General features: G+C 33.4%; 11 protein-coding genes, 2 long non-coding RNA genes, 1 other non-coding gene and 2 pseudogenes across 21 annotated transcripts; 2 read left to right on the top strand and 14 right to left on the bottom strand.

Annotated features, from left to right (window-relative positions):
- Positions 1-1,285: 1,285 nt before the first annotated feature.
- Positions 1,286-7,837, bottom strand: LOC25491030 (phosphatidate cytidylyltransferase 4, chloroplastic). 2 transcript variants are annotated; one of them, XM_013604945.3, is made up of 8 exons: positions 7,516-7,837; positions 6,270-6,538; positions 4,984-5,174; positions 3,214-3,338; positions 2,915-3,048; positions 2,243-2,358; positions 1,857-1,960; positions 1,286-1,720 (listed from the first exon to the last, which is right to left on the bottom strand). In XM_013604945.3, the coding sequence occupies exons 1-7, from the start codon at positions 7,729-7,731 to the stop codon at positions 1,869-1,871; spliced, it is 1,143 nt and encodes a 380-aa protein (XP_013460399.1). In that variant the 5' UTR covers positions 7,732-7,837; the 3' UTR covers positions 1,286-1,720; positions 1,857-1,868. The 2 variants fall into 2 exon arrangements, with proteins under 2 accessions (XP_013460399.1, XP_013460400.1); XM_013604946.3 differs by having other exon boundaries at positions 6,270-6,600; positions 7,516-7,627.
- Positions 4,467-4,565, bottom strand: LOC112420561 (small nucleolar RNA snoR69Y). The gene has a single exon (XR_003010741.1). It is a non-coding gene; the product is annotated as a small nucleolar RNA snoR69Y (small nucleolar RNA).
- Positions 7,838-16,003: 8,166 nt separating the features above from the next.
- Positions 16,004-16,858, bottom strand: LOC25491027 (F-box protein At3g44326). The gene has a single exon (XM_013604942.3). The coding sequence runs from the start codon at positions 16,856-16,858 to the stop codon at positions 16,004-16,006; it is 855 nt and encodes a 284-aa protein (XP_013460396.1).
- Positions 16,859-20,419: 3,561 nt separating this feature from the next.
- On the bottom strand, positions 20,420-21,148 carry LOC25491025 (F-box protein At3g44326). The gene has a single exon (XM_024778899.1). The coding sequence runs from the start codon at positions 21,146-21,148 to the stop codon at positions 20,420-20,422; it is 729 nt and encodes a 242-aa protein (XP_024634667.1).
- A 23,039-nt stretch (positions 21,149-44,187) lies between these two features.
- Positions 44,188-44,857, bottom strand: LOC25491023 (F-box protein At2g27310). The gene has a single exon (XM_024778898.2). The coding sequence runs from the start codon at positions 44,836-44,838 to the stop codon at positions 44,188-44,190; it is 651 nt and encodes a 216-aa protein (XP_024634666.1). The 5' UTR covers positions 44,839-44,857.
- Positions 44,858-52,324: 7,467 nt separating this feature from the next.
- Positions 52,325-54,136, bottom strand: LOC25491022 (tyrosine--tRNA ligase, chloroplastic/mitochondrial). The gene has a single exon (XM_013604937.3). It carries the CDS (start codon positions 54,057-54,059, stop codon positions 52,557-52,559), a length of 1,503 nt encoding a protein of 500 aa, XP_013460391.3. The 5' UTR covers positions 54,060-54,136; the 3' UTR covers positions 52,325-52,556.
- A 1,866-nt stretch (positions 54,137-56,002) lies between these two features.
- Positions 56,003-57,442, bottom strand: LOC25491021 (GDSL esterase/lipase At5g45910-like; annotated as a pseudogene).
- A 6,313-nt stretch (positions 57,443-63,755) lies between these two features.
- Positions 63,756-69,634, top strand: LOC25491020 (U-box domain-containing protein 4). Of its 4 annotated transcripts, none has more exons than XM_024778493.2 (6): positions 63,759-63,912; positions 64,053-64,115; positions 64,455-64,750; positions 66,879-66,995; positions 67,113-69,179; positions 69,272-69,634. In XM_024778493.2, exons 3-6 carry the CDS (start codon positions 64,484-64,486, stop codon positions 69,329-69,331), a joined length of 2,511 nt encoding a protein of 836 aa, XP_024634261.1. In that variant the 5' UTR covers positions 63,759-63,912; positions 64,053-64,115; positions 64,455-64,483; the 3' UTR covers positions 69,332-69,634. The 4 variants fall into 4 exon arrangements, with proteins under 4 accessions (XP_013460388.1, XP_024634261.1, XP_024634262.1 ...); XM_024778494.2 differs by having other exon boundaries at positions 64,053-64,163; XM_013604934.2 differs by lacking the exon at positions 64,053-64,115 and having other exon boundaries at positions 63,756-63,912.
- A 1,086-nt stretch (positions 69,635-70,720) lies between these two features.
- LOC25491018 (peroxidase 4) lies at positions 70,721-74,984 on the bottom strand. The gene is made up of 4 exons (XM_013604932.3): positions 74,718-74,984; positions 73,359-73,550; positions 72,355-72,523; positions 70,721-71,348 (listed from the first exon to the last, which is right to left on the bottom strand). The coding sequence occupies exons 1-4, from the start codon at positions 74,925-74,927 to the stop codon at positions 70,957-70,959; spliced, it is 963 nt and encodes a 320-aa protein (XP_013460386.1). The 5' UTR covers positions 74,928-74,984; the 3' UTR covers positions 70,721-70,956.
- A 3,521-nt stretch (positions 74,985-78,505) lies between these two features.
- Positions 78,506-81,645, bottom strand: LOC25491017 (GDSL esterase/lipase At5g45910-like; annotated as a pseudogene).
- A 72-nt stretch (positions 81,646-81,717) lies between these two features.
- LOC25491016 (cationic peroxidase 1) lies at positions 81,718-84,357 on the bottom strand. Its single transcript, XM_013604930.3, has 4 exons — positions 84,047-84,357; positions 83,237-83,428; positions 82,650-82,815; positions 81,718-82,350 (listed from the first exon to the last, which is right to left on the bottom strand). Exons 1-4 carry the CDS (start codon positions 84,272-84,274, stop codon positions 81,965-81,967), a joined length of 972 nt encoding a protein of 323 aa, XP_013460384.1. The 5' UTR covers positions 84,275-84,357; the 3' UTR covers positions 81,718-81,964.
- Positions 84,358-89,097: 4,740 nt separating this feature from the next.
- LOC25491015 (protein TIC110, chloroplastic) lies at positions 89,098-95,889 on the bottom strand. Its single transcript, XM_013604929.3, has 15 exons — positions 95,394-95,889; positions 94,779-94,838; positions 94,497-94,620; positions 94,317-94,385; positions 94,114-94,212; positions 93,777-93,843; positions 93,431-93,495; positions 93,193-93,287; positions 92,702-92,829; positions 92,497-92,597; positions 91,813-92,029; positions 91,428-91,582; positions 90,757-90,882; positions 89,701-90,666; positions 89,098-89,601 (listed from the first exon to the last, which is right to left on the bottom strand). The coding sequence occupies exons 1-15, from the start codon at positions 95,831-95,833 to the stop codon at positions 89,359-89,361; spliced, it is 2,955 nt and encodes a 984-aa protein (XP_013460383.1). The 5' UTR covers positions 95,834-95,889; the 3' UTR covers positions 89,098-89,358.
- Positions 95,890-100,546: 4,657 nt separating this feature from the next.
- LOC112420071 (uncharacterized) lies at positions 100,547-102,080 on the bottom strand. 3 transcript variants are annotated; one of them, XR_005645424.1, is made up of 3 exons: positions 101,975-102,062; positions 101,186-101,661; positions 100,547-101,014 (listed from the first exon to the last, which is right to left on the bottom strand). It is a non-coding gene; the product is annotated as an uncharacterized lncRNA (long non-coding RNA). The 3 variants fall into 3 exon arrangements; XR_003010272.2 differs by having other exon boundaries at positions 101,916-102,051; XR_005645423.1 differs by having other exon boundaries at positions 101,186-102,080.
- A 1,888-nt stretch (positions 102,081-103,968) lies between these two features.
- Positions 103,969-105,279, bottom strand: LOC25491014 (uncharacterized). Of its 2 annotated transcripts, none has more exons than XM_013604928.3 (4): positions 105,119-105,279; positions 104,901-105,029; positions 104,574-104,744; positions 103,969-104,351 (listed from the first exon to the last, which is right to left on the bottom strand). In XM_013604928.3, the coding sequence occupies exons 1-4, from the start codon at positions 105,194-105,196 to the stop codon at positions 104,253-104,255; spliced, it is 477 nt and encodes a 158-aa protein (XP_013460382.1). In that variant the 5' UTR covers positions 105,197-105,279; the 3' UTR covers positions 103,969-104,252. The 2 variants fall into 2 exon arrangements, with proteins under 2 accessions (XP_013460382.1, XP_024635956.1); XM_024780188.2 differs by having other exon boundaries at positions 103,969-104,348.
- Positions 105,280-113,487: 8,208 nt separating this feature from the next.
- On the top strand, positions 113,488-114,115 carry LOC25491013 (uncharacterized). Its single transcript, XR_003010681.2, has 2 exons — positions 113,488-113,647; positions 113,746-114,115. It is a non-coding gene; the product is annotated as an uncharacterized lncRNA (long non-coding RNA).
- A 9,036-nt stretch (positions 114,116-123,151) lies between these two features.
- LOC25491012 (protein NUCLEAR FUSION DEFECTIVE 4) lies at positions 123,152-126,239 on the bottom strand. Its single transcript, XM_024777645.2, has 2 exons — positions 124,713-126,239; positions 123,152-123,659 (listed from the first exon to the last, which is right to left on the bottom strand). The coding sequence occupies exons 1-2, from the start codon at positions 125,837-125,839 to the stop codon at positions 123,239-123,241; spliced, it is 1,548 nt and encodes a 515-aa protein (XP_024633413.1). The 5' UTR covers positions 125,840-126,239; the 3' UTR covers positions 123,152-123,238.
- Between the last annotated feature and the right edge of the window lie 2,996 nt (positions 126,240-129,235).

The raw sequence follows: 129,235 nt of genomic DNA, 5'->3' as shown, positions 1-129,235 counted from the left end.
TGACAGTTACACATCTAGGGAAGAGCACGATAGCTGCTACCGTAATTACAGGAAAAAGGGCAGGTACCAAGGTATTCATTCCCAGGATGAATCTTATTTCGAGTGATCCAGGACTACCCTTCAAATTCATGCGTAGATAATTTCCATTGACGCTTTGTTTTGCAATGACAATAAATAAAAGTCAGGGTCAATCTTTATCTTGAGTGGGAGTTTATCTTCCTAAGCCCGTGTTCACGCATGGGCAACTCTATGTCGCTGTCTCTCGAGTTACTTCTAGAAAAGTTTTTTAAAAAGTATGATCATTGGTTATGTTTTAGAATTGTTGTTGCTATAATTTAGAAAACTAAAGTTGCGCATTGATTGAAAGTTATTGTTTTTTTTTTAATTTCTTTGTAAGGCGTACTGGTCATTATAGACATGCAATTTCTATATAAGCAGATCTTTCTGCCATTGACTATTAATTCATGCATTTTTCAGGTTTAACAATCCGCGGAACCTTTTTTTTTACATCGTTGTTACCCCTAAAATACAATATTTACATTAGACCATTTGTTTTGTAAAAATTAAAAACAAATAACAATCGGTGTTTCTGTAGCCCAAACTATATTTATACACACCCGTAAAAATTAAACGTTTGCATTTACCGACTACGTGTATGCATGTGACAATGACTATTATATAAAAAAATACATATTTTTTAGTTTTTATGATTAATAAAATACATTTTGTCAACAAATATTATTACACAGTACGTCGGCGTATTTTTGCAAGAAAATTACATATACTAAGTTTAACAATGAATGTATCTTATACTACAAATAATTAGTACAAGTATAATAATCCAAATATTTTTATCGTTATATGCAATGTTTAGATATTTCAAAATATATATAAAATTAAGATGATATTTTTTTCATATCGAATTTAAAATCTATACATTTGATCAAAAAAGTTTTTTATTTCCCCGTGCTAGCACGGGTCACTATACTAGTTCATAAGAATTACCAATTTTGTAATATTCGAAAGTACACTTTTGTATCATTTATTTATTCTGTTTCAGACATTTTCGTCAAAAAATACTGTTTACAGACACGTGTGCTGTTTTAAAGAAATTGAAGGGATTGAAAAGGTGCCTTTCTTTTGGTTAGTTGGTTGGAATTGGATTATGAATATGAATAATTCATCTCTATACATTGCATCTAAAATGTGACATTTTTATCTCTTAATTTTGAAAAATAATAACAATGATAAATGATCATTTTGCTTAATTGTAAAGAGACCAAGATAGAACTCAAAATGTAATACAATAGTTATAATTATGTGAATGGTAATTTTATCACCAAAAAAATACAACAAGACTATTTGGTATCAATATCAAAACTGCCTAACTCATACATCAAAATAGTTACAGCAACTGCAACCGTTCTATCTCTTTCAAAGCCAATTATGGCTATTTACACGTCACAACACAATAAATGATACCCTTGTTTGGTCCTTATACCCTTGTGTATCATTTATGGGAAACTGACTTGAACAATGGTCCCTTGTCTTGGAATGATGAAGGAAATTCCTGCTGCTCCTTTTCTGATGAAGTGATGATCATCACAAAATTCTATCTGTTCCACTCAACAAGATTTTCCAAATTTTGTGTATGTGATTCTCGTCCTCTGATCCAAGGTAAAATATCCGGGAGTTTCGATATATATTTACACTCAATTTGCTGTCAATAGTAACATATCAACTTTGTCAGTCCATTGAGATACTGCCTAACTGTTACGATATTAATATTTTGCTGATGTTATTAAGTTTGAAACGGTAAATTGATGAAATCTAAACTAAATTGAAGAAACACTGACCACTGTTCAATGTCATACTCCGTAAAGCGGCAGAAAGGTTTTGATAAAGGAGTATGCAAGTGCACCCGTGAAAACATAACTATCTGCTCTGTCTAGTACTCCACCTGCATTAGATGAAATCAATAAAATGTGTTTACCCTTCAAATACTTTCTGATAGTGAACAAAATTAGGTTCAATTTGAACTGCACTGTTTGTTTTAACAACAATATAACATCCTTAAACAAAGGTTTGAACCAAATGACCTGAAATTACTTATCGGCCAAATAACAATTTAGAGATGAACAAATTAGAAGGATCTTTATATATTTATTCTTGTTTACTATCTCGTAAAATTTCTTCTTGCATCAAGAAAAATAAACAATGCATCTCTAACAGAAATATTTACCATGACCAGGTATTAGGGAGCCGGAATCTTTCACCCCAGCATCGCGTTTAATCATTGATTCAGTGAGATCACCAAAAACGGACCCAAAGAAAGTCAGAACGCCAAGAGCTATTGCACTGACAAAACCCATGAAACAAAACCAAAGATTACTACAACTGTTGATAAATGGGCACCGGACAAATAAAGTTAGATGGAAAATGAATGAATATTCATCTTAAACTAGAGTGAAGTCTAATCAATGATTAACATAAGACAAGTAACAAGCCTTGATCAAAAACTATATGCTACTAATGAACAAATCTAGATGCGATGTATAGACCATGTGACCAATTAAGTTCAAGAACTAGATAACTATAGGAAGAAACCTAATTCTCGAGAAAGCAAGGTGCTCAACAATAACAGTAAGATTGAGAATATGTTAATGCCATAAATCTTGGCACTAATACTGAATGCCAGCATGTCAAGAAACTTTAAGGAACTTCGTTTCCTCTAGTTGGAAAAGTTTTTCCCATAAGAAGGCGACCATGCAAATCACCAAAATAACGTAATAAATATTAAATAGAGACTATGCAAATCACTACTGACAATTTATCAAGCAAACATTTACAGAAGGCACTTCATATATCATTATTCATAACACACTGACATTATCTTCAACGAAATGTAGTGTACCTTAATGGTGATACAGGCCAGCTGAAAACTTTTGACAGGACAACAGATGTAGCTATACACCCACAAAATCCTATAATAGTACCCTCCCATGTTTTCTTTGGACTTATACTAGTAAGTGGCGTTCTGCCAAATGCCTGCATGAAGATACAAAAATAAATTTGATAATTAAATGTGAAATCAATGACTTATATGAACCAGTTAACAGTTAACACTGATTTTCGGCCACAACACAGCACAGTACTTTTGTAGAGAAGAAAAAAAATAGAAATAGTTATTTGCAAACTAATTAGCCTGTATACCTTGCCACCAATAAATGCAAATGTATCAGCGGCAATGATGCTACTTATGGAAATCAAAGTTGCCACAAGACCTACTGTCCAATGAGCTTGACCACCAAGAAGAAAAGGCCATGTTGCTCCTATTCCTACAAGATAAGAATTTATTAAGGACATACATTTTGTAATTCAAACCACATAGTAAAATTGGAGTTTGAAAAGATGCTCAATATTAATATACAGAAGTTAGTAAATATCCAGATAAAAAATGCTTCAATTGTTAGACATAGACAAAGTTAGCAAATACAGTAGCATAATATTATTGGTAAAATTTTAATCCTAGTAAAAAAATCCAAAGGGATAAAAATAACAATCAGAATAATATTTGGTAAAAAATTTATTTACAGATAGCATATTGGTTAATAATAATTTTCTGAAGAAAAAAAAATACTGAAGCTTAGGTCAGTATCTGAAATTACTATTACTACAAAGATATACGCTAGCAATGAAATGTAGATAAATACATCTGAACCTCCCAGATTAGATCATATTTGAACCTCCCAGATATAAGCTAGCAATGAAATTACTATTACTGAAGCTTGTTCTCTTTGATCTTGGATTGGTGATGGCTTAGATCATATTTCTATTTCAGTTTTGTTCCAATTATATAGAAAGAATGTGTTTGTCTAGTGGGGTTGTGTTCTCCTTGATTTGTATTTGGGCCTCACCTATTAATTGTTTAATTGTCTGTGGGTAAAATTAGTCCCAAAGTTTCTTATTTTAATTATCAATAAAGAATTTAGTCATTAAACTTTTTTTTTCCTAGACTTCATTAGCCTGTGCTTATCAAAGTATCCATTATTATATCATTTCTATGTGAAAATAGATCTCGCGTAAACCGGTGAAACCCACTGAATTTTACTCAATAGAAGAGTGAATGTGGTAGAGAGATACTAAAAAAAGAGTGTTCCTTGTCCCCCTAAAAAAAAATTGATTTTAAAAAATAAAATAAAATAGATCTTAACTAAACTCATTCTTATCTCTCACGGTTAACTATACATACTCATTCATAATCATAATTTATTTGATAACCCAGATCTGACTAAAAAAGATCTCAATCTCTAACAACAAAATCAGTTTCCTTCAAAATCTAAAATTGGTTCTCTATCTTTTTGTATTAAGAGTTTTATTTTGTCAAAAAAATAAAAAATCCATATGCAACAAGGAAAAAGAACAAGAAAAGGATACAAATCAAAGTTAAAATAAAAGTGTGTGAAGATAAGCTCAGATATATGTGTGGAAAATTTCAATTCCCGGACCTTACAAAAAAGTCTCATAATGAGCTGGGATACACATTTATCATCATAGCTACTGTAAAAATATTATGAACCAGTGAATTTCTTCAACCACGAAAACACAGTCGAGAAGAACAAAGAAGAGACATAGATCTATCTCAAACAAATTCTCTCAACAGTCATCCTCGTGCTTGAAAACATGCAATGGGTTCAAAAGATATCAACAAGGTAAAACAAATAAAAGACAACAATGAAAAGTGAGAGACATGCACACGGTGATAACAATTGTCGGAAGGTATATAAGGTTGTATTATAGAGAGCAGCTAGGGTTACATAGGATATGTAAGGACCACCAAACCCGTTTCTTGTATTCTTTGTATTGGTCACATCAGTATTCATTCATTGTATTGATGATAGATAAATACATCTGAACCTCCCATCTTCACAATGGGCAGAACTAAAATTGAAAGGCTGAGAACTAGAGAAGTAAATTACATACTTGTGTTCAAGGCCGGAGCTGCTAAACCACATCGAAGTTTAACCCAAAAACATGGAAGATATCCACAATAAAATAGCCCAAAGATGGCACTGCTTAGCTGTGCAAAACGGGGACTTCCTCTTTGCACGAGTAATGCCATGGCCAAAACAAAAGCAGCAGAAGCCACAGAAACATCAATATGACCATGATACCTGGCATGAATCAAAAATAGATACTAATAAATCAGCAAGCAACATCCATCAGTCTTACATACCTGATGTTATGTAAGTAAAAATTTGTTTAAGAGGTTCTCTAGTATCTCTATACTAATTTTCTCACGATATAGATAAAAGCAAAAAAAACTTAAAAATAATAGGAAAATACACATTACCCCAGAAAAACAGATTGCCCTAAGGACTAAAGTTAAACCTAAGTAAATGGTTTATGTTACCACCAAATCGGATCATGAAGAAGGACCAAACAATTGAGGATAATTGTGAAAGGGAGATTGAGAAGATGACAAGAATAAATGGTGATGATGCTGATATGCCACCTTCTTCATAGCTAAAGCTATCCAGTTAAGGATATACAATGCCCTGACGATAGAACCCTTAAATTCAAGACAATAGAATAGTATATTATTTAAGAAAAGAGATGACCTCAAGAGCTCTACAATGGTGGAAATGCAAACTGAAATGATAAACCAGATTTCAAGAAGAACTCCTAACCAGAGCAATACGTTCCTTTTCAAGAGAATAATCTCATAACCAAATCAATAACAATATTTCTGAATACGCTTCCCCACTCTCTACTCACATTATATTCTCATCCTCCATCAAACTCTCCTAGAATCTAGCTCCACGTCAGTAACTCATTCTCTCTCACATGGTCTCACTTCCTTCTAGAATATGCCCAGGTGTCCTGACCCCTCCAATTGTAATTTGTAGATTATTCGAAAACTGATGGGGTTTTAGGGTTTAGGGTTCATACATCTCTAACTGATGCTTTAGCACTAAAAAGAAACTGGAAGATCAAGGAAAAGAAGTAATGAAAAGAACTATCTCTAGAATCAAAGAAAGTATATTTATCCTTTCATCTACTATATTTTCGTTTATTTCAATTAATGGTTATCATATACACAAATACCACATAGAGTATATATGATATGCAAAAAATCCAGAAAATAAATTGCATTATTCAACATGCAAAACAAACATTGCAAAATTTCATTGTTAAATGCAACATATGCTAGAGATTGTCAGATGTAAGCACCAATGGAAACATTAAGGTACACTAGCTAATCTTACATGACAAAAAGTGGCATCAAGGCACAAATGACAGAGCAGACTCGTGACACGTATCGCGGAGGAGGTGTCATTCCTTCTGTAATTCCTCGACTCCGAACCAATTCAAAATACTCACGGGCACCAACAAAGACAACTGCAGCCATGGCTGCCGCAAAAACCCATCCTCCGGCCAAAACAATACCGCCAGCAGAAAGCCCAATCCCAAGGCCAAAAACAATTCTGTTCCTAAGCTGACTAACCTGCGGTTGAGATTTCAAGAGCGAATCCTCCTACAAGGGCAAATCACGGCTTCCATTAACTCCTTAGTAGCACCCACTTCAGAGACTATATTCTGTTACACATGTATGCTCAGTAAAAAAAAAAATGCTAGTATATCACCTAACATAATTTTTCATTGGTTCTTTAAACTTTATAGGTAAAAAAAGCTTCCTTAAAATTCGACTAACTTAAAAAAATTCACCATTTCCTTACTAACTAAATTAACCAATTCTACACCATCAAATGAAGAAAACCAAAAGAACACGAGTAATATAACACTAGTCTCACACACAAAAATTGAAACATTAACAAACAAACGTAGTACATTGCCGATGGCATTTTACTTTTTATTTGAATAACTATGTTAAGATACTGTGTTCAGGCTTTTTACACAAATTTCCAGTGTTGTCGATTGCAGATCGCAGATAATAACAGTTTGCTAAAATTACACTACCGTTAAAAGCCGATATTTGACAACACTTTGTACTAAAGAGTGTTTTGCAGAACAATAGACAATTGTTAAAGTTCCTCTATGCTATGGCGCTACTATAGCGACTATTTGATTACACTGCAAATTTCCAAATTTTTATACAGTGGCAACATAGTGAAATACATTGTCATTGTAAACCCTTTATCACAGAAAGTGCATATAGTTAAAACAACTATTTTCTTAATTAAAAGTAAATCAAAGTTACACATAACTAAATTGAGTAAATTGATTTTGATATATTTTGTTCATCTAAATTAGAATTGATTCTAGTAGTATTCTACTTGAAGCTAGAAATTGTAGCTAATGATTCAAGAATTAATTTTTACACTCAAATTTATTGTTCAACTAACTTTTACATGAAAATATCTAAACATAAATCACTTTACCAATAAACTATTAATAAAATCCGGAAATTCAATTCTCAAAACAAAATAATACACACCCAGGTAAAAAAAAAATCAATTTTTATGAATTGAATACCTCCTAAGAAGTAATTACCTTTTGGGCATTGAGTGGAGGAAGACGGTCCGGTTCATAGATTCGGCGAGTGAACCGGAGGAACGGTTTTGGTTTGAATTTGGGTTTAGCGAATGAAGAAGAAGAAGAAGAAGAAGGTATGCAGAGAATTTGAGATTGAGAAGAGAAGGAGCGGTAATTGGGAATGAAATTGTGATGATGAAGAGAGAGCGAGTTGGTGAGTTGTGGGTGAGTCATCACAACGAGTTGATGATACAAACGAGGAAGAAGAAGTTAATCCTTCTAAAATTCTCAGAAGAGGCAATAGTGACGTCAAGAACAAACCAACCAACCTTGTTATGTTTTTAAAGTAAAAAAGAACAAACCATCACAACTCTAATCAACAAAAACAATTTCCTAATCATTTCACACCTCATCATATATTTATTTTTAACAAAAAAAATTATTTAGATAGGAAAGAAAATAAAGTTAAAAGATTGCTGTGATTTTATAAAAAAAAAATAAAAAAAAAACCCTTTTATAAAATAAAAAAAATCAATTTAAAGAGTATTCTATTTGTTTATTATAGTTTTTTTTTAAAACAAGGATCAACAAAAATTTAAAAAACAACTTCAAATAAAAAGATTCTTTTGAAAAAAAAAAAACTTCAGATATTATGGTAGCTTTTAAAAAAATATGGAAGAAACACTTTTTTTTTTTTTTTTTTTTGTTAAAGAAGCAAAACAATGCATTTTATTAGCTAATTGATATCAAATATATGACCGTACATCATCATAAATATTGGGGCTAGGATCATATGGGTTATCTTTGCTAATTCGTGAGCGACCTCATTAGTTTGTCTCTTATTAAACTCAACATGAGAGTTTTGAAACCTATCCTGAAACAACTGTCTACAGACGGTAATAATACAACCAAGCTCATTATCATCATCTACCCCTGCATGAAAGGAATCCACGACCTTTTGTGAATCTAATACAAAGTCTACATTATCAAATTGTAGGTCTGAAACCCATTATAGTGCCGTGTGTAAGCCAACTGCTTCCCCTATTATGACATCACATAGAGGAGAAAACCAATCAGTTCTCGCAATCACAAAGTCACCTAGTTCATCCCGGGTACACATTCCAAGATAGACACGGTTAAGAGAGGAGGAGAAGGAGACATTTATATTACATTTATACCTACCTCTTGCTGGTTTTTCCCATCTGCTTACTTCTGTCGGCTTGGCTGCTGATGAGTTGTGGCTTGAATAGTACCACTGGCATTTCTAATACTTTGAGCTGACTTCCAGTCCTCAAGAAGAGTCGTTTTCCTAGTCCACACTTGAGCGTTGTCTCGGTTTTCTGTGGCCATAACTTTAAGTTCATTCTTTTCCAAATGCTCTACATAATTGTAGCAAAGAAAGCACAATGAGCTGGACTAAGTGTAGATATATAGCATATTAAATATCACCACATCCATATTACATTTTGCCTGAGAGCTCTGTCAATCTTGTCCCGAAGGTTAACCTCTCGCCATATATGCATAGCACTAGGACATTCTGATAAAACATGGATCCCATCTTCATAGTTACTACCGCAAAGCACACAATCAATGGGACAATGTATACCTCTGCTGATTAGGCGGGCTCTGATAGAAAAACAACCCCGACATACACGTCAAACAAGATTCTTAATCTTGGGAGGAACCTTTAACTTCCAAATTAGCTGTCATCGGCCTAGTACATGTAAATGAGAATTATCTGCATATGGAATAAACACTTATGGCCGAAACTTAACATAACACATGACTATTTCTCATTGATACATATTTCTTGCATCTAAATTTATTTAATTATATCTGATTGATATTCGTAAAATAACATAACTTTGAGAAAGTTACAAAATATTTCTCATTTATAAATTATACACGGGATAATATTTATTAGAAGATATACAACTACTTTTAAAAAAATTACATATTTTCAATATTGCTTCTTTAGTAAAAATAATTTGCCTTTATTTTTTTGTTTAACTTAATGTCATATAATAAAATAATTTTTCATTGTTATAGATTAGTAGTTATTATATTCTTTAGAAGTATGACTACCAAAAGCACGGGATAAATGATCAATGAGCCACTAAATAATATAGTTGTACAATTCTTTCACGATACTCATAACGACATCTTTATTATTAATGAGATCTTTATTATTTTTAATATTTTGACATATTTTTAGTCTATAACTTTATGATATTTAATACTCCCTCTGTTACTTTTTAAGTGTCTTTTTAAAAAATTAACACCAAATTAGCGTTGTTTATTTTTGTATATTTTCTTCCTATTATATCCTAATTTTAATCCACCAATAAATTCCTATTTATTTGCACACACTATATCTTTCCAATAAATCTAATGTTTTCTTTCTATCGTAACAAATAATTGTCAATCTTGTTATCCAACAAATTCCTAAATTTAGATAAACTTTGTTTAGTAAAATAACAAACTTTGTTTTTCCAAAAAGATAGCATTAATTAATTTTATTGAAAAAGATAAGAGTAATTGACAAATGGTATAATTGACAAATCATATCCTTAAGATACAAAAAGACAGTTAAATATAAACGAAAATTCATCCTAAAAATACACTAAAAAAGGAACGGAGGGAGTAACAATTATTTCACCTTTAAAAAAACAACTATTTCAATTATTTTATCATGGACAAACAAATTACACTAAGCTCTCTTATAGTCTTCTTAAATAACATAAACACCCACTCTATTTTTTTTAGTAAACATTAATCTCCTTTATTTCATTATCAAATTGTTAAACACCGCTTTTATAATAATATAACACCTATACTAATATTTAAACACCAGGAGGGGCAAAATCCATTTAAGATTCACTTTTTGCTTCCCCCGAAATAGGAGTTTTTCGGAGAAGAGGGAAGATGATCTCTTTAAAATTTTATTTCATTGTCAAAATTATTCTTAGATGAATTTAAAATCTCAATATTATCCTTATAACAACTTTTATTATTAGGTTATTTTATCCTTATAACAACTTTTTTTGAAAGATTGTAACAACTTTTATTATTATTAGGTTATATTATCCTTGTAACAATTTTTATTATTATGTTATCTGTGACTCCTATTTATTACCTGTAAAAATCACTCTTCCTACTCTACTGCTACTTTGTTGCTGTCAACCGTTGCTTCAGATCTCCTCCAACATAAATTGTGAGTCGACCTATCGTCAGTCTATGAAATTGAAAAAAACAAGCATTTTTCGTATATTTAAGTAAGTTTAAGGGTAAGATAGTAAATTAATTTTAAAATCCCTCCCTTCCCCTTGTGAACCCAAAATATTTTTAATTAAAATCCATCCTCTCCCCTCTTTTGAACCAAACATGTATTTAATTAAAATATCTTCCATCCCTTTCCTTTCCCTCCCCTCCATTAAAATCCCTCTCCTCCCCTCACATCCGTTGAACCAAACGGGCCCTAAAGGTCGTACTAATGCCTAGAAATTAAATCTATGATAGGGCTACATTTCATATCTTCAAAGCATAAAAATATGATCCATTGATAAAAAACATCATTTTGATTAAAGTGAAGTTGGAATATTTTTTTTAGAGGGTCAAAATGGTAACATTGAAAAAGGTGAAAAAGATAAGGGATCAAAAGTACATGTAAGCCCAAAAGAAAAATGTGTACCCCATTTAGACTCTTAATTGCAATATGCTAATTCAAAACAAATTATTTTGTCATTAGAATCAACATTGACACAATAAATCGCCTTTTTTGGACAAGAAATCATGATTTTTGAAGAAAAAAGAGTTGGATCAAAATTGCAATATATTGAAAAGTGAGGATAAAATAGTTCGATTTTAAAATAAGAGGACCGTTTTCGTGACTTATATAAAATAAGGGATCAAAATTGCAAAATTGATTTTGAAAAAAATACAGTCGTAGAAAGTAAAAACTTGTAATGTTTGTTTGATTCTAATATAATGTAAGAGAATGTATAATGCTAAAAAATAAATGAAAATTTTACCATTTCAATCTACTATACAGCAAGAGTTATGTAGCAAAATGTACAAAAGTTTTGACATCCTTCGCAATGAAAATTCAACTGCAATTCATAATTCAGAATATGTAGCAAAATTGCCTAGATGTTGTGCATACCACCCAATATATTTAGAATGCATGGTCTTCGTGGTTGGGAGTGGTGATTTCGCGGTGGATCTGGTGGTGGCTCGTGGTTGTAGTTTTTAGATTCGGATTTGGATCTAGATCTAGATCCCTTTTGTGATGGTTGCTGAGAAAGATAGGTGGTGTGGTTGTTGGTGGTGAATATGTGTTTTTGTGTGGTGGTGACATTTTGGTGATGATGATGAGCATGGGGCAGTTTTCGTTTTTGTAGAAGGAGGGTTATTGGTTAGTGATGTTGGAGAGGGAGGGTTTTTATGGGTAGATTCTTTAGTTTTTCAGCTGCTGTTTGGATTTTCTTTCAACAGTTTCGTGGTTCACAATATTGTTTTCTTGTGCTCCACGGTCCATTTTTGGTGACCTCATATGCTGTTTTGGTGGATCGGTGGTGAGAAGAACCGGGTTTCGGGTTGTATGTGTGGTGAAGGTTTTGTGGTGTGTGGCAAGGTTTTACAACTCGAGAGTTTACCTCAACTCGTTTTAGCTATGTAAACTTGAATCGTAAACTCGACTCAGTAAACTCGTACGAGTTTACCTAAAATTAAATTATATAAAATTTATGATATATATAACATATGTAAGCTAATATTTAAACAAAACATAACCAATTAACCACATTTAAATAATAATCTCTAACAATAAAAAACAAAATTTATCAATACATTTAAACTCTGTTTCATCTTCAATTGTTCAATTTTCTCATTTAAATACTTGAACAAGTAATATATTTGAATGATTTCAAATCAATCAATAATAACAAGATTCTAAATGCATTCCCTAAAATTCAATGTATGTCATTGTCACGCATTGTCGTAGCTTCTGTACATAACAAGCATGAAAAAAACGAGTTATGTTAACCGTAAAGGCAACATTTCAGCACTTTGGGATTGAAAAAAGAATTGGATTTTGAAAGAAAACGAGACAAAAAAAAAACCAAAAAAAAGATAAAAAAATTCAAAGGTAAACTCGGACGAGTTTACTCCGAGTTTAACACGTGTTAACTCAGTCAAATTCGTCAAACTTTCCGATTTCACCAAAAATCGAGTTTACACGTTTTTGCCACTTAAAAACAAACTCGGGCAAGTTTACGAGTTAACACTCGATTTGTGGAACAGTGGTGTGTGGTGGCGGTGATGTAGTAGGCAGACGGAGCATCATAAGTTTTTTACGGTTGTTTTTGGTGATGTCTAAATGGTAGCAAAATGGATGGTGGTCAACGGGAGGGTTAGCGAGGTTATTGGTGTTTGCGTGGTGTGATGGAAATAGTTGCTTGCGTGATGGTTGGGGTTTTTTGGAGGTGTGGTTTTTGCGTGGTGTTTTGGATGGGGTAGGCTTGGATTTTGTTTATGTTGTTGTGCGGAGGGTTGTCTTCGATTTAGGTGTTCCTTTCACTGCTTTCAAAGATAGTCCTTTGTTAATGTTTCTTGCGGGGTTTTTCAATTTTTGTCACGGGGTTTACAATTGGGTGCTCCCCATCTTTCATTTGTATATTGCTATTTTACGACCCCTGTCCTAGCAACTCTTATGCTGGTCAGGACTCATTGTGATTTTAATAAATTCCATTTTAACTTCTTCAATTTTTTTTTTTAATAGTGAGACCTACTAAAATTATAAAAAAGAAAAATGAATATTTTTTGAGTCTAAGATTTGAACCTATTCATCAAAGAGGATATGAGGTCTTCATTCTGACTAATTGAGCTATAAAATCTATGACTAGTTTATCATATTATATATGCTTATAACTATATTAAAATATTTAAGGTCTTTTTATTACCCAATTTTTAAATCTTAAAACTCTAACTTGTACTGCTTAACCTTTGGAACGGTCATGATGTTACTACAAATTAGCCAAATCAAATGTCACATACCAAAAGTAAAATATATTTTTTTGGTTACTCCAAAAGTAAAATATTGGATATATAATACAATTCTAGATGATTAATCATTATACACTAATCCAAGTAAAAAAATAAACTTCACCATGCTAGTAGCAAATCATTTATCTTTCTACCTACTCTACTTCTTCCACTAGTTTGTGACAAAAATATACAGAACCACATTTCAAGTATTTAATCCCCCACTCACCTCTCTCTCTCTCTCACACACACCTTATAATTAACATCTTAAGGGCTTTGAAGTTTTAAGTTTCTCAATCTTCTTGACCATGCATTCTACATTTCCTAATTAAATGGCTAAGTCTGTTTTGTTGGCATCATTTGTCTCCAAGCCATAAATGGAACAAAAAACCTTCTTTCCATTTCTCAAGTGCATTTCAATAACCATCCTTTTACATCTGATGCCGGAAAACTTTTTCGCCGGTTTTCTGGCCTTGCTGCAATATTTTTACTACCTCTTCCTTTCACTTGTCCTTACTGTTAGTCCGACTCTCAGGCTAATAGGAAACGGAATTCAATATCTCTTCATTGCGAACAAAATTTCTTCAGCAATAAATTTATTACAAAAGAGATTTTGTTTGCAATAACGAGATATTTGATTCCATATTGTATTAGTAGAGTCGCCAGATGGGAGTTAAATAGCAGCAAAGCCAAACATAAACCAAAATCGGACAAGAAAACATTGAGACCAAGTTATAGTGTAATAAGAAAATGTAACATTTGAACTAATAGTATTAGATTTCTTCATTTCAGGTTGTATTTAGATCGATATGCAATATGCATGATGGAATTTTTCTCTATTAATTAGTCATACAGTGTAATAGCTCAATGATATTGCATGCAAGAGATACAATGTTTAAAGCAAAAACAGGAAGAATCGAATCGGTTTCCAGTTGCAACAACATAATTGTTTATTATGATCCAATGCCTAAGGTACATTTTATACATGAACCTGAAGAATAATCAATCAACCGGTATTATGCTTTGGATTGGGCAATTTACAATTCCACATTGACCACATAACACTACAACATAATTGAGATTTAGTAACAATTGAAAACTATTACTAAATCAAGCAAAATGTTACTAATTAAATTTAGTAACATTTGAACAATTTCCCTTTGTTACTAAAGAGCTTTAGTTACATTTTAGAGTATTATCTGTAACATTCAAAAAGTGTCGTAAAATGTTACATTATTGTAACACTTTTTGTATCACCTGTAAAAATAAAAAAATGTAATTGATGTGTTTGTTAATATTGATTGTTGACCACAAGAAGAGGGCTTTGTAACTAAGGTGTTTTTTTTTTTTTTGAAGAAGCAAAACTAACCCCCTCAAATTGACATCAGAGAGAATCAAACCTGAAACCTCGAGGAGGAGCACACTCCCAGGTCCCAAGCCAATAGCTAAGGTGGTTAGTAAAAGGAGTTGCTTGCTACTTGCTAGCTAGAGATTGTTGGTGTTCATATTGGAAGCCTTTGAATAGCTTGGTCTTGAAGTGCTCCAAGCTAGGATTTCTTGTGTTGATTAAGCTGCTGAGAACAAAGTAAGTGCTAATAATGTAATGCAACAGTGTAACACAAACACTCAGATAATTATCATTTGTGGTTTAAAATTTGGTTTGCAATTTCGTTGTGAACTTCAAAAACTGCAAAAAAAAAAAATACAAGCAAATGCAGCCCATACTGTCGACTGTAATTGTAGTTATAACATATTAACATCGTTGCGAAGACCTCTAAAACCTTTTATACTGCATCTGCAATTACAGTAGCGTCACAATTTAAAATTTATGTTATGTTCTATTTCATGAAATCGTTTAGATCTTTGATGTTAACTTAGTACATATATATAGTAGCTTATTCCCCTTCTTTATTACTATTAAACAAACTGAATATTATTGTAAAGCTGATAAAAACACAAGTGAAGGTTGTCGTAGCATTCAAATGTTCCGGACAAGGTTGATACAAATCAAATGTAAAATAGTGGAAGTAATACGACTTTGATAATTAATGGTCACTACCTTGCCTTCCATATCAGGGTTATACCACCAGAATCTATTTCTGTATCAAGCAAACTCATTCATTGTCATGCAAGGAAAGTACCTTGAAATAAATCTTAATTTAGAGGACAAGCAAGCGATTCTTTTTTAATAGACAAATGTTACTGGTTAATTTGTTAGGGAGAGGGGGAATTTGTTAGCATCAGGGATTAATGCACTCAACATGTAAATAAGATATTTTAATAGTTTTTGGATAAACTTCTTAAAGAAGTTATTATGCAAAATGAAATATCAAAAGAATTTTTCAAAAAGCGATGGAAGGAATGTATGAATATAATCAATCGAATGAAGTTCACAGATGTCTGATGAAGTAAACAACAGGAAAAAATATATATAGTATAAAGAAACAAAAAGAACAAAAAAATGTCAATCTATCATATCAAAGTATGATGTTTCAAATTTCTTCCTTTCTCCGTAATGAATTGCATTAAGGAGAATGGTTACGCCTTGCTCCACTCCGACAAGACATCCGTCCACATCCTCCATTCTAGATAGCACTCTTCTCAGGTGCAACTCATCTTCATTAAAGAAACAAAAAACCCTCACCACACAGTTGATCATCTTCGTCCTTACTTGGCTCTCCCCCGCCATCACCATGGCATAAACCACCTCATAGTGATTCAACCATGGTATAACAGAGAGAGGTTCGACACTAGAACAAAACAACTTTGCTGCACGCTTTCGAGTTGGATCGATAACAACCCAACTCAACCTCAAATTTTCTTGCAAATATTCATTGTACTCCTCGTTTACCAGAAAATGAATGTGATCCAAATTTGAATAATCAAACTTCACATCAAATATATTCCGGGAAAAATAAGGAAAGTTGTTTGTGTTTAAGTGTTCAACTAGAACTCTTGAAAACAAAGGCTTTCCATGTACGAACACATCAACGACATGGATTAATTCTGTTGTAGGAGGATAGAAACGGTAAGAATTATTATTTTTATGGTTGTGAAGGGAAGGGAAGGCGTCCGAGAAGAAGGAACGGTAACCTCCAGGGAAAGTAGAGATAACGTTGTGAACGATAGGATCCAACAGCAAAGAAGGCCACGTTGAGGTGCATATGTTCCGCCATAGATCTTCGTTGCTGTGGCAAATCATGTGACGAAGTTCTGAACACACAGAGGATAAGACGGTTAAGGTTGTGCCGTCGAGACGGGGAAGGATGTGGGTATGAATGATGTCTGTATCTAACCTACTGAAGATATTCATTCTCATGGTGATTGATTGGGTGAATAATTGTTTTGAGAAGGCTAGGGTTTTATTTTATGAACGAGCTAGGGCTTTATGTTTGTACAGCGGTGGAAACTCATGTTTTGGTTTAGGGTTAATGAAGGATTAGGGGTATTGGTATTTATAGTTGTGGATCGGGTTTGAAAAGAAAATTCATTTGAGCCAAAGAAACAATTACACATGATCAGTAGGTTTAGATGACTAATTTTAAAAATATTTGATCCAAATAATTTTTTTGGTACAAGATCTCAAAATTAATACACAAGATAAACTTCTTTTTCTATTTGTATTTTTTTTCAGTCTAGAGACAATAATACACAAGATAAACTTCTCTTTCTATTTTGGATAAACTTCTCAAAGAAGTTATTATGCAAAATGAAATATCAAAAGAATCTTTCAAAAAGTGAAGGAAGGAATGTATGAATATAATCAATCGAATGAACATCTTCCTCGGAATGCAGCTTGAAAATGCGTGCTCTTGCCACATGTCTCTGCTGTTGCATGGTGAGGAAAGAGTTCCTCGGATTTTCATCGGAAATTGACATAAAAAATTGTGCCTACACAGATATTTTGACACAGGTATAACAAGGAAAATGGTCCTCCGAAAAACATATTTTTAACGAGGAACAAATTCTTCCCTAGGAAAGTCTCGTTGGAATTCCATGGATTTGTAACAAACGAACCCTATGAGATCATTTTTTATAACTTTTTATAAGAAACAAAATCACTTATTTTTACATAAAATCAATTTAAAGAGTCATGTATCTGTTCGTTATAGTTTTCCTAAAAAAACAGAATCTACAAGTAATATAAAACAACTTCAAATGAAAAGTTGTTAAGTAACTTTTCAAAAATAATTTTTTTAGAGCAGAGAAAATAAGCATAAAAAGATGAAGATGATTTTGCTACGAAAATCACTTTTAAAGAGTTGTATCCAAACAAACTAAATTATTTTTTTAACTTGTGGTTTTTAATACGATAAACAAACACCAAATTGAATATTCTTCTTTTTTTATTAGAAATATCAAAATAATCTTCAAAATAATTGAATGTCAAAATAATTTTTTTCAATCAGTAACAAACTAGCCCTATATTAATTTACATTTACTTAAAATAAGTTATATAATATATGTGTTTTTTTTTATCTCATCTGCAGTAGAATTATCCTCATATGAGTTTTTCTTTTTAGGTAATGCAATGAAAAATGAAAATTGTTTTAATATTTAGTATAAAAAAAATTAGAGTAAATTACACTCCCCTCCCCTCAAAGATGCTTGAATTACACTCCCCTCCCCTCTTATATTAAAATATACACTTCCCTCCCCTATTATTCAAAACATATTAGAAAATATTTCACTCCCCTCCCTTGAGAGAAGCTTGAATTACATTCCCCTCCTTTTTTATGTTAAAATCTACGCTTTACTCCCTCAATAATTTTTTTATTTTTTTTTATAATAATCTAGCAAAAAAATGGTCTAACATATGCACTTTGAAGAAAAATAGTATTACATGTTCATTTTAATAAAATCAAAATTTGAATACATATTTTTTTTTTCTTTCTATTTTTTATTCACATTTTCATTAATATGTAAATTTAAACCCTATTATAACATATGAAACAACCCAAAATAAAATTAAAATATATGAAAAATAACTAAAGTCAATTAAGTAATGCTTATTTAAATGTGAATTTTATACTCCAAATTATAAAATTAATAACAAAATATTTAATCTTGATTATAACTGACATTTAAATTATAAAAAAAATGAATTTTTGTTTCTTAAATTGTGATTCAAAATTAGTATATATTATAAAAATATTTAATTATGTTAAAATAGATTGAAGTGTAGTGTATATTTAATTATTAAGGGAGGGGGTTGAAATTCAAGCTTCTCATAAGGGAGGGGAGTATTCAACTTTACTTTTCAAGGGAGATGAGTGTATATTTTAACATAAGAGGGGAGGAGAGTGTAATTCAAGCATCTTTGAAGGGAGGGGAGTGTAATTTACTCAAAAAATTATTAATAAAAAAATCTAATTAATAAATACATTTCATATGAGTTTGTCAATCTTTTTTGGGATCCAATCAGATTATAGGTTTTTTTATTGGTGGGATTTTGTTGGTGTGGAGGTTTGGGTCACAAGAAGTTTTGAACATGTTTTGATCATTCAAGGGTGGTTCTTGAAAAGTGGGACTGTGTTTTCTATTGCAAATGTGTATACTTCTTGTGATAGCGAAAGGAAGCAAGAGTTGTGGTCTAGATTGTGTGGATGGAGATTTCAATGCAAGTCAGCATGAGGATTATTCATGCTTTAATTATTTTATTGATGATAATATTCTTTTTGATCTCCCTTTGTGTGGGGGAAGTTTTACCTGGTAATGTGGTGATGGTTCAAAAATGAGTCGGTTGGATCGTTAACTGCAAATCATTGTCCAGTTTTGTTGATTATTGACGAAGAGAATTTACATCAATTGGTCAAGGAAAAATGGAAATCTTTTTGGAAGAGATGCTAATTCTATCATTACGGAATATTAATGGCTTTTAGGAGGAGTGCTAATTCTATCATTAATATTAAAGTAAATTAGTGTGAGGTTGAAGGAGTGGAGAATATTAGAGGAGCTGTTTTTAAACATTTTAAGAATCATTTTCAGTGATATTAATATATGCGGAAAAATACGATAAAATGTAGCCAATGGAATCCACGTAATCGTGGTTATAATGCCGTTGTGGAGACCTCTAAAACCTTTACATTCAATTCACAATTACATTTGCGTCACAATTTAGAATTTAAGTTTAAAATTTACAGTTACGCATTTTTTTTTTTCATTCATGAAATCATTTAGATCTTTGATGTAAACTTCGTATGTATAGTTGGTTAATGTACTTTTTTTATCGCAATTAAACAAACTTAATATTATTGTAAATTGATAAGAACACAAATGAAACTTGTCATAACAGGTCAAATGTTCCAGATCAGGTGATACAAATCAAATCTATGATCGATATAGTTGATGAAATCACTACAATTATATGTTGATATAATTGATGAAACCTGTTCTTATAGTTTTCCTTCATATTCTTCTCGTCTTTTTCATCTTCATATCATCTTCATCAATCTTCAACAATAAGAATCCCAGAAAAATTCCAGAAGAAAATGAAGAAAACCTAACATTTTTGAATTAAAACTAACGGAAATAATCAAAATGTGTAACGGAGAGAAGTTAAGGAACCAAAATAAATCAAATTTTAATTAAGGGACCAAAGCGATACTGCCTAAATAGTTAATAGTTAAGGACCAAAAATGCAATTTAATATAAAGAAACAGAAGGAAAAAATAAATGTCAATGAATGAAGTGAAAAGAAAAGTCACTTGTTAGATCATGCCTTTCTTCTTCCTTCATATAAGCTAACAAATTTGACATCAAAATGAGTAGAAAGTCCATAAAACATGATTTATTCAACCAACCTTCAACATATCTAGGGAAGAATATTAGCAAAACATCAATCAACCACTCAATTTTTTTTTTAACATGCAACTGGATATCATGCATTACGATTTACCATCACTACTCTCCTCAAATGCAATTGCAACCAATCTCCATCGACGTCGTTACAACCCTTACAGTCAAACGTGAGCTCCAATTTACAAATATCCATCTTCGGCCATAGTTGGCCTTTCCTTGTCATTCCAATCCCAAACTGTATCATATTTCTACCCCCGCTAGATCCTGTAAACCACAAAGGGTTGCGATAAGAATGAAACAAGTCCACTGCACACTTACGAGTTGGATCGATAACTATCCAACTCAACGTCAAATTCTTTGTCAAATAATCAAACCACCCCTCCTTTAACGGAATGTGAATTGTTGGGCCCAATGTGGAGTCATAAATAAGAGTAGTATTCTCTGTAGTTAGGCAGCCAACTAAAACTCTTGAAAGCAAAGGTTCTCCATGTAAGTAGATATCAATGGTGTGGATTAATTCTGCAAAAAGATACCAAGAGTAAGAATTATTATTGTGATGGTTGAAGGAGAAGAAGGAACGGTAACCACCGGGAAAAGTGGAGATGACGTTGTTAGCTATGGGATCCAATAGCAAAGAAGGCCATGTTGAAGTGCATATGTTCCGCCATAGATCTTCGTTGTTGCAGATCATGTGGCGGAGTTCTGAAGATACACAGGATAATATGGTTAAGGTTGTGCCATCGAGGCGGGGCAGGATGTGGGCACGAATAATATCTGGATCCAACGAACAGAAGATACCCATGCTCATGGTGGGTGGGTGGGTGGGTGAACGATGAAATTGTTTTGAGGAAGCTAAGGGTTTTAAGTTATTTGTTGCGGTGGAAACGCATGTTTTGTTTTAAACTTAGGTTTAAGAAGGGAATACAACTAGGTTTATTGGTATTTTTTTAATTAAAGGCTACTAGTAAATTATATTATTAATGTGATTCTAAAAAAGATTGGTAGAAAACAAACTTATCCAAAAGTTCCTTCAAAAACCAAACTTACCTCAAAAGTCTTCTCGGTGAATTCTTTCTATGTTGCTTTGAAGCATGCCAACAAAACCCATGTATGAGGGTACCGCCCGAACTAAATCTAATTTGACGGGTTTTATCGGATTTGATTGGGTTTGGGTATGAGTTTGAGTTTTCTCCAATTTCAAACATGGGTACGGGACGGATAACAGTGATATAGGTACCCATTGAACCCATACCCAAACTCACCCTGAATGTAGAATTTCAATTTATTACCCATTTTATATAAATAGAAACCAAAATCATAAATCATTTCACTCACACAGTTAGAGTATCAGTCTTTCAGATGACACTCACTTATCTTAGTTCTCTCTTTCTCCTTCCATATCTCACACTCTCGGCCTCTCTCTTCTCAATCACCATAACCATCAATCGCATCATCTCTTTGTTAGATAATGCATTATAACATTGTGCTCGGGGATGAAAATACTTTTATTTTTATAACAAATAAATTATCCACTGCGAGGATAGAGATAGGGCAGGGATACCCGTACCCGTCGAGAATGGGTATCGATTTCTCATCCCCGTTGGGTATGGGTAGGGTAACAAATAAGTATATGAGAATAAGGTATGGGGATGGGGAATGAAAAACATGTCCCCTCGCCTCATTGTCATGCGTAGTTGCTTTGATTGTCAAGCTTCTTTCTCGTACGGTTTTGAGTGTGGCTACCCGTAGGGGCCTAAGGGTATTTGGAAGCCTAAGAGTGTGTTTGGATGGGGGGATGTTTTGAGGGAATGTAATGTTTTGAGGGAATTCAACTACTTTGAGGTGAATTCAAACAATAGAATTCAACTTAAAGTAGTTGAATTCCCTTAAAACATTCCCCCATCCAAACACATTCTAAGGGTAGTTGGAATATATAGTTTGGCGTCTCAAAAATTCAAATCTTCTATTGACAATTAATTTTTGGAAGACTTTCTACCCAATTGAAGAGGACCATTGTTGGATGAGGTTAGTTTATATTGTGTGTGGTGTCCAAGAAAACTAGAGGTGGAAGATCATCTATTTTTTAGATGTTGTTTTATCGGTAAGGTTTGGTATTCAATTTTTAATTGGATTGAAACATGGATGATTCTCCCTGGAAATGTTATCTTTCCTATACCATTTTACGTCTTCTTCAAACAAAAACACCGAAAAGGCCTAATGTTTATTTGACATGCAACAACTTAAAATCCGAGAATCTCGGAATGTGGCTATTTTTTTCTTCTAAATGCATGGAGGTGGAAAAGATTGTTGAAGCTATCAAAGTGATATTGAGGGGATTCCAACGGAGAATAATCAGCTTCATCGTGAAGTGGTGCTTCTAGGCTCGAATCTATGCTTCGGAGGATGCAACAAGGCGGAAACAATTAATCATTTGTTTCTAATTAGGTGATAATTTTTTGGCAGTATTTGGCATCTTATCCATAGATGGTGAGGAATTTCAACGGAAAACCCAGCTGATGTTGGAAAGCATGCTCTCAAATTTGACGGTCCTCAAGCTTTTCGGAAGGATGTCAACTTTTCTCTTCAAGTTGTCTTCCGGTATGTCTGGTTGACCTCACTCTTGCAGAAGAATCTTGATAGGGACTTGTTGTTGCTCTAGGTAGTCACATTTTTCTTCCATAAATTATAGTTACAAATTATGGATGCAAACACATTCGTTGTCATGCGAGGAAACTGATGGTGAAAAATAGCAGCTATGAAGTCGCTATAGTGAAGTGGAATTTGAATAAATTGCTCTTTTTCCGCAATAGGTATTGATTGCTAAATAGCGGTTATAGTGGCGTTGTAGCAATGTCGCACAACATACTTTGGTCAAAGCGCTATTTTCCTTGATGTGATTCCTTGATCAATGATTGAAAACAATAAAGGAAACTATCTTTAAAGAAACCAAAATCCAGAAGACACTCAACTTTTTTTTTCTTCTATTTCTGATAGGCAAATGTTGATGTTCATATGTTTATATAGTGTTTTTAAGTGCAGAATGTGACATTGTGAAGAAGCTTGAGAAACTAAAAGTAAAAGAACTTAATAGAGATTATATGGTCTTGCGTGTGAGGGATTAAAAATACCGAGAAGGAAAAGGAAGCTTGAGTAAAAAAGTCCAGAAATAATGTTGAATATGAAGATAACCAGAATCAATTAATCAGATGATGAGCAGAGGGGTCGTAAATAGCATCAAGGCCATAAAGAAACCAAAATTGGACGAGAAAAGTAACGATTGAGTTTTATGTTTAGTGCAAATTGAGTGAAAGGAATTGCCATAGTCTCAAACACAGCTCACAGATACACAATCACTTACATAGTTATCATCTGTGGTTTGAAACGGTCATTGCAATTATGCATCAAACCGTAGAAAAAATGAAGAAAAACAAGAGCAAATGCAGCCGATGCAGTCGACCGTAATTGTTGTTATAATTCCGTTGTGGAGACGTCTAATACCTTTATATAGCGTCTACAATTACAATTGCATCACAATTTAGAATTTATGTTATGCTCTATCTCATGAAATCATTTAGATCTTTGAGGTTAACTTGGTATATATAGTAGTAGATTAATCCAATTCTCTATTACTATTTAAAAAACTAAGTATTATTATAAACTAGTAACAACACAAATTAAATTTGGGGTAGCAGTTCAAATGTTTTAGATCAGGATGATACAAATCAAACATATGATTGTTGATGTATTACCAAAGAATCCAAATGTCAAAAGCATTAGACTCCAATTTTATTCTCATAATATCAAGATTAGTTTAAAGCTAATTGATTCTTGTAAACACAACAACAATACTTGTAAGCAGAAGACCAATTTAATTTTACAGCTTTGTTACATGAAATAAACTCACCTGTGAAGTTGTTTTATGCTTAGAAGTATCTAATTGACCTAATGATGAACTGAGTGATTTTGAATGAGGTGATGATAGTATTGTCTTGGCATTAGCTGATGTGGTTCCTTCTTCAATAGTGGTGAAAGGTGAGGATAGACTTCAATGAGTGCATTTGAAACATGTAACTAAAATATTTTGGTAGCTTTTGGATAGATTTCTCAATGAAGTTCTTTTGCAAAAAGAACTATCAAACGAATCGTGCAAAAACTTATTTTAAAACAACATCTTCTCGTATAAATTGAAATTAGCTTCTCATACTCATTTCAATCGATCAGGAACTTTTTCATTTAACTTCTCCATAAACATCCAAAAGCTTATATTGAGTTAAACACTTTTCTTATAAGCTAGAAGCTAATCCAAACTAGACCAACGTAGAGGTATATCTAGAGAGAACAAAGAAAAGTGAAGGAATGGATGTATGATCACTAGTATACAGTACATGTTTCCTTTTATAGGATAGAGTAAAATAATAGGAAAAAAGAATAGTATAAAGAAACAGAAAATCCACTTGACACGAAATTCTACCCATTGTTCTTGCACTATATAAAGAATATTAGCAAAACCTTCAACTATAAGAATAGTAACTCGAATCAAATATGGTTAGCAACTTAACTATTTATTGGTATTTGCTTTGCCATTTCTATTTGTCATATATGAGTTATGATGTTTTTTTTTTCTTTGAATATCTCCAATCTGGCATTTGACAAACTCTTCTTGGGTTAATCGAATTTCTTCCTCTCGCCATTTTGAATTGCATTAAGAAGAATGGTGACACATTGAGTCCGTCCAACTATATTTCTGCGGATCATATCCTTCATTCCTACTGCCACATTCTTCAAGTACAACCCATCAGCATTAGAGAAGCAAGTGACCCTCACCTGACACTTCATCGGTACTTGGTACTCCCCGGCCATTGCCTTCTCGCACAGCATCTCATATTCACATCGATCATACCTATACACGCATCGGGCAACCATATAAGGTTTGCGACTGAAAGGAATCAAGTTCGCTGCACGCTTACGAGTTGGATCTATAACAATCCAACTCAACCTTAGATCCTTCTCTTCCAAATATTCCTACCACGTCTCGTTATGAATGCGACCCATATACAAATCATCGAACGTCAGATGAAATAAATCCGAAGAAGAAAGAGTCCAGTTTGTGATTAAGCTTTGAACTCGAACTCTTGAAATAAAAGGTTCTCTATGAATATAGATATCAACGGCATGTATTAAATCTATCCTAGGAGGATAGGAACAATGAGAATTATTAAGATGGTGCAGTGAAGGGAATGCGGATTATTCCTGCTTTAATTATTTTATTGATGATAATATTATTTTTGAACTCCCTTTGTGTATGATAAGTTTTACCTGGTGTCGTGTTGATGGTTCAACGATGAGTCGGTTGGACCATTTTCCTTTATCTGAAGAATGGAATACTATCTGGCCTCATTCTATACAAACGGCGTTACCTAGAAGAGTTTCAAATCATTGTCCAGTTTTGTTGATTATTGACGAAGAGATATTGGGTCCATGTTTGCAACGGTTGTTGAAATGCTGGGTAGATTTACCAGGTTATCAACAATTTGTCAAGGAAAAATGGCAATCTTTTTAGGTGGAGGGGTGGGGAGCATATGTGTTACAAAGGAAAAATTAAAGATGATTAAGGCAAGCTTAAAAGAGTGGCATCAAAATCACAATTAGAAACTGGCAGGAAGAATCCAAGAGGTAAAAGATAAAATTTCGTCTCTTGATGTCAAAGGGGAGAAACATGATTAAATGGAGGAAGAGTTGGAAGAGATGCATTAATTCTTTACCATCTATAATCTCCTTTCTCTTCATCGCTTAAACTCAAGTATCCAATGACAGCAATCTCGATTACATTGGTTGAGAGAGGCGGATGCTAATTCCAAGTTTTTTCATGGAATTATATCGTTAAGATCAAGGTAAATGGGTGTGAGGTGGAAGAAGTGGAGAATATTAGAGGAACTGTTTTCAAACATTTTAAGAATCATTTTCAGTGATAATATATATATTATTCAACTTGAAGTTTATATTTATATATATACATTACGTTTCTGTGTTAATTAAGGCAGCACAGTAAAATCTCAGTGATATTAATTGGATGCAACAAAATATATACAAGATTTATAAGAAAAAACTGGAAGAACCGAACCGGTTATGAGTAACCTGTTAAACAGCACAAAAAAAAATGTTCACTATGATCAACTGCCTAAGGTGTGTGTCCCAACCAATTGAGATCTGATGCATTGGATTGGACTATCCACATGTATTACTTAAATAATTTGCGTTTGTTATCATTGATTTTTCAGCTTAAAGGTGAGGCACAAGAAAAGGGTTTTGTGATCAAGATGCTAAGTACAAGGAGTTGCCACAGATTGCTTATGTTTATATTGGAAGTCTTTCAAGCTGAGTCTTGAAGTTCTTCGCGTTGTGATTTCTTGTGTTGATAACTTCTGTTTTGAAGTTGTTGGGAGCGAAATGATTGCTAGTAATGTAGCAATGTAACAAAAACACACACATACATGTGGTTTGAAATTGTCATTGGGGTTATAACAAGAGAAAAAATACGAGCAAATGTTGCCGATGGAGTCCACTGTAATCGTGTTTTATAATGCCGTTCCAGATCAGGTGATACAAATCAAATCTATGATATAGTTGATAAAGGATGTATGACCGATCTAATCAAATTCACTAGTAAGAGTATACAATCACTACAATTATAATGTTTCCACTCAATAGGATAAAGTATAAAGAAACAGAAAGAAAAAATAAATGTCAATGAAGTGAAAAGAAAATCCACTTGTTAGATCATGCCTTTCTTCCTTCATAGGAAAGAATATTAGTAAAACATCAATCAACCACTCAATTTAATTGGATAATAATAATAATAACTTTTTTAACACCTTACTTTCCGGAATCTCATGGAATGCAATTTACTTACAATCAGTGCTCTCAAATGCAACTGCAACGGATCTCCACCCATACAGTCGAACTTGAGCTCCATCCTCGGCCATAGTCCCGCCTTCCCCTCCATTCCGATCTCAAACTGTTTCATATTTTCACCCCTGCTATATCCTCCTAAAAAATTAGATTTGCAACAAGAAGGAAACAAGTCCACTGCACACTTACGAGTTGGATCGATAAGGATCCAACTAAACGTCAAATTCTTTGACAAATATTCAAACCACCCCTCCTTTGACGGAATGTGAATCCTTGGGCCCAATGTGGAGTCATAAACAATAGTCAGATTCTCTGCAGTTAGGCAGCCAACTAAAACTCTTGAAAGAAAAGGTTCTCCATGTAAGTAGATATCAATGGCGTAGATTAATTCTGCTGAAGGACACCAACTGTAATAATTATTATTACGATGGTAGAAGGAGAAGAAGGAATGGTAACCACCAGGGAAAGTGGAGATGACGTTGTTAGCTATGGGATCCAATAGCAAAGAAGGCCATGTTGAGGTGCATATGTTCCGCCATAAATCTTTGTCGTTGCAGATCATGTGGCGGAGTTCTGAAGATACGGAGGAGAAGGCGGTTAAGGTTGTTCCATCGAGGCGGGGCAGGATGTGGGCACCGATAATATCTGGATCCAACGTACTGAAGATATTCATGCTCATGGTGATTGGTGGTGGATGAACGATGAAAATGTTTTGAGGAGGCTAAGGTTTTGTGTTTGTTCGGCCTTGGAAACTCATGTTTTGGTTTAGGGCTACTTAAGGGATTTAGGGTTTGATGAGAACAAAATAGGATCTGGGGTAATAGTTGGTATTTTTTTTTTTTTTGAGAGAAGGTAATAGTTGGTATGGTTTTTTTTTTTTTGACAAACGGGCAGTAGTTTGTTTGGATACAATTATGGGTTTGTTTGCTACGAATCAAAATAAAATTGATTTTAATATGAAATAATTTAGAGATTTTATGAAAAATCAAAATCTATTTTGTGTTTGTTTACCGTATTAAAAATATTTTTTTAAACAAATAATCACTTTTTAAAAATAAAAATTCAATCCTTTGACCCTTATTTTCCCTCTTCTTTAAAAAAAATCAATTTTTTGATAAGCTACTCATAACAACTTTTCAAGTTCTTTTTAGATTTTATTTTTTAGATTTAGATTATTTTAAAAGTTGTAACATACGGAGACAATACTCTTAAATTTGATTATATTTGCCATTTTATGATGTAACCAAAAAAAAAATATTTGATTATATTTTTAAAAAAAATAATTTTTTTTTAAAAAACTTTAACAAACAGATTTTGAATGTCAAAATCACCTTTATTTTAATCTGTAACATACGGGTCCTATGACACCATTTGTTGTAATTTTTTAAGAAAAAAACTCTTTGTTTTTACAACAAAAGAAAAAACCACTTTAAAGAGTATCGTATCGGTTCATTATAGTTTTTTTAGCAACAAAAAAAAGAATGAACAGAAAATTATAAAAAAAGCTATTAAAAGTAGCTTTTCAAATGATACTTTATTTATAGGGGTGAAAAAATATGCATAAAAAAATTGAGGTGTTTTTCAACAAAAACTCTCTTTTATAGTTGTATCCAAACTAACTAACTTTTGTTTGTGAAGTCATTTTTATTATGATAAACAAAGACAAAATTGATTTTGCTTTTTTTATAAAATATGTAAGATATAATCTCAAAAATATTGAATGTCAAAATCAAATTTGAAGGTTATAAAAACACAAGAAGGGGGGGTTGAATTGTGTTTTCTTTTTCTGTCTAAAAATTCTTCTTCTGATAAAACTTCAGAAGCAGTTTGATTGCTCCTGATGAAGTGATCAGAGTCAGATTGCAGCGGAAAAGAACAGAGCAGAGAAAAGAAAGACAAAGACACAAGCAGTTATCCTGGTTCCTTCCACAACACGGAAGTAGTCCAGTCCCCCTTGCACTTCCAAGGAGATTTCACTATAATCACAAGATTACAACTGCTCAATACTTTCAAAGTATGAGACTTCACAAAACAATGCTCAAGCACACACGCAAGAGTCTTCCAATGCTCAAGCACTAAGCAAGAGACTTCTAATGCTCAAGCACGCAGGCAAGAGACTTCTAATCAAACAAAAATACAGAGAATTGAGTTTGAATTGAACACTTGATATACAATCAGTGGTGTTCACAATACAATACAGAAAAGACTCTAGACTTTGAATTTCTAAGATGTATCAAATCAGTGCAGAAATTCAGTGTGCTTTGTAGAATCAAATTGACAGAGTTTTGGCGCTTTTGAACTTATGTAAATCTCTATTTTATCTTCAAGTCTTCACTCTTTTATATAGAGGCGTGAAAGAGACGTTGAGATAATCAGCACGTCTAAAGAGTCGTTTGAAATCCTTTGATTATCCACCAGTGATCTTTTGCCTGATTTGGGTGTAGTCCTTTGAAGGATAAACTTCAAATTCATTCCCATCTTGAGTTGTACAAATTCTGCAGGCATGGCTGTTGTTTTGTCTTGTAGCGTAGACAGAAAACAGAGTAGTGGAGGTAGTGGTTGTACACTTGTACTTTGTCAACTCTATTAAAGAGAGACAAGTGCTCAGTGCTTTCCATATATCCGTTGATACCTCCCTTTCAGTTCTTCGTTCTTCTTTGATAAGACTGAATTGAGAATCAGCAACTTTGAATCTTCAGTTTGATTAAAGGATCAAATGTAGCTTCTGGTGAAAATATTGCTTCTGATGAAAACTTTTGCTTCTGATGACTTTCTGCTTCTGATGACGTCATCTCTTCAGGAGCAGTTTAGCTTCAGGAGCAGTTTAGCTTCAGGAGCAGTTTTCTTCAGATGCTCAGAATTTCTTTTTCTTTCCATTGTTCTTCCAAGACCTATTGAAATAACTTGAGTAGCCTTTGGTCCTGTACACTTGAACAATTATTAGTAATAACCAATTGACAATTTTTAATACCTTGTTATCATCAAAACTTAATAAGGTTCTTTGTGAAACACATTTTGTTCCAACAATCTCCCCCTTTTTGATGATGACAAACAATAGTATTTAAAATGTTCAATTGTTGTTGATCTAATTAATAAGTTGACTACTGGGACAGAGGTTTGTAAGCTCCCCCTGAGTCTAATAGATCTTTAAGGTGAGGTTTGTAAGCTCCCCCTAAGTTCTATTCTTATTAATTAAATTTCAATAAAATACTCATAAAAAAAATCAAATTCAGAGGTATTTAAAAGAAATGTAGAAGTTGTTATAGTAGGGCTCAGTGCCTTAAAAATACTATACATTTACTCCCCCTTTTGTCATCAACAAAAAGAATAGAAACAAAAGAAAGAGTATCAGAGCAAAACAAAATAAAAACATAATAAGTATCAGAGCAAGAAGTATCAGAGCATATGACATTAAAATCAATAAATATCATTAGAGTTAAAAAATAGAACATAATATTTACAAATGAAGGTTAAGGTACAAAGATAAGACTACACAGAACAAAAGTAAAAACAAGCTAGAGTTGGGTGTGCAACTAAGGTTGGGCTTGCTTATACAGCTGTTCTAAGAGATACTTGATCTGTTCATCTTTCTTCTTAAGTAGCTCATCCTTTTCCCTCATTCTTCTTACATGCCCAGCATGAATTCTTGCAGCTCTTGTGATATACTCTTCTTCAGGATAGAAAGGAGTGATGTCCAGAAGAGGTACATAATTCAGCTCTTTGTCCTTAGCTGCTTCATGCATATCATCCAAAAGCTTCTTCAGCATTGCAGAGTGAGATGACACACATTTGGTTCTGAGTTGATCCAGCAACTCATCAAAGCTCTTCTGAAGATCCATCCACTGATCATAATAGTGAATAGGAGGTGCAGGAACTGTTCTGCGAAGAATCAGTGCCTGAATCTCATCACTAAGTCTGATCAGCTGTTCCTCTATATACTCAGACTCTAGGATATGGTCAGGGATGGGTGAAGGTTCAGTTTGAGTTGTATTTGATGTGGTTGGTTGGTCAGAGGTTAAGTCTATTATTGTGGGTGAGTTTGGTTGTTGTTGGTCTGTTGTTTGATGGTCAGAGGGTATTGTTTGATGGTCAGGAGCTGTTTGGTCAGAAGCAACTTGTTCAGAGGCAGTTTGCTCCTGAACAGTTTGCTCAGGGATGGTTTGGGTTTCTGTTTGGGTTTCCAAAACAGTCTTTTCAGGAACTGTCTTAGAGGCCTTAGTGGGTGTTGGTTGCATTTCACCACCTAGATGTTTCTCTAAGTTGTGAAGGGTTGAGGATTCTTGGTGTTGGGGGGTTTCTGAAGTAGTTGCATCTGAAGCTACTTCAGAGGCTTTTTGTGTGGTTGAGTTATGTGGTGAGTTTGTTGTAGGTTCTGGGTTTGGTTGAGGTTGTTGTACACTAACAGGTTCAGGATTATCTGGAAAGAGTGGATGAGTAGGAGGCAAATTGAATTTCTCACAAAGTTTAATTCTATTCTTAGAAAATTCTATTTGAGTTTGCTCCCAGTCAAGTGTTCCTAAATCTGTTAGTTTGGTAGGTTTGGTTTTTAGAAGCTTGTCTATGTGTTGGCTAAGGGGTTTGTCATCTGATTCTGTTGATGATGAAGAGGGTGAAGAGGGTAGAGATGGAATCTGAGTATTAGTTGGAGCATTAGATGGATTACCTGAAGACTGAGCTTCTGGATGAACTGCTTCTGGAGCTTCTGAAGTTGGTTCTGATGAAGTTGCTCCTGAAGCTTGCTTATTCTTCAAGGCTTGAGAAAGCAGAGTTGCTCCATACTTAACAGTTTCTAACTCTGATGATAAAGCAGCAATGTCAGGAGTAGGCACATACCCTGCAGCCTTGAGACGTTCATCCCTTTCTTTCTCAAACAACATCTTCATCCTTTTCTTCTCGGCTATCTTGGATGCAGCAATCTCCCTAGTATACTGCTTCATTTCTTCAGTCATTTCGAAGCTGGGCATGACTATGGGCTCAGAAGTTGCAGTCCTTTTTGCTTTCTTAGGGCTTGAGTCTTCATCCCAGTTCTCTTCCAGTTCTTCCATCATTTGTTCCCTTCTTCCTTCAGCTGTCTTCAGATTTCTTGTTAAATTAGACCTCTTCCTTTTGATGGTCTGAAGAGCAGCTTCTCTTTTCCTTTTGGGACTTGGAGGCTTTTCAGAAGCAGCTTGTTCAGAAGCAGGCTGTTCTGCTGTTTCTTGAGTGCTCCTTGTCCTTTTCTTGATAAGAGGGACATCATCCAAATCCTCCACTTCTTCCTGAATGGTGGACATAGCAGTTTTTTCTTTCATAGCTTTCTGATGCTTCTGAGCACCCTTCTCAGTAGCATCATCAGCTAGATACTCTTCCTTGGTGATCTGCTTCTTCTTGGACTTTCTGCTTTTGGCCACAGGCAGAGCACCACCATACATTTCATCAGGGACATCCTTTAAGCTGATTTTCTTGTTGTAGGTTGTGTAGAAGTCCAAAATGTATGCCCTTTGAACATCCAGAGGATCCTTCTTGCATATGTGTATCTCATTAGAGACTAGATCAGATATGACATCAGATTCATGCATATCTGAATCTAGTTTCTGGCAAGTTGAGACCAGCTTCATTTTGACCAAGGTTGCCCCATTTATTATCTTTCCTGTGACTGCTCCCAGCTTCTGATTGTCATAAATGCCCACATCCTTTAGGACACTTAAGATTCCTCCTTCCTGGAAAATTATGGAGAGCAGCCTTCCATAAGGAACGAACTTTCTGTTCTCCATCTGGCTCTTCTTGAGTTCCTTGATCATGTACTTAAACATGTACTTGGGAACATTCATTGTTGTTTCTTGAGTGATGGTGTGATGCAGAAAGACCTTATGACCAAGAGAGGGTTGATCATTTCCTCCACCTTTGGGAAAAATGTTTTCATTCTGGATCTTCAGCAGCATTTTCTTTTCCATGCTTAAGGTGCTGTAAGACTTAGCATCCTTTGATCCGTAAATGGTGTTGTTAACAATTTCTTTCCAGGGGCTTGTTCTTGGATTTGGAATTTCTTCTCCATCATACGTTCCAGAAGCATCCCTTCTCATGGCTTGAGCAATCACGTGCTCATTGATGGTGACTGGAATGCCCATGACAGATGATCTAATCTCAGTCCCTGTGAAGGGAAGTAGACCCATCTCTTCTCTGGTCTTTCCCTCCATGGTAGGATTAACCAGGATCATCTGAGCTTCTTCCTGTTTTGCAGCAACTTTGTCATACACTGAAGCTCTAACCCAGAATTGTCTTACCAGCACTTCATAAATGGGACCATTGAGAAGACTGAAATAACCCATCAATTTTTGCTTCTTGTAAAATTTTACCAAGTCGCATCCATGGTGAGTTAGAGAAGCGAAATCCACTGGATTTTCCGCTTGAATAATTAATTCCCATTCTTCGATTGACATGGTTCTTCCCTTTATCTCATATGCAGGAGCTTCTCCTTGTTGTTTGTTTGATGATGAACCAGTTGCAGAACTTGAAGAAGCCATTGATATGAAGTGGTTTTAGGGTTCTAAAGAGTTTTTGAGAGGATGAGAGAATGCGCTTACGTTCGCAGAGGGTTGAGAAGAAAAATAGAAAGTGTTTGTTGTGAAGTGAGAAGTGTGTGAAATGACTTAGTGTTTTTATTAAAACGTTTGTAATTCAGAGGGGACAAACAAACACAGCATTAATGACAAATTGGGGGCGCGTGTAAGTACGTCAAAAAGCGAATAAAAACATCATTGCCCTTTTTGTTATACTCCAATACAAATAAACCACGTCAGAGACTCTTCAGAAAACTACCTTTTGGGTAATGAGACAGCTGTTACATAAAGTAACTTCCACCGTTCCCACTAACCAAGCTATTCAGAAGCAAAGAATAACACTTCTGAAGTTTTAGTGCTGACGTCATCTTCAGAAGCACATTTTCCTCAGAACCTCAGTTAAGAGCTTCTGATGCACCAAAATGCTCCTGAATAAACTTCAGAACCAAACTTCTTATTCAGAGGCAAGCAATTTTTCAATCAGACACAAAATGAATGTTCAAATTTTTCTTAATAAAATCAAATCTTTCAACAGACAAAGGTTTTGTAAATATATCAGCCCATTGATGTTCAGTATCAATGAATTGTATATCTAAAATTCCTTTTTGAACATAGTCTCTGATAAAATGGTGTTTGATTTCAATATGCTTGGCTCTTGAATGTAGAATTGGATTCTTTGACAAACAAATAGCAGCAGTATTATCACAATAAATGGGAATACTGTTAGCATTGATCTGATAGTCTTCCAACTGATGTTTCATCCAAAGCAGTTGTGTGCAACAACTTGCAGCTGAAATGTACTCTGCTTCTGCTGTAGACATAGCAATAGTTGCTTGTCTTTTGCTTGCCCAGGATATCAGATTCTCTCCCAGGAATTGGCAATTTCCACTGGTTGATTTTCTTTCAATCCTATCACCAGCATAATCAGCATCACAGAATCCAATCAACTTATAATCTAGGGATTTCCTATAAAGGAGTCCAAGATTAGTTGTTCCTTTCAGATACCTGAAGATTCTCTTAACTGCAGTTAAATGAGATTCTCTAGGATCTGATTGAAATCTTGCACACAAGCATACACTGAATAAAATATCAGGTCTAGATGCAGTGAGGTATAACAGAGAACCAATCATACCTCTGTATAGCTTCTGGTCTACTACTGTTCCAGTATCTTCTTTGCTTAAGGTGCAGGTTGGATGCATTGGAGTGTTCATCACTTTACAATCTTCTAGCTTGAACTTCTTCAGAAGCTCCTTTGTATATTTTGTTTGATGAACATATACTCCTTCTTTACTTTGGTTGATTTGAATTCCCAGAAAGAATTTCAATTCTCCCATCATACTCATTTCAAATTCATCCTGCATTAACTTAGAAAATTCTTTGCAAAGAGATGCATTAGTAGAACCAAATATTATATCATCAACATATATTTGCACAATCAAAATATCTTTCTTAAGAGTCTTTCTGAAGAGTGTTGTGTCAACTTGCCCTCTTTCAAAATCATTTTTAATTAAGAAATTACTTAGTCTATCATACCAAGCTCTGGGAGCTTGTTTCAAGCCATATAGTGATTTCTTAAGTTTATAAACATGGTCAGGATGCTTAAGATCCTCAAACCCAGGAGGTTGTTTAACATACACTTCTTCTTCAATGACTCCATTAAGAAAGGCACTTTTGACATCCATTTGATATAATATTATGCCATGATTAATTGCGTAGGATAGAAGTAACCTGATTGCTTCCAATCTTGCAACTGGAGCAAATGTTTCAGTGTAATCAATGCCTTCTTGTTGACTGTAGCCTTGAGCAACAAGTCTGGCTTTGTTTCTGGTTACTTCTCCTTGTTCATTCAGCTTGTTTCTGAATACCCATTTTGTTCCAATAATGTTCTTCTGAGAAGGTTTGGGTACCAGATCCCACACATCATTCCTTTGGAATTGATTTAGCTCTTCTTGCATAGCTAATATCCATCCATCATCTGAGAGAGCTTCTTCAACGGTTTTAGGCTCAATTATTGAAAGCAGTCCTATTAAAGACTCTTCTTGTCTAAAATGTGATCTTGTTCTTCTAGGACTATCTTTGCTTCCAATGATTAACTCCTCAGGATGTGAAGATTTGTGCTTGAATTTAGGTTGAATAACCTGCTGAGTGTTATCTTGAAAGTCCTCAGAAGCAATTTCATTCTGTGCTATTGGGCTAGGTTCTGCTTCTGAATTAGACTCAGCTTCTGGAGTGATTTCAGCTTCTGGACTAGATTCAACTTCTGTATACTTTTCAGAATCAGAAGGTTGATCAGATTCTGATGCATCTTCAGAATCAGTTGTACCTGCATTACTTTCACTTTGCTCTGAAGTTTTACTTCCAGGCTCTCTATCATCAAATTTTACATGCATAGATTCTTCAACACATTGTGTTTCTGAATTATACACTCTGTATGCCTTTGACCTTTCAGAGTAACCTAAAAAGATTCCTCTTTGAGCCTTGGCATCAAATTTCTTCAGATAGTCTTTAGTGTTTAAGATGTAACAAGTACATCCAAACTGATGAAAGTAAGAGATATTGGGTCTTCTTCCTTTAAAGAGTTCATATGCTGTTTTCTCCAACATAGGTCTGATATAGATCCTATTTTGAATATAACATGAAGTATTGACTGCTTCTGCCCAAAAATGTTTAGCTAAATTGTTTTCATGGATCATGGTTCTGGCCATTTCTTGTAAGGTTCTGTTCTTTCTTTCTACAACCCCATTTTGTTGTGGAGTTCTAGGAGAAGAAAACTCATGGAGAATCCCATGTTTTTCACAAAAAAGTTCAAATGGCTCATTTTCAAATTCTCCACCATGATCACTTCTGACTTTCAAAATTTTCAATTCTTTTTCAGATTGTATTTGAGTGCAGAAGCTGCTAAACACTTCACATGCATAGTCTTTACTTTTAATGAATTTTACCCAAGTCCATCTGCTGTAATCATCAACAATGACTAATCCGTATTTACTTCCATATAAAGATGCAGTGTTAACTGGACCAAAAAGATCAATATGGAGTAATTCTAAGGGTCTGGAGGTTGATATAATGTCCTTAGATTTGAAAGAACTTTTCACAATTTTCCCTTTCTGACATGCACCACAAAGTGCATCTGAATGATAATCAATGTTAGGCAATCCTTTGACCAGTTGTAACTTGCTAATTTTAGAAATTAATCTCCAATTAGCATGTCCCAACCTTTTATGCCATACCCATTTTTTATCATTCATTGACAGAAGGCAAACTACCTTCTGATCAGCCAGATCAGAGAAATTTATTTTATAGACATTCTCAACTCTCTTTCCCTTGAATGTAATGGATTTGTCATCCTTGTTGACTAGTGTGCAGTTGGTCTTACTGAACGTTACATCATACCCATTGTCACAAAATTGACTAATGCTCAATAGGTTATGCTTCAGACCATCTACTAGCCACACATTATTAATTGAGATGGAGGAATTACCAATAGTACCTGTACCAATGATCTTTCCAGTTTGGTTGCCACCAAACTTCACTTCTCCTCCATCTTTCATTGTAAGGGTAAGGAACAAAGCTTTCTCTCCAGTCATGTGCCTTGAACATCCGCTGTCTAGGTACCATGACCTTTGTTTCTCTCTTGCCCTTAAGCACACCTGCATTTTTGGCCAATTCAGATTTAGGTACCCATATCTTCATGGGTCCTTTTGGGTTAGTTTTGGAGGTTTTACTTTTCCTCCCTTGTACCTTAGGGTGAATGCTGAGTGGCTTCTGATCATTCAATACTTTAGGTTTGACACCTTTTGGTATTGTTTTCTCAGAAGCAGTAGCTGCTTTGTTCTTCTGATCCTTTTGTTTTGGAATTTTAGATTCTGGTTTAATCAGATTCTGATGAACAGGTTCTGATCTTTTCAGAATTTTAATCTTTTGACTCTTAGGATCAGATTTTGTCACTACCTTGATCTTAAGATTCTCTGGCTTTGATGTGATCTTAGCCTGTGAACCTGAAGCTTCAGGTTTTGACTGAACAGCAGTTATAGCATTTGTACCTTCAGGCACAAAGGTGGATTTCAATCCATCCTTGATACAATCACAGTAGCTCTTGAGACTGTATTCTTTGGATTTCTCCTCAGAATATCCAATCCCTTTACCTTTGTTCTTGTATGTGCTGTAGATCATAGAAGCAACTTTGCTTCTGTCTATTCCAGCCATAATAAAATCATCCAAGGCAATCTCATGTTTATTGCCTGAACCTTTATCACATTTTTCTTGTAGCTTCTGACAAAGACTCTTGAGTCTATCTTCATATGTTGTTGATATGAGGTTAAACCCTTTGAGTTCTTCTTCAGAAGCTTTCAGTTCCAATAGAGTTGATTTTTGTTGTTTCATCAAATCAACATATTTTTCTTTTAAATCTGTCAACTCATTGGTTCTGTGTTCAAACAGTGATAAAAGTTCTTTTAGAGAATCAACAAGTTCTTGTCTAGGGATTTTGGAATATACCTCATTTTCATCTTCTGAATCTGATTCAGCTTCTGATACTGCTTCTGATGATACTGTTGCCACTAACCCAACGGCTGCCTTAGTATCATCATCAGCTTCTTCTTTATCAGAACCAGATTCACTATCCAAATCTTCCCAGGTCGCCATCAAGCTCTTTTTGATTTGCTTTCTGAATTTACTGGAGTTGAAGCTTGATTTCTTGGATTTGCCTTTAAACTTCTCCTTCTGAAGATCAGGGCAATCAGCAATGAAATGACCAGGCTTCTTACAATTGAAGCATCCCTTCTGATCTTCTTTCTTGAAGTTCTTGTAGCTACCTCTCTTGCTCAAAAATTTCTTCTGCTTCCTTGCCAGATACTCAAGCTTGTTGGACAGCATAGCCATCTTTACAGATTGATCTTCATCAGAATCTCCATCAGGTGATTCTTCTTCAGATTCACTGGCTTTGTAGGCTTTGGAAGACTTTGAGGTCTTTCCTTTAGATGGTAAAGCAATGGATTTACTCTTCTTAGAGGTTTCATGCTCATTTAAACTCATTTCATGCACTTTGAGTGAGCTAACAAGATCTTCAACACTTAAAGTATTTAGATCCTTAGCTTCCTCAATAGCAGTTACTTTGGGTCTCCATCTTGAAGGTAAGCTTCTCAAAATCTTACTAACATGATCAGAAGCAACATAGCTTTTCTTCAGTATCTGCAATCCAGAAACTAAAGTTTGAAATCTTGAGTACATTTCTTCTATACTCTCATCATCCTTCATTCTGAAAAGTTCATACTGATGAACTAACATCAAAGCTTTAGCCTCTTTTACTTTCTTGCTGCCTTCAAAGTTTGCACATAGAGAAGCAAACATGGCCTTCGCAGTAGATTTGTCACTCATTTTCATGTATTCGGTGCGAGGTATAGAAGCCACAATGATTCCTCTTATCTTGTGGTGTTTCTTATAAAGCTTCTTCTGAGCAGGAGTATGTATTCTTCTGTCTATAGCAGCTCCTTCTTCATCCAAATCCAGATCATCAACTCCATCTTCCAGTATATCCCATAGCTCTTCATCCAATCCCATGATAAAGCTGTACATATTAGTTTTCCACCATGAAAACTCTTCTGGATCTCCATTAAACTTTGGAGCTTTTCCAGAGTCTGTTTTCTTGTCAGCAGTATCATAGTCATGCTTGACACTTGTGTATTTTGTAGTAGTTGATTCCTCATCTCCAGACATGTTTTTCTAATAGATCTTGAACTGTAACACGGTTAAGTGCTGTGATAACAGAGCAGGCTCTGATACCAATTGAAGGTTATAAAAACACAAGAAGGGGGGGTTGAATTGTGTTTTCTTTTTCTGTCTAAAAATTCTTCTTCTGATAAAACTTCAGAAGCAGTTTGATTGCTCCTGATGAAGTGATCAGAGTCAGATTGCAGCGGAAAAGAACAGAGCAGAGAAAAGAAAGACAAAGACACAAGCAGTTATCCTGGTTCCTTCCACAACACGGAAGTAGTCCAGTCCCCCTTGCACTTCCAAGGAGATTTCACTATAATCACAAGATTACAACTGCTCAATACTTTCAAAGTATGAGACTTCACAAAACAATGCTCAAGCACACACGCAAGAGTCTTCCAATGCTCAAGCACTAAGCAAGAGACTTCTAATGCTCAAGCACGCAGGCAAGAGACTTCTAATCAAACAAAAATACAGAGAATTGAGTTTGAATTGAACACTTGATATACAATCAGTGGTGTTCACAATACAATACAGAAAAGACTCTAGACTTTGAATTTCTAAGATGTATCAAATCAGTGCAGAAATTCAGTGTGCTTTGTAGAATCAAATTGACAGAGTTTTGGCGCTTTTGAACTTATGTAAATCTCTATTTTATCTTCAAGTCTTCACTCTTTTATATAGAGGCGTGAAAGAGACGTTGAGATAATCAGCACGTCTAAAGAGTCGTTTGAAATCCTTTGATTATCCACCAGTGATCTTTTGCCTGATTTGGGTGTAGTCCTTTGAAGGATAAACTTCAAATTCATTCCCATCTTGAGTTGTACAAATTCTGCAGGCATGGCTGTTGTTTTGTCTTGTAGCGTAGACAGAAAACAGAGTAGTGGAGGTAGTGGTTGTACACTTGTACTTTGTCAACTCTATTAAAGAGAGACAAGTGCTCAGTGCTTTCCATATATCCGTTGATACCTCCCTTTCAGTTCTTCGTTCTTCTTTGATAAGACTGAATTGAGAATCAGCAACTTTGAATCTTCAGTTTGATTAAAGGATCAAATGTAGCTTCTGGTGAAAATATTGCTTCTGATGAAAACTTTTGCTTCTGATGACTTTCTGCTTCTGATGACGTCATCTCTTCAGGAGCAGTTTAGCTTCAGGAGCAGTTTAGCTTCAGGAGCAGTTTTCTTCAGATGCTCAGAATTTCTTTTTCTTTCCATTGTTCTTCCAAGACCTATTGAAATAACTTGAGTAGCCTTTGGTCCTGTACACTTGAACAATTATTAGTAATAACCAATTGACAATTTTTAATACCTTGTTATCATCAAAACTTAATAAGGTTCTTTGTGAAACACATTTTGTTCCAACAAAATTTTCAATCCGTAACAAACGAACCATATATTAATTTACATTTATCGAAAATAAGTTTTATAATGTGTAGGTGATTTTATCTTACTTTGGGTCTATTTGATACAATAGAACAACCTTCATATGAGTTTTTCTTTTTTGGTAATCCAATAAAAAATGACAATTAGTTCAATATCTATATTAGTATATCAAAATAAGTTTTATAATGTATAGGTGATTTTATCTCACTTCAGCTCTATTTTATGCAATAAAACAACCTTCATATGAGTTTTTCTTTTTAGGTAATCTAATGAAATATGACAATTAGTTTAATATCTATACCAATATATAAAGACGTCTATTTGATTTCGGCATCTATTTGATTTATGTGATGATCGGGATGTTACTGTAGCGGAGAAGCGAAGGATAGGCTAATGGGTATATTGGTACAGGTTGTTGGTTGAGATGTCGACTGTTTGCTCAGGAGGAGGAGCAGTTGGCTGATTGTGTTTCTATTTTAGATAACATTTTTTGCCGGATAATGTTACAAATAAATGGATGTGGATTCCTAATTCTGTTGACGGTTACATGGTCGGAGACATTTATCAAATTCTCACCCAATCTGAGTTGCCTCGGCGTGTTAACTTCATTATGACATTATTTGGAACAAGCTTGTGCCTCTGAAAGTATCGTTATTTGTTTGGAGATTTTTAAACAAAAGGATTCCAACGGAGAATATAATCAGCTTCATCGTGGAGTGGTGGGTGGTTCTAAGCTTGAATCTATGCTTGGGAGGTTGCAACAAGGAGGAAACAATTAATCATTTGTTTCTTAGGTGATATTTTTCGGCAGTATTTGGCATCATATTCATCGACGGTGAAGAATTTCAATGGGAAACCCAGCTGATATTGGTGAATATGCTCTCCGATTTGGGGGTCCTCAAGCTTTCCGGAAGGATGTCTTGTTGGCACCTATCTGGTATGTCTGGTTGGTCACTCTTGCAGAAGAATCTTGGTAGGGACTCGTTATTGCTCTAGTAGTCACATTTTTCTTCCATAAACTATAGTTACAAACAATGTAATATGGACGGAATATCAAGTATAACACCAGCTTTTGATTACTTCCGTCAGCAAATTATACATCAAATTATGGATGCAAACACATTTGTTGTCATGCTAGGAAACTGATGGTGTAAAATAGCAGCTATGAAGGGGCTGTGGCGAAGCGGAATTTGAATAAATTGCTCTTGTTCCGCAATAGGTATTGCATACGAAACATTGCTAAATAGTCATTATAGTGGCGTTGTAGCAATGTTCCACAGCGTAATTTGGTCAAAACGCTATTTTCCTTGATCTGTGATTCATTGATCTATGATTGAAAGCAATAAAGGAAACTATCTTGAAAGAAACCAAAATTTAGAAGACACTCAAGTTTTTTTCACTGTTTCTGATAGGAAAATGTTAATGGTTATATGAGGAGTGCTAGCAACACTCTCTTTTGAACACTCTTTCTAATACTCACTCTCTCATTGGGTTAAATCAATGTGGGTCATACACTTTGGAAATGGAACCCACATAAAGTGGTGGGACATGCATTGATTTTATCCAATAAAAGAGTGAGTGTTAGAGAGAGTGTTCAAAAGAGAGTGTTGCTAGCATCCCTCATGGTTATATAGTTATATAGTGTTTTTAAGTGCAGGAGACATTATGAAGAAGCTTGAGAAACTAAAAGTAAAAGCACTTAAAAGAGAATATATGGTGTTGTATTTTGCGAGGGATTAAATACTGAGAAGGAAAAGGATGCTTGTGTAAAAAAGTCAAGAAATAATGTTGAATATGAAGATATATTGCATACCAGAATCAATTAATCAGATGATGAGCAGAGGGGTGGTAAATAGCATCAAGGCCATAGAGGAACCGAAATTGGACGAGATAAATCGCGATTGAGTTTTATGTATAGTGCATATTGAGTGAAAGAAGTTGCCAAAGTCTCAACACAGTGCACACACTCACTCACATAGTTATCATCTGTGGTTTGAAATTGTCATTGCAATTATGCATCAAACCTTAGAAAAAATGAAGAAAAACACGGGCAAATGTAGAAAAACCTTACAATAATTGCATCACAATTTATAATTTCTGATATCATTTAGATCTTTGAAGTTAACTTGGTATATATAGTAGTAGATTAATCTAATTCTCTATTACTATTTAAAAAACTAAGTATTATTATAAACTAGTACAACACAAATTAAACTTGGGGTGATAGGTCAAATGTTTCAGATCAGGATGAAACATATCAAACGTATGATTGTTGATGTAATACGACTCTATGATGATGTTTAGGGATTAGAAAACTGTCAGGCCACGAGCCGAAAACTGTCAAATTTAGGGCTGCTAGAACTGCAGTCAACGAAAACTTCAAATATCCAGAACTCGAGAGGGGTGGGTAAATAGCAGCAAGTCCAGAAAGAAACCACATAGTAATTCAATAGTGGTGAAAGGTGAGGGTAGACTTCAATGAGTGCATTTGCAACATATAACTAAGATATTTTGGTTGCTTTTGGATAAATTTCTCAAAGAAGTTCTTTTGCAAAAGCTTATTTTAAAACAACATCTTCTCGTACAAAATGAAATTAGCTTCTCATTTCAATTTATCAGGAACTTTTTCATTTAACTTCTCCATAAACATCCAAAAGCTTATAATGAGTTAAAGACTTTTCTGTAAATAACGAATCATAAACTTATTTTAATTGAGAAGCTCTTATAAGCTAGAAACTAATCCAAACTAGACCAATGTGGAGGTATATCTAGAGAGAACAAACAAAAGTGAAAGAATGGATGTATGATCAATCAATGGAAAGTAAAGTAAAATAATTGGAAAAAAAGAATATATATAGTATAAAGAAACAGAAAGAACAAATAAATGTCAATGAAGTTAGAGACTATTAGCAAAACCTTCAATCACTCAATGTTAAGGGTCATGCTAACTAACTATTGTTCGGAGCACTAGTTAAGGAAATAAAAAATAAATAAAAATAAATAAATTTGCATTAAAATGAGCACTAATTTTGCATTAAAACCTTCCAATTGCTTTGTTTTCTTCAAATTGCATTCAACCACCATTTTGGCAAACTCTTCCCCTAGGGTAAATCAAATTTCTTCCTCTCACCATTTTGAATTGCATTAAGAAGAATGGTGACACATTGATTCAGTCCAACTAGCTTTCTGCCGATCATATTCTTCATGCTAACTACCACTTCCTTCAAGTCCAACCCATCAGCGTTAGGGAAGCAACTGACCATCACCTTACACTTGACCATCTTCATCTCTGTCGGTACTTGGCACTACCCCGCCATTACCAACTCGTACTGAATCGTATGTTCACCTAGACCCCGCTCATGATTGCGTTGTGAAACCCGAACAGGTTCGCAACTGGAACGAAGCAAGTTCGCTGCACGCTTACGAATTGGATCTATAACAATCCAACTCAACTTCAGAAGAGTCCAAAGATTCTTTAACACATCTTCTTCCTTCCACTCCTTGGTATGAATATGACTCATATTCAAATCATCAAACGTCAGATGAAATAAATCCGAAGAAGAAAGACAGTCTGTGTTTAAGCTTTGAACTCGAACGCTTGAAGTCAAATATTCTCCATGAATATAGATATCAACAGCATGTATTAAATCTATCGTAAGAGGATAGGAACAATGAGAATTATTAAGATGGTGCAGGGAAGGGAATGCGTCGGAGAAAAAGGAACGGTAACCACCAGGGAAAGTGGAGATGACGTTGTGAACAATAGGATCCTTCAGTAAAGAAGGCCACTTTGAGGTGCATATGTTCCGCCATAGATCTTCGTTGTTGTGGCAAATCATGTGACGGAGTTCTGAACATACAGAGAATAAGACGATTAAGGTTGTGCCGTCGAGGCGGGGAAGGATGTGGGTATGCATGATGTCTGGATCTAACCTACTGAATATACTCATACTCATGGTGATTGATTGGTGAACGACCAACTTGTTTTGACGAGGCTAGGGTTTTATTGTGTGACAGTGAAAACTTGTGTTTTGGTTTATATATAGGGTTAGAACCGGGATTAGGGGATTTTTAATTTTAAGTGTATGGTAGGTTTTTCAAGGGGATGTATTGGATTAGGATTCTATGAGATTTTAAAAGACTTTTTAATTATGAAAAAGTCTTGTGGTATTCAATCAAGACTTTTTGCAACTTAAAAAAAGTCTTGTGGTATTCAATCAAGACTCTTTGTCATTTTAAAAAAGTTTTGAGGTATTTAATCAAGACTTTTCATCACTTAAAAAAAGTCTTGTGGTATTCAAAATCATTCAAATTTCAAAGGATTGTTTAATAAATTGGATTTTGATGGATTTTGTGGGATTTTGTAGTGTAATTTTAACAAGAAAAAGTCTTTCATGAAAAGATGAGATTTCTTGAGATTGTTTTTCTTTTAAAAGTTACTATGTCTTTCTTCTCATTTCTCTCTCTCTCTCTCTCCCTCCCCCTCCCTATTCTCTCCTTTCTCTCTTCGTTTCTCTATCTCTCCATTCTCTCTCTCTCTCTCTCTCTCTCTCATCCCCCGTCTCTCCCTCTCTCTATCTCATAAAAAAATAAAAAATTGTATTGAGAATATTATGATAGAGAGTATGTTGTAATCAATGTTCCGCAAATTGAGTGTTAACTCTCCGAGATTATCGAGTTTACGTTTTTAGGTACAAAAATCATGTTAACTCTGAGGTAAACTCGATTTCTGGTAAAATCGGAAGGTTTAACGAGTTTGACTGAATTAACACTCGGTAAACTCGACCGATTTGTAATGGCTGACACAATATATTTTTTTTGAAAGATTTGTAAGTACTGGCATAATTTTAAATATGTACAATTGAATTTTGTGGGAATAACATTTTTAACAAATAAAAAATGTGTATTGAGAATAATGTGTTAGAGTGTTTTTTAGTCCCTTAAAATCTTATAAAATCCATAAAATTCTTAAAATTTGAAAATCAATAGTAAAAGAATTTTTTATTGGTTTTATTTTTCTTTATTCAAACGCTAGAATTTATTTGTTCATTATTTTTAGCATTCACGCTTGTAAGTTTGTTCTTTTTCCCCTAAAATTCATTGAATCCTTTAAAATTTTAAAATCACATAAAATCCTTTGAAATTCTTAAAAGTCAGTGTGATAAATCCTTTAAAATCTTGAGTGTATAAAGTCTTTTACATAAAAAGTCTTTTAAAATCTCACAGAAGACAATCAATACAATCTTACACAGTCTTTTAAAATCTTAAAACTTTTTTTATTAAAATAGTCTTTTAAAATCCTAATCCAATACACCCCCATTAATTCTTTTTACAATTTTTTTAATTTCGTTTTCCAACAAAAGTTTTAGGTTTGGCCTAGGTTACCCTCACTTGTTTAGAGGGTAATTTACCCTCTCATGATATCAACCAATCAAAATGTAATATACATATGTAACATTAAATGTCAAATAAATGAGTAGATTTTTTTCTAAAAATAAAAAAGGTAATCTTAATTTATTTTTTTTTGAATGAGAGTTAATCTTAATCATAAGGTAACTTTTAATACTTTTAATTTTTATTTAATTTTTTTTTTTTGAAACAACAAATGATTTAATTTTTATTTTTTTTATATTAAGGTGTTCAATCTTAATTAATTTACACTACAAGACTTATAATAAATAAAATTTTTGGTTTAATTGCACTTTTCCCCTCTATAGTTTGCCAATTGTGCGATTTTGCACCCCATAGTTTTAAACGAGCGATTTTGCTCCCTATAGTTTTCCCCCTTTCTGATTTTATGGTTCCCATGACATTTAGTGCTGGTTTTTTATCAATTAATGTGTGCCACGTGTGTAATTCCATTTTTTTTTAAAATAAAAAATTGTATTTTTCAGATTTTGAGAGAAGGGGGCACGTGATTTTTCAGATTTTAAGAAGAAATATCACGTGCCTCCTTCTCTCAAAATCTGAAAAATATTATTTTTTTATTTTTTAAAAAATGGAATTACACACATGGCACACATTAATTGATAAAAAACAGACATATCAGCACTAAAAGTCATGGGGACCATAAAATCAGAAAGGGGGAAAACTATAGGGGGCAAAATCGCTCGTTTAAAACTATAGGGTGCAAAATCGCACAATTGGCAAACTATAGGAGGGAAAAGTACAATTAAGCCTAAAATTAATTAAGACTACACACCTTATTATACATGCTTTACACTATATCACACCTCATTATTTTCCTCTCTCCTCCCACCCCGGTTCAACCGTTTCGACCTCTTTTCTCTTCTTCAAGGAATGCAACTCCCTGACTTGAATTCCGATTCCGACCACTGTAGGCCGTATCCGAAAAACCAAATCATTAAAAATCTTTGCCATGTCAAGATCTACGGTACCCCTAAAAATGGCTCTTCTTATTTAGGTACCCTAAATAGTAAAAAAAAAAACATCCATATTTGATAATTTATTATGTTGATGGAGGATGGAGACGGTGGTTTCTTATAGTTGGGGGACGGTGCATAATGTTGAAATAGATAAACAAGGAGGTATCTAATAAATCCTTCAACAAAAAAAAAAGAGGTATCTAATAAGGGTAGGCGCCTACTACAGAAATGACATCTTACATCGGTTGAAATCGACTTTTAACATCAGGTGGCAACCGATGTAACTAAGGGTGAGGTTAAATGTCGTTCAATTGAAGAAGATGGAATCAACTTTTAATTTCTTCTATGGATTCAAACACATAAAATCTGCAACGAATATTGATGCAACAATGTATAAAAATTGAATGAAACCAACACTTAAAACTGTGTTCAATTGAAGAAGATGGAATTGAGATTCTAGGGTTTCTATATATGGTTTTGAGAGAGAAAGAGAGATATGAGTAAAAGACTTGTGAAATTTATTGAATGAATTGGAATTTGGTATTTACAAGGTATATGAACCTATATATACATCAAGTGATGTAACAAACTAGCATGGGCGGATCTAATATGAAACATGGTGTGGCAATTGCCACACCAGTTCCATGGTTAGCCGAGTGGTATGCGTCTATTGAATGATGTGCGTGTCATGTGTTCAACTCTTGTTGAGAAGCGCTTTTGAACAATTTATTTTTTTATAGTTATTAGTATTAAAAAGGGTGTTGCAGAGAATCGAACCTGCAACAAAATGGTAAAATGCTTCCACCTATACCATTTCACTATATTATTTAAGATATCAATTATTTACTTTGTTAATAAATATAGTTGATTTGAATATTTTGCCACACCAATATCAAATGTCTGGATCCGCCCCTGCAAACTAGTGAAACCAAACTAAAACAAACTCTTAACAAACTTATTACTTCACATGCAAGTAACTTGAGTTAGTTACTTCAAGTGCAAGTTTCTAAAACAAAAGACAAAACTAATTCTAACTAAACTGAATTACTAAACTAATACACCTCCTTAATTCATTTAGTTAGATGCTTCAGCCATTCCTAACTTCTTCTTCAAGTAATCAAAGTTGCTTAGCTTCAATGGCTTTGTAAGCAGGTCTGCTATCTGCTCATCTGTTTTGCAGTGCTTTACTTCCAACTTTCCATTGTTCACCTGGTCTCTTAGAAAAGGGAATTTGGTTTCAATATGCTTGCTCCTACCATGTGCTACTGGATGTTTTGCCAAGTCTATAGCAGATTTGCTATCAATTCTGAGCTCCATCTTTTCATCCTTCACTAATTGCAATTCCATCAGTAGCATGTTGATCCATTGAGCTTGACATGCTGTCATGGAAGCTGCAATGTACTCTGCCTCAGAAGAAGATAGTGCAACTACTGATTCCTTCTTAGAACTCCATGAAAAGGCTGCATTTTCAATCATAAACACATAAGCAGCAGTGCTTTTTCTGTGATCTTTATCTCCACTCCAATCAGAGTCTGAGTACCCTACCAGTTCACCACTCCGATTCTTAGAGTACTAGATACCATAACTGCTAGTACCCTTCACATGTCTCAGAATCCTCTTTGCTGCAACTAGATGTGAGGTGGTAGGTTTCACCATGTACCTGCTGATCAAACCTACACCATATGCAATATCAGGTCTTGTATGGCACAAATACCTCAATGAACCCACAATTTGCTTGAATAAAGTTGGATTCACTTCTTTCTCATCATTTACCAGAGACAATTTTACTTCTCTGTCAACTGGAGTTGAAATTGGTTTGCAATTCAACATATTAAACCTCTTCAAAACATGTTGTGCATACTTCCTTTGATGTATCAAAATTCCTTGTGAATTCATTTCAAACTCAATTCCTAGAAAGTATGTGAGATTGCCCACATCTGACATCTCAAACATCTTCATCGTATTCTTCTTAAAAACCTTAATTTCCTCTTCATTGTTTCCAATAACTATCATATCATCCACATATAAGCATACAATAAGCTTAGTAGTGGTGTTTCTACAGTAAATTTCATGTTCAGTTACACATTTCAGGAAACCTTGCTGAACAAGAAAACTATCTATTTTCTTATTCCAAGCTCTTGGAGCTTGCTTCAAACCATACAGAGCTTTGTCAAGCTTATATACATACTCCTCCTTTCCCTTTATCTCAAATCCTGGTGGTTGATTCACATATACTTCTTCTTCAAGCTCACCATTGAGAAATGCTGATTTCACATCTAACTGGTGCATTGACCAGTTGTTCTTGACTGCTATTGCAACAATCAATCTGATTGTTTCCATCCTTGCCACTGGAGCATATACTTCATAATAGTCTTCACCATACTTCTGTAGGAATCCTCTTGCAACTAGGTAGTTTTTAAGTGCAGAAGGAGACATTGTGAAGAAGCTTGAGAAACTAAAAGTAAAAGCACTTAATAGTGATTATATGGTGTTTAATTTTACATGTGTGAGGGATTAAATACTGAGAAGGAAAAGGATGCTTGTGTAAAAAAGTCAAGAAATAATGTTGAATATGAAGATATATTGCTCACAAGTATCAATTAATCAGATGATGAGCAGAGGGGTTGTAAATAGCATCAAAGGCCATAAAGAAACCAAAATTGGACGAGAAAAGTAGCGATTGAGTTTTATGTTTAATGCAAATTGAGGGAAAGGAGTTGCCAAAGTCACAAACCAAGGAAACTACCTTGAAATAAATTTTAATCCAGAAGACACACACAAGCTGCTTTTATTTGTTTTTTATAGGCAAATGTTGGTGGTTAATTTGTCGCAAGGGAAAATCCGTAAGCAACGAGGACCACACACACAAGCTATTGGTTTCAAGCAGGCAGGCTATGGTATGAAGATCAGTATACTGATTCTACAAGGAGAAGCTAACTGCTGGGCTTTATCTCTACTGAAACTACTCAGTGTAAGTGTAAAGACAGCAAGAATACACAAGATAGAGTAAACTGAAAGTCCTGCAATGCAGGCAATAACTTTGTTTGTTGTAATGATCATTCAGCAGTGGAGAAAGGTAAGATAGATTTTAGTGAGTTCATTTGCAACATGTAAATAAGTTATTTAGGTAATTTTGGTAAACTTCTCAGAGAAGTTCTTTTGCAAAAAGAAATATCAAAAGAACTTCACGATACCTATTAATTTTTTCAACAGCTTGTATAAATTGAAAATTAGCTTCTCATCTCAATTATTTCATGAACTCTTTCATTTAACTCTTTCATGAACTCTTCCACCCATTGTTCTTGCTTTAATATAAGCATACAAGTTTAACATCAATATACCATATAAGATGAAAGTCAATATAAAAAACTTTGATTTATTCAACCAACCTTGAACGAAGTCTAGGGATGAATATTGTTGGCAAACAACAAATTTTCTAGGCTTAATTGATCATCCGGTCCCTTAACTTAATTCTTTATTTCACAATGGTCCTTTAACTAAAAAAATGTCTCAAACTGGTCCCTCATGTATTCTGCCGTTACCTATTTTGGTCCTCGCCGTTAGTTTTTTTGATATGATTATAACCGTTAGATTGCAGGTCCATAGTATATTATGGTAAACCACCCATATCTAATGTTTTTCCTTTTCTTCTTCTCCTTCATAAAAAAACTCCAGAAAATCAAAACAAATAAAATTAAGCCAACTCTTTTTTTTTTTTTTGAAATTCAAACAACTTCATTAGATGGCAGAAGTGTTACAAACATTAGCAGAACTAACAGTAGGAAAGGCATATCCTACCCAGGAATTGCAACTAGCTTGCATAGCATGGCCAACAAGTCTATGAGCTAGAACATTTAAGTTTCTACAAACGTAGTTAACAGACACGCTACTAAAATCTTCCATAAGGGCCTTACAATCTAAGACTATTAAATCAATACTAGCAAGAGAGTTTGAACCTAAAACACTCAACAACAGCAAGAGCATCAGATTGAACCAACTCTTTAATACTACACCACCATGGTCATCTTCATCCATCATCATCAACACCCTCCTTCATCATCAACAACAACTCAAAACCAAAATCATGGACTCCACCATCACCATAACCTTTCCAAAACCGAAAAAAGAGTGTCAACCCATTATTTCGAAGAAAAAAAAATGTTACCATTCCAAACAGCAGAACCATACCAGGAATCATTCACTCACCATCATTCACTTCTCTGAGATTAATTACATCATCACTCAAAAGCAAACATCATCACTCTTCTACAAGATCTCCACCATGTATGCAAGATTAAGGGACCGAAATTATTATGAAAGTCAAACATCATCAATCACTCTTCTGCAAAATCAAGCATCAAAATTCATAAACTCAAAAATAATGATGAAGACATACTCATAATTTTTCTGAGTACTTCTCGTCTCTGATTAAAAAATTGATTTTTATTTATGCGGTGTTTTAGATTGGTTAGGAATAGATGCTTTTGACATTTAGATCTGTTGGGAAAATTGATAGCAAAGTTGTTGGAAGGTTAATGTTAGCTTATTCAAATGATTGAAAGAGGAAGGCTTATTTTGTTTCAGCTAGTGGTAGAGAGGAAACTTACGAAGAATTGAATCTTTGCTACATTTCAGTCGGTGGATCAATTAAGCCAATTTTCTAAATCCTATATAATAAGAGGCCACTGCAGCAAGATGAAACCAAACACTCATTGCAACATAAGATAACCATTCATTTGTTTCAGCTAGTGGTAAAGAGGAAACTTACGAAGAATTGAATCTTTGCTACATTTCAATCGGTGGATCAATTAAGCCAATTTTCTAAATCCTAGATAATAAGAGGCCACTGCAGCAAGATGAAGCCAAGCACTCATTTCAACATAAGATAACCATTCAAATAACTTAAGAACTTACTAATATGTACTCAATGTCATTGGCATTAATAACTCAATTCAACTAAGGTCAATCAACTTATCTCCTTGTATATTCAATAATCAAGAAACTTTAATCTTACAATTTGATTTGTGCGCTGCAATGATGATAGACACTCAAAAAATTAGTAAACAGCTGCAAAGTTTATTAATAATGGAACTAAGTAACAAATGTCACAAGCATACAATGTCGCTCATGTCATGACAGTAAGAGGCTGCCAGTTACCGATAAAAACACATGTTTGATGAATAACTCAACTTACTGTGTAGCACAAAAATCAAAGGTTCACTGAGCACAAAACAAACTCATAGAATAAATGAAACCCTCTACAAAGAATAATCATCTAATAAATCCTATTATGCTATTCGCACTAGCACCTTATTCTTTTTTCCCGCAGATAAAAGGAGAACTTTACCATCCACTATATCAGCTACCTCAATCCTCTTATTTTCACTATCTACTCTGCTGTTATTCAAGTAAACACCTCCTTGCTTTAACAACCGGCGCGCAGCAGATTTGCTGTCAAACAAACCAGAAGAAACAGAAAGATCAACCAAAGACTGATTCAAAACATCGTCATAAGCTAAAGAACAAGACGGAACATCCTCAGCAATCCCCTCAATAGTTTTCCAGTCCAACTTTGTCTCAGATCCCGGCCTCAACGCTTCAGTCGCCCTAAGAGCTTCGTTCAAACCATCTTCCCCATGAACAAATTTGGTAACTTCTTCGGCAAGTCTCCGCTGAGCAGTATTTGGCACATATCCAGGTTTCTTAATCTCTTCCTCCAACTTAACTATCTCATCAATATCCAAAAAAGTAAGAATTTTCAAAAACCTAACAACATCAGCATCCGGAACCGAGAAAAAATACTGATAAAACTTATACGGAGATAACATCGACGGAGACAACCAAATTGCACCATCCTCCGACTTACCGAATTTCGTACCATCACTTTTCAACAAAAGAGGAAATGTTAAACCATAGGTACCACCTTCTACCTGTAATATCTTCCTGATCAACTCAGTTCCAGCAGTTATATTACCCCATTGATCACTACCCCCAATTTGAACATTAACACCCTCATTCTGAAACAGATGCAAAAAATCATAACCTTGCAATAACTGATAAGTAAATTCAGTATAACTCATTCCTTGTTCAGATTCTAATCTCTTCCTAACACTCTCCTTAGCCATCATTGAACCTACTCTAGCATATTTACCAACCCTTTTCAGAAAATCCAATAAACTAAACTCTTTCCACCAATCATAATTATTCAAAACCACAACAGAATCATCACAAAATTCATTACCATTCACATTCAACTCTTTAAAGTTTGGATTTTGAGAACGACCCAAGATTGTTCTGATGGTGTTTTCAATCCCAACAGTATTCCTCTCCAAAGTTTCACCATCCAGCTGGGGTCTTTCGATGTTTTTCCCAGACGGGTCACCGACACGCGCTGTCGCGCCACCGATCAATGCCACAACGTTATGGCCGGAGCGGCGGAACCATGAGAGGACAATGAGACCCAACAGGTTGCCCAAATGCAAGCTTTCAGCAGTTGGATCGAATCCACAGTAGACTTTTAAGGGTGCATTGATGGTGTTTGATGAAATGCTTCTAAGAGAATCATTTGTTAATGAGTCTAGTAACCCTCTTTCTTCGAGGATTCTGATGACATTTCGAGTGGTTTGAGGTTGTTGGTGATGTTGGTGTTGGAGAGTGCATGTTGTTCTTGTGAAACGGAGTGGAAGAGAAAAGGGGAGGTGTGAATAAGAAAGAGGGGGTGTGAATGGAAAGAAGGGGTGTTTGATGGAATGAGAGAAGAAAATTGATCTTGAAGCAAAATTTGTGGCCATTGTTATGTTGATGATGATGTTTGGGTTTTGGATATGGGAACTGCTCAACTTTCAATTGTTATATGCATATATGCGGGGCCGTAGAAGTTCAAACCTCTAACACCATTTGTTCAGTTAAAAAAATATGTGAATTCTAATCCTAGGTTACTTGACAAAAAAATACGGAACAAAACAGCATGCAACACAAGACAAACTTTTATAGTAATATTTAAATGTGTTTTTGCTCTTATATGATTTTTTATGAATAAAATGTTATTTTAGTATTTTAGACAACTTAAATTGTACTTCGTTTTATTAAGGATAAGAATTTTTTTTGTTTTCATCATGCCTCTTGTCTTTTGTGTATCTGGTCTATAAAACAATTTTACAACTCAAGAGAATTTTGGAAAAATGTTTTTTCGATAAAAATTGCATGATTCATAATAAAAATTGCATAATTCACGTATATGTCTTTTTTTTTACAAAAAATCCACATATATGTCTTATTCATGCACTAATTGCTTACTTTGATATGAGTTACCTTTAGTGAATTTAAATCGTTTGATCCCTTTAACATTCGTACTAATTTTATTAGTTCCTAATTTGAATTTAAAATTTGTGCATAATATGAGTTTTAGCATTTAAACGATTATTTGGACATAAATTAGAAGTGAGGTATATTTTATTTTTTTTGTCTGAGATGAAGTGGTAATTCACTGAAATTAAATTCACACACAACTGTGAATCCCGAGTTTGAATCCAGGTCACGATGTCTGGCCTTGCAATTTCAGCATTTATCAGTTGAGCTATTACTTTTAGATGAAGTGAGGTATTTATTTCAAGAAAGAAAGATGATGTTTGTATAATCTTCTCTTCAATGGAATACACCACTTTTTACCCACAGTTTCGTGATAGAAAACTTTTGAAATGTACTTGTACTTTTACATGTTTTACACATAAAAGTAGTTAGTGTTGTATGATAAGTACCAATGAAATGTAAATGTAAGTTTTCTTTTAAAGTGCAGTGAACATGAAACTTTTAGGTTGTAGTGAACGTGAGACTTTTAGGTTGATGTATTAATCAATTAAGTAAACCTTTGTGATTTACTTGTCAATTTGCATTTACCATTTATATGCTCCAACCGACTAATCGACATTTCCTAATTGTTTGATCTCATTTTCTTTTATGAATAAACATTTATACTAGGATTGGCTGTGACATGTATGTATTGTACCATAATTTTAATTGTTGTCAATTAAAAGATTAAGAAGTTTCCGACTATTTTAAAGTATGTAAAGTCCTTTGTTCAAAGACTTATTGTGTTTTGGTGGAATAATAATCTTAATCATTTGTTAAGAAGATTAAAGTGGAAATTTCATATTGAAAATTGTGTAATCAATATATTAAAATATTAAAAAGTAACTTCTTTAACATAAAATATATCACTTGTTTCTAATTTTGAATCCTTAACATAACAGCAACAACAACAAAACAATGAGAAAATATATATCACATGGGTTCAAATCCTATTTCTTATATCTTTAATTATTTACGTAGTAATATTTTTTGTGTGAAGTTAAATTAACAATTTTATGGCCAATCACGTGTGTTCGCTTCTCATATCCGTTATCTTTATCAAACCAAAAAACAATTAACCTTTTAGATATATAATTGTTAATAAACATAATGACATTTTTATTGAATCTATACATAATTAATAATTAAATTTTAAAATAAATTTATATTCACTTCATAGAAAACATTTAAACTTTTTCTAACAGAGATAAAGTACAATCATGTTTAGAATTCATCAAAGAATGTTTGCATTAACAATTCTAGGCTATCTTGAACAGTGCAGCTCGACTAAATCTTTTGCTATTTGCTTATGAGCTGCTTCGGTAAAGTGGGATCCATCCTAATTTATTAATTTCGAGTGATCTTTATAAACTTTTGAACCAGGCATTCAACAAGAATTTTTATCAACATGGTATGGCCATTTTCCTCCACAACATGCTTGCATAATCTTGACCTTATCAGAAGTAAAGCCTGCATGATTAATGTACATAAAATAATGTACATATTCAAATGAATTTGACAAGAATCGATTAATGTAAACTTGGAAAGAAAAGAAAATAATTACTCCGCATATCATATTGTTGTGGTGATTGATATAAACGTTTGACAATATTGTAGTGGTCAAAGTATATTATCCTAGCTTGATAGTGTTTTTGTTTTAACGTCTCTATATATTTTTTGAGTTGCTCATTATAGTATTCGATGAAAGTGTTGTAAGTTATCAAACATCCAAATTCATCATAATCTTCTTTCTTCTGACTATTCACCCTCCACAATATGCCGACATTACACCCTATTGGAAAGTTTCCTGGAACCACTAGTTCTATTGCTCCTTCTTCAATCAATGCCTAGAAAACATAATTAATTAAATGACTATTATATTTATCCAAGATTATTATTTATTCACTAATCTATAACTCAAAAAGAATTATTATACAATTGAAGAAAACATTTAATTATTTAGATTTGATATAACATACATTTGTGGTAGTTGTAATTGTTTCAATAATTAATGTTTTTTTGAAGAAGTTATCACACTCTGTGTATTGACAACAACATAAAAGTTGTGTTTGTTATAGAGAGGAAATTCATGTCTTTGCTACAAAAATAATACGCAAGTAGTTATGACAAAACCTTCTTCACTTTTACACAATGATGGTTTTATATTCTTAAACCATTCAAATTGCACATTTAATGAGTTATTTGTTGCTAGTTCTTGGACTCCGATACGATTCTTGAAATAGTTGAGTTCAATTGCAGTTGCACCAGCATATGGATAATTAACTACCTTCATTATATCTCCTTGGCTTTTGTTGACATTCTTATAGGCCGGCAAAAATGGCAACCCGTATGCCTCGGCTACAAATAAAATGGCCACGAGCTATTGAATTTTTCAATAGAAAATGTATCAACATTAAGTGTTATTGCTTTCAATTCTTACAACTATACACTTCTTAAAAAATCTTACAATCGTATAAAATGGATTATATTAGATTGCATACAAATTTACTATTAATATTTCTTGAATACAAGACAAATTTATGTATGAGGCTAAACAAAATATGTGTAAAATTACCTATGAAATCTATGATGAGTCGTCCGTTTGACAAACATCCTCATGGATAGCTGAAGTACATTGAACCATAAGTACTATGTGTATAATTAGATTGGTGGTCAAATGCAGCATTTCCAGTGTCACTACTCTTTCTAACGTTCCTAGGTTAACTGGTGTAGCACCAACCAGAGCATAATTTTAAAAACCGGCTCGGACCAGTTGGATCGTGAACCGGGGGTATGACCGGTTTGGTTTGTTTATTGGATCGGACATGCAGTTAAACCGGACAGAACCGGTGTGACTCACAAAATCGGTAAAAATCGGTGAATCGGACGGTTTGGAGAACTGGACCGAGTCAATAAAAGAAACTAAGAAAAATTATATCATATAATAGGGAGATCTCAAATCTGGCGACGGAAGAGAAGAAGTGAGAAGGATTGAAACTAATCTAACTCGGTTAAGATGTAAAGCAATGAAGAAAATTTTAGATCTAACATGTGACTTTCAATTGAGATCTACTTGTTTAGATGAACATAGCCTGTGGTTTAGAAAGAATAAAAGATGAGGAGAAGCTGTAATGGAAGAGGCGGCAGCTGCACTGCAAAACCAAGAGTAGGTTATATTTCAGCTTCATTTGGAATTTATTTAAGGGACCCGCATTTATGACCTAATAAAATTCTATCTTTTTTATTTTTTTTAATCATAAAAGTGAAAATCCTGGAGCTACTCCTATCTTTTGTACAATTACTAATACTTACCTTTTAATTTTTTTTAAAAACTACATTTTATATGTTATACACCTATATTTTGTAAAATTAATACTTTATTGATTATGCATGAAATATATAATATAAGAAAAAATGGAAAAACATAGGAAATATTTTACCTATGTTATTGTAAATAAGTTTATATTTTTAGACAAAAAATATAAGTGTATATTTGAAAATGAGTTTGTGAAATTATGTTAATTTGTGTAATTATATTATTTTTTATATTTGTATAGATATCTTGAGTTTTTTCATAATTTTTTTATTGATTGAGTCATCCAATTTAATCTAGTTTACTATACATATAATTTTTATGAAGACCCAGTTATTCGATTTGATCCGATTCAATCATGCGGTTCAACCAGTGACCCAATGACCTCGCCGAGTCAATGACCGGTCTGAGTTTTAAAACTATGAACCAGAGTCATGTACTACGATAACAAAGGACAAATATATCGAGACAACACAAACTTAACCTAAGAATGTATTAAGTCATTAAAAAGGCCAATGAACTTGGAGATTTTGGATCGTCATTGCCTACTTTTACCCTACAAATTGTGTTACAAATTTACTCTCGTAGTTAACCAATTGAAAAAAAAAAGTAAGAACAGGCAGCGACTGAATTTAAATCTCAACACAACAAAAGAAATAAACTGAATGAAAACTTTATAAATAAATGCCAACAAATAAGAAGGGGTTCATCATGGAACCCTAATCGAGAGTAAAAAAACAAAAGAAAAACATACCCTAGCAAGAATAAAAGGAGGAAAAATTCCACCTCAAATCTCTAATGTTCGACCCTTGCTCTGAAATGTGAATGTTTTTAAATGAATAAAAGAGACGAGTTGATTTTAGTGTATATAGCTATAAAAAGGAAAATATTTAGACGTTATAAAAGATTAACCTTATCTTTATATAATTGATTTTTAGGCTTAATTGATCATTTGGTCCCTTAACTTAATTCTTTTTTGCGAATTGGTACCTTAAATAATAAACGTTTCAATTTGGTCCTTTATGTTTGTTTTCATCATCAATTTGGTCCTATTTTATTAATTTTAAACCCCTCAAAAAGAAGATCGTTGGATAAAGGAGGTCCATAAGATCTAACAGTGCGTCACCAACACTCAATATTATGCCTCTTTCATCTTCCACCTTTTATTTCTCCGCTTTCATCTTCATATGAACTTCATACCACCATCACCACAACCCAGAAAAAATATCTAACATCACAACCTTTAACCCATAAAGTCATAAACCAATAGAATAAAATATCCACCACATCTTCTGCAACATTTGGGTTTATGGGTTTTTCTCAAAATCAAACATTATGCCTCTTTCATCTTCATCTTCAACATTCACAAAAACCTAAAAACTTCCAATTTAAACATAGAAACTCTCTGTTCCCAGAAAACGTAAAACGTGAAAACATATCAACCTTTCCTCGTTCCCAATTTTGATTTGATTTGTGTATCTTAGACTCAATCTTTCATGAAATTCTCAAATTTTCTCAACCTTTCTATAATTTCTTGTTCAATTACGTGGTATGTAAAGTTGTGTAATTGATAAAAGGTGATTTTTTTTTTCTATAGATAAATCTTTTTATAATTTTTGGTTTTTTGAATGTGAATTGTTTTTCATTGTTCATTTTGTTTGATTTTGTACAGCCATGTAATTTGGGATCAATACAATTAGAAAGGGTTGAATCATTTGTGGTGCTTTATGGATTTTATCAATTGTTTGTAGCCAATTAATGCATTTAATTGAATTTTATGATTTTACATGATTGTTGATGGGTTGTTTACTGATTCATGTTGTTGCTAATGAAGAATTGTTCTTGGTTTGTTTTCTTTGAAGAAATACTAGACCGATTCATTATTTACTTGCTGGGTTTCTGTTTAATGAATGTTGGTGAGTGTTATATGAAGATGAAGATGATGGAAGAAGGTGAAGAAAGGAATATAAATTAGGTGTCGGTGATACACCTTTAGATCTGATGGACTTTCTTTATCCAACGGTCTTCTTTTTGAAAGGTTTAAAATTAATAAAATAGGACTAAATTGATGACGAAAACAAACATAAAGAACCAAATTGAAACGTTTATTAGTTAAGAGACCAATTCGAAAAAAAGAATTAAATTAAGGAACCGTACGATAAATTAAGCCTTGATTTTTATTATAAAATAATCTTTACAGTTCCATGCATATATATCTCATTTGTATAAAAAATACAAATCAATACACGCCTATATATATATGATGAACATTTGGTTTACAATATGACATCAGGGATGACAACAAATGTGAAATTTCATGGGAGTGTTCCTTTAATTATAATTTTATTATGTGGGTTTCAGCAAAGTTGGGAAAGACGGGAAATTTGGTGGCAATTGTGTATTGTTGTTAGATTCAAATATACATTTTTTTTTTTTGAAAGGAAATGCTTCATACATTTAAAACATGGAAAGATATAAAAGACAAAAAATGCACATTTTTATAGCACAGATGACAAATTTTCAATGATTGCAAAGTGTTATTTGAATACATGCAAAAGGTAAAAAAAAAAAAAAAAAAACCGTACTTAAAGCTTTATATATTGGTTTTCTATTCTTTTAAAAAAAAATATTGGTTCTCTTTTTCTTTTTGGTACAAAAATATTGGTGCTCTATTCTTTGCTTGACTAAACTTTAAGATTAAAAATTGATTTTATTTAATAAACAATAATTTAACTGTTTTGGTTTGAATGAAAATGCTTAAATTTGTATTTATACTTTTACATGAACTATCAATAATGTTTTCAAATAGACAACAAGATTTTTAATATCATGAGTTTAATATTTTCTTAGGGTAAATCATGAGCTTAATACTTACACCCTCCGGTTACTATTATAAGCAAAAATTAGCATTTTAGATTGATTCATTAAATGATGTATATAATTTTTATTATAGATCACATACATCATTTAATGAATAAATCTAAAATGTTGATTTTTGTTTATAATAGTGACCGGAGGGTGTACCCACTAACCAAATCAATCATTTTTTTTTTAAGATATTGTTATTTTTTTTCCCGCAAAAATATTAAAAATACACAAACAATATATCCTTTTTTTTGAGAAACTTTTACTCATGATCTTGTTTCATAAATTATTATTATTATTATTTTTATTGTTGTTGTTGTTATTATTAAACTTAAATACATTTATGTGATAGACAACCTTTAAACATGCATCAAACAAAGTGAAAAAACACACTTTTGCTTTCTAACATAAGATGATGTTGACATTCTACGTAGAGTGTAGAGTTAAAAAGATAATGCATAACAATATTATCTTTTCTAGATCTACTAATTTTGTGTTTACATGGATTAATTTTGCCATCTAAAAAGACCTAATGATGCGCAACTTGTCACCCGCTTATCTTCTACTCATGTGTAATATTCTGTGTGTGTGTATAATTTATTTATTTTTTTAAATAAATCTTTTGATCCATTATTTAATTTTTTTTAATCTTGGCCCTATTTTATTTAAAAAAAAATAAAACAGATTTTTAGTCCTCTATTTAAATTTCATTTTTCTATCAAATTCTTTTATCCACATATCAGTTTTAAGCCATTTTCTGAAATATGACTTATTCGTCGATGGTGCGACATTTTTTATCCAAGCAATCGACACACTTAAGTGTTACACAAAATCCATAAATTGGAATTGAGTTTTTTTTTTAGTGTTAATGCTCTAGTTCTTACGTAATAATTCAAATTTTATTTGATGAAAAATGACGTGAAAAAAACAATAAAAATTAAAAAAAAAAAAAAGTGATAAAAAAGATAAAATAAGAAAACGTAGTGTTTTTTTTTTTTTCTTTTGACAGAAGAAAACGTAGTTGAAGAAGTCTATGATCATTGATTGACTAAAGAGAAATTTCAAGACATTTTCCCTTTCATTCAACAACAATAAAAAAATAAACAAAAACGAAGACATTTAAATTCGAAGAATAATTAATTAAATAAAAGCCCTCGAATGTAGCACGACAAGTCTCTGGCCCTAGCAAATATAAAACATGGGAAAGAGAGAATAATGAATAAAAGGAAAAAAAAACTCATCCAACGGTCTGTAATGTGTCGTTCCCATTTCGTGCTTGTATGGATGTCGTGTCATTAAGCATTTTTCTAATTAAAACCTCTAAAAAAAGCAAAAACTCAAACACCTTCTTCAAAATCAAACATTTCCTCTTTCTGTATCAATTCAACTCAGTCGTACAGAACATTCAACTCAGTCGTACAGAACATTCAACCCTAAATGTAAGTTTTCTTTCAAAGTGTAGTGAACATGAGACTTTTAGGTTGTAGTGAACGTGAAACTTTTAGATTGATGTATTAATCAATTAAGTAAACCTTTCTAATTTACTTCTCAATGTGCATTTACCATTTACATGCTCCAACCGACTAATTGACATTTACTAATTATTTGATCTCATTTTCTTTTATGAATAAACATTTATACTAGGATTGGTTGTGACATGTATGTATTGTACCATGATTTTAATTGTTGTCAATTAAAAGATTAAGAAGTTTCCGACTATTTTAATTGTTATTACCAAGGAACTATTAGGTTTCTATATGAGGAACAAGACAATAAACTAATAAAGAGAAAGAACACTCAGTGATGCAACATTAAACATATACAGTGATACGACTTGAAGGGCAGAACCAGAGGAATACAGAAATAGCAGTATGACTCGACTTGTGGAGGAAAACGGAACCAGGGTGAATAAACCCTGAAGAAAATCAGATAAGAAGACAGGTTCTGCCGGCCTGACGAGGGAGAATTTCCACTACAAACTATCCTCGGTCTCTACGACTGAAACAAGTGACTTCACTCTCTTCCTTTTTTCTGTGAGATTCTCTCTCACTCTTTCTTTCGGGCTGGAACAGACTTGAGTCATTGATATCCGGGCCGGGTCCTTTAATCAACAAGGCAGCTTTCCGGTCAGTCCAGTGTTGTTTACCGGATCGTCTCAGACGCTTAGTGGGGGCAAGTCGACTCTTTTGCCGCTTTTGTCTGCTTCATTGACAGATCGGTCCGGAGTGAGAGAAAGAGCAGTGGATGACCCAGATGGCCTGATTGAGAAGGACTTTCAACTAACTCAAAGTGATGGAACAAGAAAGTACGGGTGAGACTTTCTTGATGCGGAGTTGTGAATCTAAAGAAGAAAGTTCAGCAGTCCAGGCGTGAGGAGCTCTCATTCCAATAGTTCCGGAAGCGCATCAACGACTTTCCGTCTCTCGGCAGTAGGGAGCGTGAATGAATTCAGATCCAGCTTGAAACCTCCCTAACGCCCTATGAATGTGCAGTGGAATCCCATTCGTATTCTTCCTCAAATATGTAACTTATCCTTTATCTGATTGCAACCTATTGATCGGATTTACGATGCGCGGATATCTTCACTAATGATTCCACCTCCTACGTCCTTCCTCGTCTCTGGGTGCCTAGGTATCCACCATAAACCTATCCTCGTTTGAACCGAGCCCTTTGATCAACAACAAAGGTCTTTAATTTTGAGAATTGGAAGGAAATCAATATAGAATCTAAAACTACCTCTATTTTGTGATGGATCTTGCAAGAACAGAACCATATTTATGGTGGTAAGAGCTGCAGAAAAGCATGGGAAAAAGACAGCTAGAGAACAAAAGAAGAAGAGGTTGTTTACGTTTGGTAACCGTGTGTCATAAATGTTGACTTATACAGTTTTATCCACGTAGGATACACACGTCATTCGTGGAATTCTTAGAAACTATTTCGTAGGAATGAGCATTTTTTATTTTTTTTTAATTACGTGTGTTATTCAGTCAAAAAAAAAAAAAACACAAGAAAATCGCAAACGGCAAGCAGCAGGAACAAACTGAAATCGCAAACCTGAAGAAAGAGAGTGAAGCAAGAAACGGCAACACCAGAATCGCAAATCGGAAGAAGGAAGAGAAGTAAGTAATTGATGTGTGTAAAAAAGATAAGATTCAGATTCCTTGTATTCTTGTGCTTTTTTTTAATATGAGATTCGATTCCTTTTCTCCTGTTCAAAATTTCTGAATTTTCCTGTGATTTTTGTTCTCGGCGTGAAAAGGTCCAAAAACGGTCACGGTGGCTGCTGTACTGTACCGTTTTGTAACGGCCGCAATCCATCCCGGTACCGGTCCTTTTTTTGAAACCTTGGTTGACTTAATACTATAAACACGTAGGTACTTTGAATTTAGCTAAAATAACTCCAAATATATGAAATATTTATCGTTAGCAATAAGAAGTTTGCACTGCACTTCTGCGAACTCCGGTGCTCCACTTGCATCTGGCCGGCCTCACAGTAGCGGCCAGACGCGATCCCAATGCTTAACGGAGCGGAGCTATTGGCAATCTAGACATTTAATGGCTTTCCTTTAAAGCAATGAATTCACTTTAGTGGAACCATATTGCACGCTATCATACCCATAGGTTGATTGATATTTTACTTCTTCGTTGGATCTATGTGCAGGTTGGTTACTACTATTTTCTTGATGTGTTATGATGTTGAAAATGCTTGTTGACAGCATATCCTCATTTTTGCATTCATCATTTTCTGGAAACATGAACTCAGAAACAGTCTCAAAATATTACCAGAAGACTGAAGTGATACTTAAGTTGTTGAAGCCGATCATTGATACTTTTGCTAATTCCGAGCCAACGTCCGATGAAGTGCTCAGTATGACATTCGAAGAACTTGGTCATGCTGTTGATGAAGTAAAGGAGTATGTTGAGAATTGGCACCTATTGTCTAGCAAAGTTTATTTTGTAAGTCTCATAATTTCTTAACTTTTGGAGGACATACTTACCTTTGTTGTTAATTTTATATAAAACGATCTGAGCTTATGCGGTTATCCTTGTCTATAATATGACCATGTACATAATAAGTTTTAGGATAAATGTCTTCAATATTTTCGTGTTGTGGTTTGCTAGGAAATCATGCTGTATACTGCTGTCTTAAATACTATAGAGGAACACGACTATGATAACATTGGTTTATTATGTTATGTTATATTATGTCTCTGTGTTTCACAACCTTCCTTTCAGCAGTACTTCATTGTGTTTCACTTTCTGCTTGATAAATGCTGGTTTTGTTTGCTGTGCGCACCTATATTGTAACTGTTTTTTTCAAGTTTTTTTTTTTAATTGAAAATTTTACTTTCGAAGAATTAAAGGTTCAGGTCCTTCAGGACCCTTCTGATTTAAAAGACGCGATGATGGTAATTTTGTTTAGAGGTAAAAATAGAGATGCGGACTATGTGTTGGTGGTGGTTACGACAACATGATAGCATGCTTGTTACATTGAGACTGCAGTTTTTTAATAGTGGTCTGTATTCTATCATGATCTCATTTCTATTGTACTTTGCTTGGTCATTCTGTTCTCTTCGAAAATGTGTATCTCTATCTTTTTAAGATCCCTGAAAAAAAGAAAAGAGCTCCACCACGATCCCAGTGATCCTTCCCATCTTTAACATAGACCATTGTGGTTCGAACCTCCCGGTTTGTGGATTCCCCTCGGTTGTGACCTCCCCCTGCCATAATTTGGTTCCCTTGAGACTCCATAGCTTGACTTTTCATCAAACTCGCGGTCCACTGCTTTTGCCAAATTCAGTAGTCGATGTCGTGATACCAGACCTAGTGTGATAAGCTTCGGACACGTCCCAAATTCCTTGTTTCAACCCATGGTTAAAGTACCCGAGAAATTGTTCATCAGACAGACGAGGTACTTGGGAAGTAAGGCGCTCAAAATCTTCCATGAAATCCTCCACATTGCCCTCTTGTTGAAGAGAGGCTGCCCTCTTGTTGATGAGAGGCTAGTTGTTCAAACACATTTCCATCGCACACTACACCGTAACATTCCAACAAAGCATATTTCAACCCCTCCCAAGTGAGTCCCTCATTTTCCTCCATCAAAGCTTTGAAAAATGGAATGGTTGAACCATCAACAGAAAGCTGTGACAAATCGACCTTAATTTCTGGACGAGTATCTTGAAACGAAAATATACTTCCGCCCTCGCCATCCTTCCGCCTGGATCCTCACTGGAAAACATTGGCAGCTAAACTTTCTTGACTGATAGATGAAATTTGTCCATAGCATTTGTTGAAATTTGGGGCATAAGTTATCCTTACAAAACCGGCTTGTAAGGTGAGGAGTGCCTCCTCTTTATAAACTCTTCTCAAGAGTGCTATCTATCCGATGTGGGACTAAATCCACCCCCTCAAAGCCAACACGATGAAGGTGTTGGAGGCTGCAATTACGGCTAACCAAAGGTCGCAATTTAGGCGACTAGGGGCGGACCGCAATTAAGGCGGAATTTCCAACAGCATTGTCTTGCAGCCTCGTCACTTTGGGATTCGGTGACAGCGATGAGTGAATTCCACTTGATTTCCCTTTCCCAGAGCTCTCGCCAGTGTACCCTATTTGGTCATGGGTGATGGCTGGATTCGGGATTTGAATATTCAAATGTGTGGAATTCATCATGTCGATAATGGGGGGATACTTCTGAGAGATAATGATATATGGACTTCTTAAAGAGATAATGAGTGTGCAGAGTCATTGGGTTGCTTGTTGAGTCATAGAAAAGTTTACGGTACAGATGTAGAGCTAAATCTAATAATATAGAAATAGTCGAGTTTGTGTGTAAAAACGTTGTTTGTATAGCATAACCCTTTTTTCCAGGATAATTGATTGCCATAAATAATTCCTTCCAAAATTGTTGCCATTTCCTTCTTCTCCTCTCCATCACGAGATGCGATTAGGTTAAAAGTGAGCAATGTGCAAGTATCTTTGCTTGAGTTGGTTTGCCATCTGCAGAAGCAGAACATGGTTCTTTTTACTGTGCTTGCATATTAAATGCATTTCAATTTCTGACTACTTACTGTTTTTGATGACTAGGTTATGCAAGTTGATCCCTTGATATCTAGGATTTGGACTTCAAGTCTCAAGGTCTTGCAGCAGCTGAAGGCTTCAAAACAATTTCCGAATGATGAAGTCAATTCTGAACATTTGGAGGTAACATATTCTATTCTATTAATCTACTTAGAAATTTAAGATTCCCGGTTCAATTGGATTTATATATTCATTATATGAAATAAACTTAGTATGTTTGGTACAAATTTTAAATTGCAGCACTGTGTTCAGAAACTTAAGCTTTTGGGACTTGAAGAAACCTCATCTGTAATTAAGGAAGCTATTATGGAACAACTAGATGATGCAGGGCCCAGTTCAGAGGTCCTGGAAAAAATTGCTGATAGCCTGGGCCTAAAATCTAACGAGGAGGTTCTGATTGAGGCTGTGGCCCTAGAAAAGTTGAAGGAGAATGCTGAACAGACTGAAAAGACGGCAGAAGCTGAATACATTGATCAAATGATTGCTGTTGTAACTCGTATGCATGAGCGCCTTGTTCTGCTTAAGCAATCTCAGAGTAACAGTCCAGTTCCAGTACCCCCTGACTTTTGTTGTCCACTTTCTTTGGAGTTGATGACTGATCCAGTGATCGTTGCCTCAGGGCAAACCTATGAGCGGGCGTTTATCAAAAACTGGATTGATCTTGGTCTTACTGTTTGTCCAAAGACACATCAGACTTTGGCGCACACCAACCTAATACCTAACTACACTGTAAAGGCACTAATTGCAAACTGGTGTGAATCAAACAATGTGAAGCTGGTTGATCCTATAAAGTCCACAACCTTAAACCAAGCGTCTATCCTTCATGGGTATATGGAGTCTGGTACAACCAGGGAATCTCCTGTTTTCCCTCATTCCAGGAGCAATCTGCCATCCTCACCGGAGTCGGCTCGATCTCGTTCTTTTAATTCACCAGGTAATAACATACCTTCTTCTGGTGGTATCCAGCGAGAGGGAACATCACCTTTGCACCCGCGTTCAATTTCAGAAGGTTCCTTGAGTGGCATAGTTAATGGGCAGTATATGGATGCTGCTAGAACATCACCCACAGGTATAGATGATAGGTCTGCTAGTTCAGATGAAAGCAGTATAGATTCAATGGGCCAACCATCAATATCACCATCTAGAAGGGAATCTTCTGGTGCCTTCAGCTCCGAACTATCTCAAAACCATGTTAGAGCTGTATCTGATTCTGGTGCATTTTCTGATGCAAATTTTCAAGAAACACAAGGTGATGACAGCAATGCTTCTCAGCTGTCAACAAGTCCAGGCTACAGTAGAGATACTTCTGGCGAATTAAATCCAGTATCAGATGCTTCTGGTTCTGCTCCCATGCCATCTATGCAGAGAGAACCTGAGTTCCCACCCCGATTGATGGAGGCAAGGTCTCGAAGCCAAGCTATATGGAGGAGGCCATCAGAAAGGCTTGTTCCTAGGATAATATCTTCTTCTGCTATTGAACCAAGAGTTGATCTTTCTGGTATTGAGGCACAGGTTCGGAGTTTAGTCGAGGGCTTGAGGAGTATTGATCTCGATATTCAGAGAGAGGCAACTTCAGAAATCCGCCTTCTTGCTAAGCACAATATGGATAATCGAATTGCAATTGCAAATTGTGGAGCCATTAACATATTAGTTGACTTACTTCAATCAGCTGATTCAAGGGTCCAGGAAAATGCTGTTACAGCACTTCTCAACTTATCAATCAATGACAACAACAAAACTGCAATTGCAAATGCCGGTGCAATTGAACCTCTGATACATGTTCTTGAGCACGGGAGCCCAGAAGCCAAGGAGAATTCAGCGGCCACTCTTTTCAGCTTGTCCGTGATTGAGGAAAACAAGGTTAACATAGGGAGGTCTGGGGCAATTAGGCCACTTGTAGATTTATTAGGGAATGGAACTCCAAGGGGAAAAAAAGATGCTGCCACTGCTTTGTTTAATTTGTCAATATTTCACGAGAACAAGAATCGGATTGTGCAAGCTGGTGCCGTGAAGCACCTCGTGGAGTTGATGGACCCAGCGGCAGGAATGGTTGACAAGGCTGTTGCTGTCTTAGCAAATCTTGCCACAATTCCAGAAGGAAGAATTGCAATTGGTCAGGAAGGTGGGATTCCTGTCCTAGTGGAGGTTGTTGAGTTGGGTTCTGCTAGAGGAAAGGAGAATGCAGCAGCAGCTCTTCTACATCTTTGCTTACACAGTAATAGATTCTTAAGCATGGTGCTACAACACGGAGCCGTACCACCATTAGTAGCTTTGTCACAGTCAGGCACACCAAGGGCCAAAGAAAAGGTGCGGTTCTTTCTTTATAGTTTCATATTTTAGTTGCCTTTTTTATGTTTCCATTCTTACAAAAATGGTGATGGTTTTTGTTCTATATTTAGGCCCAAGCTCTCCTTAATCAATTTAGAAGTCAAAGACATGGGAATTCTGGGAGGGGCTGATATTGAATATGTAGCCGCTGGTGGTATCCAAAGGTTTTGAATTAACCCCTATAGAACGTCTCTAATTTATACATTACATGGTGCAAATAATGTGTAAATGTCTTTTGTATTGTTTTTGCTTGATTGTAAAGGGGAGAAAATATTTATGGAGGATTGATTGTGTCCTCTTATGAAAAACATTTAATTGTAAGAATTATACATGTAAGTCTAGCATTTGTTGTAACGAAAAAAATGTCTAGTTTTTCTTCCGGTGCTAGGATATGATGGTTGTTGATCAATAAAATTATTTGGTTTATTTAGTTATGTCCGAATTGTCTCTTTCAATTGTACGGATGATTTAGAAGTAGGCAAGGCAACCCATGCCGTAGAAAGCATGACATGAAGTGGTACATGATAAAAAATGTAGACACATTTCTTGGTGTCCTATTTTTCTTTTTCCCCACAATGATTTAACTTCATTATAGTTTGCTGTTACAAAGTCCTGCCTAGCCAGTCCCAAGTCCGGGTAAAAGGTGAGGGTTGTGTCAGGCCTCAATAAGCAACGTAAAACTTTGTTGTATCTCTATGACATGATAGTTTTACTGTTACAAAATGCTTTTGTTGCGACGAAACAGAAACAGAACCTATAAAAGAGATTGTTACCTGCTGATGTGTCCTCATCCACCCTTTCTGCCTAGGGTTTTTGTTGTTCAACGGATTCATAGGTTTGATAAATTTAGTTGTACAATTTGAACTTTTGTAAGTTAAGTCATATCAATACTCTTCATTTGTTTCAGTTTCATTAAATCCTTGATTGTTGCTTTTTAGTTCCTGTGTGTATGGTAACCAAGCAATAGAGGTCATACAGTCATACCAATCGTTCCTACGGATGGCTTAATAAGATCTCATTTGAAGTAGACGTAGCCACCGAAGCGAATTTTGTGTACATCAATACTCTGTTTGGTTTTGAAAATAGCGAGGAAAGGAAGTGAAAGAAAATAAAGCAAGTTGAAAATGAGATGATTATATATAATCAATTGATAGCAGGACAAGATAAAAAGAAAGTTAGTTAAAACAGGTGCGTTTTATTGTTTGGCTGTGCAAAAATTGAAATGAATGAAATTAATATTTATTTCACTTCACACCCTCCCGCCCTCTCCTTTGGTATTTTTGCAAGCCAAACACAGCCAAGTGATCATTGACAATTAGAAAATCAAACTTTAATTAGTTCCTTTTAGTTAGTTCCAACACATACTTATTTGATAAGAAAATCATCATCAAACACTAAAAAACACTATTTTGCTACATCATCTTACTTTTGTATGATTATTAAGTATGATATGGAAAAGTGGTGGCCTCTCATAGTTTTACACCGACAGTATTATAGGATCATTAAACTCATAAAGTAAATGTTATAAACACTTCAAATCTTTAGTCACACACTGATCAAACTTTTAGGTTTAAGTGAACTTACAATTTTGCAAAAGCAAATCAAGGTGCCTTCCACTTTATACATATCCATAATACATCAACCCTTGTGATGATAATTTATTTCATAACATAACATGATTATACCACTATATTTTAAATTGAAGAACTGAACAAAAATACATAATTTTTGTAACATATAAAATCACTTATCCCTTCTAATTCAACCTCCTACAATTCTTCCTAATCTCCCCTTGTTTCCCAGTTAAAGGCTTATTATCTCCCATCTTAATCATTGCAGCTACAAAATCAGAATCAAAAACCTTTCCATTCTGGCTATAAGTTTTAACAAGTGAATCAGTGGTTCCACCATTGAAGAGTACTTGATCAGAATGAAGTAGTCCTCTTTTGATAATGAGATTCTTGTAGTAATTGTTGTCAAAATGAGTTGGAGTTCTCAAGTCTAGATTTGCTAGATTGTTGTCTCCTGAGCCAGTTGTTCTAGGGCAGTTCTTTTGCCTTATCTTTGCAAATGTACTGTCAATGTTGCTATCGTTGTATATGTGGCCTCTGAAACTTGTACACCTTGCTCTCCCTATTGTGTGAGCTCCTGAAATTAACCACATAAAATATCATGAATAGACTCATTCAATAATGTCCCTTTTTTGTAGGGTTTTCTTCTTCATCTTATCAGTAAAAATATAGGGTCTTGTTAACAAGTGTTCTAAGGACATTGTTTAAGGAACACACAAAAAGAAACTTTGTCTTAAAAATACAAGTCAAACATATGTAAAAGTCATAACTATACAATTTCCAATGCTTAAACATATTACTTTAAATAATATTGTTTTATCTACGTGGATATACTATTGTGTTCACAGTTAAAGATTCATAGAATTTTCTGTGTTCACCGTTAAAGATTCATAGAATTTTCAAATGACAAGGTTGGAATATGTTTTTTTGGGTAAACCAAAAATCTGATCAACTGTTTTATCCCAAAAAATTACGGACACTTAGCTACCTGGATAAATCTTGTTGGCTAATATTTTTTTTATTTATACAATTGCTTTCTAGTTATTTTTTCTTTTTGTTTTCATTTTTTGTTGAAAATTGTTAGTTTTTTTTCTTCTAGTATTTGAAATAAAAACTTGTTCAAAAAAAAGTATTTGAAATAAAAATGGTTGTTAATGGTAGTTGGTTTTCTTTATTTTCCAATCATAGAAATCATTATGGAAGATGAACTCATCATCTCAATTGGTTAAACACAATTTTCATTTCTTTTTTTCTTAATTGCATTGCATGGCTTTAAGCTATTTATGAATTGACCTGACTTTAGACTTTAATAATAGACGTTTACGCCATATGACAATTATGTAGTTGTTTTCCTTCATAAATAAAATAAAGATATGTAGTTGATTTCCTTCATAAATAAAATAAAATATTTAGTTGTTTAAATGTCACATCCTTGATTATTAGTTGGTTAAAAAACAGTTGTTACATGCAAAACCATAACTAAGTCGTGTCTCCCTCCTAAAGAGACAAAAAGATTAATAATTGTTATAATTTACAAATAATGGAAGGAAAAGGTGAGAAATATTCAAAAATTGAAATAATACCAGATAAAGCAACCATGTCCTTGACAGAAAGTCCTTGAGCTTTAAAAGTTGAGATAAGGGTAGTTAGGTTAGATGTAGGAGCTGGAATCACCCCAGTGTTTGCAGCAGTGAAATTAGCTGTCTTTGAATCTCTTCTCCCAACTTTTACCTTCCAAAATGGACCTCCAAGCTACAAAATACAATTAAATATATTATGAGAAAACAAAATAAATATATTATGGACCATTATTTCACAAATAAAAAAACAAAAATTAGTGAGGGAAATTTAGAGAGGAAAAACGTGAAATCCCTCTTTAATTCCGTCACTAAATTTTGCGACTAAAGAATTTGTGAGGGATTTTATTTTTTCTATCACTAATTTTGATTTTATCGATAGTGTTTAATGGAAAGGGTAGCATTACTCTTTTGGTCATTTAATTTCATTTTGAATTTAATTTAATCCTTTGTGTTTGTTTGGCTAAGAGATTAGTCTCATATTCTCAAATGGTAATAATGATGACCTAATTTGATTTGTTGATGACTTTCTTCTACAACTTTTTCGATTTTGGTTAGTGGCACCTTTGATATAGGGATTTTCATTCCGTGCTACGACTCAAGGACGCAGTTACATATTCAAGCCGTCAGATCTTAAATCCACAGCCGTAATCATTCATAATTAGTTTGAATGTAGGATAATCTGAGTCATTTGATCTCCGATTAATGACGAAGATGTAAAACTACTGGTAACCACATGTATTTTTTGCAACATGCATATTAGACTTATATAAAATTTGAATCTCTCTTCACTAATTATTTACACCTTTTGCACTCCATATCATGGTTTTAAATTGCAGTCTACAACCATAATTACAGTAGCATCGGTCATATTTGCACAAAATTGTGGAAACATGATGTTGAATGTATTACACAAAAAATGACTTATTGAAACTGAAAATCAAGTTAAAGTACTAAAAGTATAATCTAACCCTAATTGAGTGTTAGTAGATTGGTTTTGAAGAACTTACAATCACAACAGAATCACGAGCAGTAATGGCCACTATATCAGCACATGAGACAACACCGGGGCATATTGCTTCCACCTTAGATTTTATAGCATCAATTACTTCATAACCTCTCACAGAATTGTTGTTAGGACCTGCAGTTTTTTCTCCTTTGAAGGATGAAGTGTCATCAAGTAGTATTGACCCATCACAACCCTATTTTGTTTTTCAAGCAGCATGATAATTATGTAACTATAGTAAAATATTATAGAGAAGCATTACAATAAGTAATTACATTAAAAATTGTCTTATAAGTGTTCTCTTCTAAAACGAGAACTATTAGTATTGTTAATATTATGTTAGTATGTTCGAACTTTCGACCTGACCCCTTGAGGAAGAGCATACTGTCAAGTCCTAGGTCAATACCACGAGACCAACCCAAGTGAGTTATTAAAGATGAAAAATTAACATTTAAATAATGAAAATTTTCATATTGTATTATAGTAGTATATAATTGTGCATGTGTATAACATGCAACCAAAAAAACAAGGCTCAATTCTAACAAAAAAGCAACCAAAAAAACAAGGCTCAAATTTAGACATTACTTGAAGTTTGGAAGGATCCATCATCCACATGCATGTATCTATCTATCTATATATCATTAAAGATTAAAGTGAGTTATATATATGACCTTTCAAGCCATTAGGTTTCGGTAATTTTACGTGTGCATCTTTTTTGGGACAAGGTTTGACGTGTGCAGTTGGTATGGCAAATCCTCTAAATATCAATAACTTGAAAAGTGATTGAAAATATCTCGTCATCATACAAATGGTCATTAATGATCGATAGCATATACTACTAGTCTATGTAGGTAGAATTTTATATTTATAAACGTTTTCATTGTTAAAGGTAAAATGTATTTAGTTTTCCGAATTAGTGAAATAGCATTTATCATCAATTGAATCATTTTTCTCAATCTTTGTACAATCATTTTAAATATTCTATGCTTTTTTTGATGGAGCAAAAGACTATTTCAGTTGGCATGTGTGTCACTTAACCTTTTTATGCATAGATGTTTCAATATTGATTTATCATATTTCCAGAAAATATACTATTAATTAGGGTTAAATTTGAGGATAAAATAATAGTAATAATGCATCTAATCATTTGGCATTGAACCTATATTTGAGGACGAAAGAATTATTAGTTTTGTGGGTATATACCACAGTCATTTACTACACACCTATACACAGTTTTTCGTTTGTCATGCATACAAAATATATTGACATGCAAAAGTTAGTTCAATAAATCAATCTAACATTGAAAGATAAAAATAAAACCTAAAAATAAGATCATGTATAGACAGAATAGCAAGTACGTTACATCAACAAAGCAGTCGTGGAAGTGGAGGCGAAGGAGAGATGCTCCGATGCGATTTTCTTTGGCAACCGCTGTTTTAACAACAGACTGCACTGTTTTAAAAACTTTAGGACATTTCTTAGAATAAAAGTTCTCAGAAAGTTGAGCTGAAGAGGTCCCTATAAGAAGGAAGACCAAAACCAATGCAATATAAGAATTAGGAGAATGTGCCATATTTTTTAGTGAAGCTAGAGAAGATGATGAGTATAGCTATAATTTGATAAATTGTGTTGATGAGACCTTTGAATATATATATATATATATAGAGAGAGAGAGAGAAAGAGAGAGAGAGATTGCATGCTGCAGCATGAAACTAAAACCCTCACCCAGTCAACAAATGAGAAAGATAAATTAGTGGATAGTAACAAAAGTTTCAAGTCTTGAAAATGTGATATTAATTGACCAGTGTGATATTAAATGTGATAATTTTTTTTTTGTTTGAGGGATATATTTTTCCTTATTAAAGTTAGGGAACACAATCTTTTTCTAAAAAAAAAAAAATGGGGCCACGTTTGGGCTGTGTAACGTGCTATGGTTGACAGTTCTAACAAAAGTTGCAAAAAGCCATATCAATTTCATTATAGCCACAGAAATGCCACCGGTAATTTTTCTACTAATTAATGTTTTCACATAAAGTATAGATAAGATGTAAAACTTTTTTGAATGGAATAATTTATAAAGAAAAAGGAGAAATCTTGTACAACAATAAATAGAAATTAGTTCTCTAAAAAAAAAAAAGTAGAAATTAGAGTACACGAAGTACTCAAATCAAGCGATAATAAAAACAACAAATATCTCCCATAAAAATACAAGAGCCGACACTAAAACACCATCAAAATAAATATTTAAACTCCCATCACATAACTCAACCACAACCGAATAAAAGGAAGAGTAGGAACATAATCCTTCAGTCAACTAACCCCAAAACAAATCCGCCACAAGTCACAATTGATGCCAACATATGCGTTCATGATCCTACTCATAGGAGAAACAAGTGCGACCATAATGTTTTCCTAAAAACCAATTTCAAGAGATGAACTTAACCATATCCACCAATTAGAGCACAAACGTCCAAAAAAAATATGAGTGTTTCAGGAGCTCCACAAAGACCACACAATTAATAGATTACCAGATTAACAAGAAACCAAACCTTTCCCTTTTCCCAATACATGAGTTTTTCTTTGATTTTCACTAAGATGGACTAAGTATCTGTTAAGTTCGGGTTAAAAAAAACTTAATCGTCCTTTTGAAGACGGAGTATCGGACATGAACTTCAACTTCAACTTGTGCATCTTCAGACATATTTTATTTCACAAAAGTTTATGGAATGACAAGTACAAGAATAAAATCAAATGAAAGATAAAATAAATAGTTCAATAATTAGAGATATATATATATATATATTGACACACACACATACATTTTTCTTTTTAATATAGAGACATATATTTTTATAAAATGCGAGCAATAATAATAAGAATAAAATTGCCGATGCTTTGTCCATAAAAAAAAAAGTCATATATTTATATAATCTATATAATGTTTGTTACATATTGGACACAAGAATTGGTGTTACATAATCGACCATAAAAAAATATGTATGTGTAATATCGACATAAAAAAGGATGAAAACCAACAAAAAAGCGTCATAGCATATCTAACTAGCTAGTGATAGGGAGTCATCTTCATCTTCTTCATTTACTTCAAATTCTCCATTTTATCACAATAAATTGATTGAGATGATTTATTGGTTTTTTAGGCAATTTTGGCTCCGTAGACATGAAGTCTTTGAACAAAGCTTGTCTATCAAAAAATGCAAACTCCAATTTCTCAGTCTCACCAATCTTGTGATTCTTCCACTTCATACAAAATAGTGGTATTGGACAACCTTCTTTCATATAAACATGAATAAAGTGGTTTGGAATTAAGCCCAACCACATGATGTGGGCATGTGGGTTAAGTGGTGGAGCACCTCAGATTGGAAAAAAAGTCACAAATAAACCTCTTTCGCACGAAACCAACAGAACAACAACTCTATTGTAACAAGTTGTAACAATGTGATCCATGTCCGATAATGTCAACCACTTCTCTATGTATGTAATTCCACCACTATTTGTGGGAGGGTGTAAACCATTCATGATATATTCAAAACGCTCTTCCGAACCAAACATCGGCAAATATTCATGCTTATTAGTTTTCAACTCATGAATAAGTACATTACGAACCAATATATGATTTTCCTCATCCATACCTATGTGTCTAGCTATAACCTGATATCCACAATTAACATCCCCTTTAACATTCACAATATTTTCAGTGTAAAGTCTCATGATCTTTGACAATGTATATTAAATCCGAATTCGGGGTGTATAATAGGCGTTGAAATTGGTGAGCGCGATAAATTGCCAATACGTGAACTTTTCCTCTTTGGAAATGATGGGATTAGACCCATAGATGACTCTTTTGGTGTAGACCCCACCCTTTCTTGGAGGTGGAGACAACATTGTGTCTTCTGTGAATGCTGATTGATGCATCACTTCTTTGATGTGAAATTTCATTTTATAAGAGACTTTTTTGAGACGTTCTTGAATACTATTCCTCTCTTCCATCACATAAAAATCATCATCAATTTCTTATTCAAATACACGTAACCGTCAATGAGGATCTATGTCATTCAAGTATGATGCACCTCTGAGCCTTAACATATTCCTTAGAGTTTACTTTTGAAGGAAAAAAGTCACGTAATTGAATATTTGACACCTACAATTTTAAATTCTTCAATATGTTACAATTCACAAAGAACAACAATTAAAAATTTAAAATATGTGGTGTTTCTGTCCTATATGAAGAGGATGAACACAAGAATGCATTGAGGCGAGATTGAAGGCCAACCCACAACAAGGGTATACAATATATCTTGGTGAACAAAAGATGAATATGATGGTTAAACTTGTGGTATATCATGGACTAATACATTCATGAAAGCAAACTTAGAAACTTAATTAAAATCAAATTAAATTCATAACATTCCCTGAAATTGATAAGGTGGTACTATGTAATTGCACATTTGATCCAAATTATGTAAATCTATACGCAAATTCCTACAACAAAGGTTTCATTGTCTCTTCTAAATTGGACTGATTCTATTTCTCTTTCTTTATCTATACATATGTATATGTATAAATACATGATTTTAAGATAACTTTTTCACTTCCAATTATACCTCTAAATAAATTTGCAATATTATGATAAATTCATAAATTTAATATCGCAAGTGAGTCTTTGACACAAATGTTTAGTTTTGCGTCTACATATATCCTATCTATCTGGTGTTGTTTAAATTTCATTCATAAAATTATATATTCAAACAACTAGGTTTATATATATATTTTTGTTACAAAGAACTTCGAAGAATATCCCTTATGACATGAAAAAATGATGACCAATGTTAACATGTGTTTGTATAGATCTTACTATTACTCAGTTTGTTAAAATAATTTATTACTTAAGCGAGCATATCTTTAAAAAAAAAATTCTGCAGAATAGTAACTAAATCAAAATGAATATTTTTACTTACAAAGTAATGAGAATATTTGTTACATGAAAGTAAACTAATTAATTTATAGAAAGAAATTCAACTTGAAATTAAAATTTTATTCATTATATAGAATACATTTGAACTTCTCCTAGCAAAAATATAAAGTCTAATCAGTTTGGAAATCATCAAAGAAAGTCTTTCTTAATGTTTGCATCATCAATTCTAAACTATCTTGAAAGGAGCGGGTTTTAGAGAAGGATTTGCAAAATGGCCTTCGATTAAACCTTTAGTTATTTGTTTATGAGCTGCTTCAGTAAAGTGCGGTCCATCCCAATTTATTAGTTTCGAAGGATCAGAGCAAATTGTTGTACTCTGCCATCCACAAAAAAGATCATCAAAATGGTATGGTCCACTTCCTCCACAACATGCTTTCAAAATCTCGACGTTATCCAAAGTAAAACCTGCATTATTGATATAAAGTTAGTGCATGGAAACAAATAAATTTGACAAGAATAGATCAATGTAAACCAGGAAAGAAAATAATTGCTCCACACCCATATTGTTCTGGTGCTTGGTATAAACGTTTGACATCATTGTAAACGTCAAAGTATACTATCTTAGCTTGAGGGTGTTTATGCCTTAGTGTCTTTATGGATTTTTTAAGTTTTTTTTATTAAAGTATTTTATGAAAGAGTTGTATGCTATCAAACATCCAAATTTATCATAGTCTTCTTTCTTCTGACTAATCTTATTTGACAATAAGTGAGCAGTACATCCTATTGGGAAGTTCCCTAAAACCACCAACTCTACCGCTCCTTCTTCAATTAAAGCCTGTGAAACAAAATTAAATAAATGACTATTACATTTTTCCACCAACTCTACAAATGAAGTAAACATTTTATAAATTTTATTTTGATAACAAAAAAAAATTAATTGCTTAAATTTGGTATAACATACATTGGTGGTATTTTTTAATTGACTCAACGATCAAGGGAACCATCTCTCGCAGTTCTGTAATAGTTTTAGAAAGATCGAATAAAACGTCATTTCTACCAATCTCTCCCACTACAAACAACAATTTTTTGAAGAAGCTATCACATTCTGTGAACTCACAACAAAACAAATGTTTTGTTAGTCATGTACACGAAAAACAATTTATTTCAAACAAAAATAGTATGCAGGGAGTTAGGACAAAACCTTCTTTAGTTTTACACGATGAGGGTTTAAGCTTCTTAAACCAATCAAATTGCATATTCAAAGAGTTAATGACTCTACCACCTTTGAAATAATTGACATCAAGTGCAGTTGCACCGCCATAAGCAAAATTAACTCCCTTTTTTACATCATCTTGACTTTTGGTGATATTTTTGTAGGGCGGTAAAAATGGCAACCCATACGCCTCAGTTACAATTAAATTGACAACGACTTAGTGAACTTTTCAATCAGAAATTACCAACATTAAAATTTATTGATTTTAATTATAACAACTATGTAAAATATATTATATTAGAGTTCTTTTTATTTATTTACTTTTGTTATTTACAATTTCATGAATATGATAAAAAATTATTTAGCAAAAAAATGTGTAAAACTACTATGAAATCTATGATGAATCGTCCATCTAATAAGCGTCCCGATGAACATTTAAAGTAGGTTGAACCATAAAGTTTTCCTATAGCCATAGGTGGCTTGTTGTCAAATGCAAGATTTCCGGTGTCGGTTATAGAGTCACCGAAGCTGAAGATGGCTTCATATGGTAGATTAACTTATACCAAAAAAAAAAAATATCTATATGCCAGCTTGTTGTTATCATCTCTTTTATGCATGGGTGGATATATTAACTTAGTTTTATGACTTTATCTTAATTTTATTATTTGCGTCTATTGCAATTTCTTAAATTGATCGGTTTTCATTTTTCACTATTCTATTAAAATTTGTTAATTAACTTATACCAAAAAAAATTTCTTTAATTAATTGGCTTCACCCTTTCATTCACCTTATTTAATCAACCATAGTAAATTTACACTATAATAACTTTGAAGAACATGGAAGAATATATGGTTGCTCATTTTATGATCATTGTGTATATAAATATGTGATTTTGCGTCATTTTCACTTTTTCCATGCAATTCTTGGGTGATATTTTTCAATTGTGTATGATAGTTTTTGTTTCTCTTTTTTACAAGGCCCTAAATAGCTTAAACCCTAAATCGCGTTTCTTTCTGAAAGGCATGCATGTTAAATCCTTCTAGATGATTCGGCCGTATCTTTAAACCCAAAATACGGGAAAGGTGGTTTCAGAGTATAAGACCAGGGGCACGCCCTTGAAGAGGGTCGGCGAACCCTTGTAGGGGACCAGTGAACCCTTAATGGAATATTGGAGGTCTAAGGTTTGATGGAGCTCGTTCTGCAATAGATTCAATTCATAGATTTGATTGGCCAAATGATATGAAACTTAATCAATCTGCAAAAGGTCTTAATGAGGTAAGCTTTGCTAGTAACTAATTTAACTTCAATTATATAAGCAATTGCTATTGAGTTTCTTTCTATTCAAGCTTGTAGTTTCTGATTTGAAGGTCTATTGTACAATTGTTAGGTTGTGATTGAACAAAACATTGTTACTTATGACCTTTTAGGCTAACCAATTTGATTTTTTTTTTAAAGATGCTTAACTTATGTTGGTATAAGTTGGTAAGAAGTTTGATTCTTAGACAATGTCTTGAATTCTAAGCCTTGTAAATTATAAAAATGAGTATATGAACTGGTTTAACTCCTTGTATGAGTGTTAATTTGTACAGGTAAGAATTTATTCACCTTCCTTATTAACACACCTAGTGAAGAAAGATTATGCTTCCCGGAAAAAAAAAATACAAAGAATAAGAGTTATATGTACTATAAACTTCTTGTGTAAAAAGAGTTTGAATGAATACTCTGTACCACATAAATGTAGCAATAAGAGTTCTGAACCATATAATTTTGAAAGATCATGCTTCCTGGGAAATATAGACCACACGGATAGCTAGTCTTGAATGTGCACTTCCATTATCAGTTTAGTCCCTGACGTTAAAAACATCAGTTAACTGCTGAGTTGGCAAATATTTTGTTAAACAAGTTATGGTGAGGTATCAACACCAGAACACTAAGATCAAAGCAAACTAACTAAGATCAACGCTAATCAACTCGATAACTTGTTAAACAAGTTATCTCTGGAAACTTCACTAAGTAGTGATTTTCTCCTTGTGAGAATAGGCAGTGAGAATAAAAACAATGGTCAATGGAGACAGTGCACTAGCAGAGCCTTTCCCCATTGGATGCCTTATCCCTCGAGATCACTGGCCATTTGATCAATGCCATCACTCTTTATTGAAAACAATAAGGTATAAAACATGCATGAGCATAGAATCACCATTAAAACAATACCATCACTTTTTTAATCATCCATTTGATAAATTTATTGAGAACAAGTACAACATCTGACTCAACACCACACCTTGCAATTTAGATTCTGAAATAATTAAACTAGACAGATACTAGGAAACACCATATTACATTAAAGACTCAAACTAAACAAGCATGTTTTGCTCATCACATTTTCTATGATAATGTAAAATTTAATATTACATGAAAGTTTGTGACTAGACAAGCATTATTTGTTCATCATAGTTTCAACGATTTAGTTAACTTTGCGGCAATTAGTACGAATCTGGCCGTTATTCCCGGTTAAAGGACTGAGATTTCCCATTTTCACCATAGCACTAGCAAAATCTGTATAGAAAGTTGAAGGACTTGTGCTATATGCAGTGACTTGAGAGTCAGTAGAACCACCACTGAAGAGTTGTTGATCAGAATGTAAAAGTCCTTTTTTGTTAACAAGATTCTTGAAATAAGCATTGTCAAATAATACATTGGTTGTGACATCAAGTGAGGTAAGGTTGCTATCACCACCTGTACTTGGACAGTTTGATTTCACTGAGGTTGCGAAATTTGAATCAATGATTGTCTCGTTATAAATCCGGCCTCTGAACAATTGACACCTGGCTTGTCCGGTTGTATGAGCACCTATGCATCCAAGTTTTCAAAACAAAAAATCATTAGAAACTGCTGTCACCAAATAGTTGTACAAATATCAGTACTCTTAAAGAAAAGGTTCGTGACCGCAATCAAGATGAAACATCATGACATTTGATGTCTCTGCGACCGCAATGTAACTACTTTTGCAATGCGAATACAATTGAGGCCACATTTGATTGCGATTCTCTGCGAGCCTAGGATCGCGAGACAAGCACTTTCACAACCACAATTTAAAAACTTGATCTTAATTATGGGGCAACTTAATTAATTTAGAAATATGAGTTTACCTGAAAGAACAACCATCTCTTTGGTGGTAAATCCCTTGTTTGAAAAAGCAGATATGAGGTCACTAAGATCCATTAGAGGGGATGGAATATCATTAGTGGCAGTATCTTTACTAGCAGTGGTTGAATCTCTTCTACCTAATCCAACACTCCATGATGGACCACCCAACTGAGATAGTAAATTGAACACACAAAATGTTAGTTAAAGTTTGGTTAAATTAATCATATTTAGAACTTTTTAAGGTTTGAATTTTTTGACATAAAATTCAAATTGTCAACCTAGAGTGCTATTTACAAGTATAAATTCAATCTTAGTACTATAGTGAATAATAACTTCAACTTGTTTCTATATTTTGCATATTATAATTCTTTTTAAATTTAACAAATATGTGGAATACAATATATTTTTTCATTTATCTTGCCTATTAACAAAAAAAATTATACGTTTCAATTAGTACGACTCAGATGACAATAGATTGCAAGGACATTTGATATGTTGGGGCACTGGTTTGAACCAATAATTCCCTATTTATAAGAACTTAATGTACGAGTTTAGCCGTCAGACTCTTTAAAAGAAAAAAAAAACGTACCGCTACAACAGCATCACGAGCAGCAGCTGCAACAATATCAGCACAAGAAACAACTCCAGGACAAGCAGTTTCCAATTGAGTTTTAATGTTGTCAATCACATAAAAACCTCTCAGAGAATTCACATTTGCGCCAGCCGACTTCTCTCCGGTGAAGCTTGAAGTGTCGTCTAACAGGACTGATGCATCACATCCCTGCAAGTTATAAAATCATCATTGAAGATGCAAATTTCTCTACAACTGCAGCCACATAATTTGTCTGCATTTTTCCGTAATATAAAAGTTTGCTGCGTGACTATTTTGACCATAATTTAAAATGGAAAAGCTAACTTGTGCCATTGAGGTCATATATATAAATATTTTATTTATCATCTAAGTCACGCATGCATTTTCATGCAACGAAAGTCATATGAATAAAATAATACGTTTTCATCCTCACAAAAAAAATTGTTTTGTTTTTCGTCACAAATGGATATGGTTTTAACATGTTTTTGACATTTCTTGAACATAATATGAAAATACAAGGATTGAATATAATACATAGACATGGACATATCTTAAACAAAAGAATGATAATCTTAACATTAATATGAACATAAATTAGTCATTAAGGACAAGAAATAAAACAAAAAAATTTGTGAGAATGAAAACGTCCTATTTTATTTTAGGGACGGAAATCAAAATTCACTATATAAAAAACTTATTTAACTCTTTAATTTACTATCTAAGTCACACATGCATGTTCATGCAAGAAAATTCATATAAATAATGCATGCATGTATATGCATGAGTTAGAGAGAAGAAAGAACGTGCATTGACAAAGCAATCATGGAAATGAAGACGAAGCAATGAAGCACCCATGCGATGTTCTTTAGAAACAGCACTGCACACCGCAGAGTTTATGATAGAAAGGGCTTTAGGGCATGTTGTTCCATAAAAATCTGAAGATAATTGAGCAGAAGCCATGAACAAGATAGAAACCAACATAATAAAGAAGAAAAATAGGTTATGATGTAAGTTCAAAGCCATTTTTTTAGGCATTATACACAAAACAAGAATCACCACTATTGAGAAATTAAATCAAGTGTTGCACTTGTGATTTTGTGAGTAAGAATTGGGTCCTCGAGCTTATTTTATAGTGTGGTAATAGTCTAATTTGGATAGTGGATATTATCAACTTTGGTCAAAGCAGTAGAAAAACACACTTCTCCAAACACTACATGCACTATTGGGTTTCAACCAAATTTTCCTCTTTTGTCAATTATTATTGATAGTTGGTCTACAATGGCTTACTTTGAGACTAGAGTTTTATTTATTTTTTTGAGGGAGTTTTTTATTTTATTTTTGAGACTTGAGTTGTTTATCAATGTTATGTTAAGGTCCAATAAGATAATAATGAATTGTATACTCCTATTTACATAAATTTTCTCAGTTGTTTAGTCCTCTTTTGTCAACTATTAGTGGATTTGTGACAGTTGCTTGCCAAGTGTGCATTTAATTACTCATAAGTTTTCTACTTTTCTCAATACTCCTATTTTTCTTTGTTATACTGCTACATACTCCTATTTACATACATATATATGACTTTTGAGTCGATGCTTAATTTAATAAAGACAATTTTGCTATTAAATTGTTATTTTAACAACTTTTTATGTTTCTGACACCAACTTTAATTTGTGTTTATGGGAAGGAAGAGGAGAGAAATTAATGTAAAAATTTTATACCGTTCAATATTATTTTACATGATAAGTATATAGAACAAAAAATTTTACAGGGACCAAAAACAAATTTTATTTTATCAAGAACTAAAACTAAAATGAGATATATTTGCAGGGATTAAAACCATATTTTAACCTTAATAAAAAGCCCAAACCATTGTAAGAACATCAACCTCTAAGTAGGGCGACCCCATATATGTGGTGTGGGGTGGGCACAAACCCTTACTTAGTTTAATAAAAAAAATTAATTTAGTATTTCATATACCACAAAAACAAATTGAAGCACAAGAACATAAAATTGAAGAACATTATAAAAATAATATCCTAATATTGATTAGGCTTAATTACACTTTTGGTCCTTGCATTTTGACCAGCTCACGAAAATGGTTCTGCCTCTTTCAAATCGAACAATACCGTCCTAAACTATCATGTTTTTTGCAGTTTTAGTCATACCTCCTATTTTCAACTCCAGAAACGCAGAGAAATGACAGGTTTAGACCTACCCCTTATGCTCAACCATGAAATAAACAAGGAATAAATCATGTGGGCACAAGGAATTCACTCTATTCAGCACACTAACAAAAAAAAAACCTTAATTTGAAACATATCTTAGAAATTAGGGTTTTTTGGTTAGTGTGTTGAATACAGTTGATTCCTTTTCCCCACATGCTTTATTCCTTGTTTATTTCATGGTTGAGCATAGGGGGTAGGTCTAAAACTGATATTTATCTGCGTTTCTAGAGTTGAAAATAGGATGTAGCACTAAAACTGCAAAAAAACATATAGTTTAGTGACGGTTTTGTTCGATTTGAAAGAGGCATGACCATTTTCGTGAGCTGGTCAAAATGCGAGGACCAAAAATGTAATTAAACCTATTTATTACACTAAAAATTTATCTTTGTAGCTAGCGGACCGATGTGTTGAGTTGTGTAGGCAATGGCCTACACTACATTTTGAAAAGCAATAATATGACATAAACTTGGACATTATATTATAGATTGTGCCTCAATTGTGTTTTGATTTTTACAAAAATGAATTTAAATGTGTATTTTATTAGTCATTTTACTCTTTAAATGTGTATTTAGTGTTCCCGTGAGCTTAGCTCAGTTGTAAGGACAATGTATAATATATGTAAGGTCTGAGATTCGAATTCTTGACACCACAAAAAAAAGTTAGTTGATTTAGTCTTCAAATGTAGTTTTCGTTAGTCAATTTAATCTATATAGTTAATAACAAAGATACAAGGGTGCTTATTATTTAATTTCAAATTAGAGGGAATGTGAATGATATTGAGTCAAACCTTAGAGAAGGTGAGTGTAATTTTCTCTAAATATATATTAAATTTTACTAATGTGTAAGTGATAAAAGAATAACATCATTAGTGGGGGCAATTCCCCAAATTTAATATGAATAGATTCATGCCTAGCTATAAGCGATGAATGTTTAAACGATTGTTTGAGTTACTTATATTATATTGAAATGGACATTTTTATAGTTTTATTGACATTTTGAAAATGAAAAATTCATTCAATATTTATATGATATGAAAAATCGCTAAAACCATTATAATATACATTTATTCTTTTAAAAACTAAAATATTATAGATTGCTTACACTACTTAAAATTTATCGATTTGTCCGTGCCTCACAATATATATATATATATATTTGTGTCCGAAGTTTGAATCCAGAACCTTATATATATTATTTATTGTCTTTATCAACTGAGTTAAATTGACGTGGACCGTCTCACAATATATTAAAGATAGCTAATGATCTTCAAAAAGAATGTGTGGTAGTCCTAAATGCAAGCGGCATGTAACTTCCACTATTGCAAATTTAAATGTTAATTCGTTCTTAACTATTGTGTTGTTTTGAATGTGAACACACAGTCAAAGGAATCAAATTAGTCAACAAAAGTATTTTCAAACTTGGAACCAAGTTTTGCTATTCTGCCAAACTACAGAACATTCCAAGGGTAAGACAATAATAATAATAATAATTAATGCAAATTAAAAGTAAACGAAATATACTATAGAGTCCAAAAGGTTCATATTTAAAACTAGTTTATCAAATATGCAAGAAATTATCGAAAAATGCTTACATCATAAGATGGCTTTTTCTAACAAATTAGTAGTTAGCGTCATCATATTCAAATATATTGCGTTGCCACCATTTACAACTCAATCATTTTTAGTAAAGATAAAATATTGATTTCAACATTCTCATTCTTTTGAATTTGTTGGCAAGTTGTCTAATTGGAAAACAGGGTAGACAGTGACAACATACTTGCCCATGCCTAACACCCCACTAAAATCGTGATTTTTGTTGTATTTATAGAAAGAGAAATGATATTTGTACAATCATTTTTTGATAACTTTTAAACAATTTTATCTCTCATACTCATATTATATTTTTATTCTTTCTCTTTCTCTTTCTTTTTCTCTCTCCATTGTTTTTAACCAATGAAAAGAGAGAAAAATGAGGTTGTCATAAAAGTTGTTAGCAAATGATTGTTCAAATATCATTGCTCTTATAGAAATACTAACATTTTAGTATTTGAAATTAAAGTATCACTATAAAGGAGGTACATGATCAAAATAATTTTTTTTAAGGAATGATCAAAATAACTATGATTAGTTCGATATGTGGTTGCCATAATAAGGAAATAAATCACTCTAAGGGTGTGTTTGAATTGAAGGTTTAAGAGAGGAAGAGAAAGGAGGACTCACTTTTATTTTTTAAATTACGAACAATGTAACATATTTTTTTAAAATAAATTAAGTATATTTAAAGTATTATATGATCATCTATCATGTTGTTAATTCAATTTTCTAAAAAATAAGTCCTCAGCTCCCTTTCCCTCTTAAACCCTCTATCCAAACACATCCTAAGAGTTTATTCGGTGTAGTGATCTAAGTTTATAGAATATTTTATATAAAAAAATGTTTGAAAACATGAGGAGTGTTATGGAGTATAGACACTCTCTAACGTTCTCTCCAAGACCTGGATTTGGTGATGTAATAAACAGACGTAGTTACACGCAGTTTTTAATTTCGATCGTTAGCTTTGTTTGGGAGTGGGAAGAGGAGGGGAATGAAAGGCTTTGAAGGGTGAAAAATATGAGAGAAAATGGAAAAATCTTTCAAAAAATTTAAATGAGGGTTTTTTAGAAAATATAAATTAATGCATATGATTACTATATATTTAATTTAAAAAATATTATAACATAAATTAAATTTGAAGAATTCATATAAACCCTCAAAAAAACCCCAAAACCCTCATCCAATACAATTTTTTTAGTTCCTCAAATGAGGAGGGTTTTGTATTATGAAGAATAGTTAACCCCCAAAACCCTCCCCTCCCATTTTCCTCTATTTTTTCCCCTTGCTCATTCATTTTTTCCCAGATCTTCCCCTCCCTTCCCCTCCAAATTTGCAAACAGGAGCCCGACGGAAAGAGAATAGTTTAACCTTAAAAAGAAAAAAACTTAAATTCATCTCAACATAAAATTCAGAACAGTAACTCAGATTTCAAATTTGAAATATTTAATTTATGAAAATTTAAAAACATAAAACCAAAATCTGATTGCATCTACCATTAATTTGGAATCAATTTCATTATCAAAAAAATATTAACTTGGAATCAATTTCTAATAACACCACTCTTTACAATCCTAAGTCACTTACTCAAGTGAACCAACTGGTATAAGCATGCAAAGAATTATCCACTCCCTCCTCCCAAACACACATTGCTCTTAATATAGTTTGATGTGAAATCTCTACTTCCCAATCTTCTAATAAAAAACATGCTAAAGACATGGTTGACACCATTATGCATGTTACCAAGTCTGCAAGGCGTTATGTGGCCTAGTGAAGGTAAGCAAAATCAAAGCTACCTCCATTGCTGGAAAAACTGATCATATATGGCTGCTACTAGCATACTAGGCTAGCACGAACAGAATTTTCACTCTATGAGTTTGCTAACACAGTCGACAACTAAACATGTATACGCCTTTCTTGAATTACAATTGTTCTTGTTTCAATTGTCATCCTGCAAAGCAACCTGCATATTGTTATATTATCATATTACAAGATAAACACCCCATAATTTTACCGACATAGGTTAATATTAGACATATAACTCTTTAGTGCAGCCTTCCTTGCTATTAAACATATATATCCAATACTTTTTAAATGTTCAGAACATTGAGTTTATAAATTGAATTATCTCAATAAATTGGCTATCTGAAATTCCAACTGTACGTATAAATCTGCTCTAACCTCTTCTCAAATAATCTCTAATCATGACTCTCATTCCAAAACTCTCCCCTTTAAACGAAATCACAAATCAAAATTGGTTGCCACGTGTTCCATATGCCTATCAACAATTAATTTGTTACACCACTCAGAATACAAACTCTTCTTCCTCCACTGCAGTCTTGATTAATCTATATCCCAACTCACGAAGAGCAGCTGCTGTGGAGTTATTTATGCCCAACAGATACTGCAAGCGAGTCAATTTTTCAGGAGCTGGATTACTCTTCATGAATATGGTGTAAAGATCAGCAAGCTCCTCTGGCAATTCCCATGACAGTGGCTGTGAGTGAACTGCTTTGTCACATGCCAGCATATCATAGAGTGAAGAAACCTACACAAAGGGTGAGACATAATCACACATGACAATCCATAACCGAATTTAGAGACGTATTACATTTTATGAAAAAATAAGATTCAGAAAACCACTCACCACTCCTATATGATTTCTCTGTCTTAGTAGTGCCACAGCCTGAATGAGTGAATTTGATAACCTAGTTTCTGCAAGCTTCCGTACAACAACTCTTGATTTCTCTTTATTAATATTGAGATCTGATGGGATATTTTCATATACTTCCTCCTCGTCAAACTCTCCAGTGCCTGATGAGAAAATATCACCAACACTTTTTTTGAAGAGCAACTCTCTCATGTTCTTTGATACCATGTTGTCTAAATCAACGCCAGCTTCCTTAAGTTCTCTTATCTGCTTAATATTCAGCCGTCCTTGTGTCACTGCGGTTTCAATGGCAGCTGCCATTTTGGTAGTAGTTATACTTTTGATTACCTTCTGAGCATATTCTTCGGGTAAGCCTACTTCCTCCTGAAGATTAGTTAGTTGCTCCACCTTTGCCTTTGTCAACTGTCCATCAGCTAAAATTACCTCAGCTTGTTGCCTAAAAGCTTGCTCAGCAAGACTTCTATGTACATCCACTATTTCTTTACCACTCAAACCGAGAATCCCACCAAGCTGATTTAGAAGAACATATTCTGAATCATTCCTCTTGTTAGTGATCTGGGCCCCAAATGGAATCTTCGTCACATCACCAGTTAGGCAATAAAGCAAGTATGTCTTGTAAAGATCTGTCCTATCTCTTTCTGGAAGGTCATCTTTAAGAGTAATTTCCATCTGACCAGGCTTCCCCATTTTTTTTACAAGTTCTTTGTCAGGGTTTGTTTTTCTGAGTGTTGGAAGAAGATCCCATTCTTCATCTTCAGTTTTTGTTACATCCTTTACAACCTCTTCAGTTGATACATCAGCAGACTCCCCTTTAATGTCATTCACCAACTCAGTCACAACCAAAGTGTTGAAAGTTATCATCTTCTTGAGTTCCTTTGCAGACTCCTTAGAATTTTCAGCAGCTCGTGCACGTTTTATGTAAGTAATAAACATCTTCCTTACCTGCAGTGTGATATAACAGCATAGCAAAAGTTAAAACCATTTAAAATCCTCATAAATGACCATCAATTTTCTTGACACATGGATACTCACAGCCTTGCTTGCAATAGACATAGCAATTTCCTTGGTTAATTGCAAACCATGTGCTGCTTTTCGTACTGATTTCCTAATTTCAGCATCATATCCATCAACCCCTGATTCAATCGCTTCCATGACAACCTATATAGAAAAACATAATTCAGCAACTCCATTTTAAACGACCCTTGCAAGACAGAAAAACAAAAGTAACATTAATATTTCCACATATAAGTACTGTCAATTATCCGTACACTTGTGATTTTGTGTTCTTTTCAGCTTGGACGCAAGAGAATTAGAACTAATACAAATTTAATCGTATGCAGATGGCATACATGTTTACAAAGTGAAAACACATGACCTTAATAAATTACATGGAATTCATACAACAGTTCAACAACAAAAATCATGAGAAGATAGACAAACTCTCATGGCAAACACTATGACAGCAAAAGTATCAACCCCTATGACGCTTCCTAAAAGCCAAAAACCATTCTAATTAATTTCTAGTTAGGCATGTAACCAACAAGTGTCAACAAACCTAAACCTATCGGTCACATGAGATATACAAAATTGTCTCTCAAACAAGAAAAGAGATGAATAGACATGATCACGTTGTCGATAAATGGGTGCATGGGCTTTTGGTAGCTATAAAAAATTAACTTAGGAGGAAGTAAGAAACAGAGTACCTTTCCAAACAAACGGCCACAGATATCTGAATGAGCTGCTTCAACAGTGTGTTGAGGAATACAGAGCATTACACGCAATCTCAACAAAGCAGCAGCATCCTCCTCACCAAGCTCTCCATTAGCCACCAACTGCTGAAGCTTTTGGCGGTAAATTTCTAACAATAGAAACAAGAGTTAAATTTTGTTATAATTAGAGTAATAAAAATAGAAAAAATACAACAGCCAACAACTATAAAAGAAGATACTAAATTGAAATGCTACTGTTACAGCAAGAATCAATATATAAACGTAACCTCAGAACTCAAACTGTTGAAAATTTTGGCACTGAATGTGGTAAAATTCTAGCTAACGGTAAACATGGCAACAAATATGTGGAACAAGTTACCTTCGTGAATTTTACAGGCCTTTAGTGGATCAAACTGCAATTCATCACATAAATTTTGAAGGAATGCTGCTTTGCTATCTGCCATTTCTAATTCACCACCAGAAAAAGCTTTTGCAAGGTGTTTGCGATATACTTTGGCTGTAACATCAATTGTAATATCTTCTGCTTCATGATTACCCAACCCAAAAATATTCCTCAACTGAGCTAGTGCAGGAAGCTGAAATATATAATTGATATATTAGAAAATAATCTGAAAACATATTTTACTTTAAATTTGAGCAGTAAAACGAGACTCAGAGAAACAAGGATTAGGATATAAACATTTGGCATTGTATTAAAGAGAAAATTTGGAGTCAAAAGATTAACGACGTCTAGAAAGCCTCGTCAATTAGATTGGATTTATATTAATGGTTTAAATTAAAACTGAAATGACAAACTAGTAGAACAATGCAAGGAGCATCAATATACAGCCAGAATGTTCCATCTATCTTTTCCAAACACTCATAAATTTTCTAAGTGTTTCTACTTCCCATACAACTATTTTAATATCCAATGAAATATTTGGAAAGTTCTTCCTCAAGAAAACATTTATCTCAAGTGCAAAGAAAAATGTTTTTCTGAATTGTTTGGAGCAAAAAAAATCAGGTATATAACAGTGCTTATTAGAATGCAATGGCCACTTACCTTATTATCTTCCATGCGACCACCGGCCAAAGCATTAGTAACATATGCTCTGTAAAGAAGTTTCAAGTCCTCTATCTTTCTATCACCATCATACTGGCCACCTGTGCCAATCAAATATGAACTACGGTCAACTTAGAATTTATATTTAAAACACTAGAAGTTGAATGTAACAAAGACATAAAATAAACTCAGTCTAGAAGCTTACCCAGAAAAGAAACTGGGCCAACACCTCGGGCAAAGAGATCGACATCCACATGGTTCTTTAACGATATGAGTAAATTATTGAATGCCATGATCTTATCAAGCTCCTCTGCCGCTTGGCTAACTCCAGGACTGAGAAATTTTAAATTGATTAGAAGCGGGTATATTCTACGTCTGCAAATTGCTCACTTTCACGAGAATAAAGAAATAAAAAAAAACTTGGGAAACAAAATGCTAACAATGGCATCTATAGTTTTTGATATTGAACATGGAAATGTTTTAGGAGCATCTATTTATACAAGATCAGTTATTAATATATACCTACAACAACAACCAAGCCTTATCCCACTAAGTGGGGTCGGCACCAATTTAAACCACTAGACCTAAAATGATAAAAATCCCTCGACAAAAAGAATAGTCGAATGCATAAAAATCCAACAACATAGGGTGCTACATCAATATAAGTACATGTTTTACCAGAACTAGAAAACTTACACAGTTCTTGTGCAGGATTTAAGTATATCAAGTGCTACTGAAATATTTTCCACAATCAATTTCTTTGTATGCTCCTTGAACAAGTTTTCAGCAAGCTTCAAAGGAAAATTTCATTTATCAGTAAGTAGTTTTTATAACCTACCAATGAACTATTTGAAAGTCATAAAAGTCTGTCTATCCAAGAGAAAAGAAGCATCTGAAAGCTCTACTTATGAACGAAGAAATAAAAAAAAGGCACCTGATCAGATAGACGATACTGATGTTGAGCTTCTCGAAGTGTAACAAGTTGTTCAGGGTCAATATCTGGTGAGAAATATTCGGTTAGATCTAAAGAGCGCAAAACTGGACCACTAATTCTACGATTTTCTGAGACATTTTTTTAATAGCAATTATTTTAGAGAGTTACATAATTCTGAACAGGAGATGCTCTTATCTAAAAGAAAGTTCTGCACTTACTTAAAATAGAAAAACAAACTAATTAACAAAATATAAAAATTAAGACAACTTTAGAATGAATTAAGAAATCAGTGTACCATCACTTTATCACAATAAGATCAACAGTTCTAGATGAGTTACAGAATTACCTCTTCCAATGGATTTCAGCTTGGAAGCATACAACCGGTGGGCATTGTCACGTATAGCTACTTCAACCTAAAAAGGAATATATTATTGCCATCTACTCATATAGACACAATAATAGTACTAGAATAACAAAATGATGGTGAGAACATTAAAATTGCAAGAGATGAGACCATATCCATGTCATTGTTGATAGTACATCATGCAAGAATGTATAGTGCTAGTTTTTGAGAATACACCTATACAATACACTTATCCGGGTTAACTGTATGAGACAATTACAAGTCACATTATAGATTATACATTCAACAAGTATCAACTGATACATAGTTTAGTAAATACCTGTGAATCAGTGAACTGGAAAATACGCTTCCAAGGTAGAAGGAAAGATGATGCTTCTCCAAAAACGAGATATGACACAAATATCAACTTCTGAAATGCCTGCACTGGAGACTCACTAATATGGTCATGTTCCATTTTTTCATTCGAATCCACAAAGCTATTATTTACATATACTGGTTCGGATTATAGTACACGTGACTTACCCTGCGTTGCTCAATATCCGCTTCACGATCCCCAACTTCAAGCCTTAGCCTGAAAATTTTTCTACCAACCTAGGCGTTAACAAGAACCAAACAAGTAAGATAAGCAACTACTTCCCGGAATGATATGAAACATATTCATTCGTCATAACCATGCACACAATTAACACGCAACACAAATACCTCTATATGTATATCAGCTGCATCTGGATCATCAATTCCTAAAGCATTCTTAAATTTGATAATCCTATCAGCCTCGTCACCTTGAAGTTCCTCACCAACAGGAGGAAGCACAGACGACACAAACCTGAATAAAAAGTCGAAGTGAAAAATTCATGATTCAAATCTAAACTTCAAAAGCCATACAGAAAATCATGAACCATTTCTCACATAACTTCATAGTTGGTAATCATGAAAATGTAAAATCAAATGAAAAACTGAATAGTAACTTTATTTGTCACTCACTCTCTATATATATCACAAAGCTCTGCTTTAAAGACCTCATCCTCCTTTTTCACACCATACCTAAAAAATTAAGCATTGCAAAAAACAACAAATAGATATTAGATATTTAATTATAAAAAAAAAAATGTCGACATCAATTTCAATACAGTAATGATACATGGACACCTACTTTTTGTACACTCAAACACCTGGTTAAAGACGTTAAAAAATGTCGTTAATTCAGTTGAATAAATTTTTAATTCAATTCAAAAGCAAATTTGTGATTAATTCAATTCAACTACATGGACTACCCATAATTATCAATGTAAATCAAATTAACCATATTTTTCACATAATTAACCTTGTTTTTATGAAAAAGTGGTTGTCCATGAAACATTTTTTATCTCAATAAACTATCATCAACCGAAAATATATAACTCGTAACTCATAATAATATAGGAGATTAACTGCTCCTTCAAAAAAAAAAAAAAAAAAAAGAGGAGATTAACTGTTATGCAATGACGGTGTAAAATAATTTTACACGTTCATCAAATTAAATCACTGTCACTGTCAGTATAGTATAGTATAATATAATAAGTTTAACGCGTACAATATTAAACATCAATTCAAATAAACCTATTGGCGATATTCTCAATGTCTTCCTTCTTCAACAACAAAGGATGATCAAGATCAGCAACATAGTTATGCAAATTCACGGCCGCAACCTGCGGCGCCATGGCATTAAGAGCATACGCAGCCGCACCACCAGCCGCACCCAAAGCAACAGCTCCTCCAACAGCAGCATTTCGACTTCCACCGAATTTGGAGCCGAGATGAAATCCCGCGGCTACTGCGCCGGCAATAACAACGGCGGATGTAGCGAGACGGAGTGGTGGTGATAGTTTGTCGACGACGTTTTCGATTCCGGTGAGGTCTTTGGGCGGAGGAACGGAGGAGGAGGATGATGAGCGAGGGAGTGGGAGTTTGAAACGGTGTCGTTTGGTGGATGAAGAGAGTGGGAAAGGGAAGGGTGATGGAATGAGAGAAGAAGGTGTGAGAGTTGACGAAGGATTCATTGTTTTGGTTTGATTTGAAATGAGAAAAGAAATGAGAAAAGAAAAGAGAAAGTTGATGAAAGTGTAGAAGACGGTTATATATAGTTAGTGTGGTCCATACTCCATAGGGTTTAACCCTAGCCGTCACCCCTTTCTTCTTCTCTTTGTAGAGGGGTGATTTAGAGTCAATTTTGATCCAAAAATTACTCTTCCGAATTGTTTTTCCTTCTATCCTAATTGAATAAGTAATTTCACATAATTTCTGTTTTTTTTTCATTTGTTTTTGTGATTTCATCGTCTGTTTATTTTGATTTTCCGTCTTTGTGCGGTGTGTTATTTTATTTCCCGTCTTGGTGCGGTGTTTATTTTATTCAGGTTGAAAGATTAGCTTTGAGCAAGTGTAGATCTGATCAATGACATTGACTTTGGCGTCGTCAACGTTACAGATCTAGAGACATAAGTATTCCGGTTGTAGGCATGTGTACTTTGCTGTTTTATGCTATTAACATGGATGCTGTGAGTTTGCTCATTGATTCATCATTTTTATATTGTATCAATGTACTATATCAATTTGAATAAATGAATATCATTTATTTTGTCAAAAAACATAAGTTCACAATAACACAAGAAAATTACCTAAAAGCCCCTAGCAGTAGTTAACTACCGTTGAGCAAGCCGGAAGCAGTTAACGGCCGATGGTGCCAGCGGTTGATAACTGTTGCTGTGTTCTGTTATAAGAACAAAACAAACATAAGAGTTTTCAAAACTCCATTGTTGCGGATTGAAGTTCAAGAGGTGCCAAATTTTTCAATTGTTGGGGATTCAACGTCAATTTAGCTCACAAAATCAAGTAAGTTGTTACCATTCTATTACATTGCTATTTTGTGATTGATTTCTTAGTTTTTTTTTGTTTAAATTGCGATTATAGAGGTTTTATTGATTTTGTATGTTATGATAGTTTAAGTTGTTAGAATTGTTAGGTTTAGGTTTTGATTTTATGATAATTTAGGTTTGGGTTTAGGTTAGAATTGTTGTTAGAATTGTTTAGGTATAAGTTTAATGGATATTTTAAATAAGATTGACATATTGTTGTAGAATTGTTAGAAAATTATGGTAGAATTTTTAGGATTAGTTTAGGTTATGATGAATTGTTGTATAATCGTTATGATTGGTTTAGGTTTGTTATGAATTTGTGATAGAATTGTTACGATTAGTTATTGTATACTTTTTAGGATTAGTTTAGTTTTTGAGGAATTATTGTAGAATCATTACGATTAGTTTAAGTTTTGACTGCCAATTTGTTTATGTAGATATGTCTCAGAATCAAGGAAACGTTGAGTTGAACAAAAAGGAGGGTGATGACATGAAGAAGAAAGAAGGATTCGAAGGTTTTGGTGTACAATCAGTCGAGGTTGAGGAGGAGCGGGAGGACATGCTATTTTGCTCCTCAATTAAAAGCAAATGTCCCAGGGACTGTCGCAGGCATCCCGATTGACTTGTGTGATGAGGAAGATGCTTGAATGTAGTGGCTTGTAATACCTAATTGTTTTGGATCCTTTTTTTGTTTTTTTATATGTTGCGCGGATTTTGCTACATTTTCCTTGACATGATGGTGCTTTTGAATAAAAATCGTGTTTTGAATAATTTCGATTAAAGTCGCGTTTTGAATAATTGCGTATTCGAATAAAGACTAATTTAATCTAACATGAATACGAATAATTAACATTGCGTAATGAATAAATAGTTTCGAAAAGTGAATAAATTAATTATTGTTCCATTCAAAACAACATGTATTATGTAGAATCAACTATATATGTTATCACATTACATTCGGGAATGTACCTTCCAACTACAACAATTGTCTTACCTCTGAATGAGGTAAATTCAAACTTGCTAAATAGCAGGACTCAAATATTAGTCCGACATTTCTATTGTTCCATTCCAAAGATTAAATTCTTGTTAGGCTTGGTATAAATAATGGTATTCAAGTGTCAAAAGAATGAGGTGCATTCCTTGACACTTCAATACCTTCATTTAAATCGGCCTAACAAGAATTTAATCTTTAGAAATGAACAATAGAAATGTCGGGCGAATGTTTGAGTCCTGCCGTTTAACAAGTTTGAATTACCTCATTCAAAGGAAGACAATTGTTGTAGTTGCAATGTGCATTCTGTAACGCCCGAGGCTGATGAGGGCGGCAAGTGGTCCGGCTCCTAGCAAGCTTCTAGGAAAAATTGAATCACATTGGAATGAGAGGGATCCTGAGGCTGTGCATGTATGGGACTGCATGGTTAAATGAAGGCTTATAAGAATTGTTTGGTACTACCTATATCACTAAGATGCATCTTCTTTTCGGTAGCTCATTTCATAAGAACTCCACAGTTAAGCGTGCTTGACTTTGAGCAATTTTGGGATGGGTGACCTACCGGGAAGTTTCCCGATAAGCGTGCGAGTGAGGACAAAAACACGCTGAAAAGACTCGTGTTGGTTTGTGGGGTCAGTCGGCAATTCTGAAAACAGTCTGGGGGTGTTACACATTCCCTACCTAATCACGATATTATGGCGGAATCAGATTGTTGATAATATCTTTAGTTGATCTCAGCAACGTTACCCGCATATCGATCCATTGGAACATGTTGTGCTCCCAAAACATGTTCGTCATGTTTTCGTCGTTCGTTAATTCCACCCAACTAAATGATATTCTCCCCTCTACGAGCATTGGACATTTATACTAAACGTATTCCACCCTCCTTGTGTCTCTGGGGTTGACTCCTTGGTTGAATTCATTCAGTTCATCCTTGAGACCTCTTAACGTTACACCAAGACACTGAACCTTCAACCTCTAAGGTTCTCCGCCGTTGAATTGTGCATGAACGTCGATCCACCCGGACATTGTCTCAAATCTACACAATAAGAAATTAAAAATAATCAATGAAAAATTCATTCAAACATTTTATCAAACACTTGTAGTGGAAATTTTACATAAACCTTAAAAATCCTAAATAAACACTAAAAATTTTATAAAATTCGAAAAAACATATAAATTTAAGCAATGTAACTCCATTATAATAAGTATTCATAATATTTGTTAATAGCATTTCAGATTTACAACATAACTATATTAGGAAGAAAAAAAAAATCAAACCCTAAAAAATTTATAAAATTCGAAAAAAAAATATAAATTTAAGCAATATAACTCCATTATTCATAATACTTGTTAATAGTATTTCAGATCTACTATATAACTATATTAAAAAAAAAATCAAAATTTAAAAATTAAACTACAACTAAAATTGTAAACATATAAACATATATATACTAACTAAAATTTATGACAATAGCATTAGTGATAGCTTACTTGTGATTTAGTGGAATTTTTTTTTGGATGATTTGGTAGTGTTTTTTTTTAGAGAGAGAGAGAGTGAAAATTGAAATATTTAGAGAGATAGAGACATGAAAGAGTGGCTGGAAACTGGGTTATGGGCTGAACTATTAACAGAACACAGCGGCAGTTAACAACCGTTGACATCAGCGACAATTAACTGTTGCCGGCTTGCTCAACGGTAGTTAACTACCGCCGGGGACTTTTAGTTAATTTACATATGTCATTGTGAAGTTATGAATGTCAGAACAACAATTTTCAAAATTATATGGGTTGTTTTTGATTCAGTGGGCTCTTTGGATAGAAAATAGCTCTTCTCACTTCCATTTTTTCTTCCAAATATCCGAAAAATACCAAAATACTCAGTGGTAAATAATTGTCATTCACCCAATGGAAGTTAACTTCTGGTCATTAAATTATCCAACGGCAGTTAAGTCTCGTTAAGGGAAGTAGGATGATGTTGAAAAAATATATATTGGAATGCATTCCCTTTCTTCACAATTTGTCTTATATGAAAGAATTCAATGTGAGAATCTAAAATATGAAACATCTCGGACAGACGAATTTACTCTAATTACAATAAAACAATTAACTTTTGTTGTGAGCGGTAGTTAACTATTGTTCTAGACCTGCATATAAATGAACACAAAGAAGAAGAAGAAGAAGAAGAATGCACTTGCTTTGAATGATGGTTAACAACCGTTCAAGCATCAACTTTATTTATTTGTCATTTGGCACACACTTTGCCATAGTAGTAAGGCTATGAGGATTTTTTTTTTTGTTGTGGTGGTCGAGGTTTGAACCCCAGACCTTGCATATATTATGTATTGTCCCTACCAACTGAGCTAAGCTCACGAGAGCTTAAGGTTACGAGAAATGATTGTATCATATAAGTTTCTAGTTAAATTATTAATTGTTTTTGAAAAAGAAATGTAGAATTCTTCAATCATGTATTGTTAACACTTACCATTATTTTGTGGTTACCATTTGTTTAGAGAATACATAGATGATGACTGAGACAAGCTAAAATTGAGGAATGCTGATTTTGGAATGACAATTAACTACCGAACATCAACATATCGTAATTAACTTGTTGGGAGCATTTTTTTTCGTTCAGGGTGCCTGATAATAAACTATGGGTACCTAAAGAGCAATTTATCATGTTTTCCAATAATTGAAATGTGTTTTTTGGTTTTGGACAATTTTTTTTTTATTAAGGAGAGAAAAAATTAAATTGCAAAACAGGAAGATGCCTGAATCTTAATACAACAAAAAGAATCAGCAGGCCAACTATGGCCATTGGTGCCTAAAACAAAATGCTTCTATGAATATGAGAACAAAACAAAACAATGTGAGAGATAAAACTATAGTTCAAACACTTAACTAGCAATAACCTAAATGACCAAAATAAAGGAGTCCTAGCACTGCGTGTCTCTAGTGATGTGAGCATCCACCTTTTGACTTATCTATGATTGCTTCACTACCTTACCCCCTGGAACAGTGAAATCAGTCTGAGTAGTATTGGGTTGATGTCTCTTAGCTACCTTGATCCTATAAGTGCTTTGATAATTCTTTGAGCTTAATTTCTTACCATTTTGCAGGGCATGGCCTAAGATTTTGTAGTGTGCACAATACAACGGTTACTAATCATATTTGATAGCAACAAGGAAGGCATGTCCCTCCCTTTTTTTAGGCTTGGCAAGAAATCATTCAACTTGAGTTTGAGAGATTTGGTTGTCAATGGTGAATCCCCTTTGTGTAATGTCAACCTCCCATGGAGCTTGCTGATTCATACTCTTCCCATGAGATTTTCACACAAACTGCATAACCGATGTAAACCTTAGGGGGGAAGTTGATTCAACTCGATATCACAAAATGCTGAAAGAGCTTGAACGAAAGATTTGTTGTTGTTGCTCTTCTTTGGCACCACCGTCTCCGACGGAGCAAGGAAGGGCCAAAGGCAAACAACCCTAACAAAAAGCAGAACGAACCTCATGAATGGAGAAATACTACAAAGCAACATGGGAAAACCTTCAAAGAAAGAAGAGAAACCACGCTCGACAAGGGAACCGACTAGTTTCTGTAAACCGGGCGAGTCAACGTTAGCCTTTGACCATGCTTCCAATTATTTTTTAAATGTTTTGAAAATTGGCATGGGTCGGACTTGAACACATGACCATCAACCTGAGAAATAAATTACTAGGCTTTAACCACTTTGCCACTTGCAATTTCGTGCTAAAGGCTACTTTTTATTTATTATATTCAATATTGGACAATCATCAAGGTTTATGAAATCAGAAAGATAAAAAAGAAATATTAGGCACCAATACATAATAAATCATAAATAGTCTAGAATTATGTGTACTCTCATCGATCTTTCACTAAATGGAAAATCATATTCACAAAATCTATTAGGCCCGATGGTAGAACACATTTGCATATGGCGCGGAACATCTAGGAGATTGGGCTGTAATGATGAAAAAGAGAATAACATAATGCAACTAAAATCAGATAAAATAATTTGTACTAAGTAAAGAATATGAAATTTGTCCCCGTGAGCATAGCTCAGTTGGCAGGGACAATGCATTATTATATGCAGGGGCCGGGGTTCGAACCCCGGACACCCCACTTATTCACTTTAAAAGTGAATTTCTAGCCACTAGGCTACCTGACCAAAAAAAAAAGAATATGAAATTTGAAAACCGTAAATATTTGAAATACCTTTAACATTCGTTGTAACAAGAAACAAGGAAAGAAAAATAATCATAACATAAACAAACCTACAAATTTCAGCTATATTTCCTTCCTCAACATGTAACAAATGGTTTTATCACATTATAATTTATAAGGGACATCCTACTCTTACATAAATTAAATAGTTTATTATGTTATGTTGTTATAAAAGACCTTCCTAAATTTAAAATAAATACTAAATGTCTCTTGAGAATATCAATGGACCGTTTTTGTCCCTTTAGAACCCTTAGTAAATAAGTCACATAAAATATCAATCAAAAGAATAATTCGATTTTTTCACTAAATTTCCATCATTATAAACTTTCATGATAGACAAGGGAAAATCACAGAAGATGAATAATATTTTTGGACAAATACTTATGCATTAACTGAGTGTATTGTCATATAGTCAAGTTAATGTGTACTATTTTTGGGAAAGTAATTCATATCGATGGATTAAGAATCAAAATAAATTATCCACACATCCTAGCTCAATTGGTGAAAATTGTCGATATTGTTAGGGCAGACGCCATGACTAGGATTCAAACCCGAAACGTCCACTTTTTTGTCTATCTAAATAAGCAAATCATAATAAATTCGACTTATGAAGGCTATTGTCAGATAGCATGTTAATGTGTGTTTATACTAGACCATCGACCCAAAAATCCATAACAATTAAACAACTCACCAGAAATCCAGAAGTAACATCATATGGAGACAGTTTTTTCTCGTAGGAAAATTGAAAATTAATCTCATCACATTGATATGGCGGTGAAATGATATCAGTACTAAAAAAACAAAAATGAGTGAGAGAAATTTAGTGAGGGAAAACAAGAAATCTCTCTCTAATTTCGTCACTAAATCTTGTGACCAAGGGATTTGTGAGGGATTTTATTTTTTGTCACTAATTTCCCTCCCTAATTTTGTTTTTCCTAGTAGTGTACATGAAAGCAATGTATCCATATTACGATTAATCATTACGGAAAACACGAATTTATAGAAAAATGAAAGGATGCCTAATTCGTATATTTTAGAGGGAAAATGTTAATTTTGAATTCGAATTTCATATCTCATTGAATATGTAAAAGCTGAGAAGGACAAATAGGTTTAGAGTTAGCTTGACATTAGAGCTGTCAAAACGGACCGGCCCGCTACGGCCCGTTTAGCCCGAATAAATATAGGGCTTGGGCCTAAAATATTGAGCTAGACATTATTTAAACATATTAAAAAAATTATAGCAGTGTTTTATAGTACTTTTTTAAAATAAAAAAATATAATTTTTAATACGGGCCGGCCCGTTTAGCCCGCAGCTCGTGTAGGGCCGGGCTCGGGTAATATATTTCAAGCCCGTTTTATCATCCGAGTTTTTTGGTCTGGCCTGCTAAAGTCCGAAGTCCGCTAGGGCCGGCCCGTCCGTTTTGACAGATCTACTTGACATAACAAACTTTTTTAATAAAAGATCTTGTTTACTAATGATTGCTTTTTAAGTATCTCTTGTTTATAAATCTTAACCAATCAAGCTATACTTAACCCTAATTTTAAACTTAAAATTCTCTCATTTCTCCACGCAATTAATACTCATAAACCATCTTCCTAATTTGAAAATCGAATTTGAATTTCCACAACATGTTATTAATGTCATTACTTTAGATGATTCATGTTTATATGCATAATAACATCCCTCCCACCCATTTTGATCAATTCCAACGTAATCATTAAAATCTATTTCCATCAACGTTATTAAATTGCAATTTTGTTATACAACTGCTACTGCAATTTAAATCTTTTTTTTTTTTAATAATATTTTTTTAATAAAAAAAAAAAAAATCTTCTATCTCCAAAGAGGAATCTGATATATAGACACCCTTAATTCTCTAACATTTATTTAACACCTTATTTTTCTGTCTCAATCTTACTATCATATCATCAATATATTCATACATTCGACATCACATGAGAGAGATAGAGATAGAGATGGCAATCTGATAGAAAAATAAATGATGTGATGGCAAAAGAGAGAAAATGAGAAGTTAAACGAGTGTTTCAAACTTATATGGGTGTTAAAATATAACTGTTTCTATCATGTCTTTTGCATCATCTTTCTATTTCTTTCACTTCTATTGGGTAAACACCCCGTTTAAGATGTTCCCCATCAATATGAAATTTTGTTTCGATTCTTTCATCTATACACACAAGTATTTTAAGTTCAACATATTCATGACAAAGGCAAACTTTTCCACCATGCAAAAGTCCTTAACAACAAGGGAAACTCAAGCATTAATAAGCATAGATTTTCTGATTAGATACAAATACTATCCTTCATCGTCATTGTTGTGTAACTTCCCTCCAGTTTTGAATAGCTTGAGACACTACTTGTTCAACTGATTGTGCATTCAAAGGACAAGTATCTTCATTCTTCTCCTGCTACAATATATAAAATTACCTGCGTCAGTGATACCTTAAAAATATGTTTCAAAGATAAGTGATTTCGTGAAAAAAATCATTACTTAGTTCTAAATTGCAATTCACAATTATATTCGCTGTTGCAATTTGAAGGTTTTATAGGTCTTTGTAACAACATTACATACAACTGCAGTTGCAGCTGTATGTATCATATGTGAGTAATTTTATGTGTTTAGCAATTACTTTGTTCCCAACAGCCTCTAAGCAGAAGTTATCAACACAAGAAACCCTAGCGTCGAGCACTTCAAGACCCAGGTCTTCAACGGCTTCCAATATGAACACTAGCAATCCTTGACATCTCTTTTCACTCATCACCTCTATTACAAAGCCCTCTTCTTTTGGTTCAACTTTAATCTGCAAAATCAATATATTACAAATCAAACTCAATTAATAATTTCTTGTTTACGAGTGATGTTATCTCATAAACAGACTTAAATCTTTTGCTTGAAAAAAAGTCCGCATCATATGAATTGTTTGGTTGAATAATAATCAGGTTCATGAACATGTTACCTTAGGCGTAGCATCATAGTCGACCATTTTTGTTGACGCTGCAACTCGCAACGGGTTAATTTCTTCAAGTTTTTGCTTTAAATCTTGTATATATTTTGTTGCATCCAATATTACGGAGGTTTTACTGTTCTGCATTAACAAACACAAAACATTCCTTGATGCAAAGTAAATAAATATAGAGGAATAAACATAATTAAACAAAAGATGAGCATAATCACCGAAGTGGAGTGTATGATTGAACGTAGAAGATGTAGGTTTCTGTACATAGCTGTTCTCTTGTGAACCTTGGAAACCATTCTCTCACTCTCTCTCTCACAAGATAGAGAGAACTTGTAATAATTTACACAAAGAAATCTAAACAATATCTATTGGTTTATAAAGAGGATGTGGACACAGAATCTTGTTGATCACATGTGATGCAGTTTTGGAATTATCATATGTATGTGAAAAGTTTTAACTTCAAGGCTCTTGTTTTTTTCTTGTGACAATTATATTTGTCATTGAACTAACTTTGTTCCTCTAAAGCTATTAAAGACCTAGTTTGACGCGGCTTAATATTACGGGATAGTATTTGTAAATTATTGGGAATATTTTATGTATAAAGAGGGATTTAATTACATTTTTTTTTTATTAATCCTCGTATTCCTAGGGAAAGGGGGGCCCATTAATCAGAAGTTCGATCGGGAATAAATAAAGTTTGACGAAATATTGTTCAATTCATAATTCTAATTAGGGTTCTTTTGAACGTTTTGTCCTTTGTGGAGCTTACTAACCAGCTGAATTCAATTACTTTTACACTATACAGACCAAAAATCATTTGATATGTTATTGAGACTAAACAAGATTAACGATTTATGCATTTTTATTGAACATCATTAATATTGACGAGTTTTAATAACATATCAAATAATTTTAAATTGGTGTAAAATTTTGCATATAATGATTTATACTATATAAACTTATACAACTGAATAAAGTTTCTAGTATGTTTGATAAATCATATGTCAAAAAACATTCTCTTATACAACATTCAAAATTGAAGTTAAATATTTCACTAAGTTTCTAAGAACACAATTCAACATTTTCTTTCATTTTTGTTCCTCTACTAAAGTATTTTACATGATCTCAAAGATAAGGTTATGAATAGTATTCAAGATATCATCAAAGATTAATTTGACACGACTCAAAAACTTTTTTAAAAGCCTAAATAATTTTTCGTTAAAAGATTGGATTGTCATTTAGAATTTAGAACTCGATGAATTACAATACAATTTTTCTAGTTCAAGAGAATGACCTAGTATGTTTATATTGATTCATCATCAATGTGATGGCTAGTCCATTCCACTTATCCATGAGTTATGAATAAGCTGCACTCCTAACCTCTTTCGATGACAAAAACAATCCTCTCAAACACAACATCCATCGACAAATAAAATCAATGCAAATAAAACACAAGAAAAAAAAAATACTAAATAAATTAAACACTTTAACAAAGCTAAAAAACTTACTAACAAGACAAATATAGCCAACTCACGAACTACTCTCTCTCATCTCCCTTTTGCTGTTGGACTCAACAAATTTATATATATTTTTTATCAATTGAAATTTGTACATTTTCTATGCAAGCTTCATATGATTCACAAAAATATTATTCTTCACAATAATCAATTTAAAGAATAAGATGAAAAACTATTCAGTTGAAGAATAAGTCTTTTTGCACGAAATTTTGGTCTATGTTGTTTTTCAAAATTGTTAAATTATCCTTAAAATTTATATTTTTAAATAATTTTTTTCGGCATGTTTAGATCATTATAGAAAGATTATTCACAAAAAATAATAATGTTTAAATAAATTAAATATGAATTTTTTAAACTTTAAAAGTTATAGATAAAAATAACAAAAAATTTATACCTACATTTTTTTTAAGGACGAAAACATGCCTGAGTTTTTCAACCTAAAAATTTCAGCTTTTTTCTCGGACGAACGTTTTATAATTTTTAATTATGTCTGCAAGAAAATCATTCAAAAATAGACATTGACTTAATAACAATAAGTAATTAGACGGTCCCTAAAAAAAAAAGTAATAAGACGGCGTGTGAGAAAATTTTGTAAGGACGAAAACATGCCAAAACAAATAAACATAATCTAATAATTTTTTAAAGGCTAATTAATAGCAGTTTTAGCCCTCCAACTTTTTCAAAGTTGTGATTTTGACCTGCTAAAAAAAAAAACTACAAAACCACCCCCTAAGTTTTGCATCTGTGGTAGTTTTGACCCCCAATGCCAATTTTGACTTGGTCTACGCTGATGTGTCACCCTACGTGAGGTGTCACATGTTTTTTATTTATTTATTTTTTACCAAAAATTGGCCTTGGGGCCAAAATTGCTATATTTGCAAAACTTAGGGTGCGGTTTTGTAGTTATTTTTCTTAGGGGGCCAAATCGCAACTTCGTAAAAGTTAGGGGACGAAAACTGCTATTAAGCTTTTTTAAAAACAAAAAAATTTATTTAACTCTTATAACTATACAAATATATTGTTAGTGTAACAAAGGGAAACGAACTAGAAGAATGAAAACAGTAAGTTAATTCATTCACGAGAAATGAAGTTTGATTTGCCACATTCGAAGTGGATATCAGAGAAAAAGACAACATATGCAAGCTGGTGTAAGTTTGTCCTGCAAGTATTATACATAAATATGAAACAAGAGTGGCGTGTAGGGTCATAGATAGTAAAAGAAAACAGTATACTTGTTTAGGAAAACAAACATTCTTCTGCATGGGAGGAACGTGAATAACTACTGATGAAAGTGATGGTGGTGCAATGGCAGCATATAGTGGGGTTAACTTAGAAGCAGATAAAGAATCCCTCGATATCAATGGCTATAATATGTCGAAAATTACTCTTATTCACTTGATCCAGGGAGTGATAACTCACACTTGATAAGATTGCCTCCTCTATCTAAACTCTGATCAAGAGTCTTATCTATCTCATGTGAGACTTGAGTTTTTTCCAATACACCCCCCTCACGCCCAACATTCTTTGGGCTTGGTGCATGAATAGCTAGGTGGCCCTTGATTTCGACAAGCTCTGATACCATGTTGAAATTTGGGGCCTAAATCATCCTTACAAAACCGGCTTATGAGATGAGGACTGTCTCATCTATATAAACTCTTATAAAGAGTCTCATCTATCTGATGTGAGATTTGAGTTTTTTCCAATACACGCCGACACTTTTAAGATCGGTTGACCCAACTTAAAAAATGATTGAACCGATCTAAAAAGTGTCAGTGTGAGTTACTACCACTGAAAAATGTCGAGCATAAATTAACTCCCACTGAATCATGTGAATGAACAATTTTAAAAGGGAAAAGAGCAATCTTCTAATATATCAAGATACCATTCAAAATAGCAACTATAGCTACTTGCAAAAAAGTGTTAAAAACATGTAACAGCTTTTGGTGTTGATGGTCTTTGAATGCCTCCAAGTTTTCCTCACGGGTAAAGGATTTCTCTCTCTCTCTCTCTCTCTCTCTTCTTTCATTTTCTCTTCCTAGTTGGTTTGGCTTCCCCTATATATCTACGTGCAGAGACATAAAAGGGGTGCCATTTTTATGGTTATAAATATTGTTTTCCACTTTCTTAAAACAAAGATTAAAATATTAAATAGGACGAGAATCAACTCAGTGGTAATATTCAATATTTTTAAGGTGAGTTATTTGGTACCTATGAGAGAAGTTGGTATACCCACTAGTTAAAATTAATGTAATTTTTTTCCAAGTATTATAAAAAGGAAGAGATCATCCGACTATATCTAATAAAAGCTCTAAAGCGTGAGAGTTTCCAATATGTCATCACCTTGACTAACGTTAAGTTGGTCGGTTCAACAAAAAGCATTGTCCAGAAACCAATATTAAATTTTGACCAAACAAATAAAAGCCAATGCTAAAAAGGGAAAAACCGAAACATATAAGCTGCGTTTGATGGTTAAAAAGTGAAGGACAATACCGGACAACTATAATCGTAGAGTGTTTGATATATAAAATTGTTTTATGATAGGATAAATTGGAGGCAATGAACAGGATAAAAAAATTGTGATTCTTGTCCCTAACTAAACTATATCACAACGTTTTATCCCACGTATAAATTGTCTAAAATATTAAAACAACTTTTTGTCCACCAAAATCATATAAGATTAAAAATTATTCAATAAAATAAAAGTTTGTCCAATATTATTATGTCTAATGTTGTGTTGTTCTACCTTGTGCTATTATGTAGCACTTACTGTTTAGAAGATAAAACACACCCATATCAATTTAGCATCAGAGTCATGGCCGACATTGGAATGGATGATCGATCGATGGTAAGCACCTACGTCATGTCGACTGTATATACATCACTAGTGTGATGCTTGAGGTTATTGAGGACGGTGAGTGCTCATCGGTGCACAAAGCACAACAATGAGAGTCCCATGGTAGCTTCTCTACGAAAAGGCCACATGATGTATTAACCAAATTTACATTAGAATGAGGGATCTTGAGACCTCCACCGTCCTCCTTCCTTCCACCATCAACACCCTCATTGTCGTCTTCTTCTTCATTCTTCCTACCATCCAAACCCTCGTCGGAAAGATGTAGTATCACATGCCCCCCCCCCCCCCCCCCCCCCCCCCCCCCCCCACCCACCCCACCCGACCCCGACTGGGGTTGTAAGAAACCATTGTGGTTGAGTTAAAATCAGGTGTGCCGTCGCCGACCCTTCTCGACGGTGGTTGTTGTCTAATATCCTTTCTGGTGGAAGCCCAAACCATTGTCCCAACCTCTCCAAATCGTCTCAGTAATGGGTGTTTTTGTTCTACAAGGTGTGTGAAAGGTTAGGTATGTGGTAATTCTTGAACAAAAGTGGGTTTCAAAACAATCTCTATAAGGTTTTGATGATAACAGTGCATGAAAGAACAAATAGGTGTTCAAGTGGTTTTGAAACATCAAGCTCTGAACACAAAGGGCAAAATTTTGGTACACAAGAAAAGCTTTGAAGACTTAGAGGATGATATGATAGAAACAAGTTATGATGGAAACATAATATGATGGAACTAGATTCTGGTGAAAGCAAGTTCTGATGGACACGTCACTCTGACCAATTTTGTCTTCTTCTGAAGGAATGTCGCTTTCAAGTTTTGATCATACTATTTTTCATCTTTTGACTACGTGTAAAAACAAATAAAGTTTTTTAAAGGCAAAGAGAATGCAACAGATCATTTTATAGAAGCAAAGAATCCCTTTGGTATTCAACAAAATTATTAATTAGAGGCAAAGTATTTCAAACCTAATCAAAGCTTCATAAGGATGATTTATGAGTAGACACCTATTCAAACAATTATTATACTACTCTCTCATCATATCATACTTACTATGAAAGCTTATTAGGTCAAGCTTTTGCTAAACCCTAATAGCTTTTGGTTTTTCCCTCCTAAGATATCCTTGAAAGTATGTTATGCAAGTTAAAGCTAAATACACACCATTTACTCCTAAACTAATCCCTGCACTACCTTTCAAATTTGAATTCAAATTTTCCCTCCCATCACTTTGTTTGTTTCCAATGTAAATCATAATTGATGTCAATAATGATTAAAGCTTAATGTATTTTCAATGCACCATTACAATGATGTTCTATAGAGTACACGATGTTTACATACGACTAACAAAAAAAATATAGTGTCTGTCGTGTTCCAACTTCCATTGCCAACTTAAAAATAGGGCCAAGCTAATTGCTATTGCTTTGGAAAAATAGGACCTGGCCAAGTATCCTGTTTCATTGTTCAACCAAGTTTTAACAACACCAAATCTCTTAAACCCATAATCACAACAATATTATTCACCAAGTATCTAAGCCCTCATCGCCTCCAAATTCCGGCCACATTCAACAAAGGTATGCTATTTGTTTTTTTCTTCAATTTCTTATTTGATATGTTCTTTCTCAATTTGATATCGATTTCGATTGACGATTCTACTTAAAATTCCATAGTTAATATTCAATTTTAATCGGGTTGATGATACCATTGACGATTTAAGCTTTTGATTCGTTTCTACTTTAGGTTTTAGATCACAACAAGCACCGTGTTCCACAAGATTGAAGGACCGAGGTTGAAAGTTACTGCAATGAGTTTTTTCTATCTCTGTTAATTTCTTCAGTGTTTATTCTCTTGAAATTGATTCTCAGATTTTATGTGTGCGTTTCTTTGTTCATGTCAATCGCTCCTCTAATTCTTCAACCTTTTACAGTTTGAGTGAACACTAATTGTTCTATTTCAAAACATATTATTCTCTCTCTCTCTCTCTCTCTCTCTCTCTCTCTCTCTCTCTCTCTCTCTCTCTGTGTGTGTGAATGCGCGCGCGCGTGTGTGTGTTTGTTTTATTTGTTGAAAATAAACTATGAGTCAGTTTCTGAACTCATCAGAATTTGACCAATTTTGAAACACTTAAGAAAAGTTTTGAAAAAAGCTAACACTATCAAAGATTCACTCGATAACCCTGATCTTCAATCATAAGAAACCACACCACCACCAATCTTCAAGTACTCTTGAAATTGGAAATTTTATAAGTCTTTGAAACTCAAGCTTCCATGCAGTCCTTGAAATCTGCTCACCTTGAGTTTTTCTTTGTTGTGTTCGAAGCTTGGATCCCCTTGAACTTGAGAAGTTAGAAAGATCCCCACAACTCTAGAGGAATTGTACAAATCAATTTTCTTCCTACACACTATCTATTAACTCTCTTATGCTAGTTATGCATATCATGAGTAACTCTCTTATATGTTGGAATTAGAAGTATATAGTTATGAATCTACGTAGTACTCTTAATCTGGTTGATTGTTAGTTTAAATATATTCTTAATGTTTTGCCGACGATGTAATGTTCCGTAATTGTCCTTTTGAGTTAGTTTGAGCCTAGTCAACTTGACTATCTAAAAGGGACATGATTTAAATTATGCATAGGTGATATAGCGTTAGAGATAACAGATAGGTCTATATTCATGTCACGATAGTGTTGGAACAAAATGTGTTTTACAATAAACGTTAATAAGTTTTGATGATAACAAGGTATTAAAAATTGTCAATTGGTTATTGCTAATATTTGTTCAAGTGTACAGGACCATAGGCAAAGTTTATTAATTCAATAGGTCTTGGAAGAACAAAAGAGAGCAAAGAAACCATCAAAAAGAGGAATCTAAAACATCTGAAGAAAACTGCGTCTGAAGCTAAGAAGTGCTTCTGAAGTTTCAAGAGCCTCTGAAATGATGACGTCATCAGAAGCAGAAGACATCAGAAGCAGAAGGCATCAGAAGCAGAAGTCATCAGAAGCCAAATTTCACCAGAAGCTACAATTGATCAAAAGGAGTGTTTCTTGGAAATAAACCTCATCTAAAAGAGCGAAAGATCAAAAGGGAGGTGCCAACGGTCATTTGAAAAGCACTGGGTGCTTGTCTTTATTGAAGAGTTGACAAAGTACAAATGTACAACCACGACCTCCACGAACTCTGAGTGTGTCCTCGCTACAGGACAAGATAACAGCTCTGCCTGCAGATTTGTTCTTTCAAGATAGGAATGAATTTGAAGTTAATTCTTCAAAGGACTACATCCAAATCAGGCAAAAGATTAATGGTGAAAGATCAAAGGTTTCTCAACGACTCTATAGTGCAAGAAAATCTCAACGTCTCTCTACTCTCCCCTATATAAAGGAAGTGAAGACTTGAAGATTGGTAGAGACATATCACAAGTTAAAAGCGCCCAAACTCTGCCAAAATTGTTTCTCAAAAGCACTTTGAATTTCTGCATTGATTTGATATATCTTAGAAATTCTAGAGAGTCTTTTATTGCATTGTATTGAGAACACCACTGATTGTATATCAAGTGTTCAACGTCAAACAATTTTCTTGTAATTCTGTTTGAATATAAGTCTCTTGCTTTAGTGCTTGAGCATAGGAAGTCTCTTGCCTGCGTGCTTGAGCATTTGAGAAGTCTCATACTAGAGAGTATTGAGCAGTTGTAATCTGTGTGATTATTGATTTAGTGGAAATCTCCTTGGAAGTGCAAGGGGGACTGGACTACTTCCGGATTGTGGAAGGAACCAGGATAATTGCTTGTGTCTCTATGATTTCATTACAAAAAGAATAAAAAATTACTAAAAACAAAAAGAATGACTCTTTATGATTGGTAAGTTTTTTTATGTGACATATTTAGTAAGTATACTAAAGGAATAAAAATAACACATTGATATACTCAAAAGATATTTTATGATAATTTTAATTAATTTGTTACATGAAAAGGAGGGGAAGTATGGATGAAATTGTCAAATTTACTTATATTATGATTATCTTTATTTTTTTATTTCTTATTTCGTTGAGGTGTGGGCCATCCTACGTTACCAAAATGTGTTTACATTGCTTATTATCCTTTTCATATCATGAAAGATTATAAAAATATTGATAATTTAGTAAAAGCATAAAAAGAATGACTTTATATTTTTTAAAACAAGAATGACACATTATGATTGGTAAGTTTAGTACGTGACATATTTACCAAGTATATTGAAGGGATAAAAACCAAACACATTTATGTGCTTAAGGGATATTGCATAATAGTTTCAATTCATTTGTTACATGCAAAGAATGAGAAGTATGGATAAAACTATCAAGTTTACATATGTTATGATTATCTTTGTTTACTTATTTCTTATTGCAACAAATGTTGAAGGTAATTATTTTGATAGTTTTTGAATTTCCTAATTTAATAAATATGAATTATTTTATCTTATTTTAGTTACATTATTTTATTATTTTTACTCATTGCAGCATATAAAAATAGATGTTTTAGAGATTCCGATTGTCCCAAAGAAATGTGTAACCATCCTAAGATACCAAAGTGTGTGAACAACGCCTATTGCAAATGTGTTGTGGCAATGTATTTTCCTCCCAAATGATTATGTATTTAGTGGCATTCTTGGGAGAGTATACAAATGTATTGCTAGAATATTTCATGAGTTATCGTTTAGTTATTCTGTTGGCTCTCGCTAATTTATGTGATTTCCTTTATCGAATATCAATATCTTTGTAGTTATGACTTTGTACAATAAGATGATGATTGTAATGAAATCAAATTTGTAAAATAAGGTGATTAAATAAGGTGAGTTTGCCTATTCAAGCAAATAAAACATTTTTAATACGGGGTTGCCAACATTTTTTATTTTTTTTTGTATTTGTATGATTGTAATGGTAGATCATAATATCAAATTCATGACTATATGAAGGGAACAAATAGTTGGTTTCTAGACCAAGATAAAGATTTGACTAATAGTCTCAAAATCCTTAATTTTTATCAATTAATTATATGTTCTATAGTTTATATATATATTTTTTCAAATATTTGTACATTTATATGGAAAAATATGTTTCGTCTTGATCCAATCATGTATGTAATTCTATAACGATGTTTCCAAACATTATTGATGTGTAAGTATGAAAAAAAATCCTCTTAACATATAACATACTAGTATGCAATATAATCATATACTTTAGTCTATCAACCATACTACAATATCTTTTAAGGAACATAAACAGTAACTTACAAAGTAGAAACTATATATAATACTTTAAAATGTGACAACTTTATGTTAGATTGCTGAAACATGAGCCACTTAAGAGATACTAGTCCAATAAACATCAAGAAATAACAACATATAGACTTAAATTAAAGAATCAACATCTGAATCAAATTAAATATATAAACATTATTCACTTCAAAAAAATTCATGTCAAGCCACTTATGACTTGAGGTTTCTACGTGTATTTTGTCCTCATGTAAAATGTATGTATGTATATGATTAGTATCTTGACCAATATTACTAACCCTTGTGGGAATGAGATGTGAATAACTTATGACCAGAACCGGATTAGATAGGTTACGATTCACAAGAACTTAGACTCAAACAGATAACAATTTCAGATAAGATATTCAGACTATATATTCAGACATATACATAAATAATTCAGGTATGTCGTGTCCCTTACAGGCTCCAGATTATGTTGGATGGGATTATCCCTAGTTGTAAATCCACATGCAGTTAGAGGAGTCCAGTTCTAGCCCTGATACGATAGGGAATTTAATCAGTCATCTAGTGGAATGTGGACGGGGTTACTTGACTCGGTGCATTAAAATGACAAGAATATGATTATAAAAATACGAATATGATTATATGTTATGAATATGACAAGAATTATGATAGTATACAATTAGTGATACTAGTGTTCCCCATATCACTACGATACATGACGAAATAGTAAACCTAGATTATGTTTATGTATAGACAGATGGTGATCATAGGTTCCTAGAGATTGCCTTCAACCTATGATAGATGGAACTCACTGAGACATCATGTCTCACCTCAATCATTTTATTTTATTTTAGTTAAGCATGTGGCTCGTGATGAAGATAAGCAGAAGAGTCTAGATGATATGCACGACTTTCTCTTATTAGTATCACTTTTACTCTTCATTATGTATTATGTACTTTCCAGTTACTATATACTCATACATGATTAGTATTTTGTACTCGCCAAATAATATTTTATCCAGATGTACGAGACTAAGAGTAAATTTTGTAATTTCAGCTCAACTTTAAATTTTCCAAAAAAATAAAAAGGACAAAGTCAGCGACAATTATAAATGTTTTTATTTTCGCCTATAATAAAAGTGTCTTTCTTTAGAGAAATACTTACACTTATAATTATAGTTAATTCTTTAGTGCATAAGTAAAATAATGTAGTATTATGTGCAATTTTTTTTTTACCATTATATATGACCCTATCTTACTCGATAAAATAATAAAATTTATTGATTCAATTATGGAAACAAACTTGTTCATATTACAACACTCATCTACTCAACAAATATATAGAACTAGCAGTTAATTATATCTAAATATATTAAATTGGTTGAAATGTATGTGAGATCGATTCGGGGACATGAGATACAAATAGTATCTCCCCTGTGTTATATTAAAATAATATTAATAATATGTAAACAAAAATGTTAACCTAGTGTTTACGTGAGTAAAACTTGCGAGTCCTAAAATGTAGAATCAAAGCCAATAAAGTTCCAAGACAACAAAAGGAACCCCAAATGATAAAAGTGTTACTATAACATTCCATGCCCATGCATTTCCCATGTTGATTCCCTTCACCAAATAAGTGCAGCTGAGTAACCAAATAAGTGTTACTTCTTTCTCAAACTAACGTTACGAATAGACTTGAGAAATACAATACACTTTGTATGATGAGATTTAATAAACAAATTCAACTGAGTATGATCCAAAAGATATAATGAGAGAGCTTGAAATTTTTTTGTTTGTGAAGAACTTTGTATGTAGTGATGATTTTCACTTGAGAGAATGCTTACTTTCAAAACTCTTATATAGAACCTTCTAGACCACTTGTGTTTATAGGTGAGGAGTGACTTGGTGATCAAGAGTGAAAATAGAGGTGTTGGACACGTTTAGTGCAGCTGTCCAACGATTCAATTGATTTCACTTTTCTTCTTCAATTCGACCAGAATGTTCTTCTACACATCCAGAACATTCTGGATGGTTCAAATGGCCTCTGTTTTTTTATTTTTATTTGAGAGTGATATAGCTGTAGTGAGCTATTGCTTGCTATGTTAGAAGTCACATTGCTTATGTCATTCTACTTTGCTTTAGTGATGTCATGATCTTTGGTCACATGTGCTCTCTATCATGAGATATTTTCTTCTTGACGGGCTTTACTTCAAAGAGAAATGATATTTGAACAACCATTTTTTAATAATTTTTGTGACAACTTTCTCTCTCATACTCATATTATTCTTCTACTTCCTCTCTCTATTACTTTGATTTTTGTGCCACTATTTAAATCCCTTTGTATAATTTGGTTGTATAAGAAGTTGTCATAATAAAGGGTTGTTCAAATAACATTGTTCTACTCCAAATGGGTCGAAATTTCTTTTAGGTCCCAAGAAAACATCTTTGAAATGAATATTTTGCCATGCTTTCATCTTGTGTTGACTTGTTCATTTTTTATATAAATATTTTATTTGCTTTGTGAATCCAGAATGTTCTCAGAACGTTTTCATGAAACAATTTTCACAAAACAAACTAGTAGATAACAAGATTAAATAAATATAACATGTTTGTGGTCTTTAAAACATCAAATAAAGATTTTATCTCAACATATATATTTTATAGTGTATTCCTTTCATTTAGTCTATTTTAAAGACCATGTTAGATTATGGTTCCCTTTTGAGTATGTCTTACATTTCAATTGGACTTTGTTTGACCCTAATTTGATATCTACAACTCTAAATATACTTTTCAAAGTAAAACAACTCAATGACAATCTTTAATTATATACTGAATCTCATTAGAGATTATTATGCTTAAGTTTTAAAACAAGAATTTGTAGGATTTTCTCTTATCTTTGTAGAACCGCATGAAAAATTAGAGAATTTATATATTGTTCGTAGAATTTTTTTAAGATGTTACATTTTAATTGTTATACTATAGGGGTGTTTAAATCCAAACCGATCCAAAATGAAACCACAAACCGGTCTTATAAAACCAAAAACCGTAAAAAAAATGAATATTTTTGGATGCGTTTGAATGCTGTTTTGTAAAAACCGCTAGGTCATATCGGATTTCAGATCACTTTTTTAAAATTGAATCAAACCAAATCGAACCGCAAAAGTAATTATTAATACTGATTTATTCTTTTATTAGTATTATACTATTTTAATCTATATTATTATTATTTCATATGTTTAGAAAATAATCAATAATTTTCATACTGTAATTTAAACTTTTAAATATATTATGCATCGAACCTATTTTTTTTGAAGGAAACATGCTCATTGCATTTGCATTTAGAATAATAGGTTAAATACAAGAGGGGATACGAAAATAAGTAACCGGACGAGTTAGAAATGTTGCCTCTCCCGCAAGCGCATGAGCGGCCGCATTTGCTTGTCACCTAGAAAACTCTACCCTAGAGTTTGTAAAGAATACTGTAAATAGAGATTTGCAAGAAGTGATAATATGACCAAACTCGGAGACATCTTCTCTATAGGAATGGAAAGCATCAGGGGTAATTTTAGAATCAATCTCAAAATCAACATTGTCAAAAGACATGTCGCTAAGCCATTGGAGAGCTTCAAACAATCCTAACGCTTCACCAACCTCAACCGGATAAACGCTAGGAAAACTGACCATCCTTGCTAAGACAAAAACACCTTCTGCATCACAAATACAAATGCTAATTTTTGTACGATTATGGGAAGAAGAGAAAGCAGCATCAACATTACATTTAAATCTACCTTAGGCCAGTTTCTTCCAACCAACCGGATGTGGAGCATACGTATGCATCAGACCAATTATTTTACCATGTTTGTGTAATATTAATATTAATAAAAATATATATTCTTCAAAAAAAGTAAATAAAAACATATACATTTTGCATTTTAGATACTCGAAAACCGATCCAAATTAAACCGCATATATTTGAATAAGATCATATCTTTTTTTAAAATAGTCATCCAAACCGAACCGAATCGGATGTAATTTTTATTTTAGATCGGATAATATTTTGTTTCAAAACCGATACAAACTGCACCACGAACACCTATATGTTATTGTGTGTGAATTTTTCTAAGAAAATTAATTGTCAGGTAAGTAGTGGTTTGTGAGTAGAAAGATATTTATCAAATGTTAAGAGATGGTAAGAATTATTATTAGGGAATTAGAAAGATAATTATGACTTTTTATGCATGTTATCGAGTCTTTCTCTTAACATTTGAGGACTTCCTAAAGGTTTAAAAGTGAGTTACTTAAGGTTTGGGAATTTTTTTTTGATTTGAATCGTTATAATTTGTTTTTTTTCTCTAACTACACAACTTCATAGATATTTTAATTATGTTTTGGTATAAATCATGTAATTTGGTCAACCAAGACATCTTATGGAAATTAGATAATAAAGTATAATAATGATTTGGAAGCAAACAAAAGGCAAGATTGAAAACAAGCACAAGCTAAAAAAAAGCACACTATGGCCCAATTTGTAACGCCCTCTTTGAATTATTTGATTTATTTAATTATTTAATTGAGTCTAAAATTTATTAAGAAGAGTTTAAAATATATTTATTTGATTATGTGATTTATTAAGTGACTTATGTTGTTATTTAATAGAATAAGATTTGAAAATAGAAATAAGATTGAGTTGAGAGTTTGTTATGAGATTTTAGAGAGTTTTGGGGGAGAAAGAGAAATAAGATAAAATAGAAAAAGGGTTATAAATAGGAGAAACCTAGTTTAGAAAAAACATAACGTACGATCAATTTTGGAGAAAACGGAGAAAAAGCCAAGAGAAGAGCAAGAGACCTATGAGTGTTGCGATTTTGAGTTATAAGATAAGAGTGAGACTAACTTACAATTCTATTAATCTATATAATTCTGATGATTGTATTTAGCAAGTGTAGGATTGAATTAGAAAGGTTGGAGAATTAGGGTTAAGAGTGATGATTGTGATGATTTTGAATAAAAGTGAAGTTGAATAGTATAGATTGCTTTTTCTAATTTTTCTTTTCATCTCTGCCCCGAATTTGAAATAAAAACTAGTATTGATCGGTACAGAATTGGTCTTAGGTGTAAACACGAAAGTTGTAGGTATGTATGTTAGCTTTCTAATGCCGTTGGTCTGACGTCAAAACGATTTATAGAACTTGAGTTATAGTCAAATTACTGCACGTAGGTCACAGTGAATTTTTATGAATTTCAACACAACTTTGTCCGATTTTGAAATGAAAACTGGTATTGATTGGTACAGAATTGGTCTTAGGGGTAAACACGAAAGTTGTAGGTATGGATCTTAGCTTTCTAATGCCGTTAGTTTGACTTCAAAAGGATTTATAGAACTTGAGTTATGATCAAATTACTGAACGTAGGTCACAGTGAATAATTGATTATGATTGATGAATTAGTATATGTATGTATATGTTTGTGAATACGATATTGTCCATGATTGATGAAGTGTTATATGTATATATGATGTTTTAAGATGTTGATTACCATTTGATGTTGTTTATATTGTGATATAATTGTATACGCAATACTTAAATTATATATGAATATTTGAGATATTGATGACTTGCATTTGATATTGGTATATCATGTTGTTTTGCATACTGTCTATATTGCTGTTTGTTATTTAACTAAGCTGCATGAGTCGGTCTAAGTTGATTAAGATGATGAGGTTCCAAATTATTGGATTATATAAGAGGTTGTCGATTTAAGATGTTTAAGAAGTCGAGTCCATGCATTAGCATTTCAGCGATAGGGGCTTGATGCTCTGGAGTATATTAATACTCAAATAGCGATAGGGGCTTGATGCTCTGGAGTATATTAATACTCAAATAGCGACGGGGGCTTGATGCTCTGTATTGGTACCACATGCATATAAGAGGTCTAAGTTGCATAGTCGAGTTGGAGTCGCATTTGTCGAGTCAAAAGTGTTAAGTTGTCAAGTTGTTTAAGCTGTGATTCTTTATTTGAACTATTAATGATGTGATATATGATATATTATTATCTATGATGAATATTATGATGTTTTCATGTTGTTAAATATAATTATTGAATTATATGTTTAATATTATTGTTTTGTGAAATCTCACCCCTTCTAAATGTTGCCCACCATGGGTAACTTGCAGGTAACCAAGAATAGTTGATGTCGTGTGAGGTTTCCCTCTCGTGTGTCTTAGGTGCTTTGATACGTTACGGGAAGAGATTTTGTTGTGGCTATTTTCTATTCCTTTACGTATTGCTTATGTTTTTACATGACTATGATTTAATTTGGATTTTTAAGAGATGTTTTAATGAGGCCTTCGTGCCAAAGACTATTTTAGATGTTGAATAAATTCCGCTGCGAAGTATTAAATATTATGTTATTGATTTATGAAGGATAAATAGTTATTTATTCCATTTACGATTTTTGAAAAGAAGTGGGACATTCCGTTTATGTTGAGAACTCTGATTATTTAAATGAAATTTTTACGTTGAGAAAACAGGGTGTTACACAATTACAATATAGAAGAAAGAAGGCTATACAAGTGTTGAGGAGGCGAGGAAGAGAAGTGCAGAGACTTACTACCTATGAAGTCTGGATACTTCAAAATAGAGACGTACCCGTATCAGATATGTATTTGATATTGACACTTTACGGATATTCGTGGATACGTACTTACAAAGTATCGGAATTAATTATTTACATTTTTAAAATATATTTTATCTGATACTTATTGGATACTCCATAGATACACAAGGATACTTATAAGATACTTCACATATACGTATCCTAGAAAAGATGAAGGGAAAAAAGTGAGACAACGTTGTAGAAATTCAGTAGAGATGTATATGATTCAATTTTAGATATGCATCAATATAATTATTTCTCGATGAACCACTTAAATTTATACTTCTTATGGATGAAGGTAACGAGAGAGGTGATTCAATTAATCAACATTGAATAAAATTTGTGTTGAATGCTTCTCTCCATATCCCAACAAATGAAAATATAATATCGTTTATAATAACTTTACATACATATAATAATGAAGGGTACTCAATGATTATTTTCTTCAAGAATTTTACATATATATAAGTTTTAGTATAAAATTTTTGTTAACGTATCTTAGCCGTATCGTATCTTAAATTTAAAAAATTTCGCTTATCCACATACTTGTATCGTATCATACGTCCACCCGTACTCGTATTTGGACATCATAGCTTACAACCGAAGAAAAACATGTTTTTTTTTTCCTTCTCTTTTTACAAATAGGGGCTGCATAGGCTGCGCAAATTGAACTGAATAGTGGAGTATAAAAGGAGCCGCAAAAACCATTTGGATTTTGGAGAGTTAGAAACGTGAAAGAAAAAAATATTGTCTCCAATGTTCTTCATGAACACCCTAAATTTTTCTCATTTACCCTTTTACAAATACTCAAAGATTCTAACTCTTCAAGGTATTTACTACACTTAGAATCTCTGTCCCAAAGGAACAAACTCTTTTGCAAGAGTCACATCTTTTAGTTAATTTATGATATTTATAATGAATAAAATATTAATGTTGACCGATCAAACAATATAGTTGTAGTAAAGGAATTGATACATGACCAAACACAATGTTAATTTAGAAAAAAAGAATATTAATTAAGAATGATCAAACAAATTAATAGTTTTTGTAAAGGGATTCGAGACCGAATAAAAATAAAGGAATTTATTTAGAATTAGATATAAAGAAAGACACTTTTTTAGAGCACTCTATTGATTTTCATATACAAGCGAGGAAACTTTTTCAGATACATCATTCGAGGTTTTACAACTTGAGAGTTTGCCTCAACTTGTTATATTTATGTAAATTCGACTCGTAAACTCGTACAAGTTTACCTAAAATTAAAATTATATAAAATTTATTATATACATGACATATTCTTTTTTTGAAAGATTATATACATGAAATATGTAAGCTAATAAAAATATTGTAAATAGGTCAATAGTGCAAAATATAACTTAATTATAAAGACAAAGTATACCCAACCACCATAATAAAGTGTTATGCTCACTTAGCATCAAAATAAAAAAAATTAACTCGCAAAATCATAAATATTGTGTTTTGTATTGTTGTTTAAGATGGTTTCAGAAGAAGAACAAAAAAGGCAAGGCAAGAAAGCGTTAATCGTAAAGGAAAGACAAATATTTTGGGTTATTGATTTTGAAAATATTGTACAAATATCATTTCTCTTTTGAAAATAAGGAACTAGATTTTAACGGAGATCGGACCCAAAAAAAATAAAAAAAACTTGTAGACAACCGTGAGCGTCACTATGGATTATAACTAAAAAAAAATTATTTGTAGACACCCGTCAACGACACATATAAAGGTGTCATTTTTTCGCCTATAATAAAGAGAAGTGATATTTGTACAACCATTTTGTAACAACTTTTGAACAACTTTCTCTCTCATACTCACATGATGTTGTTATCCTCTCTCTCTTCCTTTTTTTCTCTCCATTATTTTTAACCAATAAAAAGATAGAAAAGTAAAGTTGTCAATAAAGTTGTCAATAAATGAATGTAGAAATATCATTGATCTATATCTAAATATATCAAATTGATTGAAAATGTATGTGAGATCAATTTGGGGACATGAGATACAAATAGTATCTCCGATTTGTTATATTAAAATAATATTAATATGTAAACAAAAATGCTACCCTATTTTTTATGTGAGTAAAACTTCCGAGTCCTAAAATATAGAATCAAAGCCAATAAAGTTCCAAGGCAACAAAAGGAACCCCAAATGATAAAAGTGTTACTATAACATTCCATGCCCATGCATTTCCCATGTTCATTCCCTTCACCACGGTAAATAAGTGCAGCTGAGTAACCAAACAAAAAGGATCCCATTGGAATATTTGCCACAACTACATTATGATTTACAGAAAAATTCTTTGTGCCAAATAGCTCAGTTGTTGTGGAAATAGCAGTGGAAGTGATTGCTCCAGTAGAAACTCCAATTACAGCAGTGCTTGTGTAAAGGGCAAGGTCAGTTTTGTTGAGAAGTAAGAAGAATGCACATGTTGTTGGTGCCATAACTGCTACTATAGTGGCTGGTCTTGAAATCTTATGCTTTCCCCTGAAATTAAAATAATCATTAATTATATAGTCCTATGTAGTAGCTATTAATTTTTAAAAGAGAGTCATGCTAAACGATGTTTCGAAACACCGGTTAAAGAAGTCAAAAACAAAAAGTTTTAAATTGAAAATAACATTTCTTTTACTTTTAAAGAATTGTTACACAATTTTCAATAGAGTACCTATTATATTTACTTCTTTAACCAATACTTTAGGATTTCTCCCTCCGATCACTATTATAAGAAGAAAAAAACTACTTTTTAGGTTAATTGAATGAGTGATGAATGTGGTCATTAATATGGATCACATACATCATTTATTCTATGAACCTAAAAAATAATTTTTTGTTTATAATAATGACCGGAGGAAGTATCGGTTAACATTTCCCTTAAAAAAATGTAAAAAAACAGTACTATCACTATGTAGTAGCTACTAGCCAAGTCAATAAGAGAAGAGGCTTTTAATTTTTTTGGTTTGTTTGTCTTCATCAATGTGGATCAACCAACATCACCATTGTCATTATTGCATTAAATGATAGTATAAATGCCATGATTTTAGTTGGTGTTATGCTACATTTTGAAAAGGGGTCTTGATAACGGGTCCCAAAACACCGGTTAAAGAATTCTTAAATAGAAATTTTATTTTAGAAATATAAGTTTTTTCTTTTTATAAAGTAATAATTACGCTATATTTTCATAAAAGTTTATCTAATTTAGTTGGTTAACCAATGCTCTGAACACTTGTTAGCATTTTCGTTTAAAAAGAGTAGTGATATTTAGACACAAAATGTTGACACCATATACAGACACTGTATGAAAATATATTGAATTAAAAAATATCAAAATTGTACAAATTAAATTTAGTGTTGGATGTCAAACTATACATTTTTTTAGGAAAATTTTCCTTGCAATTTAGGCAGCAACTTCAAGGTTTTCTACGACAATGCAACCATAATTTTAGTTGCATCAGAGTCAGACACATTTAACTGAAATTCTCTAGAATATAAATAAAGAATCATGTGACCTAAATATGCATAGAAATTGTTCCATATTACCTATAGAAGTAGTCCAAAAGAGATGGAATGAGACGTCCAAAAAATCCAAAAGCAGAAGACAAAGACACCAAAGATGAAGTAGCAGAACAACCTCTTGATTCAGCTATTTGTCCCAAATTGTTAAGAAACACCAAACCAATAGTTGCACCAAAAAAATATACAAAGAAATATAACCAGAAATTTATTCTTCTCAACATTAACTTCACTCCTATTTCTTCCATAACACCAATCTCTTGAATTTCACAACTATCTTCACCCTCTTTTGCTTCATTCTCTATCCTCTCTTCACTAATATTCTCCTCCATGGTGAAATGGTAGATTCTTAACCTTTCTCTTTTCCTGTGCCATGATTCTAATAGTTCCTTGATCTTGAGGGAAATTGGGAGTAAAAGAGGTAAGAGAAGAGAAACTAGAATACCAATAAGCACACCAAGTGAGGATATTTTGTTTGTGAAATATTGCAAGCTACTCATCACAGCATATATACCAGTTGCAATTGTAATAACAAACATAATAGCAAAACAAACACTAGAATGTTTAGGGTTTTTCACTTCAATTTCTCTTGCTAGAGGAGCTACTATTAGACCAACTACAACAGGTATAAGAGAGTTCAAGAAAAGAAATGTCTCGGCTTTCTTATTCGGAAAAATAAAAGCTACAATATTAGTATAAATCTTTGCACTTAATCCTTGATAACTTGTTGTTAATCCAACGGCAACTTGCCGATCGAATATAAAGTTTCGTATGGCGACGACATAACAAACTGTGTTAATCCAACAAATGCTATTCCCAGCAAGGAAAGTTAATAAGAAGACTTGCCAATATGACATAGAAGAAATTTGGTTGGTTATGAAGAGATATTGTAGACCATAACCGATTAGTCCGAGAAACGAACCGATGATAAGGACGAGCCATAAGGGAAGGTAAATAGCAGCAAGGCCAGAAAACCAACCAAAAAGTTTGCCAGCATCTGATGCAAAAGCAAGGTTATTGAGTTCTACTTGTGAAATGGAAAGAAGTTGTTTCAGCTGGGAAGAGTAAGCAGGGAAATTTGTGTTTGTTCCATTTATGGCTTGGAGCCAAATGATGCCAACTAAGCTTAGCCATTGAAGAGTAGAAGAAGACATTGTTAAGAAACTTGAGAAACTAAAACTTCTAAACTCTTAGATGTTATATGGTGGGGGGTGTGTGTGAGAGAAATTAAATGTTGAGAAGAAAAATGATGGGCTAGAATACTAAGGTGTGCAACAAAGTCAAGAAATTAATATGGTGACATATAAAATGAAATAACGTGGCTGTACTTGTATGTCTAAAATGTGGTTTTGTATTAAGTGTGGGTGAAGAACACATCATATATTTAGGGTCGGTCCATTTATGTTAACCTATAGGTGAGGTAGTGAAGTATGAAAACCAAAGAGGTATTTTTTAAGGTCGGTACAACTATATATGTTGAGGCCTAAAAGGATGAGTTATTTAAGTTTTTGCATTCCAAAAGTATACTTCTGAACACAATGTGTGAATTTTAGAAACTTGATGTGTTGAAACTCCTACACTTGTTCGGATATAACCTAAACAAAATTTATCTTTGGATGAAAGATATAACATATTTTTCACGATTTTATAAGATTGAGTTAGGTTCGACACAAATTTTAGCATAGGATGATAATCTATTCAAAATATATTTATATACACAACATACTAGGTGTATGTTTTAGAAGGTAGTAATTTCTTGTTTCGTCAATATGAAGTCATGCATACATAGATTTTTGCGGGCCAGAATATGATCGTTTTTGAACCATATATTGCATGGACCTACTTTGAAATTTAGAATCAAATTCTTTGTATCAAATACATGGACATGGACTCATCCATAACGGTTAATAAAGGAATTAATTATGGCTCAGATGTGAGACGTCTAAATTCTCCAAGCTAGAGATATACCTTATACATTTGATTTGACATACAAAATACGACAAATTATGAATATTGCTAATGTTGCCTCCTCATAATTAACACTGTTGAATCGGTACATGTGGTTTACATTAGCACCTCAAGTATATATAGCAAATCATTTATTAATATTGTTCAATTCCCTCTTTTTTTTTTCAATCAACAGTGAATTGTAATTTGAAGATTCAACTAATAATTTATGTTCGAACTTACTAGTAGAACCATATATTAGAAGAAGGAACAAGTGTTCGTTAATTGAGGTTAGATGACTTAAGAAACAATATTATCCTCACCATAAATTAGAAGGACAACCTCATGAAGACACGTGGACCTAAAACTTTTGGAACAAGACAGGCTTGGCTTCCAACGGCTCTTTGATGAGGAGTCACAATTCACGAAAGTCATTAACGCCTCCTTCTTTTATACAAGAGTGATTCAACGTCACCCTCAAGGTACAATTCATTTCCCACACACTTTTACACATTCAACCTTATTTCGTACACTGACTTAAGTGTTGGAGTGCTAAAGTGTCTGCAGACACCAATCATTTTACCGTGTCAAAGCACCGCACCGCCACTGTTGCCTTCATCCGTTCATCATCGAACAAATCAAAACCTATTGACAAATAATTTTTTTTTACAATTTTTGTTCTTCTTTTAATTAGAAGATTAAATAATAAATAATGAAATTAAAAGGATCCTTCAAAAAAAAATTGAAATTGAAAGGAAGATAAGATAACGTTATTCTTTTTTTTTAGATAGATGAGATGGCAAAACCATCATAAACTCATACACATAAAATAGAGGTATTGAGGTTCGAACCCCGATCATAACGTCCTGCCAAACAATTTCGGCATTTTTGTCGGTTGAATTAGAACTTATGGAACATGATAACGTTATTCTAATGAGATGAGATTGAACACCGTTATACAAAATAAAACGAAAACTATGTGACAGCGCCAATAAACGTTAAGAACATGGCACTATGTATGGGAGACTCACACGACATTAACATATGCCAAATTTATACATACGACAATGTATGTATTCCATTCTTCATGTGCTTATTCCTACAAATTTTGGTTTAGGCCGTTAAGAAGTTTGGTCTAACTTAGCCCAAAGAAGTTATCGGTTTAATGTGTGTGAAGGAGTAAATTTGGATTATTATGTTTTATAGTAAAAAAGGAATTTTGATTTTCTACTATCATTTACTTAATCACGTTTTGTCCATCTGAATAGTTGAAATTTCGAAACATTGCTAACCAAAAATCAAATAAACCACTATTTAGTCTTTGTATCTCTAAATAATATAAATAAATATAATAAATAGTCTTTAATATATATATATATTTTTAAGAATAGTCTTTAATATATATGAAACTCACGTTTTTTTTAAATATTTGGAATGATTTTAAAGGTCATGTGGTGTGGAATATTGGGGATGGTCGTAATACTAACTTTTGGCTAGATAAGTGGGTTCCTAACAATGGATCACTTATGTCTATAGGTAACCAGGCCTACATGGATACAACTCTATCGGTTAGGGATGTTCTTAGTCTTTTTGGAGATTGAAACATTGATTTCCTCATAAGTAACTTGCTAGTTGACACTGTTAATCAAATTCTTGCGCTTCCGATCCTTAATGATGATGATGGTCCAGACACTATTGGGTGGGGTGGAACCAATACCCACCATTTCACAGTTCAAAATGCTTATTCTTTGCAACATCAGGATTGCCCGACTTTGGAGGGTGACTGGAAAAGTATTTGGAAGTGGCATGACCCACATCGCATCCAAACCTTTATTTGGTTGGCTACGCACGAGCGCATACTTACAAATTTCCGAAGGAGTAAATGGGGTGGTGGAATCTCTCCTACTTGCCCGTGTTGTGGAAATGAAGATGAAACTGTTCTTCATGTGCTTCGCGATTGCATCTACGCTACCCAGGTATGGCTTTACATCGTTCCATATGATTTTATAACTAATTTCTTTTCTTTTGATTGCAGGGATTGGTTCTTCAATAACCTCAACAAGAAAGATATTGGGACGAACACTTTAAGTTGGAAGATAACTTTCATGACGACATGTTGGTACTTGTGGAAGTGGAGGAATAAAACTATTTTTGAAGCTGATTTTATTAGGCCGAACAACCCAATTTCTTTAATTTGGAGATTTGTCCAAAATATTGAAGATTGTAACTTGGAGCATGTTCATATTGGTCGAAAGTTGAAGGAAATCATCTATATAGGTTGGAAGCGGCCTCGAAAAGGTTGGATCAAGCTTAATAGTGATGGTGCTTGCAAGGATATGGGGGTTATTCTGGATGTGGCGGCCTTTTTCATGATTCAGACGGTAGATGGATCAAAGGCTACACTAAGAAGATTAGAGCTTGTGATGCCTTACATGCTGAGATGTGAGGACTATATTTGGGTTTGGACATAGCTTGGAGGGAACATTACTCTCATCTTATAGTGGAAAGTGATTCAAAGATTTTGATCGACATGATTTCTGATAATTTCAAGTTTAATGGGAATATTCCTGTTTTAGTTTACCGGATCCGGAAGCTGCTGAAGA

The sequence above is a fragment of the Medicago truncatula genome, chromosome 3, assembly GCF_003473485.1.
Source record: "Medicago truncatula cultivar Jemalong A17 chromosome 3, MtrunA17r5.0-ANR, whole genome shotgun sequence".
Lineage (NCBI taxonomy): Eukaryota > Viridiplantae > Streptophyta > Magnoliopsida > Fabales > Fabaceae > Medicago > Medicago truncatula.
The sequence above is the reverse complement of the archived record's forward strand: the minus strand, read 5'-3'. Positions and strand labels throughout refer to the sequence as shown.

Bases quoted from the DNA above. Each gene is read 5' to 3' on its own strand.
- LOC25491015 (XM_013604929.3), bottom strand. From the start codon at position 95,833: ATGAATCCTTCGTCAACTCTCACACCTTCTTCTCTCATTCCATCACCC. The intron at 93,844-94,113 runs GTATTTACTAAA...ATTCCTTTTTAG, and splicing joins TCCAGTTCACTGATTCACAG to GTTGAAGTAGCTATACGTGA. The intron at 92,030-92,496 runs GTAAGTGGCCAT...TATATATTTCAG, and splicing joins GTCGCATGGAAGATAATAAG to CTTCCTGCACTAGCTCAGTT.
- LOC25491016 (XM_013604930.3), bottom strand. From the start codon at position 84,274: ATGCCTAAAAAAATGGCTTTGAACTTACATCATAACCTATTTTTCTTC. The intron at 82,816-83,236 runs GTACGTTTTTTT...TTACTATCTCAG, and splicing joins CTCGTGATGCTGTTGTAGCG to TTGGGTGGTCCATCATGGAG. The intron at 82,351-82,649 runs GTAAACTCATAT...TTGGATGCATAG, and splicing joins AGAGATGGTTGTTCTTTCAG to GTGCTCATACAACCGGACAA.
- LOC25491027 (XM_013604942.3), bottom strand. From the start codon at position 16,858: ATGAGAATGAATATCTTCAGTAGGTTAGATACAGACATCATTCATACC.
- LOC25491025 (XM_024778899.1), bottom strand. From the start codon at position 21,148: ATGAGCATGGGTATCTTCTGTTCGTTGGATCCAGATATTATTCGTGCC.
- LOC25491014 (XM_013604928.3), bottom strand. From the start codon at position 105,196: ATGGTTTCCAAGGTTCACAAGAGAACAGCTATGTACAGAAACCTACAT. The intron at 104,745-104,900 runs GTAACATGTTCA...TTGATTTTGCAG, and splicing joins ACTATGATGCTACGCCTAAG to ATTAAAGTTGAACCAAAAGA. The intron at 104,352-104,573 runs GTAATTGCTAAA...TATATATTGTAG, and splicing joins TAGAGGCTGTTGGGAACAAA to CAGGAGAAGAATGAAGATAC.
- LOC25491018 (XM_013604932.3), bottom strand. From the start codon at position 74,927: ATGGCACATTCTCCTAATTCTTATATTGCATTGGTTTTGGTCTTCCTT. The intron at 73,551-74,717 runs GTAACGTACTTG...AAAACAAAATAG, and splicing joins TCCACGACTGCTTTGTTGAT to GGTTGTGATGGGTCAATACT. The intron at 71,349-72,354 runs GTATTATTTCAA...GGTTAATTTCAG, and splicing joins GGACATGGTTGCTTTATCTG to GAGCTCACACAATAGGGAGA.
- LOC25491020 (XM_013604934.2), top strand. From the start codon at position 64,484: ATGATGTTGAAAATGCTTGTTGACAGCATATCCTCATTTTTGCATTCA. The intron at 64,751-66,878 runs GTAAGTCTCATA...TTTGATGACTAG, and splicing joins TGTCTAGCAAAGTTTATTTT to GTTATGCAAGTTGATCCCTT. The intron at 66,996-67,112 runs GTAACATATTCT...TTTAAATTGCAG, and splicing joins TCAATTCTGAACATTTGGAG to CACTGTGTTCAGAAACTTAA.
- LOC25491012 (XM_024777645.2), bottom strand. From the start codon at position 125,839: ATGTCTTCTTCTACTCTTCAATGGCTAAGCTTAGTTGGCATCATTTGG. The intron at 123,660-124,712 runs GTAATATGGAAC...TTTTAATTTCAG, and splicing joins CTTTTGGACTACTTCTATAG to GGGAAAGCATAAGATTTCAA.
- LOC25491030 (XM_013604945.3), bottom strand. From the start codon at position 7,731: ATGACTCACCCACAACTCACCAACTCGCTCTCTCTTCATCATCACAAT. The intron at 5,175-6,269 runs GTAAGATTAGCT...GATTCATGCCAG, and splicing joins TTGATGCCACTTTTTGTCAT to GTATCATGGTCATATTGATG. The intron at 3,049-3,213 runs GTATACAGGCTA...ATCTTCATGCAG, and splicing joins TTGCATTTATTGGTGGCAAG to GCATTTGGCAGAACGCCACT.
- LOC25491023 (XM_024778898.2), bottom strand. From the start codon at position 44,838: ATGAGTATGAGTATATTCAGTAGGTTAGATCCAGACATCATGCATACC.
- LOC25491022 (XM_013604937.3), bottom strand. From the start codon at position 54,059: ATGGCCACAAATTTTGCTTCAAGATCAATTTTCTTCTCTCATTCCATC.